The sequence below is a fragment of the Zingiber officinale genome, chromosome 10B, assembly GCF_018446385.1.
Source record: "Zingiber officinale cultivar Zhangliang chromosome 10B, Zo_v1.1, whole genome shotgun sequence".
NCBI lineage: Eukaryota > Viridiplantae > Streptophyta > Magnoliopsida > Zingiberales > Zingiberaceae > Zingiber > Zingiber officinale.
Genome location: NC_056005.1, coordinates 8004425 through 8131416, shown reverse-complemented (window position 1 = coordinate 8131416; position 126992 = coordinate 8004425). Strand labels below are relative to the sequence as shown.

At 37.9% G+C, this 126992-nt stretch overlaps 7 protein-coding genes and 2 long non-coding RNA genes across 15 annotated transcripts; 2 read left to right on the top strand and 7 right to left on the bottom strand.

Annotated features, from left to right (window-relative positions):
- Positions 1-18079: 18079 nt before the first annotated feature.
- Positions 18080-18821, bottom strand: LOC122030035. The gene is made up of 3 exons (XR_006125290.1): positions 18686-18821; positions 18197-18345; positions 18080-18132 (listed from the first exon to the last, which is right to left on the bottom strand). It is a non-coding gene; the product is annotated as an uncharacterized LOC122030035 (long non-coding RNA).
- Positions 18352-19566, top strand: LOC122030033 (probable methionine--tRNA ligase). The gene is made up of 3 exons (XM_042589183.1): positions 18352-18822; positions 18899-19000; positions 19157-19566. The coding sequence occupies exons 1-3, from the start codon at positions 18817-18819 to the stop codon at positions 19379-19381; spliced, it is 333 nt and encodes a 110-aa protein (XP_042445117.1). The 5' UTR covers positions 18352-18816; the 3' UTR covers positions 19382-19566.
- Positions 18823-22035, bottom strand: LOC122030034. Its single transcript, XR_006125289.1, has 4 exons — positions 21334-22035; positions 21196-21258; positions 20629-20873; positions 18823-18932 (listed from the first exon to the last, which is right to left on the bottom strand). It is a non-coding gene; the product is annotated as an uncharacterized LOC122030034 (long non-coding RNA).
- A 13724-nt stretch (positions 22036-35759) lies between these two features.
- Positions 35760-41006, bottom strand: LOC122029405 (plant UBX domain-containing protein 4-like). Its single transcript, XM_042588372.1, has 4 exons — positions 40777-41006; positions 37281-37566; positions 36379-36474; positions 35760-36301 (listed from the first exon to the last, which is right to left on the bottom strand). Exons 1-4 carry the CDS (start codon positions 40917-40919, stop codon positions 35918-35920), a joined length of 909 nt encoding a protein of 302 aa, XP_042444306.1. The 5' UTR covers positions 40920-41006; the 3' UTR covers positions 35760-35917.
- Positions 41007-43001: 1995 nt separating this feature from the next.
- On the top strand, positions 43002-46190 carry LOC122029404 (protein NSP-INTERACTING KINASE 1-like). 2 transcript variants are annotated; one of them, XM_042588371.1, is made up of 10 exons: positions 43002-43595; positions 43676-43808; positions 43883-43948; positions 44029-44172; positions 44252-44323; positions 44398-44457; positions 44526-44623; positions 44695-44841; positions 44922-45263; positions 45332-46190. In XM_042588371.1, the coding sequence occupies exons 1-10, from the start codon at positions 43490-43492 to the stop codon at positions 46036-46038; spliced, it is 1875 nt and encodes a 624-aa protein (XP_042444305.1). In that variant the 5' UTR covers positions 43002-43489; the 3' UTR covers positions 46039-46190. The 2 variants fall into 2 exon arrangements, with proteins under 2 accessions (XP_042444305.1, XP_042444304.1); XM_042588370.1 differs by having other exon boundaries at positions 43004-43595; positions 43883-43954.
- Positions 46191-46309: 119 nt separating this feature from the next.
- On the bottom strand, positions 46310-58430 carry LOC122028766 (DNA-directed RNA polymerase 1B, mitochondrial-like). The gene is made up of 19 exons (XM_042587641.1): positions 57281-58430; positions 55520-55732; positions 55310-55443; positions 55158-55224; positions 55032-55090; positions 54789-54906; positions 54095-54208; positions 53854-53985; positions 53347-53763; positions 52463-52513; positions 51671-51741; positions 48777-48861; positions 48377-48529; positions 48170-48244; positions 47691-47780; positions 47544-47591; positions 47300-47414; positions 47092-47195; positions 46310-46974 (listed from the first exon to the last, which is right to left on the bottom strand). Exons 1-19 carry the CDS (start codon positions 58130-58132, stop codon positions 46864-46866), a joined length of 3009 nt encoding a protein of 1002 aa, XP_042443575.1. The 5' UTR covers positions 58133-58430; the 3' UTR covers positions 46310-46863.
- A 1624-nt stretch (positions 58431-60054) lies between these two features.
- Positions 60055-78150, bottom strand: LOC122029566 (heat shock protein 90-5, chloroplastic-like). 3 transcript variants are annotated; one of them, XM_042588609.1, is made up of 7 exons: positions 77769-78150; positions 63508-64116; positions 63328-63420; positions 62181-62228; positions 62075-62109; positions 60747-60787; positions 60055-60629 (listed from the first exon to the last, which is right to left on the bottom strand). In XM_042588609.1, the coding sequence occupies exons 2-7, from the start codon at positions 63508-63510 to the stop codon at positions 60598-60600; spliced, it is 252 nt and encodes an 83-aa protein (XP_042444543.1). In that variant the 5' UTR covers positions 63511-64116; positions 77769-78150; the 3' UTR covers positions 60055-60597. The 3 variants fall into 3 exon arrangements, with proteins under 3 accessions (XP_042444543.1, XP_042444541.1, XP_042444542.1); XM_042588607.1 differs by lacking the exon at positions 63508-64116; XM_042588608.1 differs by lacking the exons at positions 60055-60629; positions 60747-60787; positions 62075-62109; positions 62181-62228; positions 63508-64116 and adding an exon at positions 62237-62394.
- A 2821-nt stretch (positions 78151-80971) lies between these two features.
- On the bottom strand, positions 80972-82248 carry LOC122030115 (transcription factor MYB44-like). Its single transcript, XM_042589270.1, has one exon. It carries the CDS (start codon positions 82126-82128, stop codon positions 81154-81156), a length of 975 nt encoding a protein of 324 aa, XP_042445204.1. The 5' UTR covers positions 82129-82248; the 3' UTR covers positions 80972-81153.
- A 1756-nt stretch (positions 82249-84004) lies between these two features.
- Positions 84005-105394, bottom strand: LOC122029598 (ubiquitin-like domain-containing protein CIP73). 4 transcript variants are annotated; one of them, XM_042588658.1, is made up of 17 exons: positions 105248-105394; positions 104971-105156; positions 104039-104183; positions 102627-102744; positions 101958-102056; positions 101458-101573; positions 101216-101287; positions 101031-101138; positions 100811-100880; positions 100544-100707; positions 94886-95050; positions 94742-94813; positions 94378-94507; positions 93768-94280; positions 93303-93585; positions 93050-93133; positions 84005-84545 (listed from the first exon to the last, which is right to left on the bottom strand). In XM_042588658.1, exons 2-17 carry the CDS (start codon positions 105012-105014, stop codon positions 84362-84364), a joined length of 2367 nt encoding a protein of 788 aa, XP_042444592.1. In that variant the 5' UTR covers positions 105015-105156; positions 105248-105394; the 3' UTR covers positions 84005-84361. The 4 variants fall into 4 exon arrangements, with proteins under 4 accessions (XP_042444592.1, XP_042444593.1, XP_042444594.1 ...); XM_042588659.1 differs by having other exon boundaries at positions 93768-94247; XM_042588661.1 differs by having other exon boundaries at positions 84402-84545; positions 93212-93585.
- Between the last annotated feature and the right edge of the window lie 21598 nt (positions 105395-126992).

Sequence of the window (126992 nt, the reverse complement as noted above, 5' to 3'; positions counted from 1 at the left end):
GATATATAAAAGGAGACATCCTCTAGTCGCAATCCTGGCTCCCTTCTATAATTTACCTATTAGTTCATGATCAAAATTCGATTTGATCTTATCCAAAAATAGTGAAAACAGTTAGTTGAGGATGTAGCTCCGCAGTTGACCATGTGAAGACTTCGTTCCGTTATGCAAAACCAAGAACGTTAGTGCCAGTCCAGGGAAGGGGTCTCCGGCATTGATCATTTGACGCTCAAGTTAGTCATAAGAATAGTAGAAAGACGACAAAGAACTGTAGCAATAGGAGTTTAATTACAAATAACACATACCTCTGTCAGGACATAGACCCCCGACCCCCCCCTCTTATATAATGCTTCAGTAGCAGGTGTGTACATTTCTCAAGACATATGCACATTTTTCTAATTATCATATGAAAAGACACATCAGAAAAGTCTCTAAGCACTATTTGTTAATGGGACGTGCAAATCTCTGACATGACAGTAGAAGTTTTCATCATACGATTTATCTATTAACCATGCCCTGTTATCAGCGGCATTAAGTCCCAGAAGGATACAATGAGTTAAGCAAGGGGTCCCACTGTTTGGCTGAGCGGGGAGTCGCTCGGCCGGGATTCCCCGCCCGGTCGATCTCAACTGTCCTTCTGCACGATCGCTCTGCTCGGTAAGTTGTTCCTCGCACGATTGGACAAGTGGTCCGGTCTGACTAGCCCTTGTAGGGTCGTCATAGTTATGAGCATCTAATGTCCTCTCTATAGTCGTCCTGGCCAGACGAGCGATTAGCTCAGATAAACCTTTGGGCCGAACGGACTGTTCAGGCCCGCTCGACAACCTTTGGTGGCCAGCGATTTTCTGTTTTTGACCGCTTTGACTTTGACCTCCATAGCGGCCAATGTTCCCACCTTTGACTCATACTTGGTGGGCTTCCTTTACCATCGCATCACGACTAAAATTGGCAACGATCTCTCTTGGGTTTACCTTCCCATTTAGGTTATAGTTTTGAGTCAAACTAGACGACTAGAGGTTGGCAGCGGTGCACAAATTGTATGGCGCTAAACAAGGGGTAGCTTGTTCATCGTTGGCGCCCTTCAACTGCTTAGTTCAATCCAAAACTATAACTTAGGTGAGAAGATGGAGTTCAGATCCTCTAGTCCGCAATCCCTGGTCCCCTCCCGGTCTCTTCCACCATTTACACGTCGGATCACGGTTGAAATCTTGGCAAAATTTATTGTAATTTCCCTTGGTTCACCTTCCCACTACAGTTTGGGTCGAGCCAGCCAGTCGGAGGCCGCCGATGGTTGGGCAAACTATATGGCACCGACAAGTGGATGGCCAGTCCACCGCCGAAGGCCTCCGACCACTTGGCTTGACCCAAACAATAACGTAAGTGGGAAGGTCAACTCAAAAGAGATCGCAGTCAATTTTGACAGAATTTTCATCGTGATCTGATGTGCAAATGGTGGAACAGATCAGGAGAAAATCAGAGATTACGGACCAGATCTACTAATTTTAATAGGATTCTGATGTTAAACTGACATACAAATTACATAAGGTATCAAATATTACAAACTAAAAGGTTTCGACTCATCAACAAGATAGTCACAAAAATCCTATTATAACGATGAAATCATTTTTCTTCCTATTAATAAGGTATTCTGGAGAAGGGTGGAACTATATTGAATTTATTTTACAGTATAAAAGATTATTTTCACGAATTGATAATCATGCAATCGTATATTAATAATTTTACCGTTGCTTAAAAATCTCCCTTCCACATATGGATATATAAATTTTAAAAAATCACATTGTCATAATACAAATTAATTTGGACTGTTCTATTTTATGTATGAATGCATTTATGGGGAGGGTTTGCACAAAGTCAAGATGAGATTAACGTGTGCATACTAAGAAATCTAGCACTAACAGTTAGGATGAGCAGTCAAATCGACCAATTCATTTATATCGATCCGAATCAAATCGAAAAAAAAATTCATCGAATATAAGATCAGATGTATAATGATAATATTATACTATCGGATCTAATAAGATCAAATAATTTTTTATCCTAATAATCAAACCAATCCAATTCACGATCATCCTTACTTGTAGCAACTATTATCGATAAGTTGTTATACGTTGTAGTAGTTACTGTCGATAAGTTGTTACACGTTGTAATAGTTAATCGTCAATAACTACTACAATATATAATGAATAATATCTATTATCATTTTAAAATATTTTATCTTTTTATTTTATATTTATATTTTATATTTCATTAAATATTACATTGAATATACAAATAATTGATAATTCATCAAATATCTAATACATAATAATTATCGAATATAGAACTAAATGTAAATTTTGATATTATATTATCTTATCGGATATAGAACTAAATGTAAATTCTGACATTATATTACTGTGTTAGTTGTCGCAACTCGAGGGATAAGCTCCTGTTAAAGATCAAATGTCTGATACGCCTGTCTCTGGTGGTCGAATAAAAAGGTCAGAAATATATTCTCTGGCAATTAGATTTCAAGGCTGCCATAATTGACTTGTGGAGCCGGAAATTTAATGCAAGTAGATGAATTTCCCGACTGATGTCCCTCGTAATTAAAATGCATGGCTGCTAGCGTTTAAGATATCTGTGTTTTCCGAGCAAGAACATAACTCATATCGTATGAGGAGATGGAATTTTCAAGAAAGAATACAAAAAGGTTGCAAAAGTCTCCTGTTTATGGTCCAATGCTGACGATGCGAATCACTACCTGAGGAACAAACAGACAGGCTCAACAAAAGAATCACGACGACAGTAATTTTTTTTTCTGGAATGATTTATAGGATTTTACTGAGTAAATAGCAAGTGGATTTCATACCTACGTATAATTGGATCGTCAATCTTCTTAAATTAGATTGAGATGATTTTTCATCAAAAGTCAAATTTAGAATGCATAGATTGATGTTATAAAGAGTTTTTGGCAAATTACTGAATCAGAAGTTTTGGAATACCCAAATCACTCATCCAAGTTTTGAAATTATCAAATCACATACCTGTACTTATTTTGTCCCTCTTACTTTATTAATCAATTGACACAGTGTATCAATCTACCAATAGATTGAGAATAATTAGATGATCCTACACCTAAATCTAAATCTTAAAACCTTATTCATATTTAAAAATTACTATTATAAATATACTGGGTTAAATTGATATTTGAGAGCATGAATATAATCAAGAGAAATAGAAAACTAGATGAACACGCAGGACATGGTTTCATATTGATCATGTCCGGAATTTGAGTCGGATGAAGGCCGGATTAAGTGTCGCAGGCGTTGACGGGGAGGAGACTGTGATGCTGCGGTCGTACGGGCTTCAGATAACGGACCCCCCACGTGGCTCTCAAGGATTGCTCGGCCTGAGCCGGCGATATTAGAACTCTGCGCACACTCAGACAAGCACATGGAAAGTTAGAGGTCGAGAACCAAGGAAAAAGTCCCCGGAACAAACCCTCCAACGCTCAAGTCAGGTACTTTTTCTCAGAAGAACAGTGTACGAAAGAAGAAGAAAAGTAGGAGACAAGTGTGCGAGTGAGCGTACCTGCGCAAGGGAGAGGATGCCCCTTTTTATATAACAGTGCGTACCTTCTGGAGACTGACCCTTACCAGAGGGTGTCGGGTGTCAGGACTTTATCGGGCGATGGAGGACATGTGGCCTTCTCCTATAGACTGGAGGAAGGTTCTATTTGCATATGACTCCAACTATTAGAATATTCCCTAACATGTAGTAGTTATTCTCTGACAGGTGGTTACGAATCCCTGACCTATAGTCACGTAGCGCCTTCTATCCTACCCGAGTGTGATCGAGGCAGCCCGAGGTCGGTCCGTTGAGTGCTGATAAACAGATTGGATGGATGGAGGGGTGTGATCGGAGTCCCTTTCTTCTTGCTTTTATGATTCAGACCCGACCGAGAATGACAAGTCTGTGTATGTGGGTTAGCTTGAGGAAACCCGACCGGTGAAGACATGTTGGGCTTCGCCTTGATCACGCGTCTTGCCGCAGACCTGGTTTCCTGATCGGTAGACCCTGCCCTGGCTTTATATGCCGGATGGCCCCTGGTGGTCTTACTCCGTATGTTAAGTGTCACGCCCCCTTGACTTATGATTGTCACGCTCCCTTGACTTCTGACTGCCACCTCTCCTTGACTTCTGACTACCACGCCCCCTTGACTTATGACTGCCACGCCCCCTTGATTTCTAACTGCTACGTCCCCGTGATTTCTGACGACCAGACCCTACCATTATACACCGTATCACATATCATTCCGAGCTCTCTAGGTCCATTAATCAATTTCGGCTAAAATCGACTGATAAACCTAAAAAAATTCAGAATAATATGGAACCATGTTCCATATGTTCGTCTAGTTTTCCTTAACATATTCATACTTTCAAACATTAATTTGACACACTATATTGAGAGTAATACTTTTTTGAACATGAATATATCTGAAAAATCATATTCGTATTTTAAAAATTATTGCTCTCAATATTGTAGGTCAAATTGATATTTAAGAGCATGAATATAATTAGAAAAACTTGACAAATATATAGAACCTAGTTCTATGTCATTCAGATCTCTTTAAATTCATCAGTCGATTTTGGCTAAAATTGGTCAAAACTGACTGATAGACTTAGAGAGTTCGAAATAATATGAAATCAAATCTAATGTGTTCGTTTAGTTCTTTTGATTATATCCACGCCCTGAAACATTATTGTCATACCCCATATTGAGAGAAATATTTTTTTTATCACGAATGTGTTCAAAAAAATGTGATTCGTGTTCAAAAAATCACTACTCTCAATATAGTGTGTCAAATTGATGTTTCAAAGCACGAATATAATTAGGAGAACTAGAAGAACATATAAAACATGATTCCATGTCATTCCAATCTTTCTAGGTTTATCAATCAATTTTGACCGAAATTGGTCAAACCAACAAATGGACTTAGGTAATTCGGAATGACATGAAACCAGGTTTTATGTATTCGTCTAGTTCTCCTAATTATATATAAGCCCTCAAACATTATTTCCATATGTCATATTGAGAGCAACAAATTTTTTAACACAAATATGTTCAAAAAATCTAATTCGTGTTCAAAAAATAATTGCTCTCAATACAATATGTCAAATTGATGTTTGCGGGCATAGATATAATCAAGAGAATTAAACGAACACATAGAACATGTTCTAAGTCATTCTGAGTTCTCTAGGTCTATCAGTCGATTCTGGCCGAAATTGATAATATCTCAACAAGGGTAAAGTCCACTTTGAGCCAAACCCTCATGGTTTTATTTTTGAGTTTTATCCAAAAAGTCTCATACTAATGGAGATATCTTTCTCTTATAAGTTCATGATCCTTTCTTATGTGTTTTCAATATGGGACTTTATTTACAACCATTGCAATTCAGCAATCCTCCCCTCAAACGAACGACCCCTCCTTAAGCCTAACCGCTTGATATCATATGATCCTTGACCCATCAGGACTTTCCTATCCCTTGGTCCAACCGACCTACTAGGACTTACTTGCCTCTCGGTATACTAGACCTATTAGGATTTTCTTGTCCCTCAGTCCAACCTACCTACTAGGTCTTCCTTGCATAGCCGCAACTAGGACTTCTCTGCCTGGTGTCTGGTCGTCTTGATCCAAACATGGGAGCCCCCACTTCCTTCGTTAGAGGTCAATATTTTACCCACATGGCTTGATTGAACTATGACTCTTGTACATAGTCGGTGGCTAGTTTTTCTAGTAGTTTGGGCTCTGATACCAATTGTTAGGACTAAAAGAATTAAGATATCTCCACAATGGCGTCTAAGACCTTATGATTTTATTTTTGGGCTCTACTCAAAAGACCTCATACCAATGGAGATATCTTTTCCCTATAAGTGTATGATCATTTCCATGTATTTTTAATATGAGACTTTGTTCAACCATTGCAACCCAATAGGTGAATCTTATTTTTAAAACTTTTCTTTTTACCTTGGTGTTGTTGGATGTAGATTTGATCATCTTTTGTAAACCCTTCTTGGTGAAGTTTTACTCCCTTCTAGTGAACATTTTCTGTACTATATTCACTAGTTGTTCTTTTTTATCTGATTCTGAGTTGGACTTAGCTTCTGGCTCAAGTTTGGTTTTTGTCTTCACCTCCTTAGTAGAACCTGCAAAAAAAAAAAACTATACCATACAACTCTAATTCACAAAATAACTCGTCTAACTTTAATTTTAAAGGAGTCCTTGAAACTTTATAAGCATTTACTATAGATATCCATAGTACATTTCAAGGAAATGAGTTTAAGACATACCTTATTATATCTCTTTTTCCAACTGGTGGTCGATCAGGTAGAGTATGTTGAGGATATCCTTAATCTTCGCATGTAATTGACTTACGATTTTTCCATCTTACATTTTGATAATAAGTAAATTATTAAGCAATGAATATCGTTTAGTTATCTTGACGTCGTTTGTGCCTTCGTGTAGTTAGATCAACTTATCCCAAAGTTCTTTCAAGTTGTTAAATGATCCGACCAGGTTGAATTCCTCCTTCATCAACCAACATTCGATGGTGTTTAGTGCTTTGAAATCACTTTGTGCTTTTTCATCATTTCTGGATTTCATTTTTTTAGGTCGAGGAGCACACTGGTTGCTTCATCTATTGGAGTCGTATATCCTCGTCGAACGTTGAACCACTGGTCAATGCCAATCTTCAAGTTAAACCTCAATTCTCCTCTTCCAGTATAGAAAGTGGTATCTGTTGAAGAGTGGGGGGGGGGGGGGCGAGCGGTGTTGTATCCTTCATTTTGGGCTATCGAGTTCTTGTAAAAAAAAAAAAATCTTCCAAGACTAGGTCTTGGGGTAAAAGTGTGGTTATAAAAAAAATATTGAATAATAATAAAAAATTGAAAAAGAAATACTCTCTGCTCAAGTTTTTGTAGGATTGAAAAGCGCTAGAAGAGGTGAATAGTGTTCGTGACTTTTTTCCTTTCGTAAAAAAAACTCGGAGTAATAAAAGTAGTGAAAATAAAAAGACAATGCTAATATTTTTGGTTTTATTTGGTTCAAAACCTATGGCAACTCTTACTCCAAGATCCGCGATCGACGATCACTTTTGTTGGGCAATTCACTAGCAATTAGATAATTACAAATAATGTACAAAAAGATCATTACAAGTTTACGTAAAATAAGTTATATGGACAGTATGAAAATTTGGTGTAGAGTGTTTTTATAAAGTCAAAGTAGCGCAGCGAGCGTTTGAGCGTTGAATTGAAGTCAGAAGTTGTAGCTTGTTAATCCTAATTTAAGGCTCCTGAATAGTGCTTTTATAAAGTCTTGAGGATGCCTCCAACCTCATTCGAAGGCCAATGCAAACTTTATCTCATGCATTTCAGACTTGATAACCACCATAGACTACGGTTTTTATCCGCGTGAGGGCGCCTTCCAGGGGCTCTGAGGTGCCTCCCCATAACAAAAACTTTATCCTCAAAGTTTATCTGTGCGAGGGTACCTCTGCCCTACCCAAGGCACCTTCACGCAGCTCTGAGCCGCCTCTGAGCAGCTCTAAGGTGCCTCGAGCACTATTCACCCATGACTAACTTGTATATTTCAACTCTTGTAAAACATGTTAGTTCAAATACCAAAGATACCCTGTAAAATAGAGTCAAGACTGTCTGGTTCTAACTTTCAGATTTTTCATGAAATCCTAGGTCGAACCGATGCCTACTGTTCCCTCTACAGGGAACACGTCTTCACATACTCTTCTCAGGAGAGTTTACCTAATGTCAAAGTGGTCCTCCAGACTGTTTAAACTTTTACTTAGCGATCTTTATTAGTGCAATTGTCTTTGGGGTTAAAGTTGACCAGTTTGACTCAAGCTTAAGTTTTGATGTTTGACAATATATATGGAGATTATAGGTATAATTGTCCATTTGGGGATTGTTGGTGCAATTCTCCACTAATCAAATGTTGACTAGTTTGATATGAGAGAGTAGTCAAGTGGGTCAAGGTTGACTAGATACTTGACTGGAAAAGTCCCAACTGAAGGTTAGGGAAGGGCAAGACCAACGGGATAATTGGCAGAAAAAGAAAAATATAGTGGGTCATGGAGGACCATACACTTAATGTGAAAAGTCTTGGTGAGTGAAGTCAGTCAGTGAATAAAGTCTGGGTGAGTGAAGTGAGATAGTTGGGAAGTCTTGGTGAGTAAAGTCAAACAATTGAAAAGTTCTAGTGAGTGAAGATAGGCAGTGAGAAAATCTTGGTAAGTGAAGCTAGATGATAAAAGTCCTAGTGAGTAAAGTCAAAAAGATGGAAAACCCTGATGAGTGAAGCCAGACAGTTAGAAAGTCTTGGTGAGTGTAGACAGTTAGAAAGTCCTAGTGAGTGAAGCCAAATAGATGGAATGTCCTAGTGAGTGAAGCCAAACACATGGAAAGTCCTGGTAAGTAAATCCAAGCAGTTGGGAAGTCCTAGTAAGTGAAGTTAGGCAATGAGAAAACCTTGGTGAGTGAAGCCAGGTGGAAGAAGTTCTGGTGAGTGAAGCCAGACATTGGAAAAGTTAGGTGGGTCAAAGGTTGACCATACACCTGATCTTTGGGAGTCCAAGTGGATCATGGAGGACCAAACACTTGACATGAGGAGAGAAGTTCAAGTGGGTCATAGAGGAACAAGCACTTGGCACGAGGAGAAAAGTCAAAGTAGGTCAAAGAATTAACCAAACACTTGGTGAAGAAGTCCCAACAGGTTACGGTTGACCGAATGTTGGGCAAGGGAACCCTAGACTTAGATTTGTAAGTACCTCATGGTAGTTTTGATGTGATCAACTAAGTCGGAGTTAAGTCCTGCTATCTTTTGATGTCTTGTGTCTAAGTGTGCAGGAACTTAGAAGTACAGGAAGTCAAGCGAAAGACGCAGCTAGTGAGAAGGACGGTACGAGAGAGAGTCGACGGACTCGGTACGTCTGAGGGACAAGGTATTGTGAAAGAGTACGCTGGCAGACGAGAAGGAAACACACAGCGATTCCAAGGGATGAGAAGCCGGAGCGGAAGGTTGCTTGAGAAGGCAAAAAAATAGGTTATGGTGAGCACTATTCCAAATGGCCAAAATCACCCAAGCGAACGGAGCCGGAGCAGAAGACCTGGATCGGAAGTCAGCTCTCAGTTGACTCTGGTCTGGGTGCCCGATCACTCAGGGCAGCCAGGGTGCCCCTGGTGCGAGCCCTGGTCTCGTGCTGTTCAGCTAGGTCCGAGTGCTCGAACCTGGTCCAGGCGCTTGGACCATAAAGTTTATCTTTTGTCGAGCTGTCGCGATCCATTGCGTCGTGAATAAAATTTCATCCACCCAAGCGTCCGGAACCCTTCTAGGCACCCGGATCAGCGCTATAAATATAACCTTGATTTTAGTAGTTGAAACACAACAATTGTAAATAAGTTCTCTGTCTATTCTACTACTGTGCGAGTTATCAACGTTGTAAGAGGTTATTTCACCTAAAGGAGATCTTCATAGTGTGTTTTACTTGCCTTGGATTAGCAATCCTCTTATTGCAACCCAAGTAAATTCTCATGCCTCTATTTTTAGTCAATTTAGCTTCTGATTTTTTTTCTATAAATGCCAGTTTATTTTAATCAAGCTATAAGTTGAGAATGATTTGAGTTTACTTATGTAGGGCTATTCACACCCCCTCCCCCCAATCGGTCATCAAAAGACTTACAATTGGTATCAGAGCGAGGACGCTTCAGAAGGATTAACTGCCGACCAAAGCAAATAAATCAATGGTTGGACCAAACCTTATCCCGTCAAAGTTCGAGGGGGAATTTGCGCCCTGGAAACGCCGAATGGAGGCATTCCTAAAAACTGACTTTGAAATTCTTTTAATAAATAAGTACAATTTTACAGTTCCCAAAGATTAGTAAGACGTAGAGAAAGAAGAGTACCTCTGGACGAAGAAGGAGAAAAGCGATTTCATAGCCAACAGTAGAGTAGAATATCACTTATTAAGTGTATTACCGTCGCAAGAAGTAAATTGCATTGGAAGCTACACATCAGTAAAAGACCTCTGGGAGAAGTTCCTGGAACTCCACGAAGGAACATCCGAAATGAAGCTTGTACGATGAGACATTCTTCGGAACGAGCTAACGAACATCCGTCTGGAAAAATGTGAGAAGGTAGTCGAGCTATACGTGAAGATCAAGGAGCTGATCGCCAGACTGGTCAACCTCGGCGAAACAGTAACCAACCGGAACTCAGTACGCTATGCACTCAATGCTTTTCCCAGAACTCTAGAATGAACCTCGATAATTGACACGTACTACATCTCAAAGAACTTGGAGATAAGTATCATAGAGAAACTTTTTTCAACTTTAGAATTACATATGAAACTAGATGTATAGGTACAACAAAAGAATTAAGCTAGAATCTGGCACTAAAGGCCGCCAAGAAGGACGAACCCGAATCAAACTCAGATCTGAAAGGAGACCAAGAAGCTTACATGGTAAGGAGATTTAGAAAATTTTTTAGATCTAATAAATTTAAAGAAATATAGAACAGAAAAATCCAAGAAATAGAAGAAAAGCTCGATGCTACCAGTGTCAAAAAGAAGGACACATAAAAAAGGATTGTTCGGAACTCAAAAAGTAAAAAGACAAAAGACCCAACCAAAACAAACACAAGAATTTCAAGGTCACTTGGAACAAAAGCTCATCATCCGAGTCAGAATAGAAGCATACGCTAGATTAGCACAGATGGCTAACCATGAAGAACAAAACACCTCAGAAGCCAACATCGATGAAGGGGGGATACTTCAGACGAATATAACAAAACAAGGGGAGAAACATGCTTCAAATCTGATATGGTAAATGAGGTATGCCTTTTACTACCTGATAACTATATTTTAGCATTAAATCAATGAGAAAATTAAAAACTAAAAATAAAAATTTAAAAAGTAAAAATTTAGAAAGAAAAAAAATCTTGGCAAAATCTTGCTTAATAGAGGATCCTGAAAAATTGAAAACTAAAAATGTAAATTTAAAGGATGAAATAGAAAATTTAAAAAATACTACATACTCAAATTTTAGATATTCTCGGGGATTAAATTGGTATTATAGATTTCATAAAGGTCAAATCAGAAAAGTGATAAAAATATATATCCCTAGAAAATACTTGATTAATCCAGTAGAAAGGAACTTATATTGGGTTCCAAAATCATGTTTAGTTTAAATTATGCATATTTCAAATTTTAATTTGATTTAATATTTGCTTATTGATTGCCTGATGTGTTAAAATAATTTATTTCAAAATTAATTAGTTATTAATTTTTCCAAAAAAGAGAATTTTATTTCCTATCTCTAAAAAAGTTTTTCAAAATTTTTTTGATATGTTTTATGAATTTTTTTAAAAATAATTATGTTTTTTTCTTAAAAATATTTCACAGAGTTATTTTTATAAATTTTATTTTAAAAAAAATTATCACGTTTTCTATCAAATTTTTTTTTTGAAATTCTTTAACTATTATTGAGCTTTTTATAAATTTTCTATTAAAATAATAATTTTTAATATTAAAAAATTTTGAATACTCAATTTAGAAAATTTATTTTTTTTGTAAAAATACTTACATTATTATATTCTTTGAAAATTTTTCAAGATTTTTCGGACGTCAAAGCTATTTTTTAAGTATTTTTAAGAAAAATTCATCTTTACGTAGAAAATAATTATTTACTACTTAAATTTATTTTATGTTTTTTTGTAAAAATTTTATCGCTATTTTGGATGTACCTGATTAACTTTTATTAAAAATTTTAGAATTTTTCAACCAATAAAATAATATTTAAAATGATTTTTATTTAAAATTACTTTTTAATCATAAAAATTAGAGTTTCGAGTATAAATTTTAAAATTCTTCCTAATTGTTAGTCACTATTTTTAAGTTCGAGTATAAATTCCTTAGAATTTAATTTCAACTTAATTTAGTTAAAACTCTTATTTTTAAAGTGATTAAAGGGGGAGAGTTAGAAATTAAGTTTAAGGGAGAGGTATATTTTAAACTTTTATATTCATTTATTTCAAATGTTCTTATTACCCTAACTTAACTTGGGTTATACACATTAAAAAGAGAGAGATTGTAAATACCCCATGGTAGTTTTGATGTGATCAACCAAGTCAGGTCATGTTGTCTTTTGATGCATTGTGTCTAAATGTGCAGAAACTTAGGAGCACAAGAAGTTGAGCGAAAGATGCGGCTAATGAGGATGGAACGAGAGAGAGTCGATGGGCTTAGTACATCTGAGGGACGAGGTGCTGTGGAAAAGTACGCTAGCAGACAAGAAGGAAATGCGTGGCAGTTCCGAGGGACGAGTAGCTGGAGCGGAAGGTTGCTCGAGAAGGTCGGAAAATGGGTTCGGGTGAGTCCTATTCTGAATGACTGAAATCACCCAAGCGAACGAAGCCGGAGCAGAAGACTCGGACTGGAAGTCAACTCCAAGTTGACTCTGGTCCGAGCGCTCGAAGCTATTCAGGGAGCTCAGACTCCGAGCGCTCGGATCACTTGGGCAGCCAAGGCACCTCGGGTGCGAGCCTTGGTGGCAGGCTGGTTCAACCTGGTCTGGGCTCCCGGACCACAAAGTTTATCTTTTGTCGAGCTGTCGTGATCCGTTCCATTGTGGATAAAATTTTATCTACCCCTATGGGTCCATAACCCTTCCAGGTTCCTGGATTAATGTTATAAATACAACCCTAATTTCAGTAGTTGAAACACAACACTTGTAAACAAGTTCTCTGTCTATTCTACTACTGTGTGAGCTGTCAACGTTGTAAGAGACTACTCTGCCCAAAGGAGATCTTCATAGTGAACTTTACTTACCTTGGATTAGCAATCCTCTAATTGCTAATCAAGTAAATTTCTGTGCCTCTATTTTTAGTCAATTTAGCTTCTGAATTCCTTTTGTACAAGTGTTTGCTTATTTTAATCAAGATATAAGTCAAGAAAGGTTTGAGTTTACTCGTTCAGAGCTATTCACTCCCCTTCTAGATGACCATCAAGTGACTTACAGGGTTAACCAAGTTAGGGTTGTGTAATCGATTGACCGTAAGGTAATCAATTAGGAGCTTTTTGCAAGAACACAGAAAGAACCTAAATCGATTGGTCAATTGATTGGGTCAAGCCTAATTGATTTTACCAATCGATTAGGGCCAGGAGATTTACGAAGAGAATTTCATGAAAATAATGGTTGAATTAATTAGTCCAGTCGATTCAGCCATTGCTAATCGATTGGGTCAATCAATTAAGTAGTATTTTATCGCGAGGAGAGGGAATTGATTAAGACTTCTTAATCAATTGGATTAATCAATTAAGGCTTTTTTACGAGTGAACAGAGAGTTACGAAATTGATTGGGTAATTGACTAAGGCTTTCTGAATCGATTGAGATAACTCACTAATCGGTTAGGGTTCGAAGAGCCATTCTACAATTATTGGCCGTCAGATTAGGGAAAAGCTAAATTGATTAAGGCGCCCGAGGTAACCTTAAAAAAGGTTTTTCGTGACCATTTTCCACACAACACTTAATGCCAGTTCTTGGGAGTTCTTGGAGCTTAGTGTTATTGCATTCCCATCCACCATGAGACAGATTCAAGCAATAAGAAAAGAGCAAGCTAAGATTTCATTGTTGTAATCTCATGTAAGATTTCATTGTGCTTGTTCTTGCTCTTCTTGGTGTATTTCATGTTGTGATCTTATACGAGACTTCTCCATCTCCGGATTATTTCCAAGGAGTGTTTTCATAGTGTAGATGTGTACTATGTGGATCCTTAGATTAGTTACCTTAAGGAGTTGGATACCAAGTAAATCCTTGTGTTAGCATCAGAGAGTTATTCACTTCAAGTATTTCGCCGCAACTCATCTTCATCGAAGCGAGAGAAGCTATTCACTCCCCCTCTAACTCCCCTTGGTCCCAACAATCTTGACTTGGGACTTCCGTTGGATGTTCGATCCCTGGCCCATCTAGACTTCCACCTGGTGTCCACTGTAGGTCTCTTGTGGCCGACAAGAGAAAGGTAAATTGCCCTGCACAATTAAACAAATCAATACCTTTCTCAAACAATTGGACTTAATATAATCACACACTTAATTAAACAAAATAATAGAATCAAAATAAGTATGAGACAAGTAAGGTTTTTTACTTAGTTGGCGATAAGAGGATTGCTACTCCAAGGAAAGTACGCTTAGTAAGAAAATCTCCTTCTCAAACAAAATGTCAAAGGTAAAGAAGCCTCATACACGAAAATGAAGCTTGAAAGTGAAGAACTGAATAGAACTTGAAGTACAAAGTGTGTCATATGAAAATGAGAAGACCATGCCTCTATTTATAGCCCATTGGTCGAAAATGACCGTTTGCTGACGTGGCACAGTCTGGACACCCGGACCCTCTCCTAGTGCCCCCAGTGTGTCAAATCTTATCATCACGTAAATGGCTACGCATTGGGCACAGGATAAAATTTTATTCCGGTCCAGGCGCTCAGACACCCTTCCTCGACGAGGCGGGCATTGACCTAGGGGGTTTGGGCACTCAGAGCATCCGGGCACCTGGACTTGGTCCAGACACCCGGATAGTCAACATCTCGGTGACTGTTCGATTCTGCTCCTATCCGGCTCCGCTCACTTGGGTGATCTTGGACATTCAGAATAAGGCTCACCCAAACACATTTTTCAACCTTTTCGAGCAGTCTTCCACTCTAGCTTTTCATCCCTCGAAAACTCTATGCGCTTCCTTCTCATCTGGCAATGCACTCTTCCCAGCACAACATCCCTCAGACGCACCAAGTTTGTCAAATCTCTCCCGTGTCATCCTTCTTATTAGCTGCGTATTTCGCTAGACTTTGTGTGCTCCTAAGTTTCTGCACACTTAGACACAAGGCATCAAAAGATAACATGACATAACTTGACTTAATTGATCACATCAAAACTATCACAGAGTACTTATAATCTTCCCTTTTTTGACGTTAGCAACCCAAGTTAAATTACGATAAACCAAAAATAAATAACAGAGAGGCATCAAGTACTTAATATGTAATTAATAACATTTAATGTAAAAAAATTTTACCCTCCCCCTAGACTTAATTTCTAATTCTCTCCCTTTGATTATATTAAAAAAAATTACGAGAGTTTAAAAAAATAAACTTTAAAGTTTGAAAATTTGAACTTTTACGATTTATTAAGTAGTATTGGAAAAACATAATTTTAAAATTATTTTTAATTGTTCAAAAATTTTGAAAATTTTTTTAGAATAGTTAAGCTAACATATCTAAAGTTGTGATAAAATTTGTATGAAAATAATGAAATTAATTTAAGTAATAATAAATTATTGTCTATAAAAGATTGTATTTTCTAAAAAAATACTTAAAAATAGTTTCTAAGCTCAAAAAAATCGTGAAAAATTTTCTGAGAATATAATAGAACAAGTATATTTATAGAAAAAATAAATTTTTAAAAATTGAATCTTTGAGAAGTTTTGATATTAAAAATTAGCATTTAGATGAATAATTCATACAAAATTCAATAACGGTTAAAAAAGTTTAAACATATTTTCTTGGACAGAGAACATGATAAATTTTCACAGAAAAATAAAGTTTATAAAAATAACATTATGAAATATTTTTAAATTTAAAAAGGTAATTTTTGTTAAATAAATTCATAAAATATAATTCCATGATACAAAAAATTTATAATTTTTATACTAATAAGTAATGAAACCCTCTTTCTCAGAAAAATTAATATCAAATTAATTTCGAAGAGAAATCATACAAAAAAACATGTTTGACAATTTTAAGCAAAATTTATCAATTCAAATTTAAAATAAAGCATGTATAATAATTTTTAATTTAAGCATGATTTTGGAACACAGTATAGGTTTCTACCTACTAGATTAATTAGAATTTTTTTCAGAATATATTTTGATTATAATTTTCTAATTTGGCCCTTATGATATCTAAAATGTCAATTAAGTCATTGATAATTTTTAATTTTGTTGAATATGTGAGCATGCATAATTCTTCAAATTTTCTATTTCTACTTTCAATTTTTCATTTTTATCTTCTCGAAATCATCTAATCAACAAGATATTGCTAAGGTTATTTTTAATTCCTCATTTTCCTTTTTAAAATTTTCATTTTCAATTTCAGATTTATAAGAATTTTTCGACAGTATTTTTATAAATTTAAATAACTTATTAGGAGTTAGAGATCATACTTGACTTACCTTATCGATCTCATTATCTGATACTCCCCTTTAGTGCTGCTTTCTTTTGACATTGCTCCTCCTTCATCGATGCTCTTGATATTCATCTCGGATGAGCTTGCTTCTTCATTTTCTTCGTGATTTGCCATCATCACAAGTCAAGCGTAGGCTTCAATTTCTAACTCTGATGTTTCGTCCCATATCACTTTTAGGTCCTTGTGCTTCTTCAAGGTAAGTCTTTTGTCCTTGTCCTTATCTCTGTTCTTTAGTATTGGATTATCTTTGATGCGCCCTTCTTCATTACAGTAATAACATCTCACTCTCCTTTGACTTCTTTTAGCCTGCACTTGATTGAATTTATTAGCTTTAAAAAATTTTTTATACTTCCTTACCATCCATGTCATTTCATCATCGTCGAGAGAAATTTCAGACTCTGGTTCATCTATTTTTACCTTTAAGGCTATATTCTGTTTGAACCCCTTCTTTAGATCTGTACATCTAGTTTCATGTATTCACTACAACAAAAACATTAAAAGACAACGGTTAAAAACCGTTGTCGTAGGCCCTTTAAAACCGTTGTAACTGGCAGTGTTGTTAAAAGTGGAGGCTACGACAACGGTTTTAAACCGTTGTCTTTTGAATGAAAAGACAACAGTTTTGCAATGGTTTTAAACCGTTGTCTTTGAATGAAAAGACAACGGTTTAAAACCGTTGTTGTTTAGAGCATTTTTTATTAACACTACTAGTTTACAACCGTTTTTGGGGCTTTGACAACGGTTTTTAACTGTTGTCTTTGAGGGTGATAGACAACAACAACAGTTTTAGGTCATTGTCTTTTAAATTATTATCTTTTAATACCAATATATCATATTTCAATATAAATATATAATAAAGAATCATAATCACAAAAGAAAGAATATTTTCCATATCAATGTCATCAGGGACGGATCCAGGAATTAAAAGTGGACTGGGCTGATTCTAAGTTGATTGAGTTTGCCAAGGATATTATAGAAGGGGTCCGAGTTTACTTTACATGAGCACATTATCATCTTACCTTTTCCTATATTTTATTAAATTTTAAACAAAATTATATACGAATTTATAAATAGAACTGTAAACAATTTATAAATAAATTAAAATTATATTTGATATATTATTTGAGATAGATTAATAACATATTTAAAATAAGATTAGAGATAAAAATTCTATTTGAAATTAATTTTATCGGATTAATTTTAAAATAAATATATAAATATTTTTTTTAATCCAACTAGAAATGTAATATTTTTATCTCAAAATTAACTACGGGCTTTTACTAGACGGAATTTTATATATATATATATTCTAATTTTCTTATAGGGAAAGAATTATTGATAGGGTGAATTAATATGTGTCTAAAATATTTATGTAATTAAATTTATTAGTTATTGTTATGTACGGTAGAAAGATCTTCTTCTTATATGAGATGACCAAAGTTGACTTTGAGATAAAGGTGTGAAATTCAAATTTTTCAATGATTTTGTCAAAGGGCTGGGCTACAGCACAGCCCAGCCCAGCCCTTACATAAATCCGTCCCTAAATGTCATTCAAAATGTTACTTATACAAGAATTATATTACAATCACAAAAGAAAAAACATGTCTAATATTCAAATAAAATTTATCCCAATACAAATAAACAAATAAACTTCATTTACAACTAATGAATAATTGTCAAAAGACTAGAAACTTGTGATGGTGGTTCATGCCATGTAGGATTGCAAGTAATTATTGTCAACTCAAGCCCCATCAAAATCTTCAACTTGTAGAATTTCATCGGACTCCTCTTTCTCACTTGCTGATTCTTCCATATCAACCTTTTCCAACATTCTGGATTTTTGTGAATCAAAGTATGTGAGCAAAGCACCAAAAATAAAAGGGAAGAATATAATACCTGTAGAAGACGTAAAACAGGGTTGATAGCTGAAATTTGGAGAAATGTAGTTGCTACAATCACAATAACAGATTTGATAAATCATACTCTTCAAGTACCCCATTCATATCGGCAAATAAAACCACAACATAAAACTTTGTCAATAGAACCTGCAAAATATAAACATATATTAGAAGAGTTCATCTTTATCTGAAGCACTAGTAACTCTTGACCATATACAATTTTTGATACAAGGAGAAAGTTTCATGAAGGTTTATCCTAGACCTGCAAATGAAGCTACTTTTTAGTGTTGTATTAATGTAAATGGTTTTCCAAGTTTTGAAGTATTAATAAAACTCGACTTAATGAAGTTAAAGCTTATCCTAGAGCTCAATAAGTTTCTCATGTGACCTGCTGTAGGAAATTCTAAGAAACAACATAACAAGCCTTCTGGCAGTACAAAAACGAAGTCTGCTGAAACAGAAATTTCTGTCTCAAGACTTGACATACCTGTTGGCCTCATCAAAAAAGTTCAGAAGCACCCAGATGCAGATTCACTCTATGTTGAAGAAATTGATGTCGGTGAAGAATCCCCTCGAACAGTTGTTAGTGGCCTCGTGAAATATATTCCTCTTGAGGAAATGCAGGTTTATTTTGCTTCCCTTTTCAAATTTTCTTCCATTTGGATGTGAATTTCCTATGTTCTCTAAATCACTGGTGCAGAATCGGAAGGTTTGTGTCCTTTGTAACTTGAAGCCTGCAACCATGAGGGGCATTAAGTCACAAGCAATGGTCTTGGCTGCATCAAACGATGACCACACAAAGTTAAGTCGTTAACTCTGCCTCCATTCTTACAAGTCTTTGCTTTTACTAACCTGTTAGTTTTTTAGTATTATAATATTGGTTGGTTTACCTGGGAAATTATCATCTTTACATGTGATCATTCATCAAGAACGACTAATGAATTCATTTTGTTTCCAGGTTGAGTTAGTTGATCCACCATCATCAGCCAAGGTTGGTGAACGAGTGACCTTTCTGGGATACTCAGGCGAACCAAACAGCGTCTTAAACGCCAAGAGCAAAGTTTGGGAGAAGCTGCAGGTTGATCTGCAGTCTAATAAAGAGTGGTTGCCTGTTATAAGGATGTGCCTTTCACAACATCTGCTGGTGTTTGTAAAGTTTCGTCTATCACAAATGGAGCCATAAGGTAGACAATCTGCCTTTTTACATTAAGGTCCAATGCATTATAAACCAAAAATTATAACAAGTATGAGGTCAAAAAAGTATTGAACAACAAACATAAATCTTAAATGAGTTTCATATGCTAAATAAACTCCATCAAGAAACTACTACTTGATTAAAGGATAAAATTTCTAGTCTTAGTGAAAGTGCAGGCTCAACTTGCAACTTTAATCAACTTATTCAAGCAATAGCGAATACAACTTGATCAAGGGCTTCATGTAATTCCCACTAGTGGGTGATTCTTAATCAACAATTATTATCTTAAAGGAGAGATCAAGGGATTCTCGGATAAATCTATTGTAGCATTGCATAAACTAAGCTAACTAAGCTCTGACAGATCTTGTTTCGCCATCAAGTTTCTAGAAACAAAATAAAACCATTAGTGTGTTTAAGAAAACAAAGACTTCTAATCTACTTATCTGTCAAGCGCCCAAGAGGTATGCGTTTTATCAAGACTAATAATCTGTGAATAAAGTCAATAGGAGATTAAGGACTAAGATTAAGGGCACTTTCAAAGAGGAACAATTATAACGTCAAGCATAAGGAAAAATATAGAATTAAGTAAATTATACAGTAGCCCATCACAAGTGACACAATAGACTTCTTCCGAGACAATTAAGATATTAACAGACTTATTTTGCACTCATTTCTATCTCAAGAATATTCCATTAAAAGGGAAAAAGCTAAACTAGATGCAAACTAACCTTTCCATTCGGCATTGCAAGTATTTCTTTGATTCGCTCGATCTCTACGATTAGAAAAATGAGAAGGCAATAAGAAATAATCATAAGAAATCTAATACATAAAGGAGTATAAAAGAATCTGACAATGTTTACTCGCATTGGAAGAATAAATTATATCATTGGATTATAGCACCAGAAAAACATGCTAATTACATCAATTTTTAATCTCTAAAGTCAACACAAGGATGTCACTAGATGCTAACCAATTTGCACTTGTCACTAGATGCTTGAAAGATCTTAAAGTGAAAAACTATGGAAAATTGGCAAATATTAATCAAAGGACTACATAATGGAGAGAAAGAATAGCAACATCTAATAGTTATCACACATTGCAATAAACTATGAGAAAGGTAGCACACAGATATAATTAGAAATTCTTCACAATTCTAACATGCTTAAAAAAAATCAGTATGGGGAAGTATTAGCAAATAAAGGACTAGATCTAATTAAATGAGTCAAAGAAATCACCTTCTCACATGTCTCTCGTTCTACTGTGAAATCTTACAGCATAGTTACACAGATCTAATGGATCAGAGCCAGGTCAAAAATGTAGCAGACAATCTTAATTCATTACAGGAAAGATGTGTGATGAGAACCATATCCACTGTGGGTCTCAATTACTTCAAGCTGGCGGAGGGCAATCCAAAGCACTCGCTTAGCTCTATAATTCAATATTCCAAGTTCGCATATCTTGGATGTTCTAACATCTACACCTAGAAGATATCCAAGCATAACAGGTCAATGTCAATGCATATTGAAGCTAGAAATTAGCAGTTTGAAAGGATAGCAAAGAGATTCATCATGTGCATTGAGCTTGTTAGCACTTCTAAGGTAAAGGTGCCACAACAATAATCTTTTAGTCTATACCATGAATCCAAACATACATCTTATAGGGAAATTGAATCTGCTTGGAGCTTATTCATGAATAAGCACCTGTTGTCAACAATAATCATATTGAAGCTTTGGAAGCATCTTATACATACACAAACAAAAGGGAAATTGTAGATGAATTAAGGCATGCTTGTACTATAATACCTTGTCTTCAGGCACATGATCATGTGAGTGATCTCCATGCCCTTCCCAAGGATGACGCCAACCCTGAATAGGTGTTTGTACAACAGTTATATTGAGATGACCAAGGTATAGGATGATATTCATAGTAAGGTAATTTACCAAGACTACTGGTCCATCTTGCTTGGCCCTATAAAGAATCCAAAACCTGCAAAGGAATGTATATTCACATGGATCATCATGGTTATGTTTGAAAAAAATGAAAGCATTATTTAGAAAAAACCAGCATTTAAAAGACATTTTTTTAATCTGTCATTTGATTTAATGTTTGCAAGGAAAAAGATCTCGGCAGAAATATTATTGTAGAAATTGGATGAAAATTGTTATTTGTTTCATCATATTTGTGTCAAAGTCAGTAAAAGTCGTGAGGTGTTGAATTGAAATGCCCACATAGTAACCCATAGGGAGAAAAACATGTCAGGAATATATTACTTTTGCAATAAGATAAACACCAGAACTATCTCTCCACTTGAGCATATTAACAAACATGATCTCTGCCTTAGACATGTTGAAGTTCCGCAATCACAAAAATCTGCAGAGAAGAATAGAAAGCTATAGCATCAATAGTAAAATTCTTTCACACGATATAGAACTAGGACATGTATGATCAATATAATAATAAGAAGGATTCAAAAAGAGAAATTTCTTCCAGCTACTTAACAAATGTATTCTAGCCATACCGGAGAAGTGTATGGTAGTCATCATACTTCTCAGGTAGCTGACCCTTCGATAGTAGTGTGTCCCTCAACGACTTCACCACTTTCTCCTCATTCGGATCGTGGACGCCTTGGAACATCGTTGGAAATGCATTGCTTTTGCTGACCTTAGTGAGCGATTTCTACAAGGACCTGAAGGTCAATTTTGAAGTCAAAGGGGGCTTCTTCTTCTCGGGCTCCGGAAAATGCCAATGTGATTCCAAAGGTCCGTAGAACGTGTTTGTCCTTCTCGTCTGCTTCTGTTCCTCAGTGGTCGTCGAATTCCTCCTCGAAGAGTCACCATTGGACCTGGCTGTAGGATAGTTACCCTTCCACCAAGAACTCATTTCGCTTACCAGCTTTCTTTATCTCCTAAATTTCGCAGAATGCCTAGTTTTGACAGAAGATGGAGGTGGAGGTTGGAGGGAAAAGCCTGGCTTCCCTGGAATAACTTCAAGCGCTGAGTGGAAGCCATGGAAAGGAGATCGCCCTCCATCTTCAAATGATCTGTAGAAGAAAAGGAAAAAGCAAAGAATATGAAAGCGTGCGATGGACAAAGGAGCGATCGAGTCGAGAGAGGAATAAAACAGAAGTGCTGCTTGATCTTAGCAGTGCTCCAAGGTCGTCGAGGTCGCGGTTGGTACAATCCGTGGCTGCAGATCAGAGGTATGCGATGAGGTTTAGGATGCGTCGACAAAGATCGCCACGCATTGAAAACCTCTAAGCCTTCCATTCTACTCCAATCCCACAGCTGCGCGCTCACCATCACCATAGAAAACGAGAGAGCAAGTGAGAGGTTTTAGGGATCGAGAAGGTAAAGGGGCAGAATGTAGCGGCAAAAAATTTCAGAGAGAGGGAAAGACAAAACGCAGCAGCGGCAAAAAATTGCGAAGGGGAAAAAGCGGCGAAAGAAGAAAAACAACGCTATTCAATAACACTTAATAGACAACGGTTTTCAAAAACCATTGTCGTAATTCCAAAAAAAGCGCACATAGACAACATTTTTCAAAAACTGTTGTCGTAGCCTTTAAAAACCGTTGTCGTAGCCCAAAAAAAACATAAATAGACAACGGTTTTTAAAAACCGTTGTCGTAGGCCAAAAAAAATTGCTAAAAGACAACGGTTTTTGTTAAAACCGTTGTTAAAAGGTAAAAAGACAACGATTTGGTATAAAACCGTTGTCGTTTGAGTGTTGTTGAATGCAGATTTTCTTGTAGTGATTTCAAATGTAGAAAAGAATTCCTCAAAATAACTTATCTCCAGGTCCCTAGAGATGTAATATGCATCTACTAGGGTTGACCATTCAGGTGTTCTAGGGACAGCGTTAAGCGCATACCTTAGCAAATCTCGATTAGTTATCTTTTCTCCGAGATTCATGAGTTTGATGACTAGCTCCTTTAGCTTGGCATGCACTTGAGGAACTGTTTCACCTTCCTTCAGTCGTAAATTTGTCAGTTGGTTCTGAAGTAGATCTCTCCTTGCAAGCTTGGCTTCGGATGATCCTTCGTGAAGCTCTAGGAATTTTTCCAAAGGTCTTTTGCAGACTCATAGACTCCGATTCGATTTACCTCTTGTGGTGGTAGCGCGCTTAGCATATAGAATTCTGCTTTTTCATTTGCCATAAATTAGGCTTGTTCCTTCTTCGTCCAATGTTCTTTTTTCAACTCGCCATTGTTATCGATAGGTACTACAAAATTATTTTTCAAAATTAAAATATATCAAAATCGGTTTTAAAATATACCTCTATTTTTTTCTTCTAGTGTGTGAAGTCTCCTTCGAACTTCAACGAGTGGATGCTTGTTCCGGCCATCATCTTTACTTCAATTGACAGTTAGTCCTTCTGAGACAACCTTGCTTTGATATCAATTATAGGTCCCTTGCGGCCAGCAAGAGGGGGTGAATTGTCCTGCACAATTAAACAAACTAATAATTTTCTCAAATAATTGGGCTTAACAGAATTACACAATTAAACAAAATAATAGAATCAAAATAAGTACAAGACAAGCAAAGTTTTTACTTGGTTGACAATCAGAGGATTGCTACTCAAAGGAAAGTAGGTTCAATAAGAAAATCTTCTTCTCGAACAAAACGTCTGAGGCAGAGAAGCCTCGTACACAAAAATGAAGCTCTAAAGTAAAGAACTGAATAGAACTTCAAGTACAAAGAATTGTATTCGAAAAGAAGAAGACCAGGGCTCTATTTATAGTAAGGGTGTCAATTCGGACGGGTCGGGTCAGGTTGGGTCAGATTGAATTTTTTTTAATCCAACCCGAACCCGACCCGAACTCGAGTTCAACCCAAAACCCCTAAACCCGAATGTAAACCCGACCAACCTGAATCTGATTCGGATAACCCAAAAAATTGAATCAAAATGACTTTTTTTTTGTTATTTTCCCTATAATTCTTCACTTTTATCTCAATATTCTATCATTATCATACAAACTATTAATATACATAAAAATATCTTAATTTTTAAAATAAAATTTAATTTAACCCAAAAAAAATCCACTAACCCCTATATTTAGGTCGATCCAGATCAACCCGAATCGGACCCGACCCAACCCAAAAATTTTTAACCCTCCAACCCGAACCCGAAAATGCCCAACTTGAACCTGATTCCTTTTGGGTCAACTCGGGTTGGGTCGTCGGGTCGGGTTTATTTTTGACACCCCTAATTTATAGCCCACTGGTCTAAAATGACTGTTTGCTGATGTGGCACAGTCTGCGCGCTTGGACCCTCTTCGGGTGCCCCTAGCATGACAAATCTTAAAGTTACACAAATGGCTACGCAATGGGTGCGAGATAAAATTTTATCCCAATCCTGGCGCCCGAAGCAGGTCCGAGCACCCGAAGCAGGTCCGGGCTCCCGGACACCCTTCCTCGATGAGGCGGGCATCGAGGTGCCCTTAGGCTGACCCAGGGGGTTCGAGCGCTAGGAGCATCTGGGCACCTGAACTTGGTCCAGACGACCTAATAGTCAACATCTCGTTGACTGTTCGGTTCTACTCTGATCCAGCTCCGTTGGCTTGGATAATCTCGGTTATCTTGAATAGGACTCACCCGAACCCATTTTTCGACGTTCTCGAGTAGTCTTCCACTCCAACTTCTCGTCAATCAAAAACTCCACGCACTTCCTTCTCATCCGCCAGGGTACTCTTTCGCAACACCTCGCCCCTCAAACGCACAGAGCCTGTCGACTGTCTCCCGTGTCATATTTCTCGGTAGCTGCTTCTTTCACTAGACTTCTTGTGCTCCTAAGTTCTTGTACACTTAGACACAAGGCATCAAAAGACAACAAGACCTAACTTGACTTGGTTGATCACATCAAAACTATCACGGGGTACTTACATTCGCGACCCCCAACGCTTTCACCTACTATCCTCGACCCATAAAATTTTCTTCCCAGCATCCTCGATCTACTAAGACTTCTATCCAATCCCTCGGATTAGGATTTTCTTGCCTAGCCACAACTAGGACTTTCCACATGCTTGCCTAAACTCACTTAGGACTTTCCTGCATACTCAGTCAGACTTATTAGAACCATAATAACCCTTAACTTTGAACTCTTTACCATTATCAAAACTTGGGTTCGATCATCTGATATTTTCTAGCAGTTTATGGTTGCACAAAATTGAGCGCCCTGCTCTGATATAACTTGTAGGATCAAAACGAACGAGAGAGGGAGGGCCGAGGGGGGGGTGTGAATCTCATTTTAAAAATTTTTCTTTTTTCCTTTTAAAATATTTTTCTAAAATGTAAGTACGTAGCAGAAAACTTAAGATATGAATTGCATAGACGAAAAATGACACTTTTGCTTTTACTTGTTTCGTATTCATGCGACTGCTACTTCAAGGTCCACAATCTCTTAGATAATTTCGATTGGACAATCCATTGAATTATCTCCCAAAAAACCTTCAGGTAAAGAGATCGAATATAGAAATGAAGAAAGTGTAACAACCTATACTCTCTATAAAAGTATAATGAGAACTAAAAGCAAACATTATTTTACTGACACAGATTGTAATTAAAAATTGAAGCTCGATGTAGGTGTTGGTCCCTTTGGAAGCCGGCAAGAGGGGAGGGGTGAATGGCCCTACAAAAATTAAACACAAAACTTTTCTCGGATATTCAACTAATTAACAGACACTTGTAATAAAAAAAATTAAATTAAAAGATCAGACACAAGAGAATTTACTTGGTTTACAATCAGAGGATTGCTAATCCAAGGCAAAGATGACACACTATCTGATTTTCCTCTGGGCGGAGTAGCCTCTTACAGCGTTGACAGTACAAAAGAATAGAAAGCACAGAAAGAATTGAATTACAAGTGAGTCGAATAATCTGTGCAAACCAGTGCTATATTTATAGCACTGGTCGGGGCGCCCCGAAGGGGTTCCGGGTGCCCTGGGGGTATAAAACTTTATCCCCCAACGTTCAGATCGAGTTTGACTCAAGCTGGTCAATATCTTCAGTCCGGGCGCCCCGGTCAGCTCCGGGTGCCCCAGACCCCAAAAGCCAATTCTGGTTGACTTTTTCCATCCAGTCACTCTGCTTCGGTTCAGCTCGTCTCTGTCCGGGTCTTCAACTCCGGCTCCGCTAGCTTGGGTGATCTCGGTCATCCGGAATGGGGCTCACCCGAACCCAAGTTCCGGCTTTTTCCTCGAGCAGCCTTCCTTCCCGATTTCTCGTCCCTCGAACGTCGCGCACGTTCTTCTCATCCACCGGTGTACTCTTCCACGACCACCTCGTCCCTCGGACGCATCGAGGCCGTCGGCTCTCTCCCGTGCCGTCCTTCTCGCTAGCCGCATCTTCCACTCGACTTCCTGTGTTCCTAAGCTCCTGCACACTTAGACACAAGGGTTAAACATACGCATGACCTAACTTAGCTTGTTTGATCACATCAAAACACCTTGGGATTCCAACAATCTCTGCCTTTTTGATGTGAGCAACCCAAGTTAAGTTAGGGTAAACATATGCAATAAAAATAATTTATATTCAAATAAGTCCAAATATTTTTCAATTGAAAAATTATATTTCCTCTCCTAGACTTAACATACTTCTCCCCCTTTGATCACATAAAAATTGGGGTTATAAACAAGTCTAAGATAAATTCTAAAAAAAATTTTAAGTGTAAAAAATTTTAAAAATGTCTAAGTAAAGACACTCTTCAAATTTTTTTTTTAATTTTTAAAAAAAATTCTAAGTTAATATTCATAAGAAACAATTCTAAGTCAATTTTAAAAAAAATTCTAAGGCAATATTATCATAAAAAAATTCTTAGTCAAAATTTTTTAAAAAAATCTTAAGGCAAAAAAAAAAAATTCTAAGTTAACTTTCATAAACAATTTCTAAGGTAATTTTTTAAACAAAATTTCTAAGTCAAGTTAAAAAAAATATTTTCTAACACAAATTGAATAACTCTTTTAAAGCATTAAGTAATTTAAATTAATGGTTTTTTAGTTAGTCAATTAAACTTTTCATTTTGATACTTGGCTTCCAGGTCGTGGCGAGGCACTAGGCCTTCTTGGTTATTGGAGCAACAACCACTTCCTTAGACAAAGCCTCATAATGAAATTAGTTGTTTAATTTTCTTACTGAAAATACTAAGTCTAATTTTAATTTTAAATTAAACAGGTTTTTGGAACCCAGTAGAGGTTCCTACCTACAGGATTAACCAAGTATTTCCTAGGTACATAGATTTTTGATATATTTCTAATTTGACTTTGATGAAATCTATAATATCAATTTAAACCTCTATAATTTCTAAAAGTAGAAATATTTGGACCATTAGATTTTTTCAATCTTTCTATTTCTTCTTTTAGTTTTTCATTTTCAATTTTCAATTTTTCAAAATCCTCTATAAGACATGATTTTGCCAAAATTCTTTTTGTTTCTAAAATTTCATTTTCTAATTTGGTATTTTTATTTTCTAATTTATACATGGATTTTGCCATTGCCTTAATACCAAAGTAAAGTTCATCAGGGGGTAAGAGGCATACCTCACTTACCATATCAGACTTGAAGCCTGAATCTCCCCCTGCTTCGCTACTTCCATCTGAGGTCGCTCCCCCTTCATCGATGCTGGGTTCTGATGTACTCTGTCCTTCATAACTTGCCATCAGTGCTATCCCGACATATTCTTGAATCTTGAACTCAGATGAAAAAGTGTCGTCCCAAGTAGCTTTTAGGTTCTTGTGCTTCTTGGGAATCTTACCTTTGTCCTTCTTTAGTTCTGGGCAGTCTTCTTTTAGGTGTCCTTCCTTTTGACACTGGTAGCAACGCATCCTTCTTCTATTTCTTGGATTCTTTTTATTTTGCATTTCTTTAAATTTATTAGGTCTAAAAAACTTTTTAAAGTTTCTTACCATGTACGCTTCCTGATCATCCTCTGAGTCTGACTCGGGTTCATCCCTTTTGGTTGCGTTTAGCGCAATCATCTGGCTTGATTCCTTTGTTCCTGCACACCTGGTTTCATGCAATTCAAGAGTGGAGAACAGTTCTTCCAAACTACTTACCTCCAGGTCTTTCAAAATGTAATAGGCGTCGACGATTGATGTCCATTCTGAAGTTCTGGGAAATGCATTGAGTACGTAGCGTATTGTGTCCCGATTTGTAACCGTTTCTCCGAGGTTCTCGAGACCAGTAACTAGTTCTTTTACCTTCGCGTGTAAATTGGCTACCTTCTCACCTTTTTCCAGACGCATGTTCATCAGCTTGTTTTGGAGGATGTCTCTTCTAGCGAGCTTTGCTTCGGACGTGCCTTCGTGGAGTTCCAGGAACTTCTCCTAGAGTTCTTTAGCGGATGAATAGCTTCCGATGCGATTAACCTCTTGAGGCGGCAACACGCTCAGTAGGTGATATTCCACACGGCTGTTTGCTACAGACTCATTCTGCTCCTTCTTTGTCCAGTGGCTTTCTTCTTTTTCTTCTCCATCTTGATTCATCGGAGCTACAAAACCATACTTCATAATAGACCGAATTTCAAAATCAGTTCTTAGGAATATCTCCATACGTCGCTTCTAGTCTGCGAAGTTCCCCTCGAATTTTGGTGGAACGATGCTTGGTCCGACCATCTTGTTGCTTCGATTGGCGATTAGTCCTCCTGAAGCGCCTTGCTTTGATACCACTTGTTGGTCCCTTTGGAGGCCGACAAGAGGGGAGGGGTGAATTGCCATACAAAAATTAAACACAAAACCTTTTTCGGATATTCAACTAATTAACAGACACTTGTAATAAAAAAAAGAGACTAAATTAAAAGATCAGACACAAGAGGATTTACTTGGTTTGCAATCAGAGGATTGCTAATCCAAGGCAAAGATGGCACACTATCTGATTCTCCTCTGGGCGGAGTAGCCTCTTACATCGTTGACAGTACAAAAGAATATAAAGCACAGAAAGAATTGAATTACAACTGAGTTGAATGATCTGTGCAAACCAGTGCTATATTTATAGCACTGGTCGGGGCGGCCCGAAGGGGTTCCGGGCGCCCTGGGGGGATAAAACTTTATCCCCCAACGTTCAGATCGAGTTTGACTCAATCTGGTCAACATCTTCGGTCCGGGCGCCCCGGAGGGTTCCGGGCGCCCCGGTCAGCTCCAAGCGCCCCGAACCCCAAAAGTCAACTCTGGTTGACTTTTTCCGTCCGGTCGCTCTGCTTCGGTTCAGCTCGTCTCGATCCAGGTCTTCAACTCCGGCTCTGCTAGCTTGGGTGATCTCGGCCATCCGGAATAGGGCTCACTCGAACCCAAGTTCCGGCCTTCTCCTCGAGCAGCCTTCCTTCCCGGTTTCTCGTCCCTCGAACATCGCGCACGTTCTTCTCGTCCACCGGTGTACTCTTCCACGGTCACCTCATCCCTCGGACGCATCAAGCCCGTCGGCTCTCTCCCGTGTCGTCCTTCTCGCTAGCCGCGTCTTCCGCTCGACTTCCTGTGTTCCTAAGCTCCTGCACACTTAGACACAAGGGTTAAACATACGCAGAACCTAACTTAGCTTGTTTGATCACATCAAAACACCTTGGGGTTCCAACAGTAGGTGTCATTTTGATTGTAGCAGTTGGGCATAGTAGAGTCGCAACATAGCAGTTGGGCCTAAACAACATAGTAGAATCAAGTCAAATCTTGTAATAAATTAGATGTTTAGTGTTATAGCCGAATGCTCCTTTTATACTGCATTGGGGGAGCCTCCCATAACTCAGGGTGCCTCGAATGAGGCTCATCTGATCCAAGAACTTTGTTATTTATTCTCCTGGGGGCGTCTCTAATTGGCTGAGGGGGCCTCCAATGCTTCGAGATTATTAGCTCCATTGCGCCTCCAAGACACCTCTACCGTTGAAAATTTATCCTTGAATTTTATATTCTCTGGGGTGTAAGTTTCCCGTGGTAGTTTTGGTGTGATTGACAAAGTCAAGTTAGGTCATATTGTGTTTAATCCTTGTGTCTAAGTGTGCAAAAATTAAGGAGTACAAGAAGTTAATCGAAAGACACAGCTAACGAGAAGGATGACATAAAAATGAATCGACGGGCTCGGTGTGTCCGAGGGACGAGGTGCTACGGAAAAGTACGCTAGTAGACAAGAAGGAAGTGTGCGGTATTTCCAAGGGACGAGAAACCATAGCGGAAGATTGCTAGAGAAGAAGGCCAAAAGATGGGTTCGAGTGAGCCCAATTCCAGATGGCCGAGATCACCCAAACGACCGGAGAATGCGTCAGACGGTCAACACAAGGCTGACCGATCTGGACACCCAAACCAGTTGGTCCAAGCCTCTAGACCGTCTGAGCGCTCGAACCACCAGGGTGCCCGAAGGGCGCCTTGACTTTGCGGATCATCTTTTGGGTCCACGTCAGCACCGGTCCGGGTGCCCGAACATGGTCCAGGCGCTTGGAGATGAAAAATTTTATCTTGTTGTCGTTGTGTAGCTGTTGCATGGAGATAGAGGTTGCCTCGTTGGGGTGCCTAGAGAGGGTCCAGGTTCCCGGACCACGCCACGTCAGCAAATGACCAGTTTCGACCAGTGGACTAAATAGAGCCCTGATCTTCTTCATTTTGAACAATACTTATATTCGAATCAATACTTTCTGTTTTAATTGTTTTGAGTTGCAAATCACCGTACAAGGATTCTCCGCCTCTAAGAGTTTGCTCAAAGAAGGAGTTTGCTAGTGCACTTCATTTTTCTTAGATTAGCAACCTCTTTGGTTGCAAATCAAGTAAATCCGCTAGCCTCATTTTTATTTTATGCAAGTTATTTCTATTTTACTTAACAAGTGTTTGTATTAGTTAAAGTCAAAAGCTTTGAGAAGAGTGTATTTAATTTTTCAGGGTAATTCACCCCCACCCCCCCCCTTTTATCGGTCGTACGGGACCTACATGGGGCACCTCCAGTCATCCGAGGCACCTCCACTACTTCTCTTTTGGACACCCTCCTTCACCTGAGTCGCCTCTAATCAACTGAGATGTCTCCAATCAAGAGGCATCCTCAATGATTTTCCTACATGTGTTAGTTTAAAAGCAATATGTCTCTATAACATAAAGTTAGAAAGATATATGCACGAACAATTTATATATTTATGAATTAAATCATGTCTAACCAAGACTATCATCTAGTGGTCTCAACTTAGATTTTTAAGTGTAATATAAGTTGGACTAGCGTCTATAGTCTTACTAGGACTCCTCCTCACTGGATTACTCTACTTTAGTTGCTTACCTAACTTATCTTTTACAGAATCACTTGACTTATGATCTCCTGACCCACTAGGTCTTCTTACCAGATGTCTCATCTAGACTTCAACTACTTGTCTGGTCTTGTTGACCTAACTGGACATCCTACCTACCAGATATCTGGTTCTCTCTGATCTATCTGTGCTTCCTGTCAATTTTCAGATCCTCCTAACCTAACTGGACTTTAACCTAGTGGTTGGTCCTCTAGACCCATCAAGTCCATCAGTCTACATAATTGATAAATAAATTAGATCACAATAAAACTTAACTTTAAACTTTAACAACATCAATCTTAATTCAACAATTAATTAATCAAGTTAATTACCGTGAAACTAAAATTAAATTACAATTAAACTAAATTTTAATTAATCAAATTCAATAATTAATTAATCAATCTTAATTCGATCATCAATTAATTTAAAAAATAATCAAATAATAACTTTAATTTAATTACAATTAATTCAATAAATTAAATTAATTAAATAATAAATCAATTAATGAGAATAATAATTAATTAATAAAAAATCTAAAAATAATTACTTTAACTTCATAACAATTACTTTTATTTTCAATAATTAAATTAATCAATTTAAATTCAATTAATCTAAAATTAATTTAATTAAATATGAAATTAATTTTTAACTTAATCTAACTCAACTAATTTAATTCAAAATTATTCCGAAAGTAATAATTTTTTTACTCAATAATATTCTTTGTAAATTCACTAAATTAATACTAAATGAATTAATCAAACTTAATTAAAAATTGAAAATGTAAATTTTAAAAAATCTAACTTAAATAATTCAAAATATTTTTTTAATCGAAGTTTAATTCAAAATTTAATTAATAAACCAAAAATCTTTGAGAAAAAACTAACTTAAATAAATATGATTTAATTCAAAAATAATTTAGAATCAAAATTCTATCTTAGCTAAATCATTGAATTCAGCATCTCCTAAAACTCATAAAATTACTATATTTGAAAATTTAGTACAATTGAGACGTTAAGTAAATTATTTAAATTTTTTTGATATTTTTTATAAATGTATTACGTTAGGATATTTTACTTAAAGTTAAACACTTGTCAAAAAGATAATGCTATCTTAAAGGGGAGATTCTATTAAAAGACATATTTAAAAAAAAAAGTCAAAATAAAATATTTTAATTTATTTAAAAATTTTATCTCAAAAATATTTTTTAAAAAAAATCTTTAATTTTTTTAGTTTCAACATAATTCCTTTTCTTCTCAAAACTCTTTAGAAAACATTTTCAAAGTTATGTTAAAAAAACCTTCAAAAATTAGTTTTTAAAAGTTTTCAAAAACAAAATTATTTTGAAAACTCTATTGAAAATCTTTTTTTTAAAAAAATTATTTTAAAAATTCTTTGGAAAATATTTTGTAAAGACTCTTTTCAAAATATGACTTTTGAAAAAGAAATCACTTTCAATATATTTCTTTTGGAAAAATAGATTTTTACTTAGCAAAACAGTTTGAAAACTTTTTTGAAAAACTGCTTTTGAAAAAACATTTTGAAATAATACAACTTGGTAAAAAAATTTGAAAACCATTTTTTATTTGTGAAAATGTATTAAGATCTTGAAAATATCTTGCCCTCCAAGTTTTTGAAAATACATTATTTGTATTCAATTTAAAAATACATTTTGAAAATTATGAGCCATGACCGCTTGTTTTATGTAGGTCAAAAAGAAGGAGAAACGAGGATTACAAGTTAAGCTTAGAAAATAATTTAAAACCCTTAGGAGTATTAAACTCAGGTAAAGAGTTTAATTTGAGGGAGAGATATTTTAAAAAATTATTATTATTTAATTTAACTTTGAATCATATTGTCAAATATAAAAAAGAAATAGATTGTTGGTATAGAGAGTATTAAAATTGAACTTAGATTTGATTCTAGTACTCCTTGTACCAACAAAAATCAGGTCATATTTGTTTATCTAATTCATATGATTATATCCACGTCCTCAAACGTCAGCCGATTTTAGACGAAACTAATCAAAACCGACTGATGGGCCTAGAGAGTTTGAAATAATATAAAATCAAGTTTTATGTGTTCGTTTAATTCTCATGATTATATCCACTCCTTCAAACATCATTTTCATACGTCATATTGAGAACAATAATTTTTTTAACACGAATGTGTTCAAAAAATCTGATTTGTGTTTAAAAAATTATTTCTCTCAATATAGTATGTCAAATTAATATTTGAGAGCATGGATAAAATTAAGAGAATTGGATGAACATATATTAGTTGGTTCCATGTCATTCCTATCTCTCTAAGTTTATTAGCCAATTTTTGTCAAAATTGGTTAAAATCAACTGATGGACTTAGAGAGCTCAGGATGATATGAACCATGTCCTATGTATTCGTTTAGTTCTCCTAATTATATCTACACTCACAAACCTCATTTTCATACACCATATTATGAGCAATAATTTTTTTTAACACGAATGTATTTGAAGAATCTGATTCGTGTTACACAAATCACTACTATTAATATAGTGTGTCAAATTGATATTTAAGGGTATTGATATGATTAGGAGAACTAGATGAACACATAGGATCTAGTTGTATGTCATTCCGAGTTCTTTTGGTCCATCAACCAATTTTGACCAAAACTGGCTGATGAACTTAGAGAGCTCAGGTCATATATGTTCATCTAGTTTTCTTGATTATATCCATACCCTTAAATATCATTTTCATATGTCATATTGAGAATAATAATTTTTTTTAACATGAATATATTAAAAAAAAATTTGATTCATGTTCATAAAATTACTTCTCTCAATATATTGTGTTAAATTAATATTTGAAGGTATTGATATATTCAGGAGAACTAGATGAATACATAAGAACTGATTCTATATCATTCTGAGATATCTTTGTCCATTAGCTGATTTTAGCTGAAACCAGTTAATAAACGTAGAGAGTTCAAAATGATATAAAACTAAGTTCTATATGTTCGTTTAGTTCTTCTGCATGTATCTATTTCCTCAAACATCAATTTGACACAATATATTGAGAGCAATAATTTTTTGAACATAAATAAAATTTTTAAATCGATTACTATAATGTAACAATCATTTGAGACTTTACTGTACTAATGAAGAGTATCTTGAATCAATTGCTATACTATAACAATATATTCTGATAAATGTAGAGGGGCAAAATGGATATAAGATACTTGATTTGATAATTTTCCGAAACTTTATTTACATGGAAGAGTTTTTTTAGATTTGTGCTCTCCCGCAATCTATGATGTGAAGTGATATACAATGTATGATGTGAAGTGATATATAGTCGTACAAATACTCCACTTATTACTTTTTAAAAGTGTCTCATCTCATCGCTTGAAATGTCTCCTCCAGCTTGTAACTGACTTAGTACTCGGTAACAGAATTATTTCATTAGACAAGAATTGATTCCTGTAAAAGAAGATTAAATGTCCTCCTATCTAAGGCTGCTTGGTACGTACTTTACTTTCCTTAATCTCTCTATGGGACGGATGATAAGATGTGCTCGGAGGAGTGAAATCACCTTCATTCATTGAAGTGTCTCCCCTAAAGCTATTTTGGTAATATTTTCCTACGAAAAAGTCGACTTCACTAGACTCAAATTCTTACACCTAGTTCTTCATCTTCGTTGAGCTGTTTTCGTTAATTATGGCCCCAAACTCATGCCGAGGATTCAATCAGCTTGAACAAGTGCCAAATATTGCTCAAGTAAAGAGATTAACCCTTCCACAAAAGAAAAAAAAAAAAAAAAAGGGAGATTAGCAAACACGTGGCTGGCATTAAAATTTTGTACTGGTTGCAACTATATTTTCCAGCATTAATCAACCATAAATAGAAGGAATTTAAAGTAGGCCGTAACAAATAAACAGAGAATTAATAGCAGTACTCAATAAGGAGACAGAAATCTACTAGAAATTATAAAAAAGATGATTTAAATGCAATAGTGAAATCCTCTTCCTATATTAAATGGAAGAAATGACGAGAGCCTGATCTGTGGTTCTACCTGAACAAATGCAACATACATGCACGCTCAGACTTGGAAAAGATGAATTTAGCAAATTAACCATTGAGAAATTCTTAGCACGATGAACACCCAATTTGTTCCATGGATTCATAGCAGCGATCAGGTAACATCTTTGGGTCTAAAGATTTATATAAGCATCTTACAGTTGCAAGGATAATCATCAACGTAAATAACCATTGTTTACTGAGTTTGAAGGTAACGAAACCACACGGCATCAAAGTTATTGCTTCTGGATGATAACTGAATTAGCAAGGCCTGCTTCCTCAATGGTCTTGGATAAATCATCTAGCAGCTTAGCTGGAAAACCGACCGTCTGTAGCTGATACAAATTTGATGCTCCAGGCCTAGATGCCTCGATATAAGACCGTATGTCACCTATGGTGTGGTGGGTGTTAAAGCGTGCAACAATTCGAGTTCCATCTGCCAACCTCAACTGGATGGTAGTAGACGGTTTAGAACTGTCAACGGCCAGGGGGATGGTTGGGGAGGGACTATTACTGGATGTTGGGTTGGCGTTGACAACTTCACTTGGAGAGCTGCTGGATGACCCAGTTCCTAGTGTCCTGCCTGCACCCTGAAATGGATTAAGGGGTCTCACAGGTTCCTGCCAAGGAGAAATGGTGAGAGAAACCAGGATTCAAGCGGCAAAAAGGGCAATCTCGGAAATTTATGTTTACGTACAGAATAATTTTCTGCCCTCCTGATGAGATTGACATTTACTACAGACCTCCTGTCTGCTGGGGCTAGCTCCATTGGGCATTCAGACTTCAAAATACTCTGGCAGGTGACAGGCAAGAAAAGACGAGGAACATAATCAGACTAGTATAGATTTGCTAAGAAAATGTCTCCTTGGATACTCCAATTATAAGTTAAAGATGGCGAGAGCATACAAAACAGTGCAGAAAATCCAAATGTACTGAAAAAATAATAATGAGAGTGTAATAGTAGTTATAGTAATACCAGTAAGATTGCTAAAATTTGTTGAAGAGGTACTTTGTCTGGATCTGAACTGTTGTTTGTGTGATGCTGGTGAAGATGTTGAACAACATTTGTTTACAAAAATGAGTATTGCAAAGTTTAGATGGGCTTTAGACAATATAAACAACTGTCAAATGTGGATTACAGGGGCAGATGTAATCTTGGAGGAGCAGACATTGCCAGGAAAAATGGCTAAATAGAATGCCTTGAGCACAGGGCTGGACAGAGGTCAAATAGAAGGAAAGAAACAGAATGTTCAATGAAGAGGCAATCAACTCACAAGGGGAATGGTACCACAACGTGAATTGATGTAGATAAAATTCCAGCCAAGTTAAATCAAGCATTTCACAAGCTGTTTAAAACACATAGTGGATGTACAAGGATGAGATGGCTTACAGTTAAAGGGCTGTGAAAATTTTCTAGTAAATCACCTTGCTACATGCCATATATATATATATTTTGAGATTGGATGGAAGATAGCTATTCTGGGTTTAATGCCCCAGAATGGGTAAAACGTTCATGATCTTTGAAACTAGATGGCATGAGGCTGGTTTAAATACATATTTTCAAGAGGAAATGAATGATGATAATAATATTAGCATTACCTGTAGAAAGGATGCATTTTGGGGATCATCAAACGCCCTCAATGGGCCATCGTTGACTGTGAACCCATTGGTCCAAAAGTAGATATTGTGAACTATGTTCTCAGGCTGTTGAGGAGTAGTATGCACTGTTTCACCTGATAGTAGTCTGCCAGTTCCTGTAAAACTTCTTGAGCTTGAAGATTGATTAGGCTCAACTGGTCCTTGCATGGCTCCCATCTGCCTAGCTTGCTCAAATATTGCATCCACACTGTTACCATCTTTTGATGGATCTTGGACCAGCATTCCACTGCAAAATTAACTGGGTTATTTCTGACCCAAAAAAAAACAACTGGGTTATTACCATACATACCTCAACAGGAAACTATGACTATGACAATACTCTGGGTATCCCAACAAACTGGGCTTAACTTGAGACACGTTTAATTATGTAAGAAAAATTTCTTTGGTCTTCCTTATACCTTTCTCAGTTCACGTCTTCAGGAATAATTAACTCAAGGAGTGAGTTCACATTATTTAAACCTATTTTCTCCCATGTATCACTTATCAGGACTTAGCTTAATTGCTTAGGTATATATATTTTTATTTAATATGATCTAGTAACCCACATATTCATTTCAACGTATTCATGTCAGTTGTATAAATTATAATTGTCTTTCTAAATTAACTGTTATTTAAACTGAGGAGCAAATGACTGCCTATTTCATATATTCATTAATCAAATAACTTTGCTAAAGTTAAAACACACTTTGGTTATGAAGAAAGCAATATGGCACATGCGATCAGGTAATGTATTCCACCACAACAGACTGAAATCAATGTAATAGAAATTGGTATTCTAAGGCTTACATAGCATTTTCATTGTATTTGGTATTCTAAAGTTACCATGTAGCAACCCCATAAGAACTTCCCAGTACTCATTCAAAGCATCTTTAATACAAAATGAAGGAAGATAGTTGATTAATTACTAAAAGATTCATTGTAGCAAAAAGGTGATTACGCTCACCCCAAGTGCCCCCTCACAGTTCATCCCCAAGTTATGTGAAAGGAGGTAAATCACAGGGTCAGCTTATAGCCGACCGCCAAGTGGCTAGGGGGTGGGAGGAGTTTTTCCCTAGGGCAAATTACTAAAAGATTCATGGATGCATGAATCAAAGTTATGGAAAGAGGGTGAGGAAATAATCATTAGCTGTTAAGAGCAAAATTTTAGCATGAAATCATTTCAACCCGTTAAGAATGCACTATAAAATGTTGTTTCAACAAATCTTTATGAGTTTTGTGTCGTTTGAAAAGATAAAAATAGATATCGCTGGTATTTCCAAACTCACTCTAATTTCAAAAATACACACTTCCAGAAGAAGGAAATCATGACAATATTCCAAATGTAGCCCTGATTTGAATATGTAGTTAGCAGAACAGTTTGAAAAGCCTTTTGCACTTTTCACTTTGCAATTTTACTCACAAGTAGCATATTAGATTAACTGCAGAAAGAATATATAGATATAACTGCTAATTATCTATCAGACTGAAATCCATATTCCTTTGCAAATAATCAGTGAATTTGTAGCAACTAAGGATGCTCTAATAAATGATCAGAAGCTCATGCATAGAGACAATATCCTTAATTAGTAAAGACAGGACTTAAATTTTTGAGAATTCGTGATCTCCATAGATGTCCTTTTATGGGTGTAGATTGCTTACATGCAAGTATAAGTACAAAGATGAATGAAAAAAAAATCTAAATGACTAAAAAATCGTGTTTAAAAAAGCACTGCTATTTTTGACTCACCAGAATGGCAAATAAATGCAATAAATTATATATACTAATAAATATGATTCCCGTAAGTTGCATTAAGAATTGATAAAAAAACTCACAGTTGGAGTCAAACCATAAGCATAGAACCTACATCCTATAAACACATATTTGCCTTATCATTCAAGTTTCAACCCTCCTAGTATCAGTTATCTTACTATTTTAAATGATCTGATGCCATGGCCAATGACCATCATATATCACAATCCAACATGTTCAACTTTCTACCTATACTTACAAAAAAAAACCTTAGGTCGTGTCAAAATGCCTTGCTTGACTTGGAGCATCTCATTTTAAGAGAATTCAGCTTAAGATCAACCTCGATTAACATAAGAATATTACAATACACAGTCATGTAGGTGAAACAAGACAGCATAAAACTTGCATCCAGCTCAAAGGAACTTTATTTCATATTGAATGCCGCACATTCATCCTGTAATAAATTATTTTCACACTAGCATATAAATGAGCTTTGTGGAAGTCTAGATGTATACTCATCACTGCAAATTATTTCACGATGGATATATTCAATTTCCTACAATGCAAACTCATTAAAATCAAAATTAACCTTTACTGTGGCCAATATTACTATGTAACCACTAGACGTGGAAGTTATACTCATCACTTTAACCAACTAAATACAAAGTGAAAAAACAGCAGCAATCAACAATAGGCCCCAACAACAACTATATGGTCTCAACTACAGGGACACTTTCATACCACAAAGTTCTCTCAGTGGCCCACTAGTCAATAGTTCTAGGATTTTGTTTTTCTTAAACTAAATCTATGTTATAGTTCGTTCAAAACCAAATTTGTCCCAGCTGACTCATCCTAATTTTCATGTTTCCACAACCATTGTTTGAACATCAAACAGAATTTCCCAATCATACTGATGAATGTATAACTATACTACATATATTATAAAATGTGATACTATCCTTCTAAACATATTGCCTGCCATTAATACACATTCTCATGAAGACAAAACAAATTCACATATTGCAAGTCACTATATTAATTGCACTACCAGTATACCAGAAACTTTGAGAAAGCACAAAATTTTTGGCAAGTAAACTTGCCAATTAGGATAGAGATCAAGCAATCTCAAAGCTCAGAAATTTTATGTAGAAAGATATTGATGATAGCTTATGCAACTCATCCCTGAATATAAGCACCACATTCCTAAAGTAAATCAAGTTCTCAAATGACAAATAAATTTAATTTACATTCACCAACACCTCAAAAATCAAATTTTCTATAGGAAATATTTTCAATTCGACAGTTGACACCATTACAAGGAGATTCTTTCAGTAAGAAGGTTATGTCCAGAAAATAAAAACCAATTCAAACAAATTTGGAGCCCAATATTCCTTATTAGACAGGAATTATAAAGAATTTTACTCGTAAAGTACGTTTGACGGTAAGAGACTACAGATGGCGCATAGGAGAAAACAAGAGATTAAAGATAAGGATCGACCCCGGATGCAATCTCGACCTCAACAATGCCACAGAAACTATGTTTCTGTATCTCCCAAAACTTTTTCATAATTCAAACAGACCTAGCTTCTATTTGTGAGATTACACCCACAGGAATCACCAGCGTTGGAATCACCAGCCTTATCTTCACGGTCAAGAAACGGAAATCAATTAGAGGAACCGAACATCGCAAGAGAAAAGGAGATCAACCTCTTCTCTCCGCCCGTGTAGTACTCCTGAGGCGCGTCAGAGTCGCTATCGGAACCGTGGCCGGAACTCTGATTCAGATCCGCGAGGGTTCGGATGGTCGGCCTGCTCCCCGACGGCTTCTTGTCACCTCCCCTCGAACCCATCGCCGCGGAACGAAGACTGACAGAGTAGCAGCCGGCTAAACGGAGGCGGTGGAAGAAAGCAGCAGATTTGACGAGGAATATCGGGGCCTCCTCTTCTCGGGTCACTAATCAAATCGTGAAATATGGGCCGGGCTGAAACTGGTCGTTGTCGGGGCCGGTCACAGACCCACAGAAAACACTTAATTTATTAAAAAAACATATATATTTTTAAAAATTTTGATAAATGCATATTTATTTTATAATAAATCCATATATTATCAAATTATATTTTAAATATTATTTTATAAAATTTAGTATATTAAGTTTTTATTTAAAAAATCTTATAAAAATATTTTGCACAATAATTAAAATTATTATCGTGTAACTATAAATTCGAGTCAAAAAATAATCTTTTGTAATATCCTATAATAGATCTAATAGGTTTGATCTAATCTAGATTGAGGTATAATATGACTTTATGAGTATGATACCGTAGTAAAACACTCAAAAACAAAAATAATAATAATATGACTAAAATTCTAAAACTAATACTTTAGAGAACAATTTTGAATGTGTATAAATTATATTCTAGATTTACTTGGTAGATAATTCGTGCGAGAAGATAATTTATTTTAAGATTAGTCTGACATAATCTGGATACTTACATTGTCAAAAAATTAAAAAATACTAATATGCACAATAGGTAAAATTATTTTCTTATAACTTAGTGGTCATGAATTTGAATCGCGAAAATAGTCTTTTGTATTACAGGATAAAACTGTTTATAATAAATCTACTATAGTCTGATCCTCTTTCAAAATCTTATATCGATGAAAATTTTATACATCAGACATCCTTTTTTTTATTGATGAAAATTTTATCTTACAATTTGACTAATCTTATGATAGACGATATGATCTCACATTCAGCCGACCAAGTAAATCCAAGAAGTACAGTGACTCCTGACGTGACATCCTAACTTCATTAATAGTTCACTCATTGTAAATGCGTCTTGCGTAGGAATTGAATCTTGATTATTTGGAAAATGTACTCTGTCTTTTACAACCACATCAACCCTGGGGCTCGGATTGTCCTTTATGGGTTCATGTTATGTTTGACCCAAGCCTCTACGGGCTAGCACAAATGGTTCATATAGTGGTGTTGCTATAGATAAGTGCAGGGTTGATTTCCAACATGTTCAGAAGCCTTACAGGTTATCTCACTCCTGGCATGCGCTACAGTTATAGGTGAAGCCTCCGTAATTTATCTATCTAACCAAAGGTCAATGATACTAGACCATCTGGAGTGTTATCAATATTTTCCACAGAGGTTATGTTTGACCCAAATGCAACTCATCAACACTTCTATTCATAGTGCTAACTAGCATTCCATGTGCATGAATTCAGTGAGGGCATGGTGTTTAAAATGATTTATGTGTCCTTCACTGCCACATGGAGTAGGCGCCAGGGTGCCTCCTGATGAATTCACTGCAAGTTTACAGGCCTACAAATGAAATCAAAGCAAAACAATCAAAAGTTAAGGCTGTGAAATGTCCTGCATGACATTTCTTGTACTTATTCCTTTTTTTTTTTTTTTTTTCTTTTCCTTCCAACGTGACACAAAAGTAAAACTTATTTTTTAACCATTCTACGAGATGTTGTATGAAACTCTCTTCATGCTGCAATTTCTATGGAAGAATAACCATCAAATTACTCTCCTTGACTTAGTTTGTCCTGTAATATGAACATTCAATGGTTCTCTTTTTGAAAACTTTTGAATGTTGATCCATCCCTTGTTCCACCTGTTCTAGCAGGCGATCTCATTTAAAAAGCCAAAAAAAAAGTTATCTTTTTGTTAATGACTTTGATTAAAATAAAAAATCTTTGCCTCTTTCATATGTTTTTTTGTTAGAACCAACTGTGTTCATACACCATGTTTGCTTTCTGCTTTGCAAGCAGCAAGAACTTAGCTTTCCTCAGAATTCTCGCTTCGTTTTGGGACCATGAAATGAAGCCATTAATGGTCCACAAGTTCAAAAGCCAGATTCTTGCTCACGACAACTCAATATAAAGCTATGGCTGCTCCTTCTGCCATGATCTCACCAGTATTATCTCAATGTGTCTGTTTTTATCCCGTCAAAGCATGGCTTGTCCCTCAGTTGGAATCAATTCAAAGTCGTAGCCAGGATTTCGAGTGCAAAAAGTGTGCTTTAGAACAATTCGTGGACCCTGTGAACCCCATTCGCCATTGTTGCCCCTTAACCAGCATCATTAACCGTGCTTTGGTCAAGTGGCTTTCAGTTCTTCAGTCTGAAGAAAGTTGCCAAGAATGGCCGGTTCTTCTGGTATTCGATTCGTCGTCTCTCCGACTTTTTGGACTCGTGCTAATTGCTTATACCTTTATCCTAACATTCTACCAAGCACACTTGCAGAGCGAGTGAATGATAAGCTCCATTCTCGGTCAAAACAAGTGATGAAAAAGAGAGACACCAATGATCACTACTCTCCCTAAATACTTCGTTAAGCACTCTTCCAGATCTTAAAACTGCTCGTAGGCTGTGCCTTTGCAGCCATTGGAAGCTGGGCAGTGCAATGGGGGAGAACAAGGGAAGTGCTGTGTTCTTGTGGGTGGCCTTCTTCCTCTGCTCTTCGGATTTTGCAAATGCTTTGCTCTCCCCTAAAGGTGTTAATTTTGAAGGTAAAATCCATGGCCTACTTCTTTCCTCCTACAAAAACTTTTAATGGAGACAAAAATGATTTTTTGTTGTTGTTGTTCAGTTCAAGCTTTGATGGACATCAAAGTTTTATTAAAGGATCCCCATGGTGTTCTTGGCAATTGGGACAGAGACTCTGTTGATCCATGCAGCTGGAGCATGGTCTCATGCTCACCTCAAACCTTAGTGATTGGCCTGTGAGTCTCCCACTCAGTCAAAGTGAGCAAGGAAAAGAGAATTGTAATTCTTTTCAGTGGCAATTTTTTTACAGGGAAATTCCTAGCCAGAATCTCTCAGGAACTCTTTCTCCAAGCATAGGGAACCTTACAAATCTTGAGTTCGTGTAGGAACTCTATAAATTCTTTAACTCAACACGTTACTTTGATCCATTCTGACAACATCATCGTATGTTTTCAGTCTCCTGCAGAATAACAACATATCAGGATTAGTGCCACAAGAGATTGGGAAGCTCTCCAAACTCCATAAACTCGATCTCTCCAACAACAAATTTTGGGGTGAAATTCCTGATTCAGCAGGAAACTTGAAGGGCCTTCAGTACCTGTAACCTTTTTTTTCATAAAAAAAAATAGTATTTCCATGGTGGATAAATCATAAACTAAGAACTGTTCTTTGCCAACAGGAGGCTAAATAATAACAGTTTCAGTGGAGCATTTCCTGTGCCTTTGGCAAACCTCACTGCTCTAATATTTTTGTGAGTTTATCTGCATGCTATTTAATTATCTAAGAAATAATTTTTTTTCCTTGTGTATTATTTCCATGATTCAGGGACTTGTCTTACAACAACTTTAGTGGCCCTATGCCCAAGTTTCCTGCCAAGACAGTTAAGTAAGTCTATGCCATGAAACTTCAAAGGAACAATAATTGGTTTCTTCATTTATTTTCTTTTTCCGCAGCATTGTAGGCAATCCTTTAATTTGCCCAACTGGTTCAGAACAGAGATGTTTCGACACACCACCAGTGCCGATCTCCTCCAACTTAAATAACACTCAAGGTAAATGAAGTATGCGAAGTGATGATCAAAATCTTGATTCTGAATACTTATTTGAAGTTCTCTTTGTCAAGGTGTCCGGACTTCAGGAAGGCCGAAAGTTCGCAAAGTTCTTGCATTTGCATCCAGCTTTGCATGTGTAGCTACAATCAGCCTTGTCCTGGGATTTTATCTCTGGTGGAGGCAAAGGCACAACCAGAATCTGTTCTTAGATGTCAATGGTGAGCAGTCCTAAGACCAGTGATGTGGATGTCAGATCAGTTTTTAAAAGCAGCAATGTCGATGGCATTTGATTTTGCAGAGCAACACAAGGAGGAACTCTGCCATGGAAACCTGAGGAGGTTCCAGTTCAGGGAGCTGCAAATTGCAACCGACAACTTCAGCAGCAAGAACATACTGGGAAGAGGCGGATTCGGAAACGTTTACAAGGGGAAACTGCGGGACGGGACGGTGGTGGCGGTGAAGAGGCTCAGGGACGGAAACGCCGCCGGCGGGGAGGTCCAGTTCCAGACCGAAGTGGAAATGATAAGCTTGGCGGTGCACAGGAACCTGCTGAGGCTGTGGGGGTACTGCATGACTGCGACGGAGAGGCTCCTCGTTTATCCCTTCATGTCCAATGGCAGCGTCGCTTCCCGTCTCAGAGGTTGGTGGAGTTGACGGTGGATTTAGCGATTTGGGTTTGAATTGTTACTGTGTTATAAATTTGTGCAGCGAGGCCGTCGTTGGAGTGGCGGAGGAGGAAGAGGATCGCGGTGGGGGCGGCCAGGGGGCTGCTGTACCTTCACGAGCAGTGCGACCCCAAGATCATCCACCGCGACGTCAAGGCGGCTAACATCTTGCTGGACGACGAGTGCGAGGCCGTGGTGGGAGACTTCGGCCTCGCCAAGATGCTGGACCACGGCGACTCCCACGTGACCACCGCGGTGCGGGGCACGGCCGGACACATCGCGCCGGAGTACCTCTCCACCGGGCAGTCCTCCGAGAAGACGGACGTCTTCGGCTTCGGGATCCTCCTCCTCGAGCTCGTCGCGGGGTCTTCGAGGGCCGCGAGCCAGAAGGGGGCCATGATCGAGTGGGTGCGCGAGGCGCACAGGGAGGAGGAGAAGAAGGTGGTGGAGGTGCTGGTGGACGAGGAACTGAAGAGGAAGGGGTACGACGAGGCGGAGGCGGAGGAAATGGTGCGCGTGGCGCTGCTGTGCACGCGGCACGTGCCGGGGGAGCGGCCGAGGATGGCGGAGGTGGTACGGATGCTGGAAAAGGAAACGGTGCAGGCGGCAGCGTCCGGGCAAGGACTCATGGGCGGCGTCGGAGGCAGTGGCGGACGCAAGTTCGAGGACGAGTTCGAATTGCCGTCGGAGAGGTTTTCCGACGACTCGTCGTTGCTAGTCCAAGCCATGGAGCTCTCCGGACCAAGGTGACGTGTCTCGTCGGAGAGCTTGTACACAAAGCTTGACATTAATATAATAATATGTTTTTTTCTTCCAGGTTTGTTTTTTTGCTGAATTAAGAGCAACAAAATAAAATCTTCTCCAATAATGTTATTATATCAATTTAACTCATTTATCTATAATCAATTGTCATCCAAAAAAAAAAAAAAAACAAGTAACCATACATTTCAGATTCAAATAAAATAAACAATGTGTATTATCATTGAGAACAATCTCTTCCACCACGCTAAAACAATAAAGATAAGGAATAAACAAGAGCAATATAGCATTAACCGAAGAGAATTCAAAGTATATGCTACATTTTCCTTACAAATTTTCTAGGTATATTTGATATCAAAGAACATATAAATAAAACAACAACAACAAAAAAAACTCAAGCAAAATCTCATTCAAACTAATTTTACAAAAAGAAACTTCTCAAAAAGCTTATCTAGATCTCTGTGATCTCGAATGTCTTGGCATTTATTGTGAGGCATTGTCATAGTTTCCACTGCTCGAACTTACCTGCTCATTCTCAAGGCTAGTTCAGTGCGTATATAGGAAGTTCATCCTGTCCCTGATTAACATTTTATTGCTTTTACCCTGACGTCTGCACTGATTTATTTAATCGATAAATAAATCTCATCGAATTTGGGCCTCGGCGAAACATACTCAATGCAGAAACGACTTTCCCTGAACTTCAGTTGTGGAGACTGCTGCATGAAGAAGCAATATCCTTGCATGGCCAAGCGAAGATGCAGATGTTTGAGTCTTACAACCAACATCAAGGCGAAGAGCTGGGAGGGAACAGTCACATTAGTTGAAAAAATAAGTAGAATTCAGAACATCTCTCGGATCAAAATCTCCCCGCTCCGGCAAAGGTGGGAATTCCAAGGTCGGAAAGTTTTGCTGAAAGCTTTCCACTAGCTGCAAAAGAGTACCGTATGGCATGTCAGGGGCTGCCCTCAAACGGGGAAGGATAAAACAACTACATTTAAACTATTCTGACATTAGACAAAAAAAAGGTGTGGAAAATGTTATTACATTTTCCAATATGGGCTGCTCATAGAGTTCCACAAACTTTTCACGAAGAATTGTATTCATCTGGTCGACATTGCATGCATGTGTCCAGAATGAATCATGGACTCCTGCAACAGAAATAAAAGGATGTATAATCAGCCACTTCATGGATGCAGTAGAAAAGAACTGTATTTAATTATGTAAAGGTGTCTTCCATAACAAAAGAACAAACCTGCAAAGCTTAATCCTGCTCTTTTACAGGCAACTGCAGTCATCATCATGTGAGAGCCATCAAGAGAGTGAACAAAGTTTGGGGGAAATGCTGTTCTTTGTCGTTTCACCATGACCTATATAAGGAACAGGAAGGCTCAAAAGATGAGCATCTAAAATCTTGATCATGGATCAAAGAAGAGGTCATGCTAATATCTTCAGCTACAGGCAAAAAAAAAAAAATGGTGAAGAAAATAGAAGCAGACCTTGTCGGTTTCCTTTTGTAAGGACACTACCTGAAGAGATGTTCTAACCTGCACGACATTGTTAATATATATGGAAAGATTAGTTAATGCCCAATAAAGAAGAACGAAGACTGGAATCTTGCATCAATAGCTTCAAGTATAACTTACAAGTTGTGTTCCAAGTGCACGATATGGCTGAACTACAGGAAGTCCAAGAGGACTAGTCCACCTCACTGCATGGTTTTTTGTAGCAATAATCTGTAGAACAAGACAACTCAGTTTATTACCTTTTCCAGCACTTAGGTCTCTAAAATTATGAAAGAAAACACAAGCATAATCATCAGTGTTATCAAAAGCTAATACCTAATTATATATCAAGGAAAATTAAAGCACTATGTTAATAGACAATTGTGTTCAAGAAAACACGATATTCTGAGGTAATTCATGTTTAAGACAGTATGTAATGTAGTTTTAGCATAGTTCATAGTAGAAGAAATACCTAACTTAACAGCATTTTCAACATCTCTATCCAGAAAGCAGCCATTATCGGCTAAAAGTAACCTTAATTGGCTAAAAGTAGCCTGTATACTTGAGTTTTAGTTCTGATAAGCTTTGTAGTATTGATGACTAATTAACTAATTACAAACCTTCGCACAATCACCAAGCCAGCCCATAATACAACGTGCAGATTCAAACATCTCCCCTAATGCAGTCAATGTCGTCTGTACAGATGATCATAGATACTCAGATAAACACAAACAGATGATCAAGATACTCAGATAAACAAAAAAACATTCAACTAAACCTAAAGTACATAATGAAAAGAGTAAAGTGAGAATAAGATTATTTCTTACTTTGGCAGCATAACTAGCAGCACTAGATAGCTCTCTTTGATCAGCAAAAACACCACGATCCTTTAATCTTCTTTTTATTTGGTCTCGAGCTCCAATATAAGTTACACCATAAACAGACGTCATGACAGTCTGCTTCACCAACTTCCTATCAACCTTAATAAAAGAAAAAACAATTACAAAGGAGCAACCAAAATCTAATGCATGATTAACAAGAACAGCAAGTCCTCTATTTCCACCTACTCCCATACATGGCATAAAAAGTATTAGAAAAGAACAATCAATTCAATAATTCATGTTAGAATCAACAGTCTACAGGTGAACAATCAAAAGTGTTCTTGCTGCAAATTCAAACTAGATACAGCAAAGTATTAGGACAATGTAGACCAGGCAATGTACAAACCTGACCAACTAATACTCTGGCCAGTAAAGCATTTGGGTTTTCAGCAGGATCTTGCTGTGCATCTCGTTGCATGATTTTTTGGACCCTGCATTATATAAATGATATTCATAATGACTTATTTCAGCGTTCCAAAAGGCTAACCAATGTCAATTTCAATTAGACAATATCCTTGAAGATTTTTCTCAGTTGAAAGGGTAGTGAAAATGCAAAAAAGTTTAAGCAGTAGATTGCAAACTTTTAATTAATTAGCTCTAAGAGGTGCACAGAAGTTAGAGGAGATAAATCAAAATAATCTTCGAATATGTAAGACATCTCACTAAATAATTCAGCTAAAAAACAATTAAATTCTTAAATTGTAAAGTTGCATAGATGTTGCTGCAACAGGCAGCCCTTTCTGTGTACAGTGCACACTGGACAGGAGAAAATAGGTGAATTTGCACATCCAACACAGTGTAGGTGTCCCCTTAAGAGAGAGTGTGACTATGTTATCCAGCTAATGGAAACCACTTTATAAAAAGTGGGCAAGTAGAAAATACAGTGGTTGAATACTTGCTTAAAGCATTTCATACCATGGTCTTTACGTCCCTGCCAAGATTTCAGAATGCATATATGGTTATATGCAGTATGTGTTGACCCACGGCATAGCAAATATATAGGATAGAGGTGCATATGTGCTCGGTATTAAAAAATATTAAAAACATATTTATAGTAACAAAATGGCTAATCTCTAACCAGTAAAGTATATTGATAAACATCCAATTCACACTTCCCCATTTCCACATAGAAAAATATCCATGTCAATCATCTAATCAAAAACCCATGAAATATATCAATCAATATTAATCAACAATGTTCTATCATTGTCATCGTCATCATTCATGATCAAATCATATTTGTACCAACTAATTGGGGTGGCTATACCAATTTTATCCCTACTTGATTTGCTACCAATATTAAAAATCCATACAAGCTTAGTAAACATTCACCTAAGTAGCTATTTCCCTAGTTAATGTTTGTATTATCTTGTTTCTAGATTTACCCAAGGCGAGCATGTAGGGTGTCAGGACATTAGATTGCTCTAAAATATACATTGGTGTTATAGCCTTTTTTAGATTTATCATTGCTCATTGAGGATTTATAGTTTGTTTTATCTATGTTTTAATTAATAATTTCTCTTACTAATTAGTTGATTGCTATATTTTCGTTTTAAGTTTCTTAGTATGTACCTAAAGGGAATCTTTGATGCAATGGTAAAGTTGTTGCCATGTGACCTTGTAGTAACAAGTTCAAGTCGCAAAGACAACCTCTTGTGGTTCGACCTTTCACCGGAACCCGCATTGACGGGAGTTTTGTGCACCGAGCTGTATTTTTTTTCTTAGAATGTACTTGAAAACCCCTTTAGAATGAATAAACTCATTGTAATTGTATTACTACCAAGGTTTGAAATTTCAAACCATGCATCAATTTCATTTTCCGATCAAAACAACTCTATCATACCGCGTCTATATGAATTCGATATTGTTTAATTGAATTATTAATAAAAGCAAAATTAATTTTACTCAGTAAAATTTGTATCCTTTAATTAACTTTTTTATTGAAATAAGTTGTTTATTTAATAATTAATTACATTATTAATATATGTTTGCTATTTTGTTTATATTTATTGATTAATTTAATCACTTTAATAATTAAAAATGCTTGTAACCACCAGGTTTTTTTAACTTTAGCCAATTGTAAATTATATACTTTTTTTGTTTCATAACAATTGCATATAATAATTTCAAATAAATCTATTGAATAAGTAATGAGGAAATTAGACATTCCTTGGTTTTCAATAAACTAGGATATGGTTATGTTTTGCTTTGAATTTGTAGCATTATAACAATTTAAAATTTGCAAAAGGCTTTGATTGTTAAACATGTAATTTTATTTGAAATGAATATATATTTTTATGTGTTTATATAATTGTGTTTGAAATTTATTCATATTATTTGATAAGAAAATTGAGTATTAAGTATCACTTTGTATTTTTTTTATAAACATAAATATTTTTTTTTGAATGTAGTGAAATAATTTAAATTCCCTCATTTGGTTTTAATTTAATTTTGTTTCTAACTATAATTATTAGATGAGTAAAAAATAAATAGATATAAGATTTTTCAAATTTTAGTATGTAAAATATTATATTTTAGGCTTCAATTAGATTCTGAATTTTATAATTAAATATATTTAAATATGAATTTTTCTTAAAAATATATATAAAGTTAGATTGATTCAACTCAATCAAATTTGAAACATTTAGATTTAATATTTTTTATACTTAATAAAATTAAATTCAAAGTTGAAATTTTTTTATACTTTCGAACTGAATTTTATAGATTTTTTTTAAAATATTATCAAATTCATTGGATGCACACATATTGTAATTATCATGTGTTCCAATGAACTAAATTAAAATTAATAAAATAAATTATTTTTTAACCAAATTCAATAAATTTTTATTTAATCAAAGTGTTGTGCCACGTACACATATTATAATTATCATGTGTTCCAATGAAATAAATTAAAAATAGCATAATTAATTAATTAATTTTCACTTAATTAAATAAATTTGTATTTAATTAAAGTACATGGAACTTCATCATTATGGACATATTTTGTGTTACTTTCCCTCCTCCCTCCCATAGTTTTCATCCATGTAAACTGACCCTAAACATTTCAAGTTGAATTGCATAGCCTCTAAATACTTGGCATGCCAGAATAAAATTTATCAATCCAACATAATATTACCCAAGCATCTAGGAAATTAAGACAAGAAAAATGAATCAAACATAATTAAACAAGTTATTGAAGTAATTGAACAATAAACAAATTATTGAAGCACAAGAACGTACCCAGCAGCTATGCCCGAGTAAACATCTGCAGGCTTGTCTCCATCAACTAGGTTTACCGCAGCAGCCCCAAACTAAATTCAATTTGAAGTTGAGTTAATTAGAATTCAAAAAATGTTACATTATATAAAAAGAAAGAAATTAGATAGTATAATAAAAGTGAAAACATGTACACAATATTAGTTATAATTTGTTTTATTAATAGAAGCAATGCTCTCTGTTGGCCTCAAATTAAGCATAACAATATTTAGTGTAATATTCTGACTAAATAAGAGATGCAAATAAAAAGCCTACTAAATATGAACTGCACAAGGACCAAAAGAACTTAAAGTAATCAAATAAAACAGCTACAAATTCGAACACAACAAAAAACAAAGTTCAGCAAGAGATGGTAGCAGCCAATTCCACCAAAACATTGAGTGTCAAGACCCTAGTGCAGCAACGACCATCATGTCCTCCGCTAGGAGATGGGATGGGATAAGAAGCCAACAGCTACCATCACCACAGAATACCTCCATTGTTGTTGACATATCCCTGGACAATAGTGTTATGCTCGATTGAGAGTGATGCATCATCTTCATGAGACTAGTCAACACCAAAATAAGGCTTCCAATTTCAATAAGTTCTTTCTTAGTAAGATCAACAGTTAAATCTTAGAGAAAATATATTTTAAAACTTTCGAAAGATACATTCTACTCTAGCACTTTGCTTCCGACTTCATCAAAATGAATATTGCTTTGATAACAAAATCCCTTTACAAGAATGCAATTTGCAATAACAAAAGAGAGGATCTACCTTATCTCTTCCTAAAGCTGCATAGTGTTGAAGTCCATTACAAGATCCATCCTGAAAAAGGAAATAGAAAGTTTCAGGCACTATTTTTGATTGCACAGAATAACCACTTTTAGTAACAAAATAATAGTAAAGCCAAAAAAGACTATTCACGGGATTAGCAATATCACAGTTAAGAGGGAATAACAAAGCTGTCGAATAAATGAAAAAAAAAAAAAAAACACACACACACACACATTATAAAACTCTAAAATATTGTTGTTCTATGAACTCAGAAAAAATTACTATCTAGTTGTTTCGCCAAACTATTTAAATCTATCTCCTTTCAATTTCTATAAAAAACAGGAGCATTGTTTTGCATTTACTTCATACAAAACATGTTCTGTTAAAATAATTCAATATATAGTGGTCTACCAATTGTGAAGTCTGTTTGACACCAAGCAATTGTCCATCAGATAATGTAGGGAGCTGACATTCACAAGTTTATATTAATTCACCTTTTACTAGTGGTATCAGGATTATCAAGAACGGTTGGGACAAGAACATCAACTTTTTTCATACTTTAGGTATCCATATAACTATTATAAATCCTTCAAGTGACCCCTAACCCACCTCCTTTTTCTTTTCTGTTCTTTTTTTTTTTGTTTATGATTTATTTTCCTCTTTTATTCCCTTTCACTTTCTTTCATTTTATTCTCTTTCAACATTCCTAAAGTTCCCATAGGTTTCTTGATCCCAATGATTATAGAATCCTAATTCATGTGGATAATTGAAACATAATAGCTGATATAAAACAAGTCATGATTTTCAACTAGAAACAGAGACTAATCAAAGGCAAATTATTGTATCATTTAAGCAGAGAAAATGAAACTAGAATACTCATGCACCTGATGTACAGGTATGTGTGAAATTGTAGTTTCTGGAGAAGAGCTTCTTAATGCCTCAGCGAGATTGATACAAACTGACAGGCATTGGAAGGGGTCTTCAGCATCTAACCACCAACGCCCACCCTCAAGTGGTCTATCCGCAGAGTCAAATATATCCTCCAAGTGACTTTCTGTAAATGCTATTCGACCATCATAAGACAACTTATTCACTCCACCACCATATAAATTTGCTAAATGAATTTTTAACCAACGTAAGCCAGATTTTCCAAGTGCCCTTCCCTCTGCAAACTCTAAAATTCCTCGGCATAAATCAGAACCAAGATGGTTTAGGTAGGGGTGCATTGGATAAGCACGCCCTCTGAAGTCCAGGTTGTGTGGATAATAGAATCCCTCCTCATCTACCATCTTTCTAGCTACCTGATTTCAAGAATAATGGATGAGTTCATATTTTAGATATAAATGTTGGTAAAGGAACTTATGGAAGTAATACAAAAGGTATCTTCCTACAGAGAGTTTAAGTTCCACATCACAGCTTTGAGAATGTCTTTCGCTAATTTTCTTCTTAACAAATCTCATTTTCAACTTCCACGCCCGAAGTTCAGTCTCATCTTCAGTATCAGGTTTCTCAGGAAGAGGGATCTGGAGTTGGAACATATTGAAAATGAGACTTGAACAAGTTACATTGTAAAAAAAAAAAAAAAAAAAACGTACGTATCAAAGATAATATAAAGAGCCAAGAAAAACTCACAACTTCACGGTCAACCAAGCCAGCAAGACATCCTCCATTGGACCATATTCTTTCTACAATACTAAGTACCCCTTTGTTTACCCTCCATTTAGTACTACCAAGCGTGTCCAGAGCCTGAAATATGTACGATTAGTTCTCTGCTAATTCACAGAATACCTTATCCTAGACAATAACCATCCCCAAATTGCTGAGTAGGTGGAAGCCGTTGTGCAGATAAGCGAAAAAAATGTTGCTAAGCAGGCTCTTGCTAGCAACAATACAAATCATTAGCAAAACGATGCAAGTATCATAGAAGCTCGTGCATATTTCAATCATGCATTCCCATATGTGGAAGCCATGCATGGTAATTTAATGAAAAATACAAACCGCTTTAAAATGGAAAAGGCCACCATCAGGATAAAAAGAAAAAGACCAACTATTTCAATATGCAGACTAAATTATCATATAATCAAAATTTTACAATTATAGATGCATATATCAATAATTAGGGAAACAAAAGAATTAGAATGAGTTCCAATGAAACAATAACGTGAATAAAAAAATTAGAAGATAATCAATGATGTGGGATTTGATCCAAGGTTAAGTATCAATAGACAATGTCTTTACCAACGCAGTCGGCACCATAAAGAAAATATTCTGAGTTTATAATTGCATGAACAATGTACAAGTTTAACAAGTTTTCACGATATAAAACCTCAAAGATAGTTTGCATCTGCTTTCTTGGAGCCCTTTTAATTGCCTCCCTTTGTTGTCTTGCCCCATGTATTCTCATTACATAAGATGGTAGAAAAAAATGTCCTCCTTTGTTGTACCTAAAACACCAAAATGAATCCATTAATAAGAATCTTTCTTTTTAGAAATCTTATCATTAGATTGATGAGGAAAAATGACTAATTAAATCAACAGTCAAGCATTATTGGCATCAATAAGCACTTACCCTGTCCAACCAACTGGAGGCACCAACATAGGCATGTAACGCATAACAATGTGTGTTGCCTGTTAAACAGAATTTGTTTAGAGTAAATATCACAAATGAAAGAGATGAACAAATTATCAAACTAACCGTCTTGTCTAATCCTTGCCGAACTAATGGATCACATTCGATAACCCCAAAAAGGCGGCCAGGCTTTCTGTAGATAAAGAACTAAAATCAGTTTATGGAAAACAAATGATCTTTCACCATCTTAAAAGGAGAACTAATATCAAGAGCTTTACTGTTGATCATCGGTCCTAGTTCTGTGGCAATGTCTGAATGCCGGTCGAATATCTACAAGACCATCTGCTGACTGGCTAGCAGGGGAGTGTAAATAAGCTGTCTCCAATAATAGGTCAATCAAACGGCTCCCAACCTAACAAAAAAAATGCATGCAAGCTAAAATTATACAGCTGATACAATATGAAATTTCTAAACGAAAGAAGTTATACCTTGGCATGCATATCCAGACCCCAGGGCTTTGACTCATCTTGGCCCTTAACAATCTGCGCTACTTGGCGAAGCTTCTGTTTCTTTATCAAAGTTTTTACCTTCTTCCTCAAAAACTGTTGATCCTTTGTCACAGTGTCACCCTCCTCTTCTTCAGTTGTCTTTTTCTTGTTATCTTTCTTTTTTGTCTTCTCTAAAAAACTGTGAATTCTAACCTGATCCATGCAGAAGTGTGCACAAATTAGGCCAGTACAGCTCATGAGCACAAGCAATTCCGTCTTAACCAAGGAAACTAGAAGTTATTATAGTAGCATTACCATATCATACCTCAAATATACAATTCAACAACAAATGAAAACATAAAGCTAACCAAAATGACTAAATGAATATTATAATACTTATTACCATCCATGATCAACTAGAATAAAAATTAGGAGATCTGAGAAGTACAAGGCAAAAAATTCCATCTGATAACTGCAATATCAAACCATTAAGAAGCAGTAAATTTCCAATTAGAAGCAACATCAATGACCATTAACCTGTAATATTCTGACAAAGGTTTTAGCTTCTGAACGTCATAATGAATTATGTGGTCAAAAGTAATAACAACATCAACAGAATCAATTGGATGTGCATGAGACTGATGGACAAATTGATCGGAAATGAGGTACAATTTAATTCTGCAATAAACTGTAAGGTTTATATACTTGGCTTGATAAATTTCGTTCAAGTACAAGTCTGCTAAGCTGATAGGGAAAGAGGTCTCTCATTCTACAATAACCTGAAGGCCTATGCGCTTTTGAATGGATGCACATTTTATTTGAGTTTGTTAAAGAGAAGATATCAACTGCAGTCTTCTTAAGATCACTTTGAATTTCTTGTTGAGACCCTTCCTAGTGATTATATGACAACTTGTAAACCACAGATCAAATTTTGACTGGTTGAAGCTCCTAAGTACCAAAAACTAGCATATCCGCAAGATGAAATGCAGAGTCAGTTGGCTTCTTGTCCCACACAAATTGATTAAAGCAATGCCCCGTGATAGGGGAATCCGATTGTGGTACTTGCTAAATTTTTAGTCTCAGTTCTTCCAAGCCTAGTTAATAGTTGATAAGTAAATGCAATTATTTTATTTGCATAAAATAAAATAGAAATTTACTGTGTCAAAAATGGAAAGATTTGAATGTTCAACCTTTGTAGGATCAGAGACTGGGTTTAGAAATTTTTAAAATAGGCAATATGATCTTATGATTGCTTCAAAATGATGACAGACCTTTATTTAGAAAAGACTAGGCCTTTAATAAGAAGAACAATTCCGAGTACTCTTCCTCAGTGATACTATAGTCCATGCTCTTATATTAACTAAGATTTGCTAATAATTTTAGTTTTACTAAATAAGATGCTCAATATGTTCTAAAACCAAATGAACAGGTTAGGATTCAAATTTTCCAGAAGGAATATGCAACAGACTTCACTAGAAATTCACAATTTGAGACAATTGTCATTGATATCGAGTGGAGCATATTAAGCTTGTATTACCCAACCTTAACAGATGAGCAAATTAGGACTTTGTAAGTTGGTTATCTAGTTCCTAAGATTAATTTAGCATAAGAACCACAAATACTGTAGATAGTCAATGGACAAAAACACATAAATAAATATTTCCTGCAATTATTTTAACATAAGAACCATAAACACAGAAGATAGTCCATGGACAAAAAAAAATGAAAATATGAAAGCATAGCATAAGAAGATATTAGCACCTCTTGCTCAATAGCCTCACCAACATTGCATGAAGCTGGACCTACACGGACAATCCCATCTCCACGACCCGTCATTAGAAGACTCATAAGCTTGTGCATGGTGATGATTGCCATCATATCTGCTGGAAGGAGATTGAAAAACGGAGCATATGGTAACTTTGTTTGACCCTTACACCTTTCCTGCTCTGCAGCTATCTGATCCCTGAATGGTTCAAACCAGTCCAAGAACAAGGACTTGACGTATGGCAAATTGGGGGCTAGCTTTTTCTTGCACATTTCCATCAAGAGTTCCTTGTACTCTTTTGCCGCTGCCTCCCAAGCGTCAGTCTCCAACTTTATTTGTCTCTGGTGTAGAGCTGCATACTTGGCTGAATCGATTCCTTCTATCTCCTTCGGATGATTCAGCTTAATCTCAGATATAACCCCTTCCTCCTTGTCCTTGCCTCGGCTAACGTCATTATTCTTCAACTGAAACAAGGGCTGCACCACCCCACTTATCGAGATATCTTCATCAGCATCAGTAAAGGCAGCCTCCGCCTCGTCCACATCAGAAGAAGAGACAGTCTTTGCGACGCTGGAGAAGCTCCTGGAATTCGAAATTAACTCAGATGCCCCCAAAATTGACGGATTCATACGCCATAAATCCGGCAAACACTCTCCATCGCGTCGGCACCCGGCGCCCAAGAGCTTAGCAGCTAGCGGCGCATCCAAGAACTTACTTTCCTCGCGTGGGAATGAATTTGGAGAGGAACCTAGAAATCCCGAGACGGAAGGGTGCGTATCCGACCGACCACCAGGCAATCTGAGGTTACGAGAGGATCGGACTCCCGTTCTTGCAATGCTGCGCCACATACCTATGCTGCCCGACGACGAACTGGAGCCGCGATCTCTCAAAATGATAGCGGTCTGGAGAAGGTGCACGAACCTTAGGATTGGAACGATGCAGACAGCGCCATCACACTGAAAAATCCAAGCTTTACGACGAAAATCGATCAGCGGTCAGAGTGCTGCGAGCTAGGGGACGAGAGTGTACATCAGTGATCGAAAGAGGAGACCAATCGAGAGTTGATGAGGCGGCGCAGCGGAACAAGAGAGGCGGCGCCTTCACGCCCACCAAAGACCCTGCCCCTTCTTAAACCCTATGAGTCTCATCTGTGTTCTTACTCGAGACTGATATTTTCTTATTGGTCCATAAATTGTCGGTATTTACGGAATCATGCGCTGTGAATCTGTGATCAGAGCCCAACTGCTGAAGGACTTACGGTCTAATTTTCACTTAAAATCAAATTACTTTACAATCCTTTCCACTTAAGATTTTTCATTGAATTAAATGATTTAAAAATTAAACCCTGATATTATTTCCATTGGAAATCAATTTTTTGGATGTGAAACAATTCTTTGTTGCGGCTTTTCCTTTCTAATTCTCTCTTAGAAAATTTAAAAAAAAACATAATTAAAATGATGGGCAATTATCATGAATCATAATATCAGTGGTGTCATATAGTAGATCCACAGCTCTCTTTAGTCTTTGCTTCCGTGCTGCCTGGGTTGTTCTTGCACGCAGCCTGCAAATCAAATAAACACGTAACCATGGAGTCTACAAAGTCATGAACTCACATTGTTTACAAGACTGTCAAAAATCTTACATTTAAATCTTTTACAATAGGGTGTTCAGCATTGATTTCCAAGATTCTTCTCCCCCTCATGGATTCCAAGCTTTATGTATCACCAAGCGTATGTGCTTCCAAAAGTGTAGGAAAGGAAAACATTTGCTTTTGATGAAACTAAGATTTGTAAGATAATTGAAGTGAGATAAGGACAATACCTTCCATGTTTGCTGACCAGCCAAACTTGCCAGAAACAAGCACACAAGGTGAGGAACAAAGCCTCTTAGAAACCTGGACTTTTGCTACCTTGTCACCGAGCTGCTGCTTCATCCAGTCACACAGTAGATTGTATCCCCATCCCCTGTAATGGATATCTCGATCAGCTCTGCGTGGATGGAGTTGATAATCTACAAATATAAAGAAATATAAGTTGCTCCATGAAACATAGATATAATCATCTTTGCCAATGCCAACAAATTTCTTTTCTTTCTATGTCTGAAGATTCTGTATGGCAACTTCATCGATAGGTTCCACAAGATACAATATCTGTAGATCAAACATGAGTGCTTGAAGATTCAAGAAGGAAGCAATCCAATATTTAAATTAACACTTACTTCGATATCCCTTCTCGATAAATTTCTCCAGATATGGGGCAGTCTTGGCACTTTAAAGACTGTCTGATGCCAAGTAATATTCTTCCTCACTCTTGGAAGAGTAAAAGCGTAGCAAAGGTGTTGACCGCTCGTGATTTCCAGAGTCCTCAATACATCCCAATTTGATAAGCTTGCCAAAATTCTCCCAAAACTTCTTATAGTCCTGCGACAGACACATTGTGGCAAAAGGCGAATACGCTCGCCCCCAGCGCCCCCGTCAACCCGTCCCAAGGCCAACACGGAGAAGGTAAATCATGGACGGTTACTAGCCTTTGGAATAGTGACTAACACATAAGAGAAGCATTTACCTAGACTTTATCGAGATTCGAACCCCAAACCTCAGTGTGACAATACATCATGTGCTAGCACATGATTAATGGTGCAATGGTAAATGAAAGTACTGCACATTACAATTAGATACCTCTTTTTGTCTTCGCTTTCAGATAATTCTTGAATCATGTTAAATGTCTTACTGACAAGTCTCTTTCGCATAATTCTTACCTGTTAAGAGCAACAGAAGTAGTCAACAGGGAGAAATTTATCAAAAATAAACAACTTACAATTCGACTTTCTTGAAAGATCTCCCGTGAGACATGCGAGGACATTTGAATCAACTACACCCTTTACAAAACTCAAGTACTGAGGAAACTGAAAATTTGGACTAATCATCAGCATATTGAGATATATAAACTATTAAGTGTTTATAAATAATACAACTACATATATCTCCAAACAAGAAATGATTTATTTTAAGCTCGCCAGTTCACCATGAAAGTCATCAAAAATAAAAACACGCTTAACGTAAATATTTTGTCTTGGGATTTACAATATCCTCATTATTTAGAGGTGCCATTCCAGGTATATATAGAACACTCCTAAATTCCACCTCACCCTGTTTAGTAAAGAATTATGTCAAATTTATCTGCATATTGATTCTGGTTCTGCTTTCCAGAATCTCTCAAGATATATTTAGTTACAAAATACCTCTGTGGTGACGTGGGTGTAAGCAAGAGGATCCAGGAACTCATTGAATACCTTTTTGTAGAACTCATTATATTCATCTTTCTTGATTTCCTTTGGATTTCACATCTGATATTTAACAACGATGTGGTTTATTACAGGTCCATGAAAAAAACCAACACATCGTGTACAAGGAATCCAAGTGACTCAAGTCATGAATAGCAGACATCAAATACTGAAACCTACCCATAGGTTTTGTCTCATTTGCTAATTCCCAGTCCCAATACTTCTCACAGGGCCGTCTCAAGGTTCTACGAGGCTCTAGGCAAAAAAAAAAAATTATTTAGGTCTTTAATATTTTTTTTTAAAAAAAAAAAATCCTCACCCTTTTTCATTTAATTTTTTATGAAAAAGGACCGATAATGGTGGATTTAATTTTTTTTTTAAAAATAAAATATTAATTTAAAATAATTTTTTATGTAAAATTTAGTTAGAAAAAAAATATAAGTCTCTATTATTTTATCAAAATAAAATTACTTAGAATTAAATGAACAATAAAATCTAATTTACGCCGTGTAATTTTAATTTAATAATATTTCAAATTTATTAACCTGCACAAATATAATAAAAAATATAAAATATTAAATTTGATTTGAATCGGTTAATTTAAGCAGTTTATATTTTATAATAAATTATACTTAACAAATATATAATAAATGAGATAAGTGCATATAAGTTTGTAATGGTAGTAATTTCGTTGCGAGATAGAAAAAATGAGAAAAAAAATTTCATACAACGGCTAATAATATATTTTTCCAATCATATTTCATATTTGGGTCTATTTCATCAATAATTTATTATTTATACAGAACAATAAATAACATTTCAAGAATTACCTGACGATTAAGAAATGCGAAGGGCGTTTTGTCGTATTCAGTATTTCTGAGACTGAAAGAATCATCGTCAAGATGATGAAGGATAAAAAATACAGATTACAGTGGATGAAATTTAGAGGATAAAATCATGAAAATATTAGCAGGATGAGAATAAAACCTTGAGCAAATCAAGTTCTATAGTGTTTTATATAGAATATTAGAGGAATTATTTTATATAATTAATTGAAATTTCGTTGGAATAGGTGGCTGGGATAGGTGGCTGCACAATGTCATACTGTGCATGGAAAATGGAAAACGAAGCGGCTGTAGTGTTTTATATAAAATACTAGAAGAATTATTTTATATAATTAATTGAAATTTCGTTGGATTAGGTGGCTGGGATAGGTGGCTGCACAGTGGATTACTGTGCATGAAAAATGGAAAACGAAACGGTTGTCTTGTACAATGTGCTAGAAAATCGAAACGGTGACGGTAAGTATATATCACTGTACATCGTGCACGCCTGCACGAAAATCGAAACGCCGAAGCGCTATTTTTTGAAATGAAACGCTCAGTTGTAATTAAAATTAAATTTTAATTATTAAATATATTTTTTAAAAAAATAATATTAATGGGCCCTAATTATATGGAGGCCCTAGGCATAGGTCTTATAGGCCTATGCCTTCAGCCGGGCCTGACTTCTCAGTCACAGTTTTCTTCTTTTTCTTCTCACCCTGCCAGTAAGCAGGAAGTGAGATACCAGGTTGCCCATAAAAGCAATTGAATCATACAGAAGAAACCCTACCTCAGGTTTGGCTTCCTCTCCTTCTTTTGGTTCCTCTTCTTTCTCAACCTATCCAATGTAGTCAACCCATGAAAACATTGGCAAAAATAATATTCCACAACTAACACCAAACAGGAAGGAGAAAAAAAGCAGAACATCAGCATGAATATGGATGATCAATCCATATAGAATCAGGAAAGAACTATGCCTTCACCTCCACTGCCCCTGATTTCTCCTGCCATGGGAAGGAAACAAATTGAGAGTAATTTTTGACCAATCCTTGAATTCGTGATGGATCCATAAATTCAAACTTATCATCAGGCTGATAATAAGAGGAAAAAATACGAGGACTATAGAAAACAAGAACTCAAGTTTTAGGGGCCACATAAAGCTCAAGTATCTATACTCTTAAAAACAAGTCCAGATCCTCTGGTCTGCAATCCCTGGTCCCTTTCGCAATTTGCACGTCAGATCATGGTCAAAATCCAGCCAAAATTGGTTGGGATCTCCCTTGGGTTCACCTTCCCACTTAGGTTATAGTTTTGGGTAGAGCCAGCGGTGAGCTGTATGGTGCCGAGTAGGGGGAGCGAGTAGGGGGCGGCCCGCCCACCGCCGGCGGCCTTCGGCCGCTTGGCTCGACCCAAAACTATAACCTAGGTGGGAAGATGAACTCAGGGGAGATCGTAGCCAATTTTGGCTGGATTCCGACTGCGATCCTACGTGCAAATTGCGAAAAGGACCAAGAAGGGACCGGGGATTACGGACCAGAGGATTTGGACTCCTTAAAAACAGGGTGATCAGAGTTCCATGTTTTATTAACTTCTCAGGATCGGTTTCTTCTCTCATTATCAGATTTTGGACTTTTTGTTGACACCACAACCTGTTCAGCAATAAGCAATAATAATCTAGCACTCAGAGAGCACCATCAGACATCTTTCAACTACCAAGTAGATAGGAAGTGCCACAACACAATGTGTACCCTTTCAGCAACAAGGAATGCTGAATAAAAACGAACACCAAACTGACCAATCAATCCATTATCTGACCCAAGGTCTTTGTTCTCCTAAGCATCATCCCATAAAAAAATGTGAAATAGTACAAACTGGTGATGATCAACGTGGCATAAGAGGATGTTGAAACCTCAAGGAGCAGGAAAAAAAAGGGATACCTTTAGAGCTTTCAAAAATGTTGATGTTCCACGCTGAGCAACAATTCCAAGCAATCGATTAGCTCTTATTTGGTCATTCCAATACCAATATCTCTGTCAGTTTAAACAAACTGCTTACATAACTCATAAGAACGACAGAAGTAAAGGGAAAAGAAATGAAATACATTATTGTTATAGTACCATTATCTAGATCAGGCTTGATGCGAATTTCCAGGTCACCCTAATGACCGCATCACTCATTAGCGAGAAATCTGCAACCCATTAGATGGGGTCGGCTAGTCCAGAGCATCACTTGCATTGTTGTATAATGCAAACATATTATATTATAACCAAACCACATCGGAATGACATGTCAATAAAAGCGCCCATCTTGTCCCCACGGGCTAGCGTGGTTGGTTCATACAGGGGTGTTACTGCCAATAGGTCTAGAGTCGACTCCGAGCGGCTAAGGAATCTACAACCCACTAGGTGGGGTCAGCTAGTCCAGAGCATCACTTGCATTGCTGTATAATGCAAGCATACTATATTATAACCAAACCACATCGGAATGACATGTCAATAAAAGCATCCATCTTGCCCCCACGGCTAACGCAGTTAGCTCATGCAAGGGTATTACTACCAATAGGTCTCGAGTCAATTCCCAATAGGTGTGCAATGCTTCACTAGTTGCCTCAACCTCTTCTTGCATGCGCTGTTATTGCTAGGCGAAGCCCCTCATGATTTACCTCCTTTCTAGACAGTGGGAGGCCACCCTAGAGGGGTCGTCGAGACGACAGTTTCACTTTTTTGCTACCAACAAAAGCAACCATCTTCATTGTGCTAAAAACACTTCTCGAATGTGTATATATCTTATGAGCAATAATTCATGAAGCCAAAAAAAAAAAACTCAGTACAGCTAAAAGAAAATGAAAAGATGATTGCTCTTTTACCTGGAAGGCAACTTTCAACGTCATAAAAATCTGGTATACCAGCCAGCAATCACAACATAAATGCAAAAACATACTTGGGTTCAACAAAAGTACACAACTCCAACAAATTTCTGTAGCATTTTTTTTGGAGCACGTTAATGTCACTGAAGATGAGTAAAACATCATTCAGAGCTACCATATCACTTGTTGCAAAATGATGTTTTCAGCACATCCATCTAAGACTGCAACAAAGATGAACTGAACTAACATTGCAGTTAAAGGAAGTATATATATATATACATCAAGCTTTCCCACTTGAGACCATATTAAGGAAATGATGTTACTTTTTTTTTTTTTTTGTAGTATTAATTTTAAGATGATAGAATATGTACCGATTGTGAAAAAAGGGCAACAGAATACATAACTATAACTCTCAACCTTAGTTGACCATATATACCCAAATAATGATACTATATTGTATCTCCAACAAATATAGAAAGAAAATCGACTAGAAAAATATCACATTTTTTTATCAGTAATCTGTCACTATAATCAACATACAGGATAAAATACAAATATTTAAACCAACCTTACAAGTTCCCTGAGAAACACCTCTTTGTGACTGATGTGGCGATTCAAAGAGGGAGCCACATGGTGTCAAGAAGTCAATGAAAAGAATGACATAGTGGTCAACATAAGCAATGACGTGACGGTCAGAATCACGACCACGGTCAATATGAACCTTGTTCAGCCGACCAGCTATAGTGCCTCCTGATCGGGGTTCATCAAAGTCACAGTTGATACAAGCCTTGTTCTAGCCGATCGGTAGTTGTACCTCCCGATTGGGCGAACGTACCTCCGATCGGGTGTTTAGTAAGTCGATCGGGCATGGACATGACGCTCGCATGTGTCCAAGAGTATATTCTTGAGACACTATATGACCAGTCTCTTGTAGTTGAGTCACCGACCAGGGAAATGTTGTTATGTCACTATTTTTGTGAATTAATGCCGCCTACATTAAATACCTATTATTAATCCCTTAGTGCATGGGGAAAGGGAGTCTTGGCACAACGGTAAAGTTGTTACTTTGTGACTGAAAGGTCACGGGTTCGAATCCTGAAAACAGTCTCTTGCAAAAAGTAAGGTAAAGCTACGTACAATGGATCCTTCCCCGAGACCCCGCATAGTGGGAGCTTCGTGCAAATATTATAGCTTCATTAAATACATAGAAGAAGCAAAAACAAAGATCCTCTATACTTAATACAATATCATTAATTAGAGGAAGAAGAAAATGTTAGGACCAAAAGTAGCTAGAGGGGGGGGTGAATAGCTCGTCGCGTTCGCTCGGTGCTCGGCGTTGCTTGTTCCTTCAAAGATGTGCAGCGGAAAATACAGAAACAAACACACAACGCTAACACGGTTGGTTTTACTTGGTATCCACCTCACAAGAGGTGACTAATCCAAAGATCCACACCAACACACACACCCTCCACTAAATAAAACTCTCCTTTATGGTAACTACCAAGGGCGGAGAAACCCTACAAGACTCAATACAAGAAGAGAGGGAAAGGATACAAGAAATACAAGCTTACAATGAGTACAAAACCCTAACCCTAGCTTCTCTTCTTGGCTTTGATCCGCCTCTTGACTTGGAGAGCTTCCAAGATCCTTCGGCGATCCGAGCTTTGTGGAGGAGTTGGCGAGCTGCAGGTGAATCGGTGAAGAGATACCGCGGCCATCGACGCTGCGGCTATAGCGATGCCAGCGGTCGGATCCGATCGATTCGAATGTTCCCGATCGATCGGAGAGGCTTTGGATCGATCCGGCGCCTCGTGCGATAAGCGCTGGATCGATCCACGGATCGATCCGGTAGCTGTCAATCGCTTGAGTTCAATCCGAATCGATCGGGACCTGGATCGATCCACGGATCGATCCAGAGGCTCTGTCCGGTTGGGCAGTCGGATCGATCCAGCGATCGATCCGAGCTGGATCGATCCGCGGATCGATCCAAGACTTTTGTCCAAAACCAAGTCCCGAACCTCCCAAACCAACATCGGTCAACCTCGACTGTTGGTATGTCATGCCTAGCATCTAGTCACTCCCTCGACTGCTAGGACTCTCACCAAGTGTCCGGTCAATCCCTTTGACCCACTTGGACTTTCTTGTGCCAAGTATCCGGTTGATCCTTTGACCTACTTGGACTTTTCTTCATGCCAGTATCCAATCGATCCTTTGACCTACTTGGACTTCCGCCAGATGTCCGATCATCCTCATCCAGGATTTTCCTGCGCTTCACTCACGGGACTTTCACCTGCCTCACTACGGTTTTCCATCCGCCTAGCTTCACCACTAGGACTTTCACGGCTTCACTCACGGGATTTCCACCTAGCTTCATCACTGGGACTTTCACGGCTTCACTCACGGGGTTTCCATCCGCCTAGCTTCACTCACTAGGCTTCCCTGACCCATCAGGATTTCTCCATGCCTAGCTTCACTCACTAGGACTTCCTTCTGCCTGGCTTCACTCACCAGGACTTTTCTTCTGCCTGGCTTCACTCACCAGGACTTTCATACTGCCTAGCTTCACTCACTAGGTCTTTCATTTTGCCTAACATCCCAGTTAGGACTTCCCAGTCAAGTATCGAGTCAACCTTGACCTACTTGACTCTTCTTCAATCAATATCTTATTGTCAAACATCTAAACCCAAACCAAGACTCAGCTTGGTTACCCAGGTCAACCTTGACCTGAGGGATATTGCACCAACAGAAAAGTCCACCAAAAAGGTATAAAAGGATAGTGCTAAGAAGAGAAAAAGAGGATTTATTTTCTTCTTCCAAAAAGAAATCAGATACTGACAGGTCCCTAACAATAATCTGTTCAAGAGTGGTCAACCTTCTTACAAGTAAACCGGCGAGTCAACCTTGAGGATCTTAGAGCAGGATCAAATGTAAATTGATAATGAAGAGTTGCAACTCCTAGCTACTCCATTGATGAGGTTTACTGGACATCAAGTACAACCACGCAGGGTGATTTCCCTCTCGGTATCACTCGGGGGCGCTGCTCTGAAGAGGACCAGGAGAACACCTTTTATGGTGGTAGACATCGCTTCATCCTACAATGTAATTTTGGGGAGACCCGCACTAAATGGTTTCCAAGCAGTCGTTTCCACTTATCACTAAAAGATCAAATTTCCAGTGGTAACCAAGTGATGGAAGTGAGAGGTGATCAACTAGCATCCCGAAAATGTTACGAGGATATTGTTCGGCAAGAATCCCGAAAGGTTCGTAGAACTTTGAAACTTTTCAAATTGCCCAAGAGCTTCCCTTGCCCCAACCGACTGAAGATGAGAAACCTCACCGACCGAAGATGAACAAGAGGAGATTCACATCCATCTTGAGCAGGAAGACGGCGTCACCCGAATCTTTGCCGATCTGGAACCGCGCTTAAAGTAAAAGCTGGAACCCTTGCCCCGACCGGTTGAAAATGAGAAACCTCATCGATCGAAGGAAGATGAACAAGAGGAGATTTGCATCCATCCTGAGTAGGAAGATAGCATTACCCGAATATCTGCCGATCTGGAACCACACTTAAAGCAAAAGTTGGAATACTGCTTGAGGAAAAACTATGATGTCTCTTCCTAGTCAGCAAATGAAGTCAAAGGTATTTTTGATAGAGAACAAATTAAATATATTTCCTGATTCTCGACCAGACAAACAGAGAAGGAGACATTTTAGTGCTCAGCAAAATGAGATCATCCAAGTAAAGGCAGACAAACTCCTTGAGGCAGGACATATAAGAGAGGTACAATTCCTAAGTTAGTTGGCAAACGTTATGTTAGTACCAAAACCAGGTGATAAATGGCGTGTATATATTGACTTTTAGGACCTCAATCGAGCGTGCCCGAAGAATTGTTATCCCCTCCCTCGCATAGACTAGATGGTAGATTCAGCCTCTGGTGTGAGTATATTTATATATTGGATGCTTATCAGGGCTATCATCAAGCCCATTAGCTCCTAGTGATCAAGAAAAAGTAAGTTTTGTCACTGCAGACGGGACATTTTGCTACACCATTATGTCGTTCAGTCTTAAAAACGCAGGAGCCACTTATCAGAGGATGATGGATCAGGTGTTTAAATACCAAATCGGACGAAATCTGGAAGTCTATGTGAATGGCATACTCATAAAAACAATCCAAGTGAAGATTTAATTACGGGCATTCAAAAGACTTGTAATACTTTGAGGAGACTTAGGCTCAAATTAACCACAAAGAAGTGTGTCTTTGGAGTAAAGAGTGGGCATTTCTTGGGGCATATGGTGACTGAACAGGGCATCGAGGCTAACCTAGAAAAGGTAGAAGCTCTGTAGCGTATGGCTCCTCCGCGAAATCTTAAAGAAAGATTAGTAGGCCGAGTAACAGCTCTGTCTAGATTTATCTCCCGAATGGCCGATCGAAGTCTACCATTTTTCAAAGTCCTCCGTAAAGCATCCAAATTTGAGTGGGACGCCAGATGTGATCAAGCCTTCAACAAGCGCAAGGAATATTTAGTTGATCTACTTGTATTATCCAAACCTATAGTAGGAGCAACATTATTTTTATATTTATCGGCAACTAAGCAGACTGTTGGATTAGTCTTATTGTGGGAAGAAGGTACAGTTCAATACCCAATTTATTTCCATAGCTATTTATTAAAAAATGTAGAAAGTAGATATCCCGTGCCAGAGAAGTTAGTGTTAGGATTGGCCTTAACCGTTATGTGGTTGAGGCCATATTTTCTGTCTCATCCCATCATTGTCCTTACGAATAGCCAGCTTGGTCGGATCCTGATCAACCCTAAAGTCTCAGGACAGCTAGTTAAATGGACAACGGAGCTTGGAGAATATGATGTTCAATATAAACCCCATACGACAATTAAAGCACAAGCTCTAATCAATTTTATGGTGGAAATTTCTGATACCAACTCAGACGAAACTTAGAAAGTATATGTGGATGGCACGCATGGCTAGTGGAGTGGGAGTATTGATAATCTCTCCTCGACAGGACATTTTACAATTAGCCGTTCGACTTACCTTTCGAGCATTCAATAATGAAGCGAAATATGAGACCCTGTTGGTTGGTCTTCAAACGGCAAAAAAAAGTGGGAGCCACTCGGATAATTATACACTCTGATTATTCACAACTGATAGCCCAGCAATTGGAGGGAACCTTCGAGATCCGAAACGAGTGATGGAGGCGGTATGCGGAAGTTTATGAAAAGTTAATGACCGATTTTCAAGAGGTACCCCTTAAGAAAATACCCCGATAGGACAACCTCAAGGCAGATGAATTGGAGAAGATGGCAAGTGCCTTGGCCACTTAGGCTAAAGAGGATCCAGTCGCTCACACTTTATATGTTGCGCACATAGACTAGATTGACAGGCAAGACACAGATTGTAGGACGTCTATAATTCTTTCCTCCAACACGGCGCATGACGAGCTAATTCATCCGAAGCTCATTTATTAAGGAGGAGAGCCCCTCGGTATACAACGATAGGGGAGCATTTATACTTCCAAGCTTTTGCTCATCCTTTTCTCAAATATCTTGGACCCAATGGCACTGATTATGTCATGAGGGAGATTCATGTAGGCATCTGTGGCAGTCTTATAAGAGGAAGAGCTATGGCTCGCAAGCTTCTATTGGCCAATTACTTTTTGCCAACATTATAAGCAGATACAACCAAATTTGTTGCTACTTGTGAGCATTGTTAAAGGCAGCAACCACTGTTTCATCGCCCTACCGAACTATTAAATACTTCCACTGTCTCTTATCCATTTGATCAATGGGAGATGGATATAGTGAAATCATTCCCGATCGGCCCACAGTGGAAGAAGTTTCTATTGGTCATAGTTGACTAATTTTCAAAGTGAGTGGAAGCTGAAGCCCTAGCGCGAATTACAAAAGAAGCGGTTATGAAGGTTTTATGGCAAAACATTATTTGCCAATATGGGGTTCCTCACAAATTTGTATCAGACAATGGAAGGCAATTCCAAGGATGTAAGCTTCGAGAATGGTGTGAAGGATTAGGTATTCAACAAACTTTCACATTTGTAGCTTACCCACAAAGTAATGGGCAGGCTGAAATTGTGAATCGGGAAAACATTAGAGGTCTTAGAATCAAATTGGATCAGGTTAAAGGTAGTTGGGTTGAATAACTCCCAAACATTCTTTGGACATATCGTACAACTCCAAGAGAAAGTACTGGTGAAACTCCTTTTCACTTAGTATATGGAGGGGAAGTCGTTGTACCAATAGAGGTTGGAGAAGAATTTGTTCGGCGACAAAATTACAAGGAAGCGAATAATACCGAGCAGCGCCTCATTGACCTTGACTTAGTAACTGAAGTCGGAGATAAAGCTGCGGCTTGGCTTACAGCCTATAGACAAAGGATGAGGCAAGCATATAACAAAAGGGTGATCCCCCGATCATTTCAAGTTGGAGATCTAGTGTAGAGCAGGATTAATTCAGTTGGTGATGTTAATAAGTTGAAGCCACAATGGGGAGGTCCTTACCGGATTACCAGGAAGCTGAGTACGGGGAGTTGTTATCTGGAAGAACTCAACGGAGGAAAAATATCCTGACCCTGGAGCGCCAATCATTTGCAGCCTTACAGAGGTTCATAAGGGTTAATATCCCTTATTTATTGCCTACTTTTTTTTGTTTAAGTATGTTTAATCTTACAGAAACAAAAGCTCCAACTTTGGTTGATTAACATATAGGTTGTGAATATCCTATGTGAGGGTTCAATATTCCCGAGCGGAAGATAATAACAGTTCTCCTCCTATGTGAGGGTTCAATCTTCCCGAGTGAATCCTCCTATGCGAGAGTTCAACCTTCCCCAAGCGGAAGCTAATAAAGTCATCTTCCTATGCGAGAGTTAAACCTTCCCGAGCGGAAGCTAGTATCCTCCTATGCGAGGGTTCAACCTTCCCCGAGCAGAAGCTAATAGAGTTATCCACCTTTGCGAGGGTTCAACCTTACCCGAGCGGAAGCTAATAGAGTTATCCACCTTTGCGAGGGTTCAACCTTCCATGAGTGGAAGCTAATAAAGTTATCCTCCTATGAGAGGGTTCAACCTTCCCCGAGCGGAAGCTTGGAAACTAGTTAAAGTCATTCTCATATGCAAGGGTTCAACCTTCCCGAACGGGATTTTCCTATAAAGTCTAAATCCAACTAAGTGTTCTGCACTCGGGATGGTGGCTGTGATATTGATCAAGAATATAGTATTGCTCTCGATCAAACATTTAAGTGCATGAAACAACAATCTATCAACAATGAGAAATCCAAGCAAAATAGCTCAGTAGATAAACAACTTATCTAAAAGAAAATCAAAAAGCCTTGTGGCTTGTCAAGTTTGGGGAGTCATCAAACATTTACAGAGCCTCAGGCAATTCTTCACATACTTTACCTATGTCCAAAAACTCTAGTTCATTACCTTGGGATACTAGCCCGACTTGGATAAACTGACGAATAGCTTGTTCAAAGCCCTATTTCATTCTTTTCAAGATTTGAGCAGCTGACAACCCAAAGTACTCCTCAGATTTCAGGAACTCCACTTTAAAGTTCGCTCGACATTCTTCCTCTCAAGCCTTGTAGGAGGTCAGTTCAAATTGCACCTCTCCAGCTATGTTTGTGTTGTTACCTGACTTTGAATGGCTTCTGCTGCTTATTATTGAGAAGAGGTAGCCTCTACTTTCGCTTGGTTTATTAGGTCGTGCAGGTCGTAAATTTCTTTGCCCAGGTCAGCAAGTCGAGTCTCCCGAGCGGTAACCCCAATAGAGAGTTCATCCCGAACAGCTGTCAACGAGCTTATTTGTAATTGAGAGGGTTTTTCTCTTTGCATAGCTTCGTCCAGCTCAGCTTGTATGGAGAATACTCGTGCTCTAGATAGTTCTAGCTTCTCGTGGAGTCTAGCGGCTAAGTTTGCTTGTAGGAGACTTTCTTCCTTTGCCTGGGCAAGTTCCTCCAATAAGCAGGATAATTCTAATAAACATGCCTCCAGATCGACAAATTATTTCAGCAATTGTCCGATCTGTTTCACCAAGTCTGGGATACAGTTATGGACGTGTAGATGTTCTGTCTATAGCTACAAAGGGTACGTTAGCAAATTGGCGCAAAACAAATTAGCAGTGCTAAATTTCAAGTGTATACCTTAGGAATGGATGCATTAGAGCAGCGCGGCTAACCACGATTACATCCAAATTGTGTAAAGACTTAGCATAATCATCAGTGTTAAACAGCTTCAGCGGACCAGCTTGACGTGACAATTCTTCAAATAGACTTAGGCTTGGGGGAATCCGAGGAACTGTTGATCCTGTAGATGCCTCAATCTCAGGAATAGACTCCCCTCCTATTGAGCCCGAGGGTACGCCAATCAGTGTCTCAGAAGTTGATCATCTAGGCCTGGTGAGAACTTGTCGACGGTTCTCTTATCATAATGCCTGCGCCTAGTCGGTGAAATGGTTCTTCAAAGGGGGCCACCACTCGGCCGGACAATGTGAGGAATTTACGTTTTTTTTATTAGTGGTAGAGGAGTTGGCCACTACTTCAGAGGGGGCCACCACTCGGTGTCTCCCTCGATTCGCTCTTCTGTTACCTCTTCGATCTAGATAAGAGGAGCACTTTCGACTGGAGGGGAGGTGCAGTGTGCGACTTCCTTGACTAGCTTGGCGGGAGGAGACACCACTGAAGAGCCTCCTTCGGTAGATGCTCCAGCTTGGCTGGAGGATCCCACCTCCACACCCGCACTCATGGGCTCTCGAGGAGGAGGTAGATCGGCTTCAGTGGATGCTCTGTCAGCGACATCTGATGAAACCTCTAGTGTAGCTAACGCCCGAAATGGTGCTCACTCCGTATTCAATAGTTTGCTCATTGAGGCACTCAACATGGTTTCCTCTGCAAGCAAACAAGAAATTTTAATTAGCTCTCACAAAAAATGAGTGGGAGGAAAGACTTACCGAGCAACTTGTAGGATCGAAAAGAATTTAGATTTTCCACGATGGTATGACATTGTCCACTTTAGACCTAAGTCCTCATGGTTTTGCTCTTGAGCTCTGTCTAAAAGACCTCATGCCAATCAAGATATCTTTTTCTTATAAACCCATGATCTTTCCCATGTGTTTTCAATGTGGGACTATATTTGCAACCTTGCAACCCCAACAATCTCTCCCTCAAACAAAGGACCACATGGTCTCCCTCAAGTATCGAGTCACTCTTTACCTGCTCAAGGCCTCCCCTTGAGTAGCCTCCCCTACTTCGTTCAAGGTTTCACCCACATGGTTCGATCTTGAATTATGGCTCTGACTGGTGCTTCTTCCGACGGTTAGTAGAGTGAAGAGCGACCTCACTTTGATATCAATTAAAGAATTGAAAGAATTTAGATTTTCCACAATGGTATGATATTGTTCACTTTGGGCCTAAGCCCACATGGTTTAGCTCTTGAGCTTTTTCTAAAAGGCCTCATGCCAATGGAGATATCTTTTTCTTATAAACCCATGATCTTTCTCAAATGTTTTCAATGTGGGACTATGTTTATAACCTTATAACCCCAACACAACTTCTCCAGGTCGGCCGCATTGGGGCATAAATGAGCTCGGTAGAGCATACCTTCATTTTGGATAATGGTAGTGCAATTGAAACACAAGCCAATCAACGTCTCCACAGCCCGTAAATATTCTGAGTCTTTTTTATATTTCTCGTACAGCGGCGGATCAGGGAGCTCTCCTCGCCAGCTGGTCAGTAAAGTGAAAGGGGCTAGTGGTTTTAGGTAAAAGAATCTATTCTTCCAACCTTTATGTGAGGACGGGTTTCCGTCTAAGAACTTACATCCTGCTCGAGGCATAAAGTGGAAAGCTCCTAATTCTACCATTTTGGGAGAAAAAAGTAATGGAAAAAAGTAGGAGTCAAAGGAATGTCATACAATCGGAAAATTACAGCAGCGCCACACAAAATCCTAATGGCATTTGGGGGCCAACTGGTGCAGGGAGATGCCAAAATATGCAGAAATGTCCCAAAAAAGTTCAGGAATTGGAAATCGAAGTCCACTTTCAATCTGCCCATGGAAAAAGGTGATGAATCCCGATGGAGGCATGGAGGGTACCTGATCCCTTCGAGGTATTCGGATTACATAATCAGTTGGAATGTCGTAATCTAGTCTAAGTCCTCCTCGAAGCTCCCCGATCATGGATGAACGGGTGGATTTATACCATGGAATGAATGACATTGGGAATTTAGAAGGTTACAAGTGCTAAATGAAGTCTAGGCAATGAAAGTTATACCATGAAGAGGAAAGGGAGGACTTACACGGAGGGTGAAAGCTAGGAATGAAGAAGATTGAGAGGAAAGGATGGCTGAAGTCGCAGCCGAAGATTAGCACAGGAAGAAGCAACATGGGAGGAGAGAATGCCCTAAAAACCTAATATAACTTTGGTTCTTTGATGGTTCTTCAATGGTAATCGTAGGATTAGGAGTCAAAGGTAAGCGGGATTAATTTTTGTCCGTCTGATCAGGCACGATTATTGAGGAACCTTTCCCAAATCATTATTTTGACCAACAAATCAAACCTCGATCAATATATCACCTGATGTGATCACAATCAAGTACACAAGCCTTGTAAGGCTATTGGCCCAACAAAGTTATGACATCATAAATCAATTACGAAGCGTGACACACTTCATTAATAAGCACCACGCCTCATAAATGCAAAATCCCTTGGTACATGCTTCAATAAATATGGAAGATTTTTGTTCTCTCTCTCCACGTGGAAGAGAGCACTTAGGTTTTTGACTAAGTCGATGTCTCCAGTCAATCGGGTTCACACCTCCTTCGATTGGACTAGAGGGAGAGGCTTGTGATGTGGCGGTTCAAAGAGGGCGCCAAATGGCGTCAAGAAGTCAACGAAAAGAATGATGTGGCGGTCAACATAAGGAATGGCGTAACGGTCAGAATCAAGGTCGCGGTCAATATAAACCTTGTTCAGCCTACCAGCTATAGTGCCTCTTGATCGAGGTCGTCAAGGTCGCGGTTGATACTGTAACGACCCGGCCCTCTTGGCCCATTTGGCGACCTCTCATGTCGTCGACCGTCGGCCCTTATGTCGTCGGCCCATTTGGCGACCTCTAATGTCGTGTACTGTTACTCACTAGGACTTTTCACACGTGGTGGATTTTTCCTCCCCGAGTTTGAACTCTAAACCTCGGGCTTAAGTATTGGGTTTGAATCATAAACCAATACTTAAGCTGGAGGTTAGAGTTCAATCTGGGAGGCAAAATCCACCCAGGTGGAAAGTCCTGAGTAAGACGGCCGTCGCTCGACAACATTGAGGTCGCCAAACGGGCCGACATTATGACGATACGAGAAAACGCCAAGAGTCGTAATAAAGGCGCCTTTTTATTGTAACGACCCGACCCATTTGGCGGCCCATTTAGCGACCCTCGGGTCGTCGACCGTCGACCGTCGGTCGTGCCGTTACTCACTAGGACTTTCCACCACTAGCCAGTGGATTTTTGCCTCCCCCAGGATTCGAACTCTAAACCTCCAAGCTTATTATGAATCCTGGTAACCAAGATGGGTGGAAAGTCCTAGAGAGTAACGGCACGGCCAAGGGTCGTCGGTCGACGACATAAGAGGTCGCCAAATGGGCCGACGACATAAGAGCCAACGGTCGACGACATGAGAGGTCACCAAATGGGCCAAGAGGGTCGTGTCATTACAATAAAATGACGACCTCTCATGTCGTCGACCGTCGGCCCTTATGTCGTCGGCCCATTTGGCGACCTCTAATGTCGTTGACCGACGACCCTTTGGCCGTGCCGTTACTCACTAGGACTTTCCACCCCTGGCAGTGGATTTTTGCCTCCCCCAGGATTCGAACTCTAATCTCACTTGGTTACCAGGATTCATAAACTCTAATACTTAAGCCTGGAGGTTTAGAGTTCGAATCCTGGGGGAGGCAAAAATCCACTGCCAGAGGTGGAAAGTCCTAGTGAGTAACGGCACGGCCAAAGGGTCGTCGGTCGACGACATTAGAGGTCGCCAAATGGGCCGACGACATAACGGCCGACGGTCGACGACATGAGAGGTCGCCAAATGGGCCAAGAGGGTCGGGTCGTTACAATAATCTCACTTGGTTACCAGGATTCATAAACTCTAATACTTAAGCCTGGAGGTTTAGAGTTCGAATCCTGGGAGAAGCAAAAATCCACTGACCAGGGGTGGAAAGTCCTAGTGAGTAACGGCACGGCCAAGGGTCGTCGGTCGACGACATTAGAGGTCGCCAAATGGGCCGACGACATAAGGGCCGACGGTCGACGACATGAGAGGTCGCCAAATGGACCGCCAAATGGGCCAAGAGGGTCGGGTCGTTACAGATACAAGCCTTGTTCTAGTCGATCGATAGTTGTACCTCCTAATTGGGCGTACATGGCGTTCAACAAGTCGATCAGGCCAACCAGGCATGGACATGACACTCGCATGTGCCCAAGGGTATATCCTTGAGGCACTGTATGACTAGTCTCCTGTAGCTGTGTCACCGACTAGAGAACCTATACCCTCTTGATTAGGGGAAATGTTGTTCTGTTATAGTGAATTAATGCTGCCTACATTAAGTACCTATTATTAATCCCTTAGTGCATGGGAAAAGGGAACAGTCAGACGGAGCAAAACAATTGTCTCCCTCATTAATTATGCAAGTATTATAGCTTCATCAAATACATAGAAGAAGCAAAAACAAAGATCCTCTATACTTAATGCAACATCATTAATTAGAGGAAGAAGAAGAAGAGTCCACCGAAAAGGTATAAAAGGATAGCGCTAAGGAGAGAAAAGGAGGATATATTTTCTTCTTCCAAAAAGAAATTTGATACTAGTCTCTGACGGATCCCTAACAATAATCTTTTCAAAAGTGGTCAACTTTCTTAACAGTAAGTCAACGAGTCAACCTTGAGGATCTTGGAGCAGGATCAGTGACTATACCGACTATGGACAATCAAATCCAACAGCTAACTGACATGCATTTAACCAACATCTTAAAGTATAAAGCCACAAAGTATAAAATTATTTTAAAAGAATATATATGATTGAAAGTTGAAACTAATACAAAAGGCCAAACCAATGCTTAGGAACAAACAGGACATGCAAGAATAGACTTAAAACCTTAACAGGATTACAAGTCTATCCAGAGAGCTAAGAAGAATCTAAGTTGTTACGAACATAAAATTTGCTGAACATTAAGGTAGCATAACTATTTTGTCTACATCTCTTTATCAAAAATGTCGTCAAAATGAAAATCTTCCTCAGTTAGAGAAAATCTCTTTTATCTGAAGTATATCAGGAGAACCTGAGATGCCATGCTCAAAGAGTCAAGTTCTATAGTTGAACCAACAGACTTAAAGCAACCCAACAACAATAAAATGCACAGAGAACCATCCGACGCAATTTAAGAAATAAAAAATTTAAATTCAAGATAGCAAGTAAAATGCAGAAGAAACGGCGACCTACCTCAGCCTGGTACTCGAATTTCTCCCTTGAAGCTTCAGCCGTTTCGCACCAGATCCCCATCCGACGCCCCCTCTGACCCACCTTGCATCTCAATCCGGCCGAAGTAAATCCGCTTCTGGATTGGGGTGGCAGAGGAAGGAACGAGGAGGTCCGGGAGATCGACCGGAACTGAGCCTCGAAGTGGCAAGAGGAGGGTGGAGGGAGACGGTAGAGGAAGTGCCCAAGCTGCATCGGGATAGCCCAGTCGCCATGAATTCGCCGGAGAATAGGAGCTAAAGAAGCGGCGACGAACCCGCTTAGTGACGAGTGTTTCAGGCAAGGAATCGAAGCGTGGTAAACAGTCGTCAGGCAGTGTAGATGGTTCTAGAACAAAATCTGTGCATTTCCGTGAGAATGGCATCAGATTCGGTATTAACTGGGTAAGTTATACCAGTTAAATAATTATAAATGCTCTTTTAAAAAAAAATGATGAGTACCTAAACATAGATTAGAATTTTCAAAATACCCCTCACCCCTTTTGTCGGAGTATTTGTGATTTTAGTAATTTTAAAAAATACAATGTATTATTTAACCTTTTAAAAAAATTAGGTGATGTTTAATTTAAGAGTTTACGCATGAGAGAATAGATTTATTCATGAATATTATACTTGGTTAGTTGATGTAAATGGAATTAAGTTTTTGAAATGAAATTTAAAATATAAGTATTGATAAAATATACATCTTTCCTTGGATTTTGATAAAATGAGAATAAAAATTAAGTTTTGAAAAAAATACTTTTAATATATTTATATTTTTTTTTTCATTTCACTTTCTCTCTCTTTATTCTCTCATCATACTTCCTCTCTCCTCATTCTCTTATTATATTTTTTCTCTCAGCATACTTTCTCTCTCCTTATTCTCTCTTATCATACATTGTTTATATTCTCTCTTATTCTCTCTTATCATTTGTCCCCAGGGCGTAGCACAGATGGGGAGTGCATGGTTCTGTGGCTGAAAGGTCCAGGGGTCGATCCCCAGGGTGTCATTGCCTGGGGTTAACGTCTCCGCCATGCACTTTCCACCTGTGTACCTGCATTTACCTCCCTCCATATCCGTGGGACCGGCTCTAGGAGGGCCGCTGATGTGGCGGTTCCACATTTTTTTTTTTTTATACATTGTTTATCATCATGTCCCCAGGGCGTAGCACAAATGGGGAGTGCATGGTTCTGTGGCTAAAAGGTCCAGGGGTCGATCCCCGGGGTGTCACTGCCTGGGGTTAACGTCTCTGTCATGCACTTTCCACCTGTGTACCTGCATTTACCTCCCTCCATATTCGTGGGACCGGCTCTAGAGGGGTCGCTGATGTGGCGGTTCCACATACATTGTTTATCATTTGACCCCGTGGATCATCCGAGTTGGTATGTGACGGGTGTTGCCACAATGAGGTCGCAGGGTCGATCCTCGAGGCAGCTGGGGAATAAATCCACTATCCCCGTATTACACCCTGTCCATCACATGCTCGCTCGGATGTTGCGATTTACCTCACTCGTGATGCCCTTGGGTCGGGTACCTGGAGAAAGGGCGAGCGTTTCGCTTTTTGCCACAATACATTGTTTATCATTTTCTCTATGTATTCTCTCTCTCTTCATTCTCTTTCATCATACTTTCTCCCTCATTACACACTCTCTCCTCATTTTTTCATCACACTTTATCTCTCGTCAATTTCTCCTATCATACTCTCTCTCCTTATTTTATCTCATCACACTTTCTCTCTCTTTATTATCTCCCATCACACACACTCTCTCTGATCACAATTTCTCTTTCGTCATACTTTCTCTCTTCTCATTTTCTCTCATCACACTTTCCCTCTCTTTATTTTTTTGTCATCATACTTTCTATTTTCTCTCTTAATCATATTTTTTCTCTCCTCAATTTCTTCTATCATGATCTCTCTCTTCTCATTTTCTCTCACCACACTTCTCACTTTTTATTTTTTTTCCTATCATAATTTTTCTCACTTTATATTTTTCTCTTACATTCAACTTTCTCTTACACCTAATTTTTTTCTCTTATTTTTTACTAACGTAAAAAAAAAATAGATCATTCCAATTAAAAATATTCCACTAGCCGAATATTAATTTTAAGAATTATACTTAAACTCATATTTATTGTCTTCCATAATACTAGCGTACCATTCCGATTTCTAGGATTAATTGTCTAATACATCTCTAATACGGATTTAACCGGTCAAATCGATGGAATGTACGGTGATCACCTAATTAATTTCCAGCCTCCCATTCTTTTTTCATGGCTTAAATTTAGCATTAATTCCACCGCCTATGTAAATCGCCTCCTTCCTCCTCTCTAGACTCTACTCATACCTTCGCCATGGCTTCCCTTCGCGCATGCATGCTTCTCCTGGCCCTCCTCACCGTCGCCTCGCTGACCAAACACACCGCCGCCGACGAAGCATCATCTTCCGCCGCCATCGACTGCCCACCTGGAAGCACCAACTGCCAAGAAGAGGAGTCGCCCGACAGCGATGGCGCCGAGTCCCAAGGGTTTGAGTTCGACCAGGAGCTGGTGGTCCTGGGTCACTGATAGTATCAGCGACGACGATAATTAAGCAATTCAATTATTGGTTTTTAATCATTGGCAATAATTATCCTGGTTCAAATGAGTTCGTAGTTTAATGTTCGATCGAGTTCGCCGTTGATTGCATAGCAATTAATTGATAAAAATTGTCGAAAATAGCTTTTTTCACTCACACGTGATCAATGTGAGTTGCGTATTGATGGGACGAGAAAGAGACAAAGGTTGAATCTGACGGCACAGCAAACGAGTTTCTTTTGGCTTCCTCTTTTCTTTCCGTTTCCTTTTCCTGCAATAATGGTTTTCGCGGGAGGGGGATTTAGTACCGATGGCAATTGCCAAACAGATGTCTTCAACGTCCACGGAACAACAAAATAAATATCAGCCTTTCTTATCGAAGAAGAAGATGACGACGATAGCATCGGGTTTCTGACAAAATGCAGAGGCCAATTTGATTCGTAGGTTGAAGACAGCAACATTTCAACAGGTGCCTGAGCTGGTGACAACGGCCTCAGGCCTAAAATTCACCTCTGTTAATTCTGTTCTCAGTAATCGACAAACAACTTTGTTTGTTGAAGATTGCTGGAGTAGTCAACTTCGATTTTTTTTTTTTAATTTTGCCAAAGGAGCGATTGATAAACTCTATATTGATGTTTAAACAATTTAAGCATTTCTTAGCAAGAGATGCATTGTGGTAAATCTCTAGTTCGAAGCAGAGAAGCTAGTAAAAAAGCACGGATCTTCAACAAAAGTAGTGAATTTGAAGTAGATGGCTCTAGAATCTCAGCATTTTTCTCACCTTTAGAAAAAGTGTTTAATCCGAGTCGATCTTGATCAGCCCGATGCTCTTGTGGGCCGAGTCGCGGATGGAAGCCTCCAGAAGCGGTAGCCTCGACATGTAGCTCCTCACTTCGTTGCGGATCATCTCTTGCATCGCCGCCAAGAACTCCTGGCTAAATTGGAAAGGCGGATCGCCGCCTTCCGCCGGCAGCAGCGGCGTCGTCTCTTCGAGTTGCCTCGGCGCATCACTGCAGGAGTCATCTCTGCTGCTCTTTTTCTGGTCGGGCATGTCCGCCACTCGATCTGACCCGGGCAGAGCCAGCGTCAGAGACGTCAGGGGATCGTGTTCGTCGGCGGGAGGCTGAGAAGCCGAAGCCGGAGCCTCCGCCGTGAAGTCGCACTGCTGCTCTTGAAAAGGGGGAGAGTAATAGGAAGGCGGCGGCGCGACGGCTCCGGTTCTGGCAACCGGAAGCTGCGACGCTGCTTCTGCCTGCGTTCGTTGGCTGGAGTCGCTCGAATCGGACCTGGAAGAGCTGTCGGGGTTCAGACAAAGTTCCGCGGACGCGAGCGCCGGCCCGACGCTGCGCGCCCTCTTCAGCGGCGGGGTCGGAAACTCCTCCTCTCCGCCCGAAGGCGCCGCCGCGTCGGTCAGCCAGGAGGACTTTCGCTTGAGGGTGGAATTCCAGTGGTTCTTTATGGCGTTGTCGGTGCGGCCGGACAAGAGTCGGGCGATCGTAGCCCACTTATTCCCAAACCGGCGGTGGGCGCGGACGATCGTCTCGTCTTCCTCCTCCGTGAAGGGCCGGTGCTCCACCTGCGGCGACAGCTGGTTACACCACCGCAAGCGGCACGACTTGCCGGACCGCCCGGGAATAGACCGGCTGATCAAACTCCAGTTCCTCGGCCCGTGCTGCTCCACCAGCCGCCGCAGCGTCTCATCCTCCCCCGGGCTCCACGGCCCCTTGATCCGCTCCGTCGCCCTACTCCGACCCACCGCCGCCATCGACATCCTCCGATCAACAATCCCTAGCGAACCGAATTGCAGCGACAAATCAAGGCACCCCTGAATCCTTCTATTAAGAAGACGGGGATAGGTTTGTGGAGTAATATAGAGCGTCTGGGGGAGTTGGGCGGCGACCGCACCACCAAGGCGGTTTAATTGGGTACAGCTGGCTCACGCACACGTGTCGCCCCTCTCCCACTTCTTTGTCCCCCTCTCTCTCTCCTCCTCAGTTCGGATCGGATTCTGATCCACAATCCGAAGATCCGGTTCGAGGAAAATTCAAACAAATGAGATTCGGGGATCGGATCGGGTACGCAGGGGTTCATTTTACCGACCCGATTTGGGTTATCGTTACGTGACGGAGAGGAGAAGCTGAGACAGTGCGTACCGTGTCGCCGTCGCCGTCGTCGTCTCCCCACGCTTCGATCTTATCCTCCAACCGCGGCGGTTGACGTCATGTCGCTGCAACCGCACCGAAATTGAGAAACTAACCGGAAACAAGGAGTTCGGTTGGGTGACGGGGCGGAACGGAACGGAACGCAACGGCCGCGGCACCACCACAACCCGTCACGTCATTCTGTTTCCTCCGTAACAAACAACCTCGCGCATTGGCCGCCACGTCGGTGCCTCAGTCAACCCGTTTCTCGTGTCCTTTTCTTTATTTAAAATTTCTCTGAACAAAATGGAATTAAATATATATTATACCTTAAAATTATCATGATTCATGCATGGTCATGATTGTTGTTCACAGAGCATGGTTGTCATATGGCCCCGTGCGAGGCCGCACTCTCAAGTATATCAATTCTTCGATCAGCACGCTCCACGGGATAAACGTGCCTTGAGCTCCTCCGACACTTTGGCTATAACGATCTACTCTCGATCTTGCAAATATGGACACGATCCGATGCAGCGGAAGGTGGCCCCTACCAGCTTTGCAGCTCAGTTTGCGCCACGTCAACGAGCCCACCCTGCGCACGGCCGACTCATGGCCGGCGTCCTCTGGTACCATCTCTAGTCTCTTTCTCATAAATCATTCTGTTCAATAATTGATCATCCCTTTGTCATGAGCCATACTTCCTTGATGATATTTTGTTGATGCCGATATGGTTGATACAGGCAGAAACTTTTGACTTCGTTGAAGTTGTTTATGTGGTTCAGAGTAGACCAAGCGGCAGCCGCGTAGTCCGATGGTTCAATTGCCACGACTTGTCAACCTTGATGTCGCCTTTAGAAATTTTGTTAGTGGCCTTTGGTGTCATTCCAACTATTGACACTAGGAATTGAAACATCCAACTCGAGTCACATAACCTGCATAAATCGGCAAATCAAATTCGAATTCAAGTAGCTCATGTCCTCGTATTTCACTACGACGACGACTAGATCCGACCGCCCGATCCATCCCGACCAAATTACATCTCGGAAGGATGATCGAGTTGCTTTTCGGAAACTAGTTTGTCTCCACTGCAAAAACAATGATAAGTAAACCCTACACTAGTTGAAAATCAATATTGGCTCTGTTTTTGAAAAAGAAGAATAGGGCAACAAGTTGTAGTGGATTTGGATTCTTTCACTTTTAGGGAGTTTTGAGTGCATGCTCTTGGTTGGCTTTGCTTCGGTGGGGCAAAAAAGAGAGTAAAAAAAAAGAAGTTGCTAAAGTGAGGGTTGGTTGTGATAAAGCATATTCCTTTCTTAGCGAACTCAAATCTATCATTAAGGACAAGTTGGGTGAGGGTATCCAATGTTGCATGTCATCTTAATGCACTTCATGTTATAGAAGGCAATGCTAATGGTAATTAAGATAATAATTTTATGAAATGACATGATGCAGAGTCACATGTTTAGCATTCACTTTATTTAGGGAGAATAAGTAAATCAAGGCCGATAATGCATAAATTCGGTTTAAATTTTATTTAACATCTCTGCAAAAAACATTATTACAACCAGTGGATATACAATTACCTGAAGAAGTAACATAACTGGTGAGTAATTAACAAATATAAATATTACTGACACTATGATTTTGTGCAGAGTTAAATGACATAATCGTCACAAATAGTTTGAGATTATCATGAGTCATGGTGATGAACTACGATTTACAAGTAAAATTTTGATAAAATTTGCACTGATCACCTTGCCGGAAACTTGAAGAAATAAAGCATAAAAAATGGGCATTGTACAGGTTCGAGTACAAGTGACAATCGCTAACAAAAAGAATTGCATATATCATCCTGAATCCTTCTCAGTTCTGATGTAGGCGAAAAGTTTTGGGATCTCTCAGAAGCTGGATAACATTCCTCTTTAACAAGGACCGGAGAAAAACATTCAGAATCAAATGTGGAGTGCTCAGTAGTTTGCTTTGTAGTATTTGCTGGCGCTTTATGCAAAATTTTGACACCTCCATATGAATATCAAAATCATTCTCCCTGCAAAAACAGAAGAGGGTAAGCTTAGATGTTGGTACAACCAGCAAAATGCCGTCAAAACAGTTTGCTGCATAAATAATGGCTGGAAATTTCAGATTACATATCATTGAGCAATTCAATATGTCATTATTTATTTTACAATAATAATAGCATATTTTAGCGAGTGATAACAAGAACATCAAAAAAGATGAAATAAAGTGAATACATCTCCATCCTGAAGTCAGGGATCCATCATTAAGGAATGCAACTTGTATAGATAGCACAAGGCATGATTTCGTAAAGCAATCACAAACCAGAATTCATGCACCCACTGACACTAGCAAGAATGCATATACACATACGCTCAAATAGCTGAATAACCAATGCACTAGCATAATTTGATGTACAAAGTTCATCAGATTTATAGTGAAAGTCAACCAGAAGACTGCAAGCAATGAGGTCAACTTTCAAAAAGAAACGCTAACAGGTATGCCTAGATTTCCAACCATCCACTTCGATTCTATGACCATTTATTATATCATAGAAACCAGCAATTCCCTGCTAACCAATGATGATGCGAACAAGCATTGTCTCTATTTTTTAGGTTTGCGACATGAATATTGGGCCATTTATTGTCAAAAAATGAGTGGACAAAACTGCAATAAGCTTCTAGATTATTGTGTTTGTGTTTCACATTAGCAAAAAGAAACTTTTTATAAAAATTGTGGTACAGCCCACTATTCTTTATAGATGGAAGTGTTGGATTGTTAAAAAGCAACATACCAAAAAGTTAATATAATAGAAATTATAAGACTAAGAAGGATGTGTGTAGTTATTTAAAAAAATAATAATAAACAGGAACAATTAGCTACAATTCCAAAAGATGACAAAATGAAAGATCAGTTTGAGATGCTATGGATGAATTCACAGACAACCGACTATAATTAAAAGAGTCTAATTCTATGGTATAAGGTATAAAGGGTCAAAAGAGATCTAAGAAACAATTAATTAATATTAACAAATAATTTAATTAATTTGAATGTTGCTAGTAATAGTTGCATAGGAATGAATGATAAAATATTTATGTAACTCCAAATAGTTAAGACAAATAATTAATGATTGTAACAACGCTGATGAAAAAGAATACCAAGTCATTAAATACAAACCTGTCCACCACCTATCAATTTAGTTTTAACTAAATACCTGCTATAAGGGAACCCCAATGCATGAATCTCCCGCCAGTGCGGGGTCCTAGGAAAAGGTTGGATTACATTAGGTCAATTGTTTCCACATTACCTTCAACTAAATACCTGCCATAACGACATGATTTTCATTGACATGAAATTAAAGAGTACACTAGACTTAAGTCACTTCCCACAGCAAACATCTACTTCAGTTGCATTGTTCATCCCAGCAATTCCACACTAGAAAGTTGACCCAACCCCACTCCCCTAAAACCATGTGGGTTACACAATAATTAAACCAGACAACTAAAGCTTTTGATTGCACATTTGATTTCTCAAATATTTCATTAATCAAACTGTATCAAACATACTATGTCAATATTATATTTTTCCGTGGAACATATCTTCAACATTCTCCCATGTGTCAAAGCATTTTGTACTCAATGCAACATAAGAAATCAACATTACTTTAGCAATACTATTTGAAGAAAACTTTGCAAATCTAATTATGATTAGAGATGCATTTTTCTAATATTTACCTAGGCACGTCAATGGGCTGCTTGGGCCCAAGAGAACCTGACTTGATTCTGTCGTAGGATGATCCTTATATATGTTCAAACTCAAGATTGCATTAGATTTCAATTTTTGATAAAGATACCCCATAAAAAACAACTTTAACTAGTTTTATAATTAAATAACACTTATATAGTATATATAGTGTCATATATTAAGTACAAGTAGTATCTTAAAACCTAAAAATATTGACATCTGGATCAGACACTCAAATTGAAAAAAAAAAAACTAAAACCCGAAAAGACCAAAACAATTAGAGTCAAAAACTTTCAGGATTCAAGAATAATTTCAGGATTTGAGTTCATATTTTTTTAATAACCAAACCAATTAAGTCACTTTTTTCTTAAAACCTGACCTGAGAGTTCAAGATTATGTCAAAAAACATATTGGTGTATCCACATCCTTCCAACAACCATGATCCTTTGTCATGTCACATCATATGTGATACTATCCAAAAACACTGATGGGTGAGTCACCGATAAGTTGCATCGGTGTAGACTTGACTGTCAATTGCCAGGCTACAAGAAGACCATAAGGAGATCTGTTGAGGCCTGTGTATGAGAGAAAACAAAAGACGAGAGATTAGAGGGACAACCAGAGAGTTCTCTGGTGATGTCACTCTGATGCTCAAGTTAGGGTTTCGGTGGAGTGAAGACGATGAACAATATTAGGGCTTGTGAGAATGATGTGTGCATCTCTTCTCATGAGGGTCGGCTACCTTTTATAGGGTAAGGACTATCCGCCATGTTCTCCTTGTTTCTCGCGACCGTTACCACGTTCCCCGAAATAAATGGTTATTACAACCCATTTATTTCAGAGTAAATAGTTGTATTTTCTGTCGTTCTCGTGATAATGGTTGTGTTGTCCACGTCTCCCATGGATAACGGTTCGTCGCTTTGACTCTTGATAGCTGAGACCGTTTCGGTTTAGCCAGAGGTAGTCCGAAAACCAAGTCGGGGGGTCGAGGTTTAGAGGTCGGGGACCGAGGACCAGGAGTCAAGAGCACAACTTCCTTGACGTTTGTCGACTGCCTTAGCAATACTGTTGACCTTTTTAGCCACATGACCTTCGTTGATTACCCTTGTATCAATATGGATATACCCATGTTCTTAATTTGACTTGCACCAGTCAAATAAGAGATGAAGATAAATGATGAGAATGAGAAATGAGATGCTGGTGGAGAAGATAAGAGATGCTAAAACTAATGAATGAACAATAGAGAGAGGGTATTTATATAAGATTGTAAGGAATTTTTAGTATTCTTCTGAATTTTGAAGATCATTATAATCATTTTAACTAAAACGTCTATGGTACCCCAATTATCCAATTTTTTTCAATATTTTTGATGATGGTACCCCAATTATCCAATTTTTAAATATTTTTGACGGGTGTATCAAGAATTTTATTGGGAAAAAATTGTTTAAAAAAGCCAAGCCAGGTCATGGCCAACCTGGCCCGACTTTAGGCCAAGCTTGACAAGCCCTAGTCATGTTTCACGCATGACACCAAGGTTACTCGAGGAAAAAAAAAAGGTTAATTGCATCATTGTCGCATGTGGTTGGAGATGTCATTTTGGTATAAACACTTTACAAGAGAACTAGAAAAAAATCTTTGCCTCACATGTACAAAATAGGAAGAGAAAACATATAGGCAAATATATCAAGACCATTATGATGCAGGAGGATCTGTAAATGTTTATTATTAATTTTTTGTTAATTTTTTACCTTTTTGGTATTTAAGGCATATTTTAAAGTGTCGTACCGAGACTGTCAAAACGAACGAAACATCTCGTTCCGCTCGACGATTGGCACCGGCACGACCCGGCACCAGACTCATGTCAGCTGCGACGTGTTGCGCGATTCCGTGGCCATAGTGGAGGGGCTGCTTGACCCCGCAACAGTAACGAAGAGGTCGCATAATCCTTTTGCTGTCGCCGCGGGACCCTATGGCCGCTGCAGGGGTCACACGACAATCGCGGTCGCACTGAAGGAGTCACGCAATTCCCGCGGCCATCGCTGAGGGGTCACGCAACCCCGCGGCAACGCCGAAGTCACGCGAGCTTGTGAGTGGTGTCGGATTTTCGATTTTTTTAAATTAAACTTAGGTTAATTATTTTATTTAACTCCTAGCTATGATGGAGATAATCTAAAGATGTTTTATTAAACCCTAATAAAATTATCTAATTAATTTTATATTTCATTAATTTTAATTTAAAAATTATAATAAATTATTTATTTATCTATTTTCATATCTTTTCCCTTTTTTAAATATTATTGTTTATATTGTTTATTTTTTAAATATTTATGTTAAATAATTTATTTTTTAATTAATATATTTTATATCTAAAAAATACCGAAACTATATCGGCACGACACGATATGGTACCGAAATCGTATCGTTCCGGTCTAGGACCAAAACCTCGGCACGAGTCGAAATTTTAAACCTTGATTTAGGATATTTTTGATAATTTATATCTTTTGTATTTTTGACTTTTTAATCGGGATTTTAGGATTGTGAGTCTGTTAGGAAAAATTTTCCTTTCTTTTAAAATTTCTTTCCTTTCTTTACAAGATAGGAATTGGAGTACATATGTTATGATTTCTTTCCTTTCTTTGTGTCTTAAAGTAAGAGTATAAATAAACATGTAATTAACTGTTTGAGGGATAATCCTAGAATATTAAATAGAATTTTCTTTTTTTCGGAAACATCTAGAGAATATCGGTTATCTCTTCTTGTCTTCTCCTCAAACCCCCCTTCCTGTCAACTCATAGAATAATTGCTATCCTATCCAACATCAGTTGGTATAAGAGCTGACGTGTTTTGATTTGAGGAAGCCGAGCATCAAATCCAATGGAAGGTCGTCATTGTTGTGCTCGTGGCCGTGCTAGATAGGTTCCCGAGGAAGTCTCACACCATGGTCGTAACACCCAAGACATGATTGAGGATTTATATAGGCAAATTGTAGATTTAACCAATGTGCGAAGATTGAGGCGTGTAGCGGCGGCGACGCAAAATCTTGAAGATCGTGAGGTACATGTTCGAGAGGATCGACATTTGAAACCTCGAATGTCGAGTTGATCTACCCAAATTTTTTTAGTGAGAATTTTGTTAATTTGGTCAATAAAGTGGAGCGGATCTTCGACTATCAACAAGCTCTGGATCGGATAAAGGTGAACCTAATTGCCATCAAACTCAGGGTTCGAGCATTGGCGTGGTGGGAGCACTTGCGGTGCTCACGAGCCTGACGGGGCAAAACCAAGATCAAGGATTGAGAGAAGATGAAGAAAAAGATGAAAGATCACTTTCTTCCTTTCTGGTACACTCAAACTTCGTTCCAAGGACGATTAAATTTTGCCATGGAGGGCTATAATTTCGACGCCCAAAATGACCTTGACAGATTCGAAGATGATTTGGAAGAAGAAGTTGACGAGATACTTTATGGTGATTGCCCTGAGACTTTAATCATTCATGAGAATTTATTAATTGAGGAAGACGTGGGAGACAAGACCGAGGCGAATAATGCCAAATCTACGATGAGGATAAGGTCGAAGAAATTATCGAAGAAGCTGATGATGATCCGCAATATTCAGGTGGACCTAACAAACAGACATGTGGGTTTGATATTTTTGATACATATCATCCTTTAACTAGGATAAACTCATCCGGTGCGTGTCCCAACCACAATTTATGCTTTGATATTGTTGATGCTAATAGAGTTGAATTCAAAATAGAGAGTGACATGGGTGTTGGCCTCCTGTTCCAAATAGATTCTACTCGTGGTTCGTCTGTTATTGCAATGGACGTGATTTGTAGTGGTGAAGAAGATTCCTTAACAAGTGCTGAAGATTATGTTGGAGATGTTGCAAATCTCCATCGAGTGCTTGATGGTTTTCCCTCAACCCTAATTCTATGGCCCATGGCGAGGTATGGGGAGGGTGACAAGAGGTGGATCGTCGAGGAGCACACCGATGGCACCAACATCCACAACTGGCACTGGATGGAGCGCAACTACCTCGAGTGGTCCTGATCCTTCCTCTCCTCCCTTCTCTCCAACCTCACCATCCTCGACGGGGAGGGCGGCTTCACCATCCGCACCAAGGCCCTCGACAAGCTAGAAGGATGCCTATGTCAATATCCACAATCACAAGATCATCCCCGAGTACAAGCACTCCCTTTCCGTCGGCTGGGAGGGCGAGGCCTGTGACGTCGCCAATGGCAGCTCATCTCCGCTCCTCAAGGTATCCGGCACCGTTGAAGTTCCCTACCTTGGGGGTGAGAACGCTAGGTAGGACCCTCAGGTTAGAATCACGCTCCGAGACAATGATGGTCCGATTGGGCGCCAGATCAAGGACGCCTTCATGGATAAGGGCAAGTCGGTGATATTAGTGAAACTTAGGGTGCGTTTGTTTTGCGCATTTTCTATTTTTATTTTCTGAAAAACGCGCATTTTCTGAAAAATGGTGTTGATTTACATTTTCCACATCTGTTTTCTAAAAAAATAGATAGCATTTTCTGAAAAAGCGGAGAATGTCTAAAAGTCATTTTCTATTTTTCAGAAAACGCGCATTTTTCAAAATATGAAAATGAAAAACGCGCAAACCAAACGCGCCATTAGGATTTTTGTGGAGACGATGGCCAAGGGAGGCCTTGCAAAGGACGAGCTTGAGGCGAAGAACCCCCCCTCGGTGACTACCAAAGACATCCTAGCGACAACTCCAACAGCTGGAGCAAAAGATCCAACGGCCGCCACTGTGAATAATGCGGTGGCTGCACCGCCAAAGGAAAAGAAGAAGATTAAGGAAGATTTCAAAAACGTATCTTTGACAGAGAAATTCTATTGTAGGGAGAGGAATATTTATGAGATGATGAAAATCGGTGGAAGGGATTTACACAGAGCAACGCAAGGATCAGTAAGGAAGTTGGTGGGCAATCCAGCCTCTTTGATGAATCGATCACAGGTGTCAATGAGGAGTTGCAGGAATCTAAGCTGATTGTTCAGAAGTGGAGATTTGGAAGTTGGCCAGATGGACTTCATTCCACAGTTAGGCTGACTTTTGAGGAACCTATACTTTCCCCCTTCATTGAGGCTGCACTTGCTTGTTTTGCATTGGATTGCAGTAAGCTTCAGGAATATACTCATGGTTTCTTTAGCAATATGGCTGAAATATTGGGTGATGGTTTTGCACAGTTCCTTCAGCATGTTTCACCTCTTGCATTTTATTCGTGTAATCCGGATGATAGCTCCGCAGTGGGCATTAATGATTCTGGCAACATTGACAGTGGGTTTGGAAGTGTGTCCTTTGATGAAGATAATGATGAACCTAGAATTTGTAGCATTAGTGTGAGGACTGGGGTTTTGGATGAAAAGGCTGCCGCAACCCAATCTATTGGCTTGTTTGCATTTCATATTAAGAGTGTTTACGCACCCTATATGGACGAGCCATTGAAAATTTTAGTCAGGCATGCAGCTTATTTTCACGAAGATGTCAGACTTCAAGCTATCATAGCTTTGAAAGGTATTGTAATGGCTGTACAGTCAATTTCTACGGGTCAAAATGATGTATCAGAAATACAACGGGAAGTTTTTGATACTGTAATGAAAATCTATATCAGTACCATGACTGAGGATGATGACAAGGAAGTTGTTGCTCAAGCATGTACTGGCATGGCAGCAATAGAAACTCGGCAATGCGACAAGGAGCGGCTGGAGCATCTTGTGAAGGCCAGGGTGAACGTAGTGGTGGTGGACAGCTCGCAGGGGACTCGATACAGCTGGACATGATCAAGTACGCAAAGATGGACAAGAATGGCGTCCACGATGTCGTGCTTGTCAATGGATCGATGAGAATTCCCAAAGTTCAAATTTTACCGAGTTGATACTATATGATCTTCCACCTGGGCTACCACCTAAAACTACTCTAAACTCGAGGACGAATTCTTTCAACCCGGGACGACTGATGCAGGAGGATCCGTAGATTTTTATTATTTTTTTTTTATTAATTTTCACCTTTTTGGTATTTAAGGTATTTTTAGTATTTTAGGTATTTTTGATAATTTTTCTTTTGTATTTTTGACTTTTTAATCCATTTAGGAATTTTAAAATTGTGAGTCTGTTAGGAAAAATTTTCCTTTCTTTTAGAATTTCTTTCTTTCTTTACAAGATATAAATTGGAGCCTATATGTTAAAATTTCTTTCCTTTCTTTGTGTCTTAGGTTATAGCCTATATAAACATGTATTTAACTATTTGAGGGATAATCCTCGAATATTAAATAAAATTTTATTTTTTCAGAAACATCCAGAGGACCGCGATTATCTCCTTCTTGCATTCTCCTCAAATCCCCCTTCTCGTCAGCCCACAGGATAATCACTATCCCAACCGACATCACATTGTGAGATAATGATAACCATGCATTACAGTTTGGTTAATTGGTTAATTGATAATACTAGGAATTCCACATGATCAGCTGTTATTATTTCCTTTTTTTTTCAAAAACAAATTCAGTCATCCTCTCTTACAGAAGGCTGAAAGGCATCCGTTGGTATGAATTGGGAATGACTAGCAATTATTTGTGTATGAATTTTCAAGTTATCGATTATAAAAGATCAAAATATTTATCTGTATGTGTATATAAAGGATCTACTAGGAGACAAAAAGGCTAGCATTCAACCACCTAATTGAAAGCATTTCTACTAGTAATTGTTCAGGCATCCAAATAAGCACTGTGTAGGCCAAAATGTATGCTGGAAAAAATTTCTTAATTACAAACCCTTGCACGTTTAGGATTGGGAGCCTCAGGTGGGTCTCGACGAATTTGGGAAGTACTAGAGTCATTCGAGTTCTGCATGGGGGCCTGCATACAGAGAATATCAATATAAGTAGCAAAATTACCTTATGTCCAGCAAGCAGTACATCAAAACGGCATCCTTACCACTGCTGTCGAAGAACTCTGATTATTTGTTCTACCATTATGGTCTGTTGATGTGGCTTGAGATATGAATGGCATAAGATTACGTACTAACCTTGAGAAGAATAGTCCATCCTCACTTACTCCTACACCCACCTCAGGTGGAGAATTTCCGCCTATGCCTGCTTGATCAGTGGAAGAACCTCTAGCAACCTCTGGATGATCAGTGGCATCAACATGAACTTGCTCTGCGGGAAAAAATGACTGCAGCCACTGATCCAATCTGCCAGTTAGTTGAGAAATAGGGCTTTGTCTGTTTTGTTGATCAAATTGAATTTCGTTGTTGTTAATACCCGATTGCAACTGTTGGCCTCCACTAAGGAAGTCTCTTAAAGAGCCTGAAAAGCATAAGATCAGCTTTCATATAACTCCTTCTTGGTTTAAAGCAGCATAGAGAAAACTCTAAACTCTAGAGAAGCTACAAAAATCTGAGCAATACAAAAGGGATAATACTGGACTACTCCATATAAGTCAAATTCAAAAAAACTCGTAAGAGTGAATTAGACAGATTATTCCTGACCTTGATGTGAAGCTGAAGCTGATTCATTTATTGAGGCATTTAATCCAGAAGCTAAAGAAACTGTACTAGAAGAAATTTGGTTAATCTCATGAATGAAACCTCCAATAGAAGATTCCAAGTTTTGTGATTCTATAGTGGATCCTGTAGTGTGCTGCTGCTCACTGTTATGACCATTATCATTCACCCCATTTGACAATTCATTGGTCCCAGCATCGTCCAAATTTCCAGAAGTGACATGTTGAACCCTTGCAAGAAAAGGGTAGATTAGCCCAACTGCACTGCCAGATGACTCAGATGTTGAACGGCCAGCGCCAGCAGGTACACTAACCACCGTTCTTATTGGCAATACTCTAACTCCAGAATCTCCAGCAACAGCTGGATTATTTGGAGCTCCAGAAACAGCTAGATCAGCAACATTTGCAGTGGAAGTATTTTCAGTTGGATTTGTTGATCCTTGTACTTGTTGTCCACCTTGTGTGCCTAGGTTATGAGGGGAAACTGGTAAGGTACGACCTAGGTAAATGATCACATCATCTGTCAGGTCAAAGGCATTTAGGAAAACAAAACCATAAGAACAAGGTGATTAAGAATGGATAAGCTTCTCGAATACCTGCACGAAGACGAATGCTGATATTTCCTGGAAGAAATGTAGTACCCAATGATTCACCTTGTAAACCATGGCCATTGTGTGCAGCTCCCATATGTGCATTAAAATTTGATCCTGGATAGAAAGGAACAGGCTGCAACAAGAAAGTTTAGTTGATGCAGAAAAGAATAAGATATAACTCCATAAATGAAATTTTTTTAGAAAAATGATATGCACAAGGAAAAAAACTCAATGAAAACCTCAAGGATAGACACATAAAGTGATGAGGCCCACAAAAAGTGAAATGGTGGGCCATGACTTTATGTGTCTATCCTTGAGGTTTTCATTGAGGTTTTTTCCTTGTGCATATCATTGCTCATTTTTTTACCTGAACCATCACAGGATTAGGTCCAGTTGCAGAGATGAAAACTGCTGGTCCCGCATTGATCACAGCATCAGCCTGTATGATAAAGATCATTTAACTATGGGTATATTTAAAATATATGGAAGGGAAGCTGGTTATGCAACATACTGGTCTTTCACCCAATCGCAATGTCATTGTCGTACGACCCAGCTCTAGTAACAAGGAACCCAAGTTCTGCAATAAGACTCCAGATCTAAGCACACTATTTTGAAGGTTCCCACGCATAAGTGTATTGGTCAAACTTGCTTGATCCTCAAGGCGCCCTGCGAATTGCTGTATAAAACAGCAAAATATTTAGCAGTAAAAAATGATTGATAACAAAGAATTAACATAAAAAGGAACACAAAATTGTTCCTGATATCTGCCGACCAATATGCCACTGTAAATGTAAATCCCAGGAGCTTGTGAAAACAGTGTAAACAACTTTCTTATGCCCATCAAGGAGCAGGGGATCTGATGAGTGGTGATAATAAAAAACAGATTGGATCTTTCACAACAGCTCAAGCTTTGGGGCAGTGCACACCCTGCTAGTGCTAATTTCCACAATTAAACATCAAAGTATCCAAGTTAGTTCATGTGTTGTACTTTAACATATTCAATTAATCTACACGCCCATACATGAGAGCCAGTGTTACAGAGATTGAAGTATAAAACTATCTCATAATAGCTTAAGCTTTTGGATAAGCAAATACCATTTAACCCATGGTATGCTGCATCTAAAAGTGGATGCCACAAAAGTAAGAGCTTGTTTCAATTGTTTAGCTCTAAATTTCTCCAAAATTTCAATCGACTGCATATTTACATTGAATCTACAGTTCACAGACTCTACACTATTGTTTTGTTGTTAAAAAAGGATAGCTGGTTGAGATCAAACTGTTTACATCATTTGGATATCTCATCTAGATTCCTGCACATATCCAATATAACCCTATCATCATTTCTATTACCATCATGGGGTGTGGATTAGCCAACTCTTAGCCCAGCTTCTTCTGGTGAGTAGGCCCTTGAACTTCCTCTGTTTCCAAAATCATACCCTACTAGGTGACAGGATGGTGTTGGTATCTTCACAAATGCTAATTAGCACTCAGCCCGAGCAAATAATTGAAACCTTGTGCTAGATCAACATATAATATTTTCTTATTTTTAGTATGTATGATAGTGGATTGCACAGTACAGACTCAGTTGGTAATGTGTAGCCTATAGGTTCATAGTTGTTGGAGCATGTGTTGGAAGATGAAACTAGGGCAACTAGCACTGAAATATGTATAACTTATTTCAATGATGTGGGATCATAGTTTATATTTTTTACTGAATCTTAGGAACAGTAGTAATATGACTTAAGTTACAGAGTTGAAGGAAATTTATAATGGGTAATCATAGAAGTATTTGTATTGTCAATTCTTATATGGTGGATAATTGAATTTGGATAGTCTTTGCGACATAGAGTAATAATGTTTTGTCATATTCATAAAAGTAATTGTATTATAATTCCTATGATGTGGTACTTGAATAGGGTGGAATATAGATAGGTTTTGAGACATATAGTAAAAGTATTCTGTCATGAAAGGTGCAAGGTCTCTAGACCAAGTTTCTCACATAAGCAGTGGCAAACAAAAGTGACTACCAACATGGTGTCTATTAGCTTTGGAGCACCACAGCCCCTGTTTACTAATTGAAGAGATGCAAACCATGGTTTAAAATCTCGACCCGTGCCGAGGTTTCGACTCCATATCAGAAAGATACGGTTTCGGTATCGTATCGTGCCAATATGATTTCGATATTTTTTTATTTATATATAACAATTATTAGATAAATATATTTATTGTGTATAATTTAAAAATAAATTGTATATTAATTTTATATAAATTCTCAATTATTGGACAACTTAATATGATTAGAAAAAAAAATTAAATATAGTTTTCTTTAAAAAAAACTAATCTATCAATAACTTGATTCAAAATTGATATATCATAATATGTTACCTTATTAATACCAAAAGGAGTGGCGTAAATTAAATAGAAGTATTGGTTCTTGCAACATTAGGTCAACTCTATAGTTCTCCAATATCCAGATTAAATAATTATCTTATGACATACAATATTGATATTGATTTCTCTATGTGTTCATCGAAGTGTCACGATTCATCACTGGAAGTTGGATTTGAACTGACACCACTGTGCCACTTAAATAGTAAACAGTAAAAAAAAAAATTATCATAAAAAAATTATCAAAATATAAATCTGATTTATTTGAATTTTTTATATATTTTTAGAATTTTTAAAATAGTAAAAATAATTTTCAGAATATTAATTAATAAAATTTATTTACTTTTTTCAATTTTAAATATATTTTTTTTATATTTTAATAGAATAATTTAATTAGGATTTATAAAAATCTCTTTGAAATGTCACACCTAAGTTGGGAAATATTTGAATTAATTAACGTTTAATTTTCTTTTCGTCAAACAAAACGCCTCATGCGCGCGCCAGAGGCATCCTGCGATGTGTCTGACAGTGCTAGAGGCGTCTGACGACTCTTCTAGCACCGCCAGAGGCATCCCACGGTGCCACGCCTCCATAGCTTTTGCGAAGAGGGATCGGAGGCGCCTTCGGGACACTTAGTCTCGCAACGCTTCCGGCGGTATCGGAGGAGTCCCGCGACATCTCCGACACCTCTAGTACGCCTCCATCGCCTCTAGTACGCCGCCTCCGCTCGTTTAGGTCAAATTGAAATCATACCTGTCCATCTCACTTTTGCCTCCTTGTCGTCACCTCGCTGTTGTCGATTCCTTTTGTCTTCTATCACATGATGCACAAAATAATCCCACCTCCCATGTCAGTTTCGCTCCGGTGGCGGAATGGTAAAATCCGTTCATGCTGAGCGGCACGAAATGGTATTTTAATCATTGATGCAAACACTGAATCCCAAGTTTAGGTCATCCCTTGTGACTCAAAAGAACTACAATATAGTGGAATTGACAAAAGTCTTAAGAGTTGAGAAGGGATTGGAACAGTCAACTGTCCAAAAACTTGTAGAAAATGCTAATCAGGCAACCCTAGCAAATATTGGCAGGGACTAACGAAATAATCATACAACCCAACAATTCCTTTGAATTGCTCTGCTTGATCAGAGTCCCTAGCAGATATTAACTAGGATTAGTGAAAACAGTCATATGCAAACAAAAGTTCCCTTGAATTGTTCTGTCAGAATACTCCTAAGAAATTTTAACTGTTGTAGAAAGAGTTTCTGGATTCTGAATCCAAATAGCTACGATGATTGAACTTAATAAGAAAACAATGAAACAAATTCAATTCACAAATCAAAACAAAAAACCTTCCCATGGCATAAAACCTGCTAATATATAAAAAGACATTGGCCCCCCTCCCTCCCTCATTGCACATCTATGATGGTTTTGCCTTGGTGGGTCTCTTTCTCATTTATTAATGTTTGAAAAGCTCAGGTTACTCATTGGTGGAATTATAAGAAATGCAAACTTATTTATATCATATTAAGAGAAAAAATAAGGATTCATATATATTCCTATTGGACAAAATGATAATATCAAAACTCATGGCAGTGTATTTGTACTTGGCTGATTAGCCAAATGCCCTCATGAAGGAAATGGTCATTACATAGAAATGAAACATTGGCGGAGAAAAACCATGTGCTAACTATGAACCAATTTAGTCTTAGATCAACTATCAAAATCATTACAATGTAGGACCAAAGCAAACAAATTGGCTAAATTGTGTTTTGACTTTTCAGGATAGGCATGTCACCGAGATTGTTTTCAAATTAAACAAATTGACTATTGCAATTATTTGAAATCGATGCACCGATCTTAACCTGCCATTCAGCTTTATCCAAGACTGTTTTTCTAGCTATCCTGCCATTGAACCTGATGCAACAAAGTGTTTCTAGTTTTAGCTAGAAAAGGGTCAGCACATCTATAATTTCTACACTTTTCTCAAGTCTTCACCAAATCATTAGTGACCATCTGGACATCATGAACATATACAATCCAAGATCAGTAGTTACCAGCTGAATTGGATATCCAGCCAGTGTAAACTTTTGATTCAATGTTGATCTTGAGGATCCATCAGACCAATACAGTATTGACATCATATTATACATATTAACCCATACCCAAAAAACGAATATAACAAGTCGCAGCATGGTGCTGTACTGCAGTTAGCAACAATAAATTTACTGTTTACAACGAATTGCCTAAACTTGGATGGTTCACCTATTTGTCTGCACTCAGACTGAAAAAATTTAGCCTGACCAGGCAGTATGGTCCAAAATATAAAACCATCCATCCAACCTCAAGGCTTAAACCAGCTTGCATCCTAGGTTAAAATCTTGAACCTGCAGCAGGTTTAACCAATAACTAGAACAGAAACCCATCAGCTCTTGCCAAGATCACATGGCTGGCATTGATTAACAATTGAATCAGCTTAGACTAGCTGCAAAATGATTGATTTTATCTCACAACTACACAAGGTCTTATACCTTTGTCAAAAAAATGACATCTTCAATTGCTGAACTCCATCAAATTAGATAGAAGGTGGAGTTTTCTTAGGAAATGATTTTTCTTTGGGGGTAACAAATCTTCAATAGGAGAACAATAATTAATGATTCATACAATGAATTTACAGATCAACAAATAGGATTGATTTATAATTTGCAGTTGCTCATTCATCCAAGGTATTTGTCAAGCTAATCAAATTTATGTATGAATTGCCGAAACATTGCGCTAGTCTTAGCAACCAAATTACGATTCAAGACAGATAACAGTGATAGTTATGGTGTCTGAAGGGTTGAGAAAAAGTATAAGTGGATGAAAAACAAAGGATAAAGAAAAATAGGGCTTTGAAATAGGAAATAAAATTGTGTTTTGTTTCTAATGGAACTGAGGTGGACCAAGCTGGATCATGAATGCTACAGATAAGAACCTGATGGCACCATAGACCATGTCAAAGTGAACAATCACTATTGAGCGACAGCAAGTCAATTATCAAACATCACTGATTAAAATGCCAAATTCAGTTGGCATAGAACATGTCTGGGTCAATACCTCGTCAAACAGAAGAAACATGAAAGGAACAACAAACCATCCAGCAAAGATATAGTATTGAAATGAAAACTGAGGAACATCTTTTTCTGGATATACTATTCACTTCAATTCTTATTAACCGACCTCACCTAGTGGGATAAGACTTAGTTGTTGTTGTACTATTCGGTTCAATTCTTATCTTTTCAACTTAACTGCTTCAGAAATCCCTATTCTAGAGGTCTTGTCTGCTGAGGTTAGCAGCTGATCTCATTATCTATGTCAAAGACTTGTTCATGCGACTAACCATAATATAAAAAATGAGGCTTGAGATTGCGTAGCTTCTAACTATTGACGTAATTTAAATTTTGGAATGCATCAAATACTTCTAAAATTGTGCTAGTACCTGCTGTTATGCATCTCTATGTCAGGGATGAAAAAAAAAACACAAAAATATAGGAACAAAACGACTCAGTTCAAGACTGCCAAGTTGATTTACTTACCACAGTTTCAAATAAAATAGTATACTTGTAACAGTTCAACCGCAGTTGACTCAACTTGCAATGTAGAAGTAATGAAGAATGAGGTAATTATATATAACAGAAAGTTTGGTGCTTAAGAGCAATAGCTTGGGATTTATAGTATTATTGTCTCATTCAAGTCTCTGTGAAAAAACCAACTTGATAAGAGTCAAAGAGGGAATGAAAACATACTGATATGTATCCATCAACTTGCATCATTAGCAATTCTCTTGTAGAAAGCAGAACTTCTACTAAAGATGCTGGACTTGGTAGGCCACCTGGGATAAAAGAATGGCGAGACTGAAGACCATTGCCGAGCATATTAGTGATGCTTGCTTCATTTCTGTACTCCACACCTGCCAAAGAATGAAATTTCTTCTACTTATTCTATAACCCAAACGCTTGCATGAAAGTAAATCTCGTCAGGTTTATAAAGAAAAAAGCTAGCTGCATTTATACCTTCTCTGAAGAACTCATCTCTCATGAAGCTCAAATACTGATGTATAGTGGTCAAAGAATCAGGAATTACCTGCACAACTACAACTTATGATAAAGTATAACAAAAAATGCTAATAAAATTTTTACAGCTGAACAAAGAGAGTAGTGTAAATAACTTGTTCACAGCAAGCAAACAAACCTATAATGCACATTCAATCACCATATATGATTGACAACTTACAGTTGGCTGTTGGGGGCCCAATGAAACTGCAGGCTGGAATTGGTCGGGTAACTGCCTAGAACCAAGCTCACCACCTGGAACGTCAAGAGAGGTTCTTGCACCCAAATCCTGTGAAGCAAGACTATTTATGCTTCAAAATGAAAACTTTTAATTGGCATTTTTTGCATTAGTGAAGGAAGATTTACCCTGAGATCTGTACTTGAGGTCTGGGATCCAGTGTTTCTTGTTGCAACAGCATTTAAGATACTAGATATAATCTGCTCAATAAAATCAATGATTAGCCGTATTCATGTTATACAAGTATAAAGGGCAGTCCGGTGCACAAAGCTCCCGCCATGCGGGGTCCCGGGGAAGGCCCGGTGTTCATGTTATACAAGTATCCCACAAAAAAAATAAAAATAAAGGGCATTTGTACTGGCAGATCTACCTGAGAAAGATGTTGAGTATGATGGTCCCCTTGGCCAATATTGACAGTCTCAAAGACTAAGGTACGAGCTCCTTGACCAACATGACTACGATGAGTATCTGAAGTAGCATTTGAAACTACAGTGGTAGAAAAAAATTCAATCGGCATTTTCTCATTTAGGAAACAATTGGGAAGGATATGCTCTAATTTCTTATGAATATCTAAAAACACTATGTTAGTAAAAACAGGACAGTCTGAACTATACTTATTACAACCATTAAGCAGAAAGAAACAGAATGATAAAGTCGTTTGCAATTGATGCATTTCAAGGACTACATCCTAATACACCTAATCTCCTAAAATAAAGGACCGTATATATTCTAACAGTTTGTCAGTAGAATAATAAAAAACTTATTTAACCGACAACACGACAAACAAAAAGAAAATGTTCAAGTTTTCAAGTGAATTCAAGCTACATAAGATTGACCATAACCTACGTGATTTAAATGCAACTAACTCACCTGGTGCACCTTCATTTTCCATATGACTTGTTGATGGGAATGAAGAAAATGGTTGTGGTTGTCTAACAACCAGATGCAAAGTGTGACCATCTTCAACATCTTAATCATCCATGTTAAGGAACTCCAGTAGAAGTTATTTAATAGAATACTGATAATTAGATGAGCAAGCACATAAACAGTAAGTTCATCTAGTAAATTAGTGTGTACATCTACTATATGTAAAAGGGAGAAAGCAAGCATGATAAATTTGCTAGAATCCAACAGATAAACAAGCTAATTATATGTATAAAAACCAATAATGGTAAGCCAATTACAATCTATAGCAACTAGAATAACAAAATGCTATGTATTGTAGACAGTATAAATATCTAAAAGAGAAGATTTCTGTGCATCTCAACAATTCTATTTCAATACGAACAGGAAAGAGAACGTCAATCAGAGATTAGGAACCAAAATTGAAGAGATATCTTAGCAATTTGAAGTGGCTAAAACTTCATGTTTCAATAAATAAAGAATCAACATTACCATAGATAAAAAAAAAAGTATCCATTGATGACACAAAACAAATAGGAACTGATTGACTAGTGCAAAAGGGACTAGTATTTACTCATTCTAGTATATTAAAATTAGTCAACAAACTTAGGACATCAAGATGATATAATAGGATACGATACGTAGACAGGATTTCATCATCTTTCAAAACCTTGCCACGGCATATTAAACGCTGTTGTTCAGAGATTACCCCAGTTATACCGGCTATTTGTTCCTTCAACTTTGGGATTGGCACCTGTGAAGCAAAGAAAATATTATACTGTAATAGACTTCAAAGATCTTCATCATTAAATATGTTTGGGGACGTCAGAACAAAAATATGTACGATTCCCATAACTCCACTACAACATACAATTAGGAGCATTATTCTCTATAAGGAAAAAAATCAAAAAGGTCCAAGCAATAATAGTTATGCAGAGATAATCAAATTTTAAAATTAAACTCTCCAAAAAAAAGACTATAGTCAAACTTGAGAACCATTTTGAAGAATCAGACAAACGGTGTCACATACCAGCCATTCAAAATGATAATATGGGTATAGTTCATTGCAAATAACAATAACTAATTATCTGAGATGTCAAAACTTTTTTGTCACAATAAATACAAGTGGAGGCACCCTTTTATGAACTTCTGAAAACTTATTCAGGATTTTAAATCCAGTAAATCTACAATCTAAATAATTGGATACAAGCATCTGCAGACATTAGAAGACAGATAAACCAGTGGGGGTGCCATGAAAATACCATGATTGTGATTCCATGATTATGTGAATCAGCACAGAGTGTAAATTGTAAAAGGATTAGTAAGTCTATATTATTTGTTGCAAACACCTCAGACATTATAAGATTCATGCATCTTTAGGCATCATGTAAGAGATACCGTGATTGTGATTCCATGACAGATAATGTAAATTGAAAAAGAATACGTGCCAACCAAAAATCATCATATGAATCCACTACTGGCTCAATAGCATGGGTGAGTTCAAAGCCCCCAGCAACTACCACTAGCAAAACACCCAAGAAAACAATTTCGAGACAAAGTTTTATGCAGTTTGGCACCTTGCTTTACAAGGAGATGAATGATAAATGCAAATTTGGATTCTACATCCATGTGCTACTTTGTGTGTAAAATCATAAGTATTTGATGTTAAAAGACTTTATATGTAACAAAAATTTACACATGCACATGCCGGAAGTCAGACAAACATAAGATTGAAGTGGTAGAGATGGACAGCGTATGATATTGAATGGTTATTAAATAACAAATCTTGTTATAGTTAACAGTTGATGTAAATATAGTCTTGAATTATGATCACGGAAAAAGGATCACTTTTTAGAAATGAAGACTAGATCCGAGTTGAAGAATCAATAAAAGCTGTTCATTTAAGGTAGGGAAACTTCTATTCATTGCAAGATAACACATTCCAGTTGCAAACTAATAAACAAAGGAGGGAGTAAGGTAAAGGAACAAAGTGTTTTGGATAAAGTAAGCTGCAATTTACTTAATGAACATAATTAAATTGTACTTACAGACTTGTCTACTCGCAAAGTGTACGTTCGAGAATCCAATGTTTTAATTTTAATCTCTACAGTGCTCTGTGAATCTTTTGTGGAATCTATACATGATGTTGTTGCTTCTGAAGGATCATAAGCACCCATATTCTCCTCAAATGACCTGATGATTGATTTTCCCAGAAGAATCATCAAAATGTATTATAACCATTCAGATTCTACATGTGCACAATTCTTGTCCACTTTAGTACATGAAAGAAACAGAAATATAAAAATAATATTGCATTAGAAATTTAGAATATTTTGCTATGTTCTGTTGAATATGTGAAACTGTTTCACTTATTCTATTCGAAAATATGCTTGCCCCTAACCTAGATTAACCAATGTGAATACATAAAATAAAATAAAACTATAATAAATCAACCATAATTGTACCAAGCATATTAAAAAAGAAATAAGAGAAGTAAAATAGGTTGACACCAGTTATATATCTCATAGGTATGAAGTCACAAAATCATATAAGCAGCACTTATCTCACTATCAATATGCTATCATCATAGAAGAAATTATTGTGGAGACACTTCCCCAATCACAGTGGAAAGGATCAAACTTAAGTCATTCCTAAAATGGGCCAAGTCAGTGAAACATTACGGTTGATGCCCTAGACATAGCCAATATGTGACTATTCAGATATCCTATATGAGACAACCTGGGACAATAATCAAAAACTTTTTACATGGTTGTTCGTGGAAAACAATGATACAAGCTTCAGAGTAGCCTTTTTTCCACAAACAAATCATATATCACAAGCTCCTGATTGACACGTAGCGCGACTTGCGCCCATGCTGAACACTAAAAAAATTCTCTTTTCCATCATACAAACTCCATCGTTCACGTCCGACGAACTCACTGCTAGACTACATGTCCTATGTGACAGAGCAAACCCATACCATATGGAAATCAAAGAAAGCCCCAATACCCCCAACAAGCGCATCACCGCCCATGCCCTCAACGCTAGCAAAATCGAGGGGTCCGATAACTCGAGGCTCGTCGGGAATCGACAGCGCCAGAGTTCCCAAGGTCCCGAATCCCCAACGAGAAAATCAACCCCCAGTAAAGCATAAGGCAACCCGTTCCTGAAAGAGAACGACCATAGTCGGAGGCGCATGGCAGATTCAAGCACGGAAAAGGGAAAAGCACGCAAGCAACCATTAAGATGGTGATTACCGGGGAACCAGGTCGACGGCGAGAAAGTAGGAAACCTGGACGAGGCGAACAACAGACGGCAGCTCGCGAGCCCTCACAAAACGTATTGCGGCGTTGGAATTATACAGATTTAACTCCGCAGTGGAGAGACCAGCCGCGTTTGATTTCCCATCTGGGAAATTTTTACATTTTCTCTTTCAAATATTTGCTGCATCTTTTAAAATAACCCCCAAACTTTTCAAATTATCGAAATACTCCGAACATATCCAAAACCTAACCATGTCATCCTTTTGCTAATACTATCCCAACAAATTTGTTGTCAATTTGAATGGACGATTCAAAAGCTAAGGCCGTTGCAAAAAAGTAAAACTTTGAGAGGTAAAATGAAATGTTTCCAAGACTTGATCGGGGATTTTTGGTTCGGTTGCCAGACCGCCGCCTCGCCGCCTTTGGACCAGATTCGGCCATTGAGATGGAATGCGAGACGTTGGATCTAGAGCGGACGGTGGATGATGCCGTGCTAACAGCTCGAACCAAGTTGTGCTGGAGTCAATCGATTTTACACGAACTAATTATAATTTAGATCTGATGGCAAAATTAAATTTCATCAAAAATAAAGAATAAATTAAAATACATCACCCGACAGTATGATATGTTTGCCCTTTATTTTTAATAAATAAGAAGAATAAGGATCAACGAATGAAGTATCCATCTAATGGATTGAATAAGATTGGCAAAACACCCATGCCAGATTCTGATCATTATGATCGACATCAGGTTTAAGTTGGATGAGCTAAAAAAAAATTATTATTATTTATGAACAATTATATACTTATGAAATAGTGGATTTAGGATTTATGAATTAGAATCTTAATTATTTTTATGTCTCAAACAGAAAAAATTACTTAGAGTTTTAATATTTTTTTAAAATAATAATAAATTTTTTATATATAATTTAGTTTTTTTATTTTTTGAAATTCAAAGTTACCAGTTAATTTTTTTATTAAGTTTTTATAATAATTTTTTTAATTGATAAAATTATTAAATTATTTAATTTTTCTTGATATGTTATTCAAGGTAAATCAGATTTTATTAATTTTAATTTAAAAAACTTTGATTTGTTGAAGTTATATTAACATGTATTGTTGATAGTATTTTATAACGTATTCATGCATTGAAAAAATAATAATTTTTTTATATATAAATTTCAGTATCTCTTTTTAATTCTGGATTTATTATTTTTTTTTAGAACTTTTAATTCGGCAATATGAGATATCATATTTTAAAAAGTAATCAAAATTTAATTTTTTTATTTTTTGAGAAAATAATCACTAAACAATTTTAATTATTTTATCATAAAAAAATTAAAATTATATTCACATATTTTTAATTATTCAAACCTACTTTAAAAGGAAAAAAATGATAAATCAATGAATAATTGAAATAATTAATTTAAAATTATTTTTTATTCTTATCATATTATTTGTTTATTTTAATTATATATTTTTCAATAAACATACCTAATAAAATCTTACTAACGCAATTGCTTTACTTTGTTTTTTGGTATGGAGTTTGATATTTTATTTTTTTAATACTTTCTAACAATAAAAATATAGTCATACAATTTTTTTTTCTCATTTTTTTTTATAAAAGAAGAAAATAATAAATAAATATATTGTTTCACACCAAAAATAATTATAACACTGGTACAATAATTAATTATATCATAAAGTATTAAATTAAAATTATAACAATCAGACGTGAATGTGTACTTTGGTTGTTTTACAGATAAATCACTTTACTAACTAAGAACGATTATGTACCATCATCCATAGAATTGTGAACAACCCATAACCTACCCTTACGGGCTTAACTGAGTTGATAAATAGCAGGTTGATTACTACATGAGATTTTGGGGGCGAATCTTGGGGTTAGAGAGGCATAAATCCCTACACCCCGTATAAATTCACCCCACCTGTCGCTTGTTTTCTCAGTCACCCTGATTTACCTCCCCCGTGTTGGTCCTGAGGAGGACTGGCGGGGACGTTGGGGGCGAGCGTATTCGCCTTTTGTCACATGAACAAGCCATGACCCACGGGCACATAACATAGCATGGACATTGATGATGCGGGCACATAAGCAGTTGGACAGAGATAGCAGACAGTGCTAGATATATAATATATCATCTTCAGTATCTAGTATTGAGGACGAGCTTGCAATCAGCATGTGCAGAGGAGACAGAGATAGATGGTACACAAGTGAGCCCATGTACGCAACCATGGTTCCCCTTCCAGATATGATATTTCATCAGACATGACACAAGGGGTTCCAGGATCACTCTTGTATGTTTATACATTTTGATGATATATATTTACCTTTCATCAAAAAGAAAAGTGAAAGAACCATGACCCATGACACAAAAGGAGTTGACAGAGATTAGGGTATACATCAATGGCTCACTAACACATGATTAAGACACATGGTATGGCAGGTATGGAGACACCCGTGATAGAGGAGTCAAGATAGAGGACACAGGACAGAGCATGACCAGTGACGATGCGGAGACACTAGCAGTATGAACAAAGATTATGAACGGTGCTAATTGATACCTCAGCTTCGGCATCTCATATTGAGAATGAGCAGACATCCAACATGCGTAACAGACAGTGTGAGAGATGGTACATGAGTGAGCACATGTACGCAATTCTGGTTTCCCTTTCAGATATGATAATTTATTAGACGTGATATAAGGGGCTCCATGATCATTTTTGTATTTGATGCACTTTTACTGCTATATATTTACCTTTCATAAAAAAAAGTGAAAGAGTCATGATGCAACCCCCAAGACGTAACGTAGACAGTGGGTGCATGACATCTATAGTGTAATGGTTAGGAGTCGATTCTTAGAAACTAACTATCTGGGGTTTATCCCACCATGCATCTAACGTTTATGTATCTGCATTTACCTCCTTATATATCTATGAGTCCAACACTAGGGAGTCATTAAGATAGTGGATCTACCTTTTTATGAAAGAGTCATAACATGGGAGGAGGTTGATAGAGATATTTGGAGTCATTTGTGGCTCATAGACACATGACAGATATACACGACATGGAGGGTGCGGAGGCACCTGCTAATCGAGGATGCATGACAGAGCATGGACAGTGATGATGTGGATACAAGAGCAATATAGACAGAGATCATGGACGATGTTGATTGATATCTCAGCTTCGGTACCTCGTATGGGGGATTCGCAGGAACATGCATCGTAAAGAGAGTGACAGATGGTACACGAGTTAGCGCATGTACGCAACCATAATTCTCCTTCCAGATCTAATAGTTCATCATACATGACATAAAGGGCTTCATGGTTATTTTTGTATGATTGTGCATATTTTGATGATATATATTTATCTTTTCATAAAAAAAAATGAAAGAGCTCTTGTTGTGCCCTTAGGGCGTAGCGCAGATGGTAGACGTATGATATCTCTGGCATAATGGTCAGGACTTGATTCTCAAGAACTGATGACCTGAGATTTACCCTACCATACACACAATGTTTGTGTACCCTGTATTTACCTTCTTCTATATACGTGGGATTGACACTAGGGGTTGTTAAGGTAGTAGATCTACCTTTGTGAAAGAGCCTTTATTGCAAAGGTACAAGGTTATTGCAAAGGTATTGGCCGACTGCTTAGCTAAGGTTTTGGGGTACTTGTTAGAGCTGGTACAGACAACTTTTGTGCAAGGGTGATCTATAGATGACAACATTAATCTCACCCAGGAGTTGCTATGGAAGTATGCACACGAAAGAATTTTTCCCAATACGTATGATCAAGGTGGATTTGCATAAGGCATTTGATATGATAGATTGGGATTTTCTTATGATGGTTCTGTTGGATCGAAAGCGCTAGGGGGGGGGGGGGGTGAATAGCGCTTGTGGCTATTCCATTCGATTCGAAAGTCTTACGAGTAACGCAGCAGAAATAAAGCTAAAGCAAACACACAAGAACACGGTCGTTTACTTGGTTCGGAGCCTGTAACGACTCCTAGTCCAAGGCCTGCGGTCCTTGACCGCTTTCGATGGGCAACAACTATAAGCTCAAAAAGATTGTTACAAGATTATTACAATTAGAACTATGAAAGAAAATAATACCGACAGTAAGAATATCAAAATCTGGAGCTTTGCATCGTCGGTATGTCGTCACAGCACTTCGGGATGACCTTGTTAGCAGTTGTATGCAGAAGGATCGCTCGTAAATTGTCGTACTAAGCTGCTGCTCGAAGTCCCCTTTTAAACAGTGTTGGAGGCGCCTCCAAGCTTGTCTGAGACGCCTCCAGGCGTCCGAGACGCCTCCAGGCCGCCGAGTCGCACGCGTGGATCAGCTCTGATCTGGTCGCACCTTATCCCATTGAAGGCGCCTCCAAGCTGCTCCAAGGCGCCTCCAACGCCTGGTCCAAGGCGCCTCCAGTGACCTCCGAGGCGCCTCCAGCGTCTCTGGACAGCTGGCTTCGGCTAGCACCCGATGCGCCTCCAAGCCCCATGGAGGCGCCTGAGACAATGTTCATCCGAGGTCTAAGTTGCTCCTTTGTTCCTGCAAATTGTGTTTGTCCTAAACACAAAACCCTACAAAACAAAGTTAGCACAGAAATAATATGATAGATAAATTTGACAGTCGTCGGACTGTCCGGGTTTGACTTCGAATTTCCAACTGGAAACCCTAGGTCGACCCGACGCCTACTGTTCCCTCTACGGGGAACGCGTCCTCACCTACTCCACTCAGGAGATTTATCCGACACCAGTACGATCCTCCAGATAGACTGAACTTTTGCTCAGCGTTCGAAGCTTCCGGACTTTCTGCTGGACTTCCGCTTCCCGGCTGGTCCAGTCTTTCACCTGGTTCGCGACACCAGGACTTTCCACCTAGGGTTACCCCCTAGGACTTTTACCTGAAACTCTCGACCCGCCAAGACTTTCCACATAGGGTTATCACCCCCTATGACCTAGGGTTACTACCCCCTACAGTTTTTCACCTGCCTAACCGTAGCTAGGACTTTCCTGAAACACTCAATTAAGTACGTTAGATCACAAAACAACTTAACTTTGGATTCCTTTGCCATTATCAAAACAACGGTCGATCGTAGGATGCTTCCCGCACCAACAATCTTCCCCTTTTTTATTATGACAACTGAAATTCAAAGCAAGTAAAATAGACGCTTAAAGTTTAAGTAAGCAAGCTTAATAAATTTATAATGCAAGCATGGTTAAGATTAAACTTAAACTTTGTCAGGTTCCCCCTTAACAAAGGCTTTCTTTATAAAATTAACCTTTCTTTTGAATTTCTTTACTCTCCCCCTTTGCCATTCATCAAAAAATAAGCACGTTTGAAAAAAATCTTAACTTTTTATAAAGATTTTTAGAAAAAAAGGTAAGAGAAAAAATCTTAACTTTGTCAATTAATTTTGCTGGAGAAAGATTTTGGAACCTTAGGCTTTTAAAGAGGAGAAAATATTTTAGTAACACTTAGCTTTTTATGATTAATATCTTTAGCTAAGTGAAGTCAATGTCTAAAGAGCAAATTTTCTTTCAAAAGGCTAATAAAAGGTTGACTTTGAAATGTAACTTTTAGCCAATCTTGAAACCTAGTTAAATTTTTGAAAAACATGTTTTTGAAAGTCTTAGCTAAATTTTGTAAATCTATTAGAAAACACTTAGCTAAATTTTCAAAATACTTAGTTAAGGGAAAGTATTAAATTTTCAAAAACACTTAGTTCAATTTTTGTTTTGAAAAAAATTTGTAAGACTTAGATTTTAAAAGAAATTTGACAGCTTAGTCTAAAAAGTGTATAAAAAATGACTTTTGAAAGTTTAAAGTTTTGAAAGCTTAGCTAAATTTGAAAGAAATTTTCTTTTAGACAAATAATTAATTTAAAGCTTTTGAGGGCAAGGGAGGAGCTTCAATCCTTAATATCCAAGCATGAGTTAAGTGAGATTGATTGTAAATTAGCTAATTTCTCTTTAAGTAAAGTATCAGAGCCTTAATGTTCATGCCAAAAGGTTTAAAAATCAAGCACGTAGGTTCGCGGCCACATGTCTAATCATTTAGCTACTAGCTGATTACCTAGAGGGCAACAACTTTCACTTGGTTAGTCAAGTTAAGTCAATAAATCCAGTTAGATTTGACTAGTGCTAGAAGACCTGACTTGATTACTGTTAGCTAGGTGTTTAACGCCCAGACTCATATTGATGCACAGATATAAGCATTCTTGAGTTCAGGCTGTACCCTATGCATCTCACGCCGTTCTATGTTTTTCAAACACAAGCAAGGTAAGTCTAGGTGTTTGTGAGATACTTTGGCTGAATTCTAGGGGAGCATGATTTCTAGGGTAGAGCCTAAGCTAATTCCATATTTTGAAAATCTAGTAAAATTTGAATTCTAAAAACAATATTTTCCTAGAATTTTTAAAACATAAGATGATTTTAAAAACTGTAGGAAACTGATTTGAAAATCAATACCTATTCTACCCAGCACATTCCTATTTACCTTCTAAGTGCACTGAACTCAAGTTCAGGTAAGGGTTTTGTGAAAATGTCAGCTAGGTTTGATTTGGACTCAACATAGCTGAGTACAATTTCTCCCTTAGCGACATGATCCCTTACAAAATGGTGTTTTACCTCTATGTGTTTGATTCTAGAGTGGTGAATTGGATTTTTGGTTAAGTTAATTGAACTCATATTATCAATTAAAATTTTTGTATTTTTGTATTCTAGCTAATAATCTTTTAGTGTGTGCATCATCCATAAAAGTTGGGAAGTACATTCTCCTAGGGCTATGTATTCAGCTTCAGTAGTGGATAGCGCAACACAGTGTTGCTTTCTGCTTGACCAACTTACTAGGCACTGACTTAGAATTTGGCAGCTACCACTTGTACTTTTTCTATCTAATTTGCACCCGACATAGTCTGAATCAGAATAGTCAAAAAGGTCAAGGGTGCAGGTTCTAGGGTACCAAGGTCCTATATTTAGGGTTCCCTTAATGTGCATAAGTATCCTTTTAACAAATGTTAGGTGTGACTCTTTCAGGATTGATATCTTGCGCACATGCCTACTTCAAATAAAATATCGGGTCGACTTGCAGTTAGGTAGAGTAGGCTACCTATTATACTTCTATAGTACTTTGGGTCTACTAGTTTTCCATCTGGGTCAGAATCAATGTTGTTATTTGTTGCCATTGGAGTATTTATAATCTATGAGTTTTCCATGCCAAATTTTTTAATTAGTTCTTTAGCATATTTGGTTTGGTAAATGTAGATTCCATCTTTGGTTTGTTTAATTTGTAAACCTAAGAAAAAATTGAGTTCCCCCACCAAACTCATATCAAATTCATTTTCCATTAAATTAACAAATTCTTTTAACAGTTTAGTGTTGGTTGAGCCAAAAATTATGTCGTCGACATAGATTTGGGCAACAAAAATGTCTTTTTCTATGGTTTTGACAAATAGAGTGTGATCTATTTGACCTTGGTTAAATCCCTTGGATATTAGGTAATTAGATAACCTTTCATACCATGCCCTAGGTACTTGTTTTAGTCCATATAAGGCATATTTTAGTCTAAATACATGGTTTGGATGATCTACCGCATAGGGTTACCACCCCCTATGACCTAGGGTTATCACCCCCTAGGGTTTTCCACTTGCCTAACCGCAGCTAGGACTTTCCTGAAACACTCAATTAAGTACGTTAGATCACAAAATAATTTAACTTTGGATTCCTTTGCCATTATCAAAACAACGGTCGATCGTCGGATACTTCCCGCACCAACAGGTTCTCATTGGTTTTAGTTTTTTCCAATGATATTGTGGATGGATTAAGGAGTGTGTAACTACGACCTCCTATTCTATCTCTCTAAATGGTGATATCTATGGATTCTTTAGTGGCGTCGTGGTCTAAGGCAAGGGTCAAATCTCCCCTTCTTTTTGGACCATGCATAGAAGTATTATCATGCAGATTGCAGGTTGCCTCCTCGATATCCTCTTTTCACTTTCATCCTATGTGTATATACCGATAATTAATGTTGTTTGCCTGGGCAGATGAGTCCTCAATAAAGGTATTAGCGGATTGTTTAGAGGATTTCGATAATGAAACAAGGTTCCAAGCCAACTCATTAAAATCACATATGTATATAATGGCGATTGATGATAGAATGAAGGATTGATTACTTCAAATTATTAGGTTCCAAGAGGAAACATTTTCATTTCAATACTTGAAAATTTTGCTAGCAACGAAGAAATTATGGATTGAGAACTATGGCTCATTACTTGATACTATAATAAGGAAGATCAATTCTTGGCTAAAGCATACACTTTATCATATGCAGGGCACTTGAAGTTGGTTAAAACGGTCCTTTAAGGAGTGGAGTGTTATTGGTTATCTATGTTCCCTATTCCCGATAGAGTTATTGAGAATATCAAAATCATATGTCATATATTTTTGTGGTCTTCAAAACATTCCCCTATACAATGAGCCACTATTTTTCTTTCTCAACATGATGGTAGTTATGGACTTCACGATCTTCATGCATGGAATGAAGCTCTAATTAGTAAGACACTTTGGGAGATTCAAACAAATGCGAATTCGTTATGGGTGAGATGAGTGTACCAATATTATCTCCAGGGGACTAATTTTTTAAATGGAAAATCAAAGCATCGGACTCTCCTCTTATTAAACGGCTTATACAACATTTGAAACAAAATCCAAGGGGTTATAAATGAAAGTGGGGAGGTGAACTTATTGATAGATAAGTGGTTTGAGGAGGGGAAAAGTGGCACTACAAATGCATATGGTTTCTTCATGTCAAGAGGTCCTGAGGTGGTGTGGGCATCATTGGTTTGAAAATTGGAAATTATGTCGAAGCATCAGTTTATTCTATGGTTACTTGCTAATAAGAGGCTACTAATAACGGATAGAATTTCATATAAGGAGAACAAGACTTATATGCTTTGCCACTGTAAAGATGAGTCAAATGGTTATTTGTTCTTTAAGTGCCCTATCACATATGCTCTTTGGAACAAGACGATGACATGGTTAGAGATAAGTTATGAAATTAACTCAGTGGTTGAGATATTTCACATTCTTAGCCGACACTACAAAGATGTAAGCCGGTGCGTGAAAGCCCGACATTTTAGAGTTTCTAGTATGATCTATGTTCTGGGGGAAGTTTGCAACAAGTGTCACTATGAGGGTATGGTTCTAGATGTCGACCGGATGTTGTGTAAGATCCAAATCCATGTTTATCGTTTTGTGGGCGTGTAGAAATTGAAGTGGTTAATCTCAACTTGGGATGGTCTTCTGGTGGCAAATGTGTGGCTAGAGTAGATTGTGCAGCAAATGGAGCAATTAACCTCACTGTTGTATAATTTGACGTTGGTGGCAAATGTGTGGCTTGAGCAGTCCTTGTTACTTTGTAATTTGACGTTGGTGGCACATGTGTATCTTGTGCAAACCATTTGTTGCATGTACATAAAGCTTGTGCAGACCATTTGTTGCATGTACGTGGAGCTTATGCAGACCGTTTGTTACATTGATGGGTTGGGTGTCTATGGGAGGCTTGTGTGCGAAGCTTGTGCATGGACATGCGATTGGTGTAAGGGAGGTGATGTGTTTATTGTTGGAATATGTCTGATGCGGTATGTGCTAAAATACATTTCATAAATATACACAATAGAAAAATTAACAATAAATAAACTAACTCATTATATCACACACACTACACGCATGTAAGATACAATCACTTAGATAAGACCATTAAATAAAATGAAATTGAATAACAATTATTCTACGTATATATTACAGATGACTTGTAACAAGAAGGACATCAACCTTTTGTGATGTTATTGAACCTCGCCTCTATTCGTTTTCATGTCAAGTTTTTCAAAATAACTTCAAGAGAACAAGTTTCGTCTTTGGAAGGTACTAACCATGAGTGAAGGAGAATAATCAAGAAGAGGAAGAAGAAGTAAAAGGAAGATCTTCTTCTTTTGGATGACTCATGACAATAAGAGAAGATCCTCTTGTTGTGGTCGATGGCAAGAGAAAGGGAGAGAGAGAGAGAAGTATTGAGTTTAGATTTCCAAAACTTAATCAAACCAATAATGAACCATGTATTAATTCTCTCTTCACTATATCAATATATAGTACTGTTTAATAAGTTACATTAGAAATTTAAAATACAACTCATTATGCCTTAACTAAAAATTAGCTCATTAACCGTTTGGTTTGGTTCATAACTAAATCAAGTTGGTTCATAGCTAAACCAAATTGATTTATGACTAAACTAAATTGGTTTATGACTAAACTAAATAGAGTCCAACTCTTTCATAAAAGACGTGATCATCCACGCTTCCATTTAGACAAATATTTCCATATTTGTCTTATGTATAGTCAAACTAAATATTTATTTCTTGAAATCAGAATTCTATTCTCTAACTTGTTTTACGTCTTTTAGAGACCCATAGTGTGTATAACCTAATAGGTTCCCAATTTATCTTGATCGTCCATATTTAACTATTTAATCATGCAATGATCATGAGTGATACATAGCAATACATCATGATCTCCAATTAACTAGAAAATCACAGTTAATCTCATAACTAATTTTGAACCCTTCGGCATCTATAATGAGTCGTATCTCATTCCTTTCACTCATCTTATACCCACTTAGTTCAGGATATGGTCTGTGTTTGCCCCCACTAGGCTAACTACGTTACACCTAATCCAAGTAATACTTTCTCATTCTGCGGATTCAAATTACTTATACATGTATATAAGAGTCTCATACTCTTAACATATGATGCTTTGGCCAAATACTTTAAGTAATAATCCTAAATAGTGGTCACAGGGTATACGTCTCCTCGAAAGGAACGGTGAATCCTCTATGGGCTATCCAAATACCTTCAAGCACTTTAACTTATACCCAATCATCTCGGGCCCACACCTCCAAGAGGTGTTTGTTTAAGATGTCAAAATATGAGTCTCCATAACCAAGATGACTTGTATACCTCAAATCGAAGAAAACTTGCACTCGAGCTGTAATAAGAACTTTACAAACATATCCATATGTGCGGAGAATCATATGAAATCTTATAGCAAGTCACTCCAATGAATTAGTTACCATAACTAGCATCCACGTTTAACTCACGGCATTCTAATGTCTCTAGCTAGTGAGAAACAACTACTTAGCCGAACCAAGGGGCATAACTCATGCTAGTCTTACATAATTGATGATGTCCAAATGCACCAATAGGATGACTAAGAAAATTTCAATACATTCATAATTGCACATATAGAGATAATCACAAGTTGTGATCCAATTACAAATTTTTTCATGTTATAAATTATATTAAGGATATTCAGTAAATTAGTTTAAAACTATTCAAACATATAATATATACTCAAATAGTAAATTTATATTCATCAAATAAATAGGAAAACCATAAGACTATTATCTTAGGGCATCCCTCAAAATCTAGCGTTTATGATGTTCATGTGATGTACATGGAATTGGGAAGTGCATGCTTATGTGATTGGTGAAAGGGATGTGATATGTATGTGAAGTCCATATGATGTGCATGAACATTGGGAGTGCATGCTTGTGTGTAAGGGGTTGGGGCTATGATGTGTCTATGATGTTTGTGTGGTGATTTGGATGGTGGAGCTTACCTCACTTGAGGTAGACAACTCTATGCTATGTTTGTATTTTACTCTCATTGATGGAGGTCATAACCTCCTGAAGCTTTTATATACTTACCTATTTCGATGAAAGAACTCTTGTTGCCCCCGGGGGCAGGGTGTCAGGTTAGACTCTCCAATGATAGATCAATGATCTAAAGTTTGAAACTCAGCTACGGTGTATTATTAAGAATTTTTCTACTTAATAAGTAGAGAATCTGAGAATGCTGACTGTCAGGATGGGTCTCCATGTTCACTTCCCAGATTTATCCTAGCGTCCAATGGAAAACTTCCGTGGGATCAAGCTAGTCGCTCTAAGTTCGACGTTACCTGACCTAATTAATCATTTTTTAAAAGAACTCTTGTTACCACCATAAGCTTTAGGGGTCCAATTTTGACTAGTAGTCAGGTGTTTACCCTCTCCCATGTGCTATTCAACTGTCCAAGGCTAGCAGTCACCTATGATTTACTTCTTCTGTATTAACCCGGGGATATGTTAACAGAGGCGCTGGGGCCTAGAGAATCACCTTTTGCCACCGTGAAAGAGCTCTCAATCGTCCCCTCGGGAGGAACAGTTGGCTAGCGTATGGTAGTGTTGCCACCATGAGGTCTGAGAGTTAAATCTCGGCTAGTAGCTGGGTGCCTACCCTCTCCATGTGATATTCAACTACCCAAGGCTAGTACCGACCCCTAATTTACCTCTCTCGTGTTGACCTGGGGATGGGTTGACTGAGGTGCTAAAGGCGAGCGAATCACCTTTTGCCACCGTTAAAGAGCACTCAATCTGCATTAGCCTTGGGATGGGCTAGCAAAGGTGCTGGGGTGAGTAAATCACCTTCTTGCCACCATAAAAGAACTCTTAGTTATCCCCTCGAGATAGATAATTGGCTAGCGCAGGGTGGTGGTGTCACTATGATGTCTAGGGGTCAAATCCTATCTAGTAGCCGGGTGTCTGCCTTTCCCGATGCGCTATTCAACTGCCCAAGATTTGTAGTCACTTGTGATTTATCTCTTTTGTGTTAACCTAAGGATGGGCTAGTGGAGGCACTGGGAGCGAGTGAATCACCTTCTGCCATTGTGAAAGAGCTCACAATCATCCCCTCGAGACGTGAAGTTGGATAGTGCATAGGGTGTTGCTACCACAAGGTCTAGGGGTCAATTCTTGGCTAATACTTAGGTTCTTGCACTCTCCTATGCACTGGTCACTCGTGATTTACATCCCTTCACATAACCTGAGAACAGGATGTGAGGGTTGCTTGGGTGAGTGTTATTATCTTTTGTCACCGTGAAAGAATTCTCAGTCTATTCAACTGCTCAAGACTAGTAGTCATTCATGATTTACCTCTTCCATGTTGACCTGCGGATGGGCTGACGGAGGCACTAGAGGGAAGCAAATCACTTTTTTCCATTGTAAAAAAGCTCTTAGTCACCCCTAGACTTAGCGCGGACGGTGGGCGCATAATATTTTTGGCGTAATGGCCAAGGGTCAATTCCTAGGAACTGATGATCTGCATAGTTTATCCTACCATGCATCTCCAACCTGTATACCTACATTTACCTCCCTCCATATCTGTGTGACCGATATTAGAGGTTGGTTAAGGTAGCAAATCTACCTTTGTGAAAGAGCTCTCAGTCAGTTAATCATATATCTCTCTTTCGATCTAAGAAGCTCTCCCTTCTCTCTAGAATCTCTAGAGAGAAGGTGACTGGAAGTTAGCAGGGGCACTAGACTCTCTCTCTCTCTGATGGGCTATGGTAAGTTCCTTTCTTCTTCCTTCTTCTTCGAAATCCAATGGAAGGTATTCTTGTTATTGGTCGATCTCCCTATGATGGACAACTATCACTACTGTCTGTGGCTGAAAATTGGAAGGCATTCTTTTCTCCTAATCAAATCATTGAGTTTCTTCCCTGATATAGAGGTTTTTTCCTCTCACTAGTAAGCTCGACACTACCCCTCATTCATCTTTATTCGTGGTTTATCTTCTTGTGTTCTCCTTGGTTTTCCCTGGACCCTTTCTCTCTCTCAGCTCTATCTCAATTTCTCTTCTCTCCGCCTACCCGAGTTTGAAGAAGAGGGTTTTTCAACTCCTACATATTTTCCAACAACATTCAGTGAAGCTATTCTTGTTTTTTCAATGATTTACATAGTCTAGTGACACCTCCGGCTGAATCCACAAAAAAGGAAGGTTTTGGAAGCATTAATTAACATTAATTGTGAAGATTATTGCTGTTAATTTTGCGTTGAACATTTGGAAGCTTTAGGTGGCAATTTCTAATTTTGGTGTTCGACATAGGCCACATCATTGTTAGGTGTGCACGTTGCTTCTTCATTTGAATTGGGTTTGACATTTCCATTTTTCTTGGATTACTTGTGAACACTCACACTAATGGGGGAAAAGGAGTTGAAATATTCTCCTTTGAGTCAAACAAAGGAGTCATTTGAAGAATGTAGATTCGAAAGCATAGAGGTTGCGGTAGCTAACTTGGCAGCAAATGGTTTTAACGGAAGTTGTGGTATGGAAAGGTGTGAAGAAGTGGTTTTGGTTGATGATGTAGTTCCTTAAGTTGTTATTACAGTTGTTGAAATGGTTCGGGATATTGATATTGGTCATTTCACTATAATATTTTTGGTTCGATTTTCCAAATTTTTAGTGTTTATCGAGCTTTAATTGCGCTTTTATCCATGAGAATTGATTGTGGTTACCTGATGGACTTTGGTGAATTCTTTAGCAAATATGGAGATTTATTAACATTTTGTTGATTTCTTTTCTTTGAAGGTTTTTTTCGGAAAGAATCATGGTTTGCTAAGAGATAACATGGGTCATGGACGATTGCTGATGAAGGCTTGCAGCTTGAAGTGAATCTGGACCGTCAATTATGATAGGAAGAGATCTGAGGAGACAAGAATAAAAGGAGGGGAAGGAGGAAGAAAAGGGGAATGAATTTTTTTTCTCGGCGGGGAGACGACGAGGCGGGCGACTCTTCTGGACTGGGGAATACAGGAGTCACTAGATGACAAATCAAGTTGGGGAGTTTTTGCAATTGTTGCGGTAACGACTGCATCATCGGAGTGAGTGCTTGGGGGATCCCGGCTCGCTGAATCTTTACTCTACTTTTCTTCTGGATTTAGATCTACCTTGTTTTTCTTCTTTGCTGGAGTTCGACGATTGATTACTCTGCGTTCCATGTTCTTTCTTTTAGTTTTAGTTTACTCAGACGAGGATGATTTCTGTGTACATTCTCTTTGAATTTTCTTTAGTTTCTAATTGCTGAATGGCTTCAATAGATCTGTTCTCTGCAAGATCTGTTTCTTTTTCTTTTCTTTGATCATTGTCTCTTCAATTTCTTGTTTGGCATGTAAGTTGACTGGAGAATTTACATGTTACTTTAATTCTTTATCGTTCTTAAGGCATTTAGGAAATTAGCAATTTTTTTCAATGGGGATTCAGGCTTAGATCTGCAATTAGTTAGTGTTTGCCACCACATATTCTTCATTTGAATTCTGATTTTCCTTTCATATCTTGTTTGAATTCCGATCAGGTTTAATTAGATTTTCATTGTGTTTCGCTATTAAAACTCATTACTGATCTACATAAGAATTGAAAAAAATACAACGATATCTGAATTGGGGAGTTACAATATCTTTTCAGAGTCTCTGAGAAATGATTCTGGGCTATCTCATGCTATACTAGTTAAGAATTTAACCCAAAGAAAATTTTGTTACCAAGTTGTTGCGACGCAATCTTGAGTAGCAGATATGTCGAACCATGACTTGACACAAGCTACATTTGAACCTCCTCCTCTCCAAGGCATAGCGCAAGGTAACACAACTTCATCGCCAGAAGTGGATGGGACCACGTTAGAGATAGAGTAGCCGGGAGATAGAGCAAAGATGCCTGAAGCCAATGAAGCTCCAAGAGTTGATACCCAACCTACTCAACCGGCACAAAATAGGTCTTGGGCTACATGTTCAAGAACAATCGGAAGGCGAACCTTGCTATATCTTTGGAGCAATACAAAACTAAGGGAGGGAAACTATCATTTGATTTTGATGATATTGATGACATTAAAGACACTCTGGGTTTTTATCTTGTTGATTGTTTCATGGGCCAACATTCAGGAAGGAATGTAATCTATGCGATAGCTAATCGATGAAAGATTACCTACAAATTCTTTATATACAAAAGTGGATGGGTTATCTACTGTTTAGATATGAAAGAAGAACGAGACAAAGTCTTACAAGGAAGGTTGTACTTTGCTTTTGGTGTCCCCATTTCATGAAGATTATGCCACGGTGCTTTCTATTCCATGAGGATGGCTGGCTTGCCCCCGCTTGGATTCAAATTCATGGTTTATCATCAGATTGGTGGTCAAAAAAGTGCAGAGTATGATTGGTTCGAAGTTTGAAAAGCCCTTATACATGAACAACTTGACACAAACAAGGGAGCGGTTGGAGTATGATCGACTCATGGTGTAGATTTCGATCATTGGAGATAGGGTTTATGAGGTGCCAATTATGTTGCCAATTGGAGTTCAGATTGACCTCAGAATTGTTTATGAAATAGTGTCTGACTATTGTGAAGCATGTAAAAAGATAGACCATCGTAAAGAAACTTGAAATAGAGGTTCTCAAACTAATCTGAATGTTCCCTAACCTGGGAGACTATGGTCCCAATCATCAAATGTCTATAGAAGGAGAACAAGAACGAAATATCGAAGTCATGCACGACAACAACATCAACAACCATAGAATGTAGAGGCTACGAATGTGCAGAATGACATGACAATTATGGTGGTGCACAGTCCTACTCCTGTAGTAGTAGAACCTCCTCTAGATTGTGGTAGAAGAACTCAAATAGCAGTAGAGGAGCCTCCACAACAAGGACCACAAGAAGAAGCACCAATTGATGAGGGGTTGTCCACTATTCCGGAGGTCTCAGATGGCTCGGGGGATTCTTCCTCATTAGCGGCATCCTTGTCTTTAACATCATTTTCGTCAACCATATCAATGACCTTAGGCTCTATTTCTTCTTCCTCATTGGCCAAATCTGTGAGCAATGGAGAGGTGAGCATGAAAATGAATGGAGCCCCTACGCCCTTGTAAAGTGGTAAACAATTATGGGTTTGAACCATCCAAACAAGAGGTGTCAGATGAAGGTAGCCACGTGGAATATTAGGGACTTTCAAAAGTCCCTAAAATATATATATATATATATATATATATATATATATATATATATATATATATATATATTTTGGGTGGGGACTGTGCAACATCTCCTTGAGTAAAAGGATATTCAGGTGATAACATTATAGGAGACGAAGTTAGTGGAAAATTCTCTTGACCTAATTATATAAAGGCAGTTTTTAAGTATGAGGCATGTTTATAACTTTTGTGTCTAACTGTGATCGTAATTGCTCCTTTAGGATTTACAGAGGTTGATATGGAAGTTGTCTGTTGGTTAATCCTAGGAAAACGTACCGATTTCACTGTACAAAAATTTTTGTACAAGTGTCGAACCTTTCCTTAAATAACCTATTGTGTTCTTTAGAAATTAAATTAGGAATCACAGACGGAACTTAACATCATTGATTCCAAATTTAACTTATCTGTTCTTAATGGTTTAGATTTGAATCGCAAGCGGAACTTAACACTATTGATTTAAATCCACCTATGTTATTAATTCCATTAAATATTAATTTCCAAAATTGGCTTCCAGGACTGCATGGCGAGGCACATGGCCTTCTTGGATATGGGAGCAACCACCACCGCCTAGTCAAAGCCTTTTAAGGAAAGCTAATATTTAATTTCCTTAAATAACTCTAGGTTAATCAAAAAGAACAATCAAATCACAAATTCGAAAAAGAAGAAACACAAACTCGAAAAACTTATTCGAAAAACTAGATCTAATTGTCTCTTGTATTTAGAATTCTTACAAAGAAAATAACTAGTATGATGCGGAAGAAAACTACTAGTTATACCTTCTCTTTGTAAGCTAATGACCTCGAGATCTTCTGCTGTATTTCTCGTCTCACCTTGGACGTCGTGTGGGCGATGATCCTCCAAGATGAACACCACCCAAAAGAGCTTCTCCTCCTTGTAATATTCGGCCACCACCACCACAATAGAAAAGAGAGCAAAGGGAGAAGAGAGGGAGAGAGGGGCCGACCACTAAGAGAGTCTCCAAGCCAAAGAATAAGAGTTGTGTCTCATGAAGCCCCCTCACCCCTTCTTTTATATTACTTGCCCAAGGGAAATAAGGAAAAACTTTTTATAAAAAATAAAATCATCCAAGAGTTTTTCCTTTTCCCTTTTAATTTTTCCTTTTCTTTCCTCTTGATTGAATCAATCACCAAATCAATGGTTGTGATTAATCCTATTTGGTTTAGGATTAAGTTTGGCCGACCCCTTGCTTGGGCACCAAGCAAGGTGGCCGACCATCATATTTAGGAAAGAAAAAATATTTTTTTTTATAAAATTTTACAAGAAGAAAAAATTCTTATAAAATTTTACAAGCTCTCTTTTCTAGAGTTAAAAAAGGAAAGTTTTTAAAAATTAAAACCATGTTTTAAAATTTAAAACTTCTCTTATAAAATTTCCTTTTTTAACATGATGATAGAAAATTTTAATTTTAAAACTTATCTTTTTTTTTTTTCTTAAACCATGAGGATGGTTAAAAAAGGAAAGTTTTAAAACTTTTAAAACTCTCTATTAAAACATATGGCGAAATTCAAATAAGGAAAGTTTTTAAAATTAAAATCTCTCTTTTAAAACTTGTAGTTTTCTACAAAGAGAAGATTTTAAAAATTCAAAAACAACTCTCCTTGTTTGAATATTATGGCCGGCCCCTACTAGCTTGGTCAACAAGCAATAGTGCCGCCCCTTTAAGAGGAGATGTGGCCGGCCATTGCTTGGTCACCAAGCAATGGACCGACCCCCTTCTTGGACACGAAGATGGGCCTTTCTTTGGATGGACTTGAGGCTCTAATGAGGCTACGACAGGGACCTAGAGGAGAAATTGGTTTTGGCCTTCCGATAAGCTTGAGTATCCCGTGTTTACCCCGAACACACAACTCAAGTTCATTGATAATAACTCATTCCACTAGAGAGTTATTATCGCACTACCGCACCAATTCCAAATTACATTATGAGCTCCTTCTTATTATGAGTGTGTTAGTCTCCCTGTGTTTAAGATTACGAATGCCCACTAATTAAGTAAGTGACTGACAACTCACTTAATTAATATCTAGCTCCAAGAGTAGTACCACTCAACTTCATTGTCATGTCGGACTAAGTCCACCTGCAGGGTTTAACATGACAATCCTTATGAGCTCCTCTTGGGGACATTCTCAACCTAGATAACTAGGACACAGATTCCTTCTATAATCAACAATCACACACTATAAGTAATATCATTTCCCAACTTATCGGGCATATTGATTTATCGAGCTAAACCTCACCCTTTGATAAGTCAAAGAAATAAATATTAAATATATGTGCTTGTTATTATATTAGGATTAAGAGCACACACTTTCATAATAACTAAGGTCTAGTTCTTTTACTAAGTTAGTACAAAAAGAACTTACCTAAATGGTCCTACTCAATATACTTAAAGTGTATCAGTGTAATTTATTAGTCAAGATAAACTAATACTTAATTACACTATGACTATTCTGATGGTTTGTTCTTTTCCATCTTAGTCGTGAGCACTGTTTATAATTTATAAAGAACTGACAACATGATCTCCTGAGTGTGACACCACACTCCATGTTATCTACTTTATAAATTAAATAAACAATTACATTTAACAATAAATGCAGATATTGACCAATGTGATTCTTTTATTTCAGAAATAAATGTTTACAAAAGCTAGGCTTTTAGTATACACTCCAACATTGTCATGATAACCGAATAGTTCATCTATTGTCGTGTTTGATGTTAGGTTTTCTGGAGGGATTTCTTGGTGACATATGGGCTTCATTCCATTGTTGCTCAGAGGCCATTATGGGAGGCACCTATGGAGTTTGGTGGGACTATCTCTGAACCATGGGTAATTATGGGAGATTTCAATTATATTATATCAATTCAGGATAATCATGGAGGCTCTCCAGTTACCAACTATGAAATGAAGGTTTTTTTTTTTAAATTTGACTTAGATTTACGGTTTAATGGATCTTCACTCCAATGGATATCGGATCATTTGCTCCAACAGTACGACATCTTGTAAATTGGATAGACCTATGATGAATTCTTTTTTGGTCATGGCAGATTTTGATAATTATGCCAAGTTCATGGCACCAGATGCTTATCGGATCATTCATGTTGTATAGTGCATACTCTAGCAAAGGATCAAGCACTTAACTGGCTATTCAAGTTTCTTAATATATTGTTATTGCATAAGGATTTCAAGAAGGTAGTAGCAGAGTCTTGGGTGAAGTCAATTATGGGAAATGCTAATGCTCAATTCGTGCTCTAGGAGAAACTAAGGCATTTGTAGGGTTAGTTGCGGGAGTTGTACAAGGAGCAATTTGGTCACATTTCAGAAAAGCAAGAAGGGCAAATTCTAAATTGAAAGAGATACAACGTGGTATTTTAGAAGGAGTCTAGGGATGACAATGAGTTGGGTTCGGGTCGGATTCTATATCCTCCGTCCCCATACCCATCGGGTATAGGATCTCCGATAGGTATACACATACCCATTAAATGATCGGATATCTTATATAGTTATAATTTTTCTTCTTTCTATCCAACTATTATCATTCAACAAAAATATATTAAAATTAACAACCTATTAAAATATATATATATAATTAAAAAAATAGATTAAACATCTATATAATCTCTTCCTAATATCAACAAAAATAGTAAGTTGATTTTGGAAAAAGGAAATTTTCTTTAATGTATGTATATATATTATTTAATCGGGTATTCGGGTCGGGTATCGGGTATTGATAGTCCCTCCATACCCTCCTCCATTCGGATGTCGGATCCTCCATCGGGTTCGGATGAAATTGCCATCCCTAAAGGAGTCGTCACCCTAGATTATGGAGATATAAGGAAGAAGACAACACTTCTAGCAGAGCGGAGAAGAAATTATATCAATAAAGGGCAAAACATGTTTATATAAAAGAGTGCGGATAAATGCACTAAATTTTTCATTATATGGTGAAGAGGAATAACAAGAGGAATGCCATCATTACACTCACCAAACGTAATGGGGACCAAACAACAAGCTTAGGTGATATGGCGAGTGAGTTTGTGGATTGCTTCCATGATCTACTGGAACACGGAGACGTGTACCCCTATGGATAGAAATGACTTCATCATACGAAGACTAACGGGTATCCAAGTTAGGGACTTGATCAGGCTGATGGGGGTGGAAGAACTCAAAAGAGTACTATATGACATAGGATATGATAAGATGTTGAGCCCGGATGGTTACAAGGCAAAGTTCTTTACCTCTACTTGAGATATTATTGGTCAAGATTTTATTACAATGGTTCAAGAATTTTTTTCAAGAAGAGAGATTGCTAAAATAATGGAATCATTCTATAATTTCTGTAGTGCCAACGGTGGATCATGCTCTCAGGGTTGCGGATTATAAACCATCTCTTGTTGTAACGCCTTATACAAGGTAATTGCCAAAGTGTTGGCCAACCGTTTAGCATTGGTATTGGGATATTAGTTGGACTCCACTCAAGTGACTTTTGTTTAAGGGTGGTTTATTGGAGACAACGTTAATCTCACCCTAGATTTACTAAGAAAAAAATACAAAAAAAAAAAAAGAATCTCATCGGGATGTACTTAAGGTGGACTTGAAGAAAGCGTTTGATACGGTTAATTTGGAGTTTCTAATGATGGTCCTTATTGGTTTTGAATTTTTTCAATAATATTATGGATGGATCAGATGTGTGTTACCACTACTTCTTACTCTATATCTCTAAATGGTGGCATTCATGGTTTCTTTAGTGGCTGACGTGGATTAAAGTAAGGTGACCCCTTATCACCCTTGCTCTTTGGTTTATGTATTGAAATC

Excerpts from the sequence above, each read along its gene's own strand:
- LOC122030033 (XM_042589183.1), top strand. Across the intron at positions 19,001-19,156 it reads CAAACGATGACCACACAAAG|GTTGAGTTAGTTGATCCACC; the intron begins TTAAGTCGTTAA and ends TTTTGTTTCCAG.
- LOC122029405 (XM_042588372.1), bottom strand. The coding sequence starts at position 40,919 with ATGGGTTCGAGGGGAGGTGACAAGAAGCCGTCGGGGAGCAGGCCGACC. Across the intron at positions 37,567-40,776 it reads TACACGGGCGGAGAGAAGAG|TGGAATGCTGGTCCAAGATC; the intron begins GTTGATCTCCTT and ends TTAATTTTGCAG. Across the intron at positions 36,302-36,378 it reads GGAGGGCAGAAAATTATTCT|GAACCTGTGAGACCCCTTAA; the intron begins GTACGTAAACAT and ends TCTCCTTGGCAG.
- LOC122029404 (XM_042588370.1), top strand. The coding sequence starts at position 43,490 with ATGGGGGAGAACAAGGGAAGTGCTGTGTTCTTGTGGGTGGCCTTCTTC. Across the intron at positions 44,173-44,251 it reads TTGAAGGGCCTTCAGTACCT|GAGGCTAAATAATAACAGTT; the intron begins GTAACCTTTTTT and ends CTTTGCCAACAG. Across the intron at positions 44,624-44,694 it reads CAACTTAAATAACACTCAAG|GTGTCCGGACTTCAGGAAGG; the intron begins GTAAATGAAGTA and ends CTCTTTGTCAAG.
- LOC122028766 (XM_042587641.1), bottom strand. The coding sequence starts at position 58,132 with ATGTGGCGCAGCATTGCAAGAACGGGAGTCCGATCCTCTCGTAACCTC. Across the intron at positions 53,986-54,094 it reads GCTTGGTTGACCGTGAAGTT|ATCCCTCTTCCTGAGAAACC; the intron begins GTGAGTTTTTCT and ends TTCCAACTCCAG. Across the intron at positions 48,245-48,376 it reads CTGCTAGTTATGCTGCCAAA|ACGACATTGACTGCATTAGG; the intron begins GTAAGAAATAAT and ends TCATCTGTACAG.
- LOC122029566 (XM_042588607.1), bottom strand. The coding sequence starts at position 77,999 with ATGCAGCTTGGGCACTTCCTCTACCGTCTCCCTCCACCCTCCTCTTGC. Across the intron at positions 63,421-77,768 it reads AATTCGAGTACCAGGCTGAG|AGATATTGGTATTGGAATGA; the intron begins GTAGGTCGCCGT and ends TTAAACTGACAG. Across the intron at positions 60,788-62,074 it reads AAGAAAACTGTGACTGAGAA|GTATTGGGACTGGGAATTAG; the intron begins GTCAGGCCCGGC and ends GCCCTGTGAGAA.
- LOC122030115 (XM_042589270.1), bottom strand. The coding sequence starts at position 82,128 with ATGTCGATGGCGGCGGTGGGTCGGAGTAGGGCGACGGAGCGGATCAAG.
- LOC122029598 (XM_042588658.1), bottom strand. The coding sequence starts at position 105,014 with ATGCGCTTGTTGGGGGTATTGGGGCTTTCTTTGATTTCCATATG. Across the intron at positions 101,574-101,957 it reads GGAAAATGAAGGTGCACCAG|TTTCAAATGCTACTTCAGAT; the intron begins GTGAGTTAGTTG and ends CTACCACTGTAG. Across the intron at positions 101,139-101,215 it reads CCTCAAGTACAGATCTCAGG|GATTTGGGTGCAAGAACCTC; the intron begins GTAAATCTTCCT and ends CTTGCTTCACAG.